Source organism: Cupressus sempervirens, chromosome 3 (assembly GCF_028749045.1).
Source record: "Cupressus sempervirens isolate cs-2001-9-10 chromosome 3, ASM2874904v1, whole genome shotgun sequence".
Taxonomy (NCBI): Eukaryota; Viridiplantae; Streptophyta; class Pinopsida; order Cupressales; family Cupressaceae; genus Cupressus; species Cupressus sempervirens.
In genome coordinates, this window is record NC_143120.1 from 565,544,266 (window position 1) to 565,688,444 (window position 144,179).

At 33.7% G+C, this 144,179-nt stretch overlaps 1 pseudogene; it reads left to right on the forward strand.

Moving 5' to 3' along the window:
- The first annotated feature begins 11,582 nt into the window (after positions 1-11,582).
- On the forward strand, positions 11,583-103,013 carry LOC149567680 (pyruvate kinase isozyme G, chloroplastic-like; annotated as a pseudogene).
- The last annotated feature ends 41,166 nt before the right edge of the window (positions 103,014-144,179 follow it).

Below are 144,179 nucleotides of genomic sequence, written 5' to 3' on the forward strand. Positions count from 1 at the left end.
CACACCCTTACAAGTGTGTAGGTACACTTTTCGCCTCTTGAACAACCTTTTGTGCATAGTGGTGCACATGCCTAGTGTACATGGAACCTGGGAGGGAACCAAGTTAATTTATCCTCTCCAAAAGGATGGAGGTGCACATGTGTGCACCTTCAATGTGCCTCAAGTGTTTGTGCATTGTTTTTATGTTTTGATTATGTTAAGGGAAGGTGCACACTTGCACATCCTATGAAGTTGCACATGTGCACACCTTCCTTAGGACTTAGGCTTAGGTTCTTTTGTTTTTAGGTTTTGGTTTAAGTAGAGGTGCATACGTGCACACCTCATGGATGTGTGTATGTGTATCCCTTTCTTATTATTGGAGACCTTATTTGCTAATGTGTGCAGGATGTAGAGAGAAGTGGGGAGTGCACTTGAAAAGGGTGCAAACATGCGCTATTCAAGAAAAGGAAAAGGAAAAGGAAAAGTGAAGAGAACTAGGGGTTCTAAGGTCTTATATAGACCTTGAACCCAATGTGTATCTGTACGTAAGGTGCACACATGCACATCTCCATAAGGGATACAATGCACACATGTGTATTGTACGCACATGTGCAAGTGCGCTAGTGTGCACTTAAGCACATGTAAGTCCAAAAAACTCAATTTTCTTCTCCTATCTTTATTCTTTTGACATTTAGTCAAGTACTAGGGCTTGACCTATACTCTTGGGGGAGTCCAAAAGCAACCTAGACTTTGGACTAGGAGCTTGGTAGGGAAAATACATTACTAAGGGATCCCAATTTCTAGGAAAAATAGGGTGTGCATTGTGAGACCACAACAAGTACCTTGTTTGGTCTGAACTTTGTTCATTGCATATGCTTCTGTATTAATTGCTTCTCTCCAAAATGTTTTTGAGACATTATTCTCAAGCATCATAGCTCTTGTTGCCTTTGTTATTGATCTATTTCTCCTTTCTACTATACCATTCTAATTAGGTGTTTTAGGGGATGAAAGATACTTTTAATTCCATTTACTTCAATTTTTTTTAAAAACTCATTTGAAGTAAACTCTCAACCTTTATCAAATCTTAAACAATTAATCTTTAATCTAAATATAGTTTCATTTTTGTTCTTAAATACTTTAAACTTCTCAAATGCTTCATAATTCTCTCTAAGAAATGCTACCCACATCATACTTGTAAAATCATAAACAAGAATCATTAAGTACCTTTCACCATAGAATCCTCCTATCTTTGTAGGACCACTTAAATTTGTGTGTACTATTTCCAATTTCATTGATGCAGTAAACTTCTTGCTTGGAAAAGGTTAATCTTTTGCTTTGCCATAACACATTCCTTGCATACCATGTTAGTAGGCTTCACTATATCAAGAAAATTTCTAACAAAAAGTGTAGTGCTTAATTTTACAATGTTATCAAAATCTATATGAAAAAACCTCTTGTGTTGTAACCAACTATTATCAATTTTAGCAACCAAGCATGTAATCTTTGTAGGGTTCAACTATAAACATTACCTCTTGATCTTGTACTTGTACCAATCATCTTACCATCTTTATCCTTGATAATACATTCCCTTTCTATGAACTACAACTAATATCCCTTGTCAACCAACTATCTAGTATTTAGAAGATTATGTTTTAGACCATCAACAAAATAAACATCATCAGTGTTAGTTTTACCATCAATAGTAATATATCATATTCCCTTTGTATGACAAGATGCATTATTTCAAACTCTGATAATTCCTCCATCACAACTGTTGAACTCAATAAATTTATTCATATCACCAGTCATATAATGTGAACAACCACTGCCTATGATCCAATCATATTTCTTCTTCTCAACTTGAGACACTAATTTATTTTCTTCTCTACATTCTTCTTTTTTAGGAATTTCTTCTTTAAGTGCAACAAATCCTAGTTCATCACTTTCACTCAAGAATCTTTCCACACTAGCTTCTAGATCTTCATCATTTGCATAAAGGAATTCTCTAGGCCTCCTAGAATTGAAATTCCTTTTATACTTCTTTATTCTCTTAGGATATTTAGAAGAAAAATGACCATATTCATTACAAGTCAAACATTTAAATATTTTCTTGCCTTCAAGTTCTCTTTTCACAAGTAGGGCAATTCCTTCTTCAATCTTTTTGTCTTCTTCAATTCTTCCTTTATTTCTTCCTCCACTAGTTCTTGCACTCCTTGTTAATGTAGGATGTACACATGATGTCGTAAATATTGTCTCAATCTAGTAAAATCTCTACTCTATCTCAAACTTATCACTATTGCTTCCAATCTTCTAAGAAGAGTTTCTCTTGTGAACTTCTCTATGCAAGGTATAACTTGTTCAATTATCTGTGCTATCCACTTATAAGTAGGTGTCAAGGTTTTCAATATTTTTCATACAATTTCATCTTCATCCTTCTTCCCATTACAAGCCTTAACTCCTACAACAATTTCTAACATTCTACCAAAATAATTTCTTACAAATTAATCTTCCATCATTTTAGCTTCTTGAAACAAACATATCCAATTATGTAATCTGACCTTCTTAGCATGTTTATCACCTTCATAAGTAAAGTATAAAGCTATTCAAATTTCATGTGATAATCTTAAAGATTTTACCTGACTGTATTCATTTTTAAGAATAACTATCAAAAGTGCTTCTCAAGCAAGTATATTACACATGAATAGTTCTTTCTATCTTTTAGTATAGTCTTCAAGATTTTCTTCTTCAATGAATTCTTTTTTACTTTTAGTAATAGACCAATATCCTAGACCCATGCATAGAAAATGTGTCTTTATCTTCTCTTTCCAGTTGTCATAATTGGTTCCATCAAACTTTTGACTATCCTTTTTGAAATGACTCGCCATAGATCTCCTTAAGCTATTAAGATTTTCCTTTAGGGACCTCATCCTCTAATACCAATTGTTAGAAAGTGAAGTCCACCAAGGTAATTGAGGGGGGGGGGTGAATCAGTTATCCAATCAAAATAACTTTTATTAACCTTATTCAATCTAAAACATGCAATCAACAAGTGCAATAACCACAAGAAGATAACCATACACAATAACACCACATTTGTTAACTAGGGAAAACCTTGATTAGAGGGAAAATCTTGGTGGGGATGGTACCCAAAAAATGATGCACTAATATATAAGTTCCTTTCAAAAGGATGGATTCTATTAGGAGTCGATGAAATACATTCATTATATACTAGTCCATGTTAGGAGACTTTGAATCCATGTGAGAAGATTCAAATGCTGCTAGGAGTTGTGCCAACCTTGTTAGGAGTTGTGGAAGGTAGAAGGACCCACTATCCAAATAGCTTCAAGTGCAAGACCACCGAACTCACTATCCAACTGGTCTCTATATTATTCCTTTCAAAACAATACCAAAAGATCAACTATCCACTAACACTCTATGCCAAATACAACACTTCACTCTTTCACTATGCCTCTACTGCACCAATCCCTTAGATCACTTACTTGCATGTAATTCACACTTACAATTAATTCACTTCCTTTCTTCATTCACACTTAACATCATAAGGAAAATAACTCTCCTTAATACTGAGTCCTCAAATTAATTAATTGAGTTAGTCTTGAGGCTTTCTCAATTTACTATTATAATAAGACCTCATTAAGATAAAATAATACACGCTACATTACATCTTTTCACAATCACATAATACTCTCATCTTATATTCTTAAAAAATCTTCACACATGCAACCTCAGACTTTGTGCTCTCAACCATGTCATCAACATGATGTCTTCTACTTTTGCCTAACTGCACTTAACTATATTCTATCCTTGTTAGGGGATATAATTGAATTAACGAAAACCACTTCTTATGAACTTTGTCTATATATTTTCTTTTGTAAATCTCAAATAACTATCACTAGTCTTTGACTTTTTCTTGTGATCTTAATCATGGGATCATGACACTCTATAGAACATATCCTTAATTGAGCTTGACCTCATCTTCAATCCTTTAAGTTCTCGATCTCAATCTTTGTCTGTTTCTCTGTTGTACTTCATAGAATAACCAATATGTTGACATATATAACAAATACTTCCATGAATGAAACATATGATCATACTAACAATTTCTAAAATTCTCCAATAATGCTAGGATACTCCCCCATAGGAATATCAATAGAATTCATGGTCATAGATGCCTATTTCTACAATTCTCAAAATCCACATACATGAGAGTAGGTTTCTATGAAGGTGAGACATATACATCCCATAATATCCTAAAAATAGAATCATTTTTATGGATATTACACGATAGCTAATGACCATTCAGGAATATCAATCAACTCAACACAAATATGGGGTTGGCATATCTTCATCAAATCCACTTCAGATTGTTCACTGTAGAAAAGGAAAGTGAATGGAGACAAAACTTTGAGAGATCACACTTAAGAAGTTAAAATACAAGACACAATTTGACTATCGATTGATGGATAATAAGATAAAGAGAAGTTTTACATACATTCATCCCCTTGCAGAAATCCAAATTGACTTGCCTATTGAGGATGATATAAGATTGTGGGATGCCACCAATTGTGGATTGTGCCATCTAGATGCAATGTTGTAAATGTAAGCATCTATCTCTATTATAGGTTGAAGAGTTAAGAAGGGATCAACCTTAGTAATATATGCTCTAATTGTGACCTTCTCACTAACATCAAACATATGAATTGTGAGCTTTCTAGAGGAATGTTTAAGATTATCAATCAAGTTCCTTAGTCTTCTTTCCTACTTAGGAAAACTATGCTCTCTCATGTGGGTCATGAACCTACCAAATGAAATATTATCTTTGACTCTTTGTGGTAATACACCTCACTCATCATGCATGGTCTAATCATCATCAACAAAATCTCCACCTTCTTCCTCTATACTCATTATCTCAAATTCATTCATCAGAATTGTGGTACATGTAGGCCTATCATAGGCTATTGCAAGAACTCCTCTCAACTTGTGGGTCCCAATTGTAGTACCACACTCTCCTCTATCACAAATTTTCCATCTACACAATGACATCTTCTATATGACTATGGTAAGTTATTACAAAACAATGGTCACCCGTTGCTGCCCTGATACAAGGCCCTTAAATATTTTTTTGGCTTCCCTATACTTATTATTTTTTGCATTGATGGGTGGACTACCACCTTCCTATCACCGATTATGTCCAATTTGTGTTCCTTGGAACTATTCAACTTGCATTCTCTTCTATAATGTCCCCATTTTTGCTAGCATGAGAGTTTGAGGGATTAGCCTATTATTGTGTTCCTCATAAACTAATTATTATGGATAGAGGGTCTTTTGATGCAAAGGTTCAATTAAGAGAGGGTCTTTTCTTCTTCACAACTTAGTATTTTCCAGTTTGGTTTTAGTTTGACTCAAATTGTTCTTTATTTGGGCTTGGTTTCATGCACACACTATTTATGGTAAGCTTGGTGATGGTTAGGAGGGACCTTTCTATTTTAGGAAAGTGCATTTGGTCACATGGGGAAATAATAGGTATGACTCCTATTTCAGACGACATATTTAAAGGATAAGTATTTTGGGAGTTATTATTATTTTAGTGGCCAAATCATTATTAAACCATTAAATGACTTAGAATAAAGTTATAATTGAACTTTATAGTTTCACTTAAGTTAAGGGTTGAGTCATTATTGGAAGGGGCCATTTATTTAACTAATTCATGAAGGCCTATGCCAAGGAATTAATTAAATTTGGGGTAAAGGATTATTATTTTATATTATTACAAATTCAAATATGCAACCAAAAGAAAAGTTTGCATCAAAATTGTATGGAAGAAGCTATTGGTCGTTGGTGTGTTGAAGAATATTTTGTCTTTAATTGATATAAGAAGAAGCCTCTAGCCTTTGTTTTATTCATCTCTTATCATTTTCATTTCTAGGATTTTTGTGTCTCTTGAGGGTTTCAATGTTGGATATTGGAGAGGACTGATTCCTCCATTCTAGTTGGCACTTTGAGCTATTGAAATACACAATGAATTGTGTTCAAATTCTAATATTGAGTAGTCACCAAATTGATGTTGTTGTATATCAAATTGGAATTCAATTGATCTAAAATTCACATCCAAGCGAGAGAGTTTCATACATATGAGATTTACTGCTGACATTGGAGTGGGTTTGAAGATATTTTTCTAAACTACTGGGTGTGTCTATACTATTGAATTGTAGTCATTATTACTTTTGTTGAAGGGTAGATTTGAGTGTTGTAATATTGGATAACATTTAAATTTACTACTAGTGCAATTTGTTTGAAGGTAAGATGTGGAGTCTCTCAATAGCTTCACTACTAGATTAGCTATGTTTCATATCAAACTTGTCATTTGCTAAGTTGGCGTGAGAATTTATTTGATTCTTTTTCTATATATATCAGACACCTAAGACACATTCAGGTTCTTTAAATCCATTACTTGTCTTTAAGTCTTTTAATTTTAATAATTGCCTTCATTATAATTGCAATTATAATTCTATAATGACAACCATTTAAAGTTTTACTCCATATGTATAAGCATTACTACTTTTCTAAAAACAAAATTAAAACATAGCATATTTCTATAGTATAATTCTTGAGTGAGCCAAAAGGGCTCTTATAGTTGTATTAGAGCTTACATGATAAGTCTTTGACAAAATGTCAAACAACTAGAATTGAAGTTAGAACTAGTTGCATTTTTGGTATAGTGGTATCAGAGATTGCATGATAAGTGTTTGACAAAATGTCAAACCACTAGAAATGAAGTTAGAACCAGTTGGGTTCTTTAAATCTTATCCTATGTGAATAATATTGGTTAGGATCAAAACATCTATGGCTTCATAAAAACCTTAATCATATAGGATGACAAAAGAAGACTTTGATACTAATGTAATGAGCCCTACTAGCCTAATCTCTAACCACTCTAACAATTGACCAATTTTTGAAGTTTTTACATTGTTTTTAGTATTTTTTTTGTGTCTTGAAGTATTATGCTTATTAGAGTTTTTGAAAATATTTGGCAATGCATAAAAATGAAATCCAAATGCTACCAATTTGCAATAGGGATTACTTACTCCATTTATAGATAATAATAGGCATACAAATCTATTTATTGATATTATAGATTGATATTATAGATATACTTGTGCAATAATAAAAGGAATTTGGAAACTAAATATAGCCTATAGGGGTTTCTCTATTCAAAATCACTTTGAAATGATAATAATTATATTAATCTTAGATTAGTTTTGACAGGGAAGTGATAGAATACTTAGTCATTATCTATAAGTATTTTAGTGCAAGCCGAGTGATCAGAGTGAGCCAAGCAATTAGTATGAGCTGAGTGATTAGAGCATGCCAAGGATATAGTATGTGCTGACTCACTCATGAGCCGAGTAGTCTATACATGCCGAGTGATTCAAGAGAGGAGTAAACAATGTATGCTGAGCCATTCAGAAGCTAAGTTACAACATTGAGAATGTAGTGATGGCCTAGCATCAGAGCCTTTAGATGTCGAGTGAATAGTTTTGGACATAGTTGTTTGTAATGGCACAAAATTCTATGTATATAATTTTTGGGCTGACATAACGATAATTTTATGATTCTAGAAGATAAGTATGGAGGTATATTATGAATCCCTATGTAGTACATGCAACCAATCAAATTAAGGGATGCTTTAAGTGGAAATATAGATCAACCTTAGCCATTGATTCTTACCTAACCCTAGTCCATGTATGTTTATTTAACAAGGAAAACCCTAAGGAGTTTGAATGCGCAGAAGAAGACGAATGTTGAGTGCAAAGAGAGCATTCATGGTGGTTATGAAGGTTGTAACAATGATTTGAATTGCATAATCAGTTAGAGAGAACAAAGGAAAGTAGAGAGAGGATAGAGGAGACATATCTAATCAAAGGGATCAAGGATTCATCAGAAAAGAGAAGATTTGACATCTAGCAATAGAGTGCTAACCAAAGGATCATGGTGCTAAATAATTTTAATAGGTGATACAAAGAAAATCTCCTAATAGAGTAGTCTTAACAAACTTGTGTAAATCTCTTAACCGAATGCTTGCTTTATTGTAAGTTTAAGTCCTTTAACAAGGCACATTTTTAGCAGGGTGTTGAAATCATTTAACATGGTGAGATCTAACATTCTTTGTAAGGCTTTAATAGGGAAAACCACTCACATGTAGGGCTTAGAATGGTAAAAGGGTGCCTCAAAAATGAAACTAGACCCTTTTCTAGTGTTGCATTCTTTCTGTGTTGGTTGCCTTTCATAAACTTTGTAATTATTACTACTGAAAACTAATTCAAACTTCTCTATTAATTACACAGATGAAGCATAAATATGGCTTCTCAATGGAGGTATCTTGGTATGCAAAATTCAATGGATCTTTAGCCATTTCAAATTGTTGAAATATTGAAGAATCATCACCCTCCAATGCAAATGAATTGCAAGAACACTTTTATCATAACATAATGATATCAATTTCTTCAAGACACATTATATTACCTTTGTTCACTTGGCTTAATTTTGACTTTTTTCTTCCTCATAATTTTTTTTTCTTTTTAACATATGACAATTACCTTGGTTTATATCATTAAATGCTTGCCTTTTTTAACCAAGTCATTAAATACCATCGCCTACATAACATGGCCCCATTCACTTTATTATTTTATAATTGGCCTTATAATAAATTAATCAACATCACTTTATTAATAATCTAATAGCATGAGCTTATACCATTGAAATTTTAATGACTGAGACCACTAGAGACCAAGGGTCAAGAACAATAACTATGCATATATGACTTCTTATAAGTACCCTTTAGTAGATATCGACTATAAGGTAGACACTCAAATTTATCTTGGTTTTCTAAAGTTAGATACATACGAGAATAGGTCAATATGTTATAAATAACTCCAAACCTTGGAGTTATCCCTCCATAAAGACTAGTGGTTGCAAGATATTGATGAAGTTCTCCTTAAAGGCCTTCTCTCTAAAAATGATGCATATACACATGTTTCCCATAATCAAAGTTTCACCAGAATTTCCCTTGCATTAATAGATCCTAACAATAGAAAGAAAAATAGTTGATAATTTTGTAATTTGTAATATAGCACTTCCCTTTCTAAAAAAACATTGAGATTTCTCCTAATGTCCAACCATTATTATTCAAAAACCAACTTGAACATAACAAGGTCTCTTTCATAAACCTAGGGGTTTATTTAACCTAAACTCACTTTATTTCACCCAAACTATATACTTATTGATTGAATAAGACACTAGGCCATAATGGAATGAATTTATATTGTTATAATGATAATTACCACATCCAAAAATTGTATTTGAAGGTAAGGCCTTGTTGGTTTTATTAATGCTCATTGTAATAATCCTTCAATAACTCTTCAACACTACCTAAAAATACCCACATTTTTAAAACTATTCTTGTTATAAAGCATTCATTCATTTTTATAGTTTTGTATCTAGATCCATCCTTACAAAAAAGGTATCAAACCATAAAGGTTAGGCTTCCATTTATCATACACAATGGATATCCATCCTTCAAAAATGATGGGTAGAAAAACACTTTGGTCGATCCATCACCCTAAGCTCCTAGACACTATACCCATAATAAGAGTGCACTAAGATTGTCCTCTATTGGATTATGTATATAGATGGGTCAAATCTTGCCTCAAAATTCACCTTGAAGACCCAAGGAGTCAAGAAAATCTACTTGAGATTCTTTCCAAATATACAAAAAATATGTTTTAACTTTATATTAGAGATATTTATTCTCATTCCCTTAACACAATATTTATCTTAGATTTTTTAAATTTATTTTTAACACAACACATCACCTTCCCTAGAACCCATACTAAATGGCCTAGGGACAACCTTATCCCTAGAGTACCTATATATATTGCTTCCAGAGGGGATCAAAGCCTATGTAGTTTTATTTTCTAACTAGTTTTGGTATGAATAAAAGTCAACTGCATTCATACCAAGAGACCATGTTAGTTATAGTCAATAAGCGATGTAGTTTATGCAAAACATGAACTTACTACAAAGAGGACAGGGAAGGAGAGAGGTATGAGGGTGAATAAGTAGTATAAAACTTAAACATTTATGCAATTGAATCAATCACTTTTATCTTCATATAAATGACCAAATGAAGATAGAACATAAGCACTACAAAAAAGGAGATAAAAAACGCAATAATATGATGTGGAAACCAAATGAGGAAGAAAACCATAGCGAGAATCACTATTAGAACCTACTGTCCTAATTTAGACTCACAAATCAGAATCCTATTACAATATTTAAGGCCTCCAACTCTAAGCAATCTCCAAACTCCCTCAACTCCTTTTCTCAACAATCTAAGCCCTAACTTAGACTACACAAAGAATCATCTCAATGATTTGTTTTAAGGTTTAGAAATGAACATATGTGAAAACACGAGTTACAAATAATTACAACTTTGTGATTTCTTTTTATCAAAGTGAATAACTTTGTGATTTCTTTTTATCAAAGTGAGTAAATGTGACTGATATGACATGATAATTATGATTGTTTCACTGCAAATTAAGTGACATCAGTGCTAACAATAACTGAACATGATAAGAGCATATTTGCAAGATCATCCCAATCTAAAATGTGAATACAATTCTTCTACTATCTGCATATGACCAGAACAATTATATATGCAAGTGTGTCTTTAAAGTTTCTCTTCTCAATAAGTTTTGAAATACACTTGTCCAGGACATAGAGAGCTAACAACCACTTTCTTAAACTAAAATTAAAATTTGAATATCAAATTAGAACACTGTAATTGGCGATAGGCTTTCACTTGGGTAAAAGGTCATTGGCAATTCCTCACGCAGCCGCTTCAGAGGGCTGCCGAAATTTCCTCAGCTCCACCATCGACAAGGACATGCCATGCTCCTGGTTTGCGACTGATTCAGCAACCCACGCATTGCATAATCTGCTTCGCACCCAGGGGAAGGCCACGACTCTCCGCAATTCATGTGTTGCCAATCTGCATTAACTTAGAAACTATAACCATTCCCCTAAGGACGTTTTCACCCGTTCATATTTGTGTTTTCACAGCCCTCAGCATAGCATCTCAACATGAGCTCGGCGGGATTTGTTTCTGAGAGCAACAAAGACATGTGTTGGCACTGCTTCGTCCAGAGATTGGAGCACTGGGAGAAATTAGAGATCCTGGTTCCCCTTCAACACTCATATCCTTCCTTCACTGATGAAATCTCCAATGACGATCTTCACCCTTATTTTCAGACGGATTGTGCACAGTATGCAAAAAATGTTCGGTTAGTTATAGGGGAGGAGATCCTTAGGCCGCTCCTGCATAGCCTCATATACCCCTATCAACTAGTTGTCTCCATAGGCCATGGATTTACTGCAATCAGACCAGGAAGTGTTGATTCTCATCACATGTTATAGAGCTCCGTTTACGTTCCACCAACGCTGCTTTGTTCGTATCTCAGGTTTGGTAAGTCGCTTTTGGCAGGTCGCGTGAATGACATGTATAACAAGTACAACTACAAAAAATGCTGTTCAAAATTGCAAATTTAAAAAAAGATTATAATCTCAGATTCCCAGTCTCCAAAATCTTGGAAAAAACAACAAGAGCAAAGAGTATAACAGCTACGATAAATTCGGTAAGGAACAGTTCCATATCTAAATATAGTTAAAAATGAGGCAGCTACACTCTTAGAAATTTTGTAACCATTTCTCTGTAATGTTAGGCCAACTTATTTGCAGATTCACTATTTTCAAATCAGCAGTGACCATTTGAATTTCTATTTGCAGGTGAAGAGAATTTGGACATTGACTCTTGTGGTTACTAAGCATATACGGTATATCAAATCAATAAAATTCAACATATATAATTTTGGTACTATTGTTGCCTATGATAAGTTCAATTCTTGAAATAAATTTGGGACATAGACATGTCAGTTACTTCTCATTGTTATTGTCTAATTGGAAACAAAAAAGATTTGGTCTAGATGTCCAAACCAAAGCTGCAATCATTGTTTCAAAGAAATGGGTTACGAAACATGCTCTTTGAAGACCGTCAAACCCTGCCCCAATTAAAAATAATGCAGTGAAATATTGTAGTTGAACTTATTTTATTAAAATCCTTGTATGAGCTAGCTAAGATCTCATTTCTTTTATATGCTTTACTGGTTATAGTATTACTAGGAAAGTTTGAAATATATTGTAGTACAAAAGCAATGTATATTGAAAAAATAAGTGTGGAGTTTTTCTACAGTGGTTTCATTTGCATCTGTATTTTGCTTCTTCTTTGCAGAGAGAAACTCCGATGTTTTTTTCATAGATTATTCAAGGCACAAAAAAGGTAGATACTTTCTTTTATTTAATTTTTGTTCATAATTATTTTAAGGTAGATACTTTCTTTTATTTAATTTTTGTTCATAATTATTTTAATGCTTCTAAGAGTTAATGATAAAGAGCAATGGTCCAATATTGGTCTAAGAAATTTTGAAATTCTCTACTTTAAACATATGTGCAAGACAAAAATAGTGATAAAATTGCAAATCATTTAGAACTTGTTTGTTACAATATATGCTATTGAGAAACATTCTCCTAAAGCAGTCTGTTACAATGGTGGTAATATTGTAACGATTTGGAAAACCATTTGAGATTTAGACCATTTAAATTTCATATTGATTACATTTCAAGATTCCCATATCTGAAAACCTCTCACAACCTCACACAGTTTCGAAAAGCTTCCTACCATTAAAGTGAGAGAGTGTGAGGCCAAGGATGATAAATTAATATCAATAAAATTTCATTCTAATAGACACCACTTTTTTCACGAAAGTCTAATATTTGTTTCATATAAATTAATATCAATAAAATTTCACAAATAGTTAGCATTTTAAAATTAGTGGGGCTCTAAGAATTGGGTAACTTTTTTCCTCTTTATCTCTTTTCTAAGAGCTAGGTAACTTTTCTCTCTTTTCGTCTTTTTTAAGTGATAGGATTGGATAACCTTTCTCTCTCTTTCTCTCTTTTTCAAGTGATGCTATTGCTATTTCTATAGAATGTAGGAAAGGGGCCCAGTTTGGGCATTTCTATTCCTCTTTGTTTGTAAAGGGAAATGGGGAAATGGATACAACTATAGAATAAGCTATAATGAACAATACTATTTGTTCATATATGAGTTTATTTAAAGTATTTGACATATTCTCATAACTATCGACTATACACTTGTACCTGTACTTGATACAAGCACTAGTATTACCTTTGCTACTCAGAGAAAACAAATTTTCATTCACCACAAATGATTCTCAATTTCAAAGTATCTTCATCTAGTATGCATTGCAACTTTTCAAGAAAGAACTCATACACATTTTCTTATATAGATCTCGAGCTAGAAACATGTTGGAGTTGGTTCCAACCAACTATCTACAGTTAGTTTCCCTCAGTACTTAGTTTTTCAATTATCATTTTCTATTACAAAGTCTTATTAACAATTTGTTGATGGTTTGTACAGATGGACAAACTAAAATTGGTTTGTGTAGTGACCCTATCTAATAGGCCACTAAACAAACCCTAAATGTAATACACTGCTAAAATATATTGCTGAAATAAGAAATAATAGTGCCAATGTATTCATTCAATGAAAACCAAATATTTTCACAAATGATATGGCAATTTTCAGCACCGAAACATTATGACATGGCACATTACAGACAAACCCTAACTGGCTATATACAATTGAGAACTTGTTACAACTACAAATTGAAATGAAGAACCTGGATTGATCAGATACTAGAGATTGACCGCTGAAGATGATATGGTGAAAGTGCAACTCCACTTGAAACTCCAAACCAGAAATTAAGCACAAGTGAAAGGACTGAAATATCCTTCCCACAGCTGCAATAATTTAGGTGATCTTTCACACCCTCAAAATTGCATACCAATTGAGAGTTTTCGTTCTCAATGGCCAATTGTGACTACTTGCAGAAACCTTAGGCTCCACAATGCACATTAGCAAAAATCAATAATAAATCTCGATGATAGGCAATGAGCCCTCAATGCCTATTTATTCTTTTTTTCTCGATATGTCGGCCTCCTTTTTAATTTTTTTTCTGCTTCTTCCGAAAACCTCTAGAAGATTGTTTTATTTAATGACTTAATAAAATATATCACTTTATTAAGTTAATTAAATATAAAATTACCTTGTAAATATATAACTCCTCCAAAAATGGAACATTATAGTTTGTCAGTTATGAAACTCAACAACCATATCTACTGACAACAGTTCACATGAATTTTTAATGGAGACACTCTTATTATGCCATCATTAATCCTCTAAATACAAAATATGAGGAATTCAAACTATGCGATTTTGTTATCTCTGATGTATTATGTTACATGTCATCAATTCTATGAAAAACAACAAAATATATGATAAATAGTTACCAAATCATGAAGAGTTTAATTATATTTGAAAGGATTCCATGCTATGCCATCGGTAAAACTATTATCATGTCTTAGACAATCAAATAACATTTCAAAGTTTTATTATCATGTCTTAAACAATCAAATAACATTTCAAAACTTATAGATGTCCGTGATATAAGAATTAATGATTCTTAGACATGTTTTAATATTCTAGAATTCATTAATGCCCATTATTGACTGGGAATGATTATGGCCCGTGTGTAAGATGTTAAACTTCCAATAATGTGCATCACCCTTCTCCATCATTCTAAACACTGGGTTGCATATGTTTGAACTTCTCGTTAGTTACCACCGTATTTGGATATGACATGATAACACTCTTTCAATGTTTGATATGGCTCATGATAATTGCTAGGAAGATTGAAGTCACATTAGTATGCCATACATATCTAAGAAAACAAATGAATCTAGAAAAAAAGAGAGTTGTGGTACAACTTGAGTTTCTACCTTTGTGATAAAAGGAGAGGTTTTGCTCAATGTTAAATATTTGACAATTACACATGTTAATATAGACAAAATTGGGAGCAATTGGAATGTTATGTTAGAAATGTTTCATTGAATCATAGTATGTAGTATTATGTTTCATTGAATCATTATTTGTTATGTGAAATAGTCCACATGACAATTTTGTGCCTTCACACAAGTATAAATTCATGTATATTACAAAGCGTTGAACATCAACAAAATAGGAAATATAAAAAATATAACATAAGTGTTCTAGAAAACAAAGAAATGACGATTGAATATGTGGAGCTAGAAATAAGTGAGATCAAGCTATGGCTCAAGGAAGGGGATAAAAACACGAAGTTCTTCCATACTTCTACAAAACAAAGACAAGCATCAAACACCATCTCTATTCAAGATGCAAAATCAGGTAATTTAATTTCAGATCTTTTTGGCATCTAGTACGAGGGTGTAAGATTATTCAAACAGTTTCTTGATTCCCCTCTATTGCCAACCCCAAACCAAGCACAAATTAATGAATATCTAGATAATATGCCTACATTGATATCTGATCATGACAAATTTTCACGCAAGGCCCCTTTTAGTATGGTTGAGATAAAACATGTGGTCTTTTCTCTTTCACCTGATGAGGCCCCAGTGCCTAACAAATTTCCAACCCTCTTCTACCAAAAATATTGGGATGTTATTGCAAAGGATTTACTGTCAGCAGTGGAATATTCTAAAAAATGAAAAGATATGTTGAGAAATTTCAACACCACAAATATTGCTCACATACCTAAAATCAAGAACCCTAGAACTTTTGTAGATGTTTGCCCAATCTTATAGTGTAATACAATCTACAAAATATTGATGAAGGCTATATACATGAGATTGCATCAATTAGTTTACAGCATTATATCTTTGAAGCAAGGTGGTTTTGTACTAGGAAGAGAAACAATGGAAGGTGCATTGGTAGCACATGAGGTATTACACTCTACAAATAGTAGAAAATTACCACATTTTGTCATAAAAATTAATATAATGAAGGAATATGAAAAAGTGAATTGGGACTTTTTGTTTAAAGTTCTAGAAAAAATTGGCTTCTCAAAAAATTGATGAAAATGGGTTAGGGCTTGCATATTTGGTGCTTGATTTTCAATCATCATAAATAGAACTTCAACAAGCTTTTCCTCCTCATCATAGGGGGTTAGGTAGGGGACCCATTGTCTCCAATTCTATTTATTATCATGGATGAGGATCTTAATGGCATTATAATGAAATAACATGAGTATGGATTGTGGAGGGGGGCCCAAATTGTTGGCACGAGTATTTTGGTTACACACTCTTTATTTTCTAGTGACACATTATTTTTTGGTAAGGCATCCCTCCTAGAAGAAAGGAAAATTAAGAGGAAATTGGAATTATACACTTCGGATTTTGGACATGAGCAGGTAAATGTTCAAAAATCTAAACTTTAATTGTTGAATGTAAATGATGCCCTTGCTACTTCAATTGTTAACATCTTGGGCATTCCATTTTTTGTTGGGGCGAATAAGTCAATTTATTTGTCTGCTATCATTGAAAGAATTAAGAATAGAGTTTCGGCTTGGAAAGATAGGTGGTTGTTCTTATCTAGAAAGATATGGTCAATTTGATCAGTCTTAGCCACAATCCCTAATTATTATCTAGTTATTCTAAAAGCTCCTATAATAGTGATTGATCAAATTGAAAAACTAATCAGAGATTTTTTTATAAAAAGGTAATCTCTTGGAGGACAAAGAGATACATCTTAAAGGCTTTAGGTTGGGGGGGGGGGGGGAGGAGGGGTGGACCTTCATGATTTGAGTAAAAGGAATAAGGCATTTGGTGGAAAACTAGTTTGGCAATTATATTTAAAACACAACATCAAGTTTAAATCATGCATCAATAGTACTTAGACAATGGGGACCCTGCACATGTTTTCACAACGGATTTAAGGTACTATCTTGGAATGGAAAACCTCCTCTAGCACAAATGCCTTCATTTTAGGATATGAATATTGTCGTGATAGCATTGGGGTGGGGGGGGGGGGAGGGGGCATAAATTGATCCATTATGTTAGTATTATTGGATTATTGGTATTTACTCAAGAAAAGTCATTTGGAAGGATCCTTCATACCTACCTCTAGATGAGTGCCAAAGGGTTCATTTGAAGTAGCTTCTTGCTGATTGTGAATTTTTCTTCTTAAAGAAGAAGGATGTCCTTAGATTGTCTCCAAAAAAGAATGACTAGAATAGTATCAAGGAAGGCTATGCAACTATGCAACATATTGAGAATATGAGGCCCACATCTAGAGCTTTCACCATGTGTTGGAACAATGTAGTGCTACCCAAAGAAGGGTGTTTTTCTTGGTTAGCACTAAGGAAGCATATTATTACAAGTGATAAATTAACCATGCTCCAAATAACACAAACTTTCAATTATGTTCTTTGTAGTGAAGAAATTGAATCAGTTGGTCACCTCTTGTTGAATTCCTCATTTGCCATGCAATGTTGGCATTTTGTTCTTTCAAAACTAAGCTACTGTATGTCACTACCTAATACCTTATGGGCTCTACATCAATCATGGCCAGTTTTGTTTTTTGATTCTTTGTATCATAGTATTTAGAAACATGCTCCTGCAACTCTTGCATGGGCATTATGGTGGGAGCAAAATTGATGCATATTCAAACATGAATATTCTTCTTTGAGCCAAGTTCAAGGATGACTTGAGGTAAATATTATGGAGATGGTGAATGCAACCTTGTTTAAGAAAATATGCAATCATTTTTTTCTCCTTGGGATGGAAAAATGTTGAAAACATGGAAAGGGTTAGATATCCCAATGAATACAATTCCTAATCCTAATGGTCATTGGTTGGTAGATAGAGCAACTATAAAATGAAGTCCTCTTGAACATGGCTTTTGTAAAGTTAACTTTAATGGTTCTTTGTGTGGTAACCTAGGTCCATCTAGAATTGGGGTTTACATAAGGGATCATGATGGGATCATAATTTTGCTGAGGTGCAAGCGTTGGTAGAAGGAATGACTTTGGAAAAACAAGGTGGTTTCACAAAAGTGCACATTGAGGGTGATTCTCTAACTATTGTTAATGCTTGCATCACCAAAAAATTACTAAATTGGAGGATTTCATACATAATGGATTGTATTTGGAAACTTATTGGCTCCTTTAGTGAATGTAGAATATCTCATGTCTACCGAATGTACACTCAAAATGTGTCACACTCTAATTCTATCCAAGTGATTCCATGAGATCAGAATGCTTGGATGTCAGCTTAGAGTTCCCTATCCACAGAGTACAAGAAAGTATGTTTCAAGTATATGAGGGCTCTCAGATGAGCCTTAGAGATAGTTTTGTTGCTAGTAAACCATGCAACAGGAGGTTTCATTGAGACAAGATGCAAGAATGCAAGTGTCCACAAAGGGATTCCTCAATTATGCAATACAAGTATGAATCTACAGTAGAATGAAGTGAACAAATGCAACTAGATTTAGTAAATGAAAGTATTACAAACTAGCCTAGTTATGCTATGTGAGCTAGATTATAGTAAAAGAAAATTAAGCCATTATGAAATATGATTCTAAGCTAAAATGATATGGATGCTAGAAAGTATACAAGAAGTAGAAATTATCCACAAAAGCTCTCAAGAATTTGAATGGTAAACCTATAGCATAACAATACTCAAGAGTGTGGATCCTTTGAGAAGGGAAAAAACCTTTCTTTTAAAGATGTACGAATGGTGGAGATCAAGATCAAATGATGAATGATCAAGGGTGGAGTTTGAAAATGGAATTGATCAATGTGCACACACAAGTCAACGAATAAACAAAGAGTTGACTTTGCATGTGAGACAAAAAGAGTCTTTTCCTTTAATTTGCAAAATAGAAATAAGACTTTATGTGTGCATATTGAGTGGGTTAGAAGAATGGGGTCTTTTATTTAATTAAAAGGGGACATGTTCTTTTAATGAAATAATGAACTTACGATAGTATAGTCAAACTATAGGATATAATCAAATTAATTAATTTTTAGCAATTTGGCCTAGGTAAATGATTAATTAATTTAGCCAAATGATGAGAAGGGGGCTAATAGTCTAGAAAGCCATTTTTAGGTGATTACATTTCCGCTCTTTGACTAATGTGTGATCGATCTAGGAACACATTATGTCAAAGAAAGTAGAAGCCAAATAGGCAACAATAGATAGAGATATCTGATTTTGAAGAATGAAATGTAGAAAGAGATGGCAAATCCTAAATGTACAACCTAATAGTGGTAGTACTAAACACTAGGAAAGAGATGATGTCATAACTCAAGAAGAATGCTAACACCAAGCAAAGTAGATAGATTGAGAGCAAATGACAAGATCGAACATATGCTCTTGAGAAATAGATAACTATAGCAAGTGATGATAGAGTATTTTTGCCCCCTTGGGATCAAAATCAAAATGAGGTAAAGGGGATGTAGAAACAAGCTATATATGAGTAAATCAAGATACATCAATGTCCAAGGTGACAAATAAATGATTAGAAACAAAGAGTCACAATGAGGAAATGATAGAATGCCCCAGTTTGACCAAAGTTGACCACAATGGGTAAAGTATGAAAATTAGGTCAAATCAAGTTAGAAAGATAATGTAGACATGAAAATGTGAATTGGAGTAGATATTAAGTCTAGAAACAATGAAGACATGAAGAAATGAAGATGCCCCAGCAAAGATTCGAAGATTAGACCTCAAGAGGTTAGCTAACTGCATAGAAGAAGGTAGAATTTTGAAATACAACTTTGACTATCAAGATGAACTAGGATTTTAATTTCAATCCTGAAAATGATCTAGGACATCGAAATTAGCTAGGGGTGTAGTTTTTGTAGAATTCTAAGGAGTTTGAAAAATGAGCCAAAATGAGGTCTAAAGGCTATATAAGGGAGTCCAAGTGTCATTTTCAATTCATTTGTCTTTTGTGATTTTGAGAGCTTTTGAGTGGTCTAGAGACACAAAAATGGCTTTAGTGAACATTCTAATCTATAATCACCATTTTGAGCACAACTAGTTGCACAACTGGCTACTTGGCTACAAGGCATCGATAAGTCATCAATATTTTGATGCTGTTTGGTGCATTTTTTGCCCTTTTTTTTGTACATTTTAGGGGTTTAAACATGGAATATCATGTGATATTTCAAAATTATTGCATGAGTACATTGATAAATATCACATGATGTTTTTGCATAAGAAATTGTATTGCACACTTTGCAAAACTATGTCATATTGGCCATACCCAAATCTCACACGAGCTGGTACAAAATATCACTAGAGAAAAAAATATCACCTGAGTATAATAAAAAACATTGCATGATACTTTATCAACAAAAAGTATCACCTATATATAGCAAGAAGTATCACACAACCTATTTGTTGAGTATTTTGAGCTATATTTGGTATGTTTGATCATTTTTTAAACATTGCTAATGTTTTCTTGACCTTGTTTGACAGATTATGTTTTCAACACTTCACATTAGGGCTCCAAAAGTGGCAGAATTGTATGTTTTAGATCATCTTACTAATGATGAGAGAGCCACCATATCGAGTATAGGGTTGAAGTGGGTTACAAGGATACCCCACATATGGGCGAATCATGGGTTGTTGACTGTGCTAGCTAAGTGATGGCATAGCAAGCACAACACCTTTCACCTACCTATTGGAGAGGTGATAATCACATTGGAGGATGTATATCGCATCCTTCGAGTACCATGTTACAGTGATCCAGTGAGTTCTATGTTTGATTTCTCTTTTGTGTTCTCAGTTCCTAATATCTATGCGAGGCATACTAATGTGAGGTTTTGTTATATTTCATAGTTTTATTATGATCAGACCCTAACAGAGGGGCAAGTAGTTGTGTAGGACATGTTCTATGATGTCACCATTTTAGACTTCCATTTGAGTTGGTAGTGGCTTATAGATGAGTATGGTGATGAGTACCCACTGTAGTGTCTACTATGTTTGTTGGTTGCTCAAGCTCTAGTTATCGATAGGAGCTAGAAGGGCTTCCTGCTGGGATGGGGCAGGTTGGTAGAAGATTTGATTGGGTAGCTGTGGAGGATGGTATGGGGACCAATGATCCTCACAGATATGTATCATGAGTTGCACAAGGTTGTATCTCATGATGAGCATTCTTGGGCATGCCGAGTAGTGTTGGCTCAGATATGGACATGGGAGCACATTGTCCTCATTTGAATGTAGGTCTAGTCATGAGAGCACAACCAACCCTTTATCTTTAGATATACAAGGTTCATACCATAGAGCCATAGTGGATATGTCACTTATCATTGATAGGTTTTGGATGAGATTACCTCTTTTATGTGGTGGCCATACTGATAGTGCCACAGATGGTCTGACTCTTGTGAGTTAGAGTACATGCATTATAGTTGACCACTGGTTAGGAGGCATTTAGACATAGTTGAGTAATTTGTGATCACCTAAGTGTGGTGATAGTTTGTGGAGTGGTAGGTGGTCTTAGTAGCGACTACTACTTATGCATGGTACCATGGGGAGGAGGTAGATAGATGGCTACCTATGCTAGATTATCAAACAACCCTTCAAGAGATAATAACCTTGGTGCGTGAGTCTTGGGATTATAGGTCAAAGGTAGCAGATGCAAGTGCAAATCCAACATATACACACACACACACACACACACACACACACACACACACGAGATGTAGAGGCATCCATTCCAAAAGTTTTCCCAAACAGATGCCCCACTTACAGCACCAGGAAAGGGGGAGATGGAGGAGATGGTGGCAAAGGCAGAGGCAAAGGTAGATGGATGGAGGTCGGGAGTAATTTTTGAGTTGGGAGGAGGCAGTCATGGGCCCAAGCCATGAGGGAGGAGGAGGAGCATCCAATGAGATGCATGAGAGATGAGTGAATGGAGGTACAAGTGGAGCAACCAGCTAGAGGAGATGATGAATGAGATGCTAGGTTACGGGCTATTGTGGCAGAGTTACAATTAGCTTGAGTGACTATCATTATGTGAGACCGATAGTTGGTGGATGCGCGGGCAGAGGCATATAGGTGAGAGTGAGCTCTAAGAGATGATTTAGTAGAGGCTTGACAAGAGGTAGAGTGATAGAAAGCTAGTGCAACCTACTATCATATGTATACATTGCTATAGTTCCTATAGATTAACAAATACCTATGTACTCAGAGAGGGATGGTAGATTGGATCAGCCACCATTGAGTGCACCAGTGGCTCCTCCCCCGACACAATTGACTCATGAGGGGGGAAGTTAGTCTTAGGTCTAGGCTGATCTATCATGCTAGTTTTTGCTTGTACCCCATGTATTTTAAGACAGATATCTAGATTTTGAATCTCACATTGGATATGCATTATGACATATTTTGATATATATGAGATACTAGATTTGATCAATAGTCTTCTGCACTTGTCTCATTTTGATGGATGTTTCAGCATTTTATGTTTACATGTGATGTTTTAGTTTCTTGCTCATGTATGTGATGTTTTATACTTATGTTGATATGCTTATGGATCTCTCTCATGCATGATGTTTAGCTCTCATGTGTATGATATAGACTTATATTTTGAAAAATGTAACACTTGGATAGATTACATGTGATTTTTAGATTAACCCCTTGTGATGATAGGATAGTAAAGAGACAAAGCAAACGATCAAGAAGATGAAAAGAAATGATCAAAAAGAAAGAAAAGAAGGTATGAAAGTAGTTAGTCGACAATGTCTAAAAGAGATGAAGAAAGAGCTCTCCCCATATGTAGGAATGGGGTAAGCTAGAAAATGAACCTATAATGCAAACTAATATGAAAAGTGGTTTACCAGCAAGGAACACATAAAATTTAGACTCTATTTTCATCAATGAGCATTTATTGGGGACATCATTGGATCATACAACCATCACTAGTATAACTATGAGGATATGAATATGATCGATATTAGATAGGAATGTGGAAATCCAATCTAAGCATCAAAGACATGTAAGTCAAGATGGCTATGCTATTAGATTCCCTAAGTTTAATATAGCAAGATAACACTTGTATCAAGGCATAAGTGCTAGGATAACCCCCACATGTGGTGTTGCAAAAATAGTCAAGGATGATATGTTGTAAGTCAAAGTGTCAAGTAGGACAAGCATGAATTCTCTAAACACATTGGACTAACAAACTATACCCACAAGCAGAAAGCAAGTAAACATGCCCCATGCCCCTAGTCTTCTAGTTCATGACATCCTAGAAAGACTATTAGGGAGAGAACACATAGGAAAGAAATCATCATAGAGAACACACAAAGAAGATAAAGTTCATCATAGCTAATTCATTTTAATGTTTAAGTGTGTGTGTGTGTGTGTGTGTGTGTGTGTGTAAGTTACTTAGCCATTTCTTCAAGACTTGATTTTGATAGGGAGAAATATTATGACATCCGTGACTGTAGGTAAACTATCTAAAAAGTGTTGAGAAACACTTGATGTCAAGAGGGGTAGTGTTGGGAAATATTTTTTTGTGAGTTGCCAAAGAAACCCTAATGCACAAGGAGACCTCAATAGGCTAAGCAATTGTTCCCTTGAGACAAGGATAAGGAACAATTTCAAGCTAGGAAATGTGTTGTAGAGTGAATGATTGAGACTGATAGACATAGGTGCAAGGGTCTCAAGTAGCACCTGTTTTCAGGTTTTCACAACTTGGGAAACTTTTTTAGGGATTTTTTTTTTTTTGTATTTTTTGATTTTTTTTTTGATGCATCAAAGCGCCTATTGCTAGGTTTTCACTAAGATGATCATTTTTCAAGACATTTTCTAATTTTTAGGATTTTTTTAGGATTAATAGATATGTACAAATAGTTGAGCTATGAGCTTTAAGCATAAAACTTCTTTAGATGTAAGAAATTGATAGGCTCCACTAGTTTTTCCCCTTCCAAAGTAGAAAGTTGATAAGCACCAGAGCCAAATGCTATTGCGATAATGTAAGGGCCCAACTAGTTAGGTTCAAACCTCCCTTTCTATTCTCTGTTCTGTTGATTTTTAGGGTTTTCTCTAAGCACAAGCTCACCCATTTGGAACTCATGGGGATGAACTTTCTTGTTGTAGGTAGTAAACATGCACTTCTTATAAGCCCTCATATGATCAAAAGTATCCTTGCGACATTAATCAAGAGTTTCTAGTTCCTGTACTCACATAGCCCTATGGTCTTCATCAATTATTAACTCATACAAGGAGACTCACAATGAGGGGATCTTTACTTCTAAGGTGAGGACAACCTCAGAGCCATAGACTAAAGAAAAAGGGGTGGCCCCTGTAGGAGTATGTACGGTAGTTCTATAGGCCCATAGTGCTAGATTAATCTATAAATGCCAATCCTTCCCTAATTTGTGAGCTATTCTATGCAAGAGTTTTAGCAATGTTTTATTAGAGACCTTAGCTTGGCCATTCCCTTTAGGGTAGTAGATTGATGACCAATGTTGTTTGATAAATTTCTTGCACAACTTTTTGAGGTCCTTGTTCTTTAATTGTCCTCCATTATCAGTAATAATAGAGTAAGCAATGCTATAGTGACAAATGATGTAGTTGAGTATAAACAGGGTAACATGCTTTCTTGTAGCAGTAGATAGTGGCACAACCTCAACCCATTTGGTGAAATATTCAATTGTTTTGATAATTGACTTGTGCCACTAGATGATCTTGGATGAAATTTTCCTACCAAGTCAAAAGCCCATTGCTAAAATGGCCAGTATGTCATAAAGGGTATAAGCTCACATCCATGAGAATGAATCAAGTTTCCATGAAGTTGACATTTCTTACAAGACTTAGCATAATGAACGATGTTATCTTGCATGGTTGGCTAGTAATAACACACTCTACATAATTTATGAGAAAGTGAAAGGCCATTGGAATGTACCCCACAAATGTCATCATGGACTTCAACTTGTGCCTTTTTGGATTCTTCTAGCTCAAAACACCTAAGCAATGTTCCATCTAGAATCTTCCTATACAAGTCACCGGAGACCAAAATGTAATGTGAAGCATTTTGAAGGAGTTGACATTTTTGGTTGCATGTGAGGGTTTTAGGAATAACCTAATCACATAGGTAGGAGAAGATGGGAGCATAGCAGGATAATTCATGACCCACAGTGCATATCACATAGTTATTAGAGGAATCATAGGTAGGATGATGTAGTTCTTCCACTAGGAACTCAAATTGTGACTCATGTTCTTGCAACTAGAGGATAGATGCTAGAGTAGCCATAGCATCAACAACCTTGTTTTCTGCTCTAAAAATTTTCTAGAATGTCACAAATGTGAAATAGTTCCACAAAGCATCAATCAACTTCTTGTAAGGTAACAACTTGTTATCTTTAGTTTGATATTCATTGTTCACTTGATTTATGACAAGTTGGGAATCTCCATAGATGCGCAATTCAGTGATTCTTTATTAAAGAGCCATTTTAATCCCATTTGTTAAGGCCTCATATTCCAAAATATTGTTAGTGCAAGGGAATAAGAGTTTGTAGGATTTTGGGATTGTGTAACTATGAGGTGAAATAAATAGGATGCCTGCCCCAACCCCATTCTATGTATGAGAACCGTCAAAGAACATTTTCCAAGCTCTCTTAGTGATGTACATAATTGAGGCATACAAAAACTCAATCTACATAGGCATTATATCTTCTAGTGGAAAATCAACCAATTATTCAGCTATGGTCTATCACTTGATAGCTTTATACTCAACATATTGAATGTTAAATTCTGAAAGAATCATCATCCATTTAGCCAGGCGATCGGTAAGTGCATCTTTACTTAACAAGTATTTTAAGGGATCAAGTTTAGCAATAAGGTGAACTGTATGTGCCAACATATAATGACTGAGTTTTTGAGAAGAAAATACCACTACAAGACAAGCTTTCTCAATGTTGTTGTAGTTGATCTCATAGGCCACCAAAATGTGACTAATGTAGTATATAGCATGTTCTTTTCCAATCTCATCACTTTGTCCCAATAATGCTCCTAGAGAGGAATTTGTAGCTAAGCATACAAAATCAAAGGTTTTCCTAGTACGGTCACATCAATATTGGAGGTTTAGCCAAGTACCCTTTGATTTGTTCTAGACTTTGTTGGCAATATTTGTTCTAGATATAGGTAGAACCTTTATGCAAATTCCTGTTAAAAGATTGAGCTTATCAACTAATTGAGAAATGGATCTTCTAATGGATTGTAGACATTCTTGCAAACTTCTAAGTTGGCTGATACTTCTTAGAGGAGGCATTTCCATGATTGCTTGTACTTTTCTAGGATCAAACTCAATACCTTTTTTTGATATGATGTAGCCTAGCAGTTTTCCAAATGTGACACTAAAGGCACACTTTTTTGGATTTAGTCTAAGTTGAAATTGTTCCATATGATCCATTATCAAACTAAGGTCATGAAGATGTGTGTCTCATTTTTTAGATTTTTCTAGTGTGTCATCAACATAATGATGCAGGAGCATCTTGCATGGGAAAATTATTGGGAAAAAAAAAAAAATTGAAAAAAAAAAAAATTTGTGGAGGAGAGAGAAAGTGACGAAAATTAGAGGAGAAATAATAAAAAAATAAAAAAAAAGAGAAAAAGGAGAAAAGAAAGGAAAAAAGGAATTTCTATTTTCGAGGTGTATAGGTGGCATAATAGAAAAAAATAAAAAATAAATGGTTGTCATTCCATTTATCGAGGTGTGTGGGTAGAATTCTAGAAAGTTATGAATATTGTAGAAAGTTGTGGATATTGTAGAAGGTTATGGAAGTTGTAGAAGGTTGTGGAGGAATTCTAGAAGGTTGTGGATAAGTCATGCATGGGGTGGTAAGTGCCTATTTAAGCCAGGCATATGAGCATTTCTAAATCAAGCTCGAGGAGTAGAAGCTCAAGGAGAAGCTTGAGGAGTAGAAGCTCAAGGAGAAAGTTGAGTAGTGGAAGCTTGAGAAGGAAAAGCTCAAGAAGGTGAAATTTGGAAAGCTTGGAAGTCTTCAAGGTGTGAAAGAGAAGGAGGAAGTGAAGAGTGCATTTTCTTGAGTTTGTGGACAGAGTGCCGAATGTGAGGCAGTTTACAGCAGGATTGTGGTGGACTTGTGAGTGTGTAGACAGAGCATCGAATGTGAGGCAGTTTACGCTTGGATCTTGGATTAGGTTTGTGAGAAGAGCTAGTGACTGCGGTTTAGAAACAAGGAGGTTGCTTGGTGGCTTGTGAGCACAAGTTGAGATCTTGGAGGTTTCTACCAGAGTGTGGATTTGGACTAGCTTAGGCTTGGATTGGATCTTGAGAGATCTTGGAGACATGTTATTGTAATTGCTATTGGATTTTCAAGTATAATAAAATTGTCTTCATATTGTTGCATTCTTGGTTGTGAGTTGGTAGGGTGGTGTGGCCCTTTGTCAGTGGTATCAGAGCATACCTTCGTTAGTGGTATCAGAGTCCATCTACATTACATAATCTTCCATATTTTTATGCATCATATCATGGAAGATGGCAGTCATTACACATTGATAAGTAACACCAATATTATTGAGCCCAAAGGAGAAAATTTAATTTGGTTATACTCGACAAAACCATCCATTAAGGAGTACATTTCATAACCCACTGTCATATCCACTATTATGTCTATGTTGGGTAGTGGAAAGTCATCCCTAGGGCATGCCTTGTTTAAATCACTTAAATCAATATAGACTCAAATGGATTTGTCATGTTTGGACACATGTATAATATTGGAAATCCATTCTGCATAATCAATAGCTCTGATGATGTTTTTACTTATGAGTTTTTCCAACTTTACTTTGACCAAGAGGGCTACATGTGGATGCATATTTCTCAGTTTTTGCTTAATAGGTTTTACACAAGGAGAGATAGATAAATGATGCATAATTAGATCTATGTCAAGTCCTAGCATATTTGAGTAAGTCCATGCAAAATTGGTCTTCTTTTCTTGAAAGAACTTGGGAAAACTATCCTTTTCTTTAGTTGACAATGACTGAGCAACGTGGATAATTTTAGAAGATTCTACAATGCCGAAGTTGATAGGCTGTGTAGGTTCAATGAGAACTAAAGATTTTTCTTGAAAATAGTTTGGCAGACTACTAAGTACCTCATCCATAGGTGCCTCAAGAAGGTTTTAACCATTGGATACATCTTTATTTTTACCTTTTTAAGGTTTAGATATAGCCACAAAGTGGTTTTTTCCATCTAATTGCTTGTTCTTTCTTTTAATTTTATGATAGAGGATCTTGATATCCACTTTCATCATGTTAACCATAGGTTCACTGGTGGAAGAAATTATGGATTCAATGGAATTAAGGTAGCAAGTGATCTCATAGTCATTCTGAAAAGATGGTATTTCAAGTCTTTAATGTTGAATTGGCCAATCTATGAGATCTAGGTGAATCAAGGAGAGGGATGTGGAATCTTCCAAGTTATTGATATAGAAAGAGTCATTTCCAATGACATGAGAAGTCAAGCGTATAGAGAAAGTTGCAAAGGAATCCAAATTAGGAATAGACTTAGAGGGACCAATTTGGTCCACTAAATTTTTTTACAAACCAAACTCATCTAACCCTACACTAGACTCTTCAACTACATTGGGTTGGGTTGCATAGGTGTGAATGAAATCCACCCCAAATTTACAAGATGTGTTTAATAAACTTTCTAATTCATACCCATGAGAATCTGTACTCTGATTCCTAGCAATTAAGTAAGCAATATTTTGTCTAATCCATCCTCTTTCTAAGTCTTCATGGTCAGATTCATCTTGTTCATGTTATCTAGAAGTAGAAGCTTCAACATCATTGTATGTAGTTAGTGTTTCTTCTCTCCAAAGGAGAGAAATGAGAGGCATGAAATCCTCATCTTGTAAAGTGGCAGCAACAAAGGGAGTATCATCATCCTTTGATTCACTAGACATGGGAGCTCTTTTGTCAAATGTTGGTATTTCATCTTCTAGCCCAAAACCTAGGCCAATAGTATCTCAAGTGTTACGACCCTTAGTATGATATAAGGGTTTGACTAGAGCTTTTTTGTTACTAGTTAAGGACCCATGGTCTTGATAGCCCATGTTTGCAAGAAGTTTATATCCTTTTTCATAGAATTTAGGAGAGATGGGAGTAGTGATCATGACTTCCTCCTCATCTTCCTCTTCCCTATATATCCAATATTTGATTGCTTGTTCTACTTTTTCTACTTCTAGGGGAATTGAGGATTGAACAAAGGTGGAAAAGATGGTCATTGTAGAAGTTGGAGGCTTCATTTTGGCAGAAGGTTTCCCATAATATCAAGGGGAAATAGGTAAAGCAACAATAGAGTCTAGAGTGTATTCACCCATACCTAGGCTCATCATTTTTAGTTTATGTTCACACTTTGTAAAGGATGGTGTCAACTCACAAGAAGAGCAGTTATGTGGAATCAATGTTTCTATAGTAGATAATGTGTTTATAGACATTGAGTTATCTTTGGGGACAACTATCTTAGTACCATTAAAAGGGAACTTGATACATTGATGATATGTGGAAGGCATTACTTGTATATCATGAATCCATGGTCATCCCAACAAAAAATTGTATGTGAGTGGTATGTCTAGGATTTGGAAAATGACATCTTTTTCAACTGGACCAACTCATATTGGAAGCACAATGAGATCTTTAGAAGGTCTTTCAACCTCATTATAGGCTTTGATAGTGATCTTGCATCGAGTCAATGGAAAATTCATCAAACATGCCTAATTGTTGGATCAAATTGAACAAGATGATGTTCAACCCACTATCATTGTCTATTAGGACTTAGCGAACATGAATACAAAAGATTTGGACTTCAAAATGAAGTGCGAGATTATGGGGATGATTGAGAGCTCTGTCATCTTCTTTAGAAAAGGTGAGATAGTGAGGTAAAGAAATATGGTTCACCCTAGCTTGGAATCACTTTGCATCAATATCTTTGGGATGTTGGTAAATTGCAAGGATTTTTCAAGGATGTCCTTGTGCAAAGGGGATAATTCTAACAACTCAAAGATGAATATTTGAGTTGGGGTACATTGTAGCTAGCTGACAATGTCATAATTGGAGACTGCTGAGGTAGTCACTTGTTTGAAAGATGGAGCGTTCTTAGGATTGTTAGCAAATTTTAGAACAAATTTATATTATCCCCTTGTGATAGTGTTAAGCAGCTCACTCTGGGAGGAGGAATATTCTGCCACTCAAAGGACTACCTTAGGTTGGTTATTCCTATATTGTTGAGGAACATTTCTTATTTTGAGGACAACCATTGTTCTTTCATCCTCAACATCATAGTTGGGTTGATTATTAGAATTATAACTCATTGCACAATGATACTCAATAGGTTCAATCATGTTTATAACATAGTCAGTGTTAGCATAGGCATAGTTGATCTTAGAATCATTATTTTCCTTAGGAGCCTTGGAAGATTCACCTTTCTCATATTCAAGCAAGGGTTGTTTGAAAGCTTTATGATCAGAGTTTTTAACAAGGCCATCTATGACAACTTTACCAGCATCTATAAGATCTTGAATGGCATCTTTGAGTTTAAAACAATGATCAGTAACATGCCCTTTTCTTCTATGATAGTTGTAGAAATGATCTTCTTTCCACCAATCAGGTCTGATGGGTGGGAGTTGTTAAAGTATGACCAGTTTGTTTGCAATTAAGGTCTTTAAGACCATGTCATAAAGTTCAACAATTGGTGTGTAAGCACATCTTTTCTTAGTAAACTTGTTGTTGTTGTCAAATGTTTTTGGTTTCAAACCCTCTTGTTGTTTTGTTGTGTAAATAGCATTGGAGAGGTTGAACATAGACTCCTTGGTCTTAGGAGCATCCACTACTCCATCATTGACAACATGTGTTTTTGTTCCAATTTTTTTTTTTGTCCTTGCCATTTCTATTGCCATTTTTATCTTTGTTCACAACAATGTCATCCCTCTTGATAGAAACATCCTCAATAAGATATGCACTCTCAACCATTGTGTTGAAGGATGTGAAAAAATATTTCTATAAGTCAAAGTAAAGTTTTGGTACAATTGTATTGACAAAGATTGTCATTTTTTCAGCCTTAGGAACTTGCCAAGGGTACCTAGAAGATAGGGATCTCCATCTCTAAAAGTATGTTGCAAAAAGTTCTTCGTATTTTTGTTTGATGTTACACAAGTCCAATAGAGTTATAGGATGTTGAATGTTATAAGAGTATTGTTGGATAAAACATTGTGCAAGTTCATTGAATGTTTTGAGAGGGGGATTTAATTTTGTGAACCACTCCATAGCTTTCCCTCTTAGATTCCTAGGAAACAATCACATAAGATAGGTTTCTTCATGCATGAAATCCATGTTAATAGCATAAAAATGCCTCACATGATCGTGAGGGTCACCATTTCCATCTTATTCATCATACTTAGGAACCTATATATCCTTAGGAAATGGAAGCATGTATAAACTCCTATCAAATGGGAGAGCACATATTGATTCAACAAATGAAGTTTTAGGTGGCTCTTTGGAGGTTTTAATTGTGCAAGTTGTTTCCTTAATTCCTGCATTTCTTCTCTGAATATTTTAGCCTCGGTGGGTTCTCACTTTTTGATTATTCGTTGCACATCAAAATCTCGAGGGAGTTTTGACCCATTTTCTGTCATGTATTGGAAGTATAGGTACCAATTTTTCTCCACAACTTTGAGCATCAATTTTTGAGTGACATCATCTTGTTGAAATCTTACACTAGTGATCTCATCATCACTTTTCATCACTTTCGTGATGTGATTGCAATTGTCTAGGTGGTGATGGGTATGCTCCCACATTGACTCTAGGGGTCCTTGGAGGTGTGTTGTTGCCATCATTTCTACCAAGGGGAATGTGATTAAATAGATTATGATAATAGCCTCTTCTATTTTCCTCATTATGTGTATGAGTCTCAAGCTCAACTTGTTGATAAGTTCTTTCTCTAGTGTGCATGGCTTCTATAAGTCTTTCTAAATGAGGTAAAAATGGATCTCTTAATAATATGTAAGAAATTCACCACTATTCATATATTTTGTTTTGATCTAGAGTTGATATATAATAAGTAATGGAAATGCTTGAAAGTAGACAAGACAAGGTAAATACCTATTTTCTATTGTATTTGCTCAGTTTTTGAAAAATATGCAACCCATTCCACACTGGAAATGTTGAGATGGAGAAAAATCAGAAATGTTTTATCAATATGAGAGTAGGTTAACCTTAACCTAGTTGGTGGGGCACAATCTTACCTTGGGGCACAATTGTGCCCCAAGAAGTTGACCTTGACCTGTATTACTTTGATGAAATTTCTGTTCACGGATCTCGGAAGTTTGTTGAAAAGGGTATCCAAATTTGTACTTCAATCTTTAAAAAAAAACATGCATATATTTGAAAAGGGGGTTTTATGATGGCTATATAGGGTTTTGTCTTAGTCAAACCCCCATTTTGGTGATTCCCACCTCCACGAATAGCTGGATATAATAGAATGTGTGTGTATTGAATGTGTAATGCCAAGATCTAATCTACTAGGTATGAGAAAGTAATGCATAGAATTGAATAAGATAAGAAATCATACCAATTCCCCAAGGCTAAAGTACTCCTAGCGAACTCATAATCTATAATTGCTACCCCATAATTGTATCTTTGAATGCTTGAATATCAATAATGGTGGATCAAGGAAGATTTGATCTCTCTTGCTCCAAATAGATTTTCACAATGGTATAAAAATGCTTGATATCCACAATAGCTTGTTCTTCTATATCATTCTATCTTTCATCTTCATAGCATCATGTCTTGATTCTAGTTGTCCTTCTAGTTATCATGTTCATGTTCTAGTTTTAGAAAGATGCAAATGAGAGTGTTTATATAGAGGCTTCAAGGTGAGGCTCCTAGAGTAATTTGAGGACCCATAATTCAAATTTCACCTTGAATTATGGTCGAATCACAATAACCAACTAAAGAGTGAAAAAAATTAAATGAATCTCAAATTAAACCCTTTCGACATTTGAATATGAAAGCCAGACATTAATTTTGGGACCCTCCAGGACCAAAATCTGAAAAGGGGGAATCAAATCCCAAAGAGGGTCAAGGTTGACCTTGACCTTGACCTAGGTCATGGATGAACTTGACCCCACCCTAGGTCAAGGTTGACCTAGTCAACCTTTCCCTAAGTCAAGGTTGACTTAGGAGTCAAAATCTAACCAGAGCAAAAAGTAGAAAGTCCCGAGGATACCCAAAAACCTAGAAATGATGTCAGAATAAGAAGATTAAATGCCAAGAATAGACACAAAATCCTATAAAAATTATGATGAAGGCTAGGAGGACCTACTCCTAAATCCTAACCATAAAATAAAGCCATAGAAGAGGGACCAGTTTGAAACCACAGCTTTCATTATATGAAAGAAAGGGGCCTTGGGGAGTGGGACAGAATCTTCAGGGGTGTCCTTCCCACCTACCTTCATTCATAGGGGAAAGTAGTGCGGGAGCATATCTGGTGGTCCACCCGCAGCTGGAGCCTATCGATTTATATAGGGATCGTACGGATGCTTTTCAACCCTGGCGAATAGTAGGGCCCCATTGATAGATAGGCTCCTTGCCCCGAAATTAAGGAGAATCTTTGAGATCATAACCCTAATTTCATCTTAAACAAAGGAATCAAATGAAAAATGCATCTTAAATGCAAATATATCATGATAAATGTACTAAAAGATTGTGCTAAACCTACCAAGATGGAAGTTATTCCATTTTAAGATGATATATTTAGCCCCCACTTTAGCTCAAATATGACACTACGTGAATATGAAAGCTAAAGCAAGAAAACATCATAGTAAATAAAAAGGATATAGCCAAGTCCTTGATGTAGAGATCCTACAAAAAATTGTTAGAACCTACAATGCATGAGGTTAACAAAAATACATAAACCACCTAAAGCTTACTAAATGAAAATTGAGAAGTGCATAAAGCCCCTTATTCCCCTTGTTTCGGCTTTCTATTTCTGAAGGGTGAAACAAGGTGATAAGAATAAGTCTAGACACTGAATATGTAGTTTGTTGAAAAGATCTTCTTTAAACCAATTAGAAGAATTTAGAATCTTCCTAAATTGATTCAAAGATTTAGGTATCTGAATCACATGTCTAATGCCATTGACGACACCAAAAATGGAGTTACCAAGCTCAAGTTATGATAAAAAGAGTAAATGTCTATCTAAATGCATGAGATAAGAGGAATATGAGTTTACCATGAGTAAACCCTAATCAAACCCTAATTTTACCTATAAATAATGAAAAGGAAGTCATACTTACTCATTCTTATCTTCTGTAGATTTAAAAAGAGAAAGTAAGATATTCAGGAGAGAAAAACTTCGAGCGACACCCATGGAGCTGTTGAGATAGTGCCTAGCTACCAGCCAACCACTTCCTGAGGTGAGTTTGCTATTGTTTTGATTCTATACTTTCCAAATATGTGATTTCTATAGGCAAGGTCAACCTTGACCTAGAAATGTCATCATGTACTATTATATTTCCACTCATTCTAGGATGAGGTCATCCTTGACCCAATAAGGTCGACCCTAACTCAGAAAGGTTGACCTTGACCTAGTAAGGTTGACCTTGACCCAAGAAGGTCAACCTTGAACTAGTCAAGTCTAGTTTACAAATTTGATAATATAGAAGACTGATATGTTGTTTATATGTTCTTATAGGACATGATTAATCTTTGAGAGCATCCCTTTGGAGATTTTCTTATTACCATTAGAGAGATTATTCGAGATGGACATGGAGGATATACAACTACTAAGAGATGTAGGGCTATACTAGGTAGTAGTCCTACCATAGATCAGACTACATTGAGCCATGTTATCAACTCTTATAGAGAGGTGGAATGAGGATACATACTCCTTTCATCTTCCCTTAGTAGAGATCACAATTAAATTAGAGGATCTCTAGAGGATCCTAAGACTTTGAGTTTGAGGTGAGACCATAAGACCTAGAGCTTAGTGAGTTTGTGAGGATATCCTTGCAGACAAGGAGTATCTATTGGGATATGTTCCAAAGATGTGAACCTAATCAGATCATGTCCTTTTATCATCTATACTATTAGACCCTACCCCTCTAGTACAAAGAGTGGTGCTTGGTATAGTATCCTTGGTTGTGTTGCCCAACTTGAAGGGTACTATATTTTTGACACCACTTACCCATGTTGTATAAAGGATGGAGAGTGAGAGGACTGTATTTTAAGGGGTCACAACATGCTAGCTCAATTATACCATGAGCTATGTCAACTGGTTAGATATCAGAGAGAAAGTTTGTTAATATGCACTCTCCTATAGATTTGGTCATTTGAGCACTTTACATGTACACATCCACAAGGTATCCTATTGATGGTAGATGAAAGCACAATGAGAGTCTTTGCATATCCACTAAAGAGTTCTTGGTAGTTTGGAGATATCTTGTTTTGGAGAGTATCTCTAGACCACATTCTGAGTGTGGATGTGATATGCAGACCTTAGTGCTACATGATAGAGTGGCCTGATACCCAATTCTAGATGAAATACTCATAGTGGTAAAAGCTTCTAGAGATTCATCTAAATCACATAGTGGTGCCATACTACTATGATTGGGTGATGAGATAGTTTGAGCTAGTACAAGGAGCCCCTAGAGTAGTACCTCACTATCTACATTTGACAAGGTATTATCAAAGACCCGATGCCATATGGTGACCATCGATAGAAGATATAGAGGATAGTAAGGCCAATGATATAGAGGATATAGAGGTATCATTTTATGTGACCTACTCAGACATGAGTTGAGACTAAATTAGGTATTGGAGTCTGCAGGGGCCTCGTCCCATCTTCCTCGAGGATTATCCCATAGGTGATCTAGGTGCTTTAGAGAGGACACACTAGGATGATGGCACAATAGAGGAGGATGAGGATATTAGAGATGAGGAGGAGCACATCTCTAAGGGGGATCCCATGGAGGAAGAGAGAGAGGAGGACAAAGCAGAGGAGATGCCCCCAGCTAGTGATATTGGTGCAGATGTACACATTTATCACATATCACCACTAAGACCACGATGACCCCCACACACCCACATAGAGAAACCACCAAAAAGGCCTAGACACAATGAGCATAAAGAGAGTAGTCACTTAATGCCCCCACCATGTAGACCTTTCAGTGACATCGAGGAGGGAGAACTAGGCATGAAATAATAGATTGTGATTAAATATACAATTTGATTTGAAAAAGTATGAAATTGATAAACATAATTTTTATTCTATAGCTAGTGTAGCAGAGTGGAGGAGTTTTGTGTCTGAGATTTTGAAGGATACATGCATATCCTACTGACTACTAGTGAGTGTGTGAGAATCCTCTCTTGGCTATAGAGATCCTGACAAACATGCTGATATCTTTGTAGTTGTCCAATGAGAGTTAAGGATGTGTAGGGAAAGGGATGAGAAACTAATAAATGAGCTAAAGATTTCCCAAGAGTGCTCACATAGCATGAGCATATCTAGGAGCCATACACAAACACACAGATCTATCACTTCCTATTATAGACTAGAGAGATTTGGTAGCCACCAACCATCAAAGTGTAGTGATAGATAGGGCCATTAGCCATATATGTATCAGAACTGAAATCACTTTTTGATGAAATGAAAATCTTTCTTTATAAATTAGTTATTTGTTTGATATAAAACTCAATAGAAAGAAAGAAGATGCATAAATATATTCAATATGTAATTTTTCTAAAACTACATAACCTATAAAACAAAGTCTATAAGGAATATATAAATGCAGAAAGAAAAGAAAGAATAAAATTAAGGATAATAATGTTTAAGATGCATAATATTAATAGGTTCCTTAAAAGAAACACCATCCATATCAACAAGTTTATAAGCACTTGAACCAAAGTCTTTAATAACAACAAAAGGTCCAAACCAATTAGGGCTAAACTTTCCTTTTTCACCGAGTAAAGCATTCACATTTTGTTGGTTCTCATATAAAGCTAAATCACCAATAAAAAATGTTTGTTCAATTACCTTATGATTATATTTCTTTTGTAGAGATTTATGATAAGATTTTATATATTCTAATGCATGTATTCATTGTTCATCCAACATTTCTAACTCTTGTAAACATTGTTCTCAAAAAGTATCTTTGTCAATTATCCCATGAAATGAAACACACAAAGAAGGTATTTCTAATTCCAAAGGCATAATAACATCGGTATCATAAATGAGATTATAAGGAGAAGTACCTGTGGCACTACGAACACTTGTCCTATAAGCCCATAAAGCATATGTCAACTGAGTATGCCAATATTTCTCATGCTTGTTAACTTTTTTTCTTAGAATCTGCTTAATGATTTTCTTTGATGCTTCAACTTGAACATTAGATTGAGGATAATAAGGAGTTGAAAAATAAATGTTGAATTCGATATTTCTCTAGGAATCTCATGACTTCTTTGTTTTTAAAAGATGTACCATTATCTAAAACTATCGTTGAAGGTATACTAAATCTTCTTATGATATTATTAAGGATGAAATCATAGATAACATTTGCATTTGTTGAATGACGAGGGACAACTTCAACCCACTTCGTGAAATAATATGTAGTAGTTAGAATGTAAGTATGCCCTTGAGAAGAAGGTGGTGAGATTTTGCTAATAAGATCAAAACCCCAAATACTAAAAGGCCATGGAGAAATTTGATTATGAAGCTCATGAGTAGGAGCATGAAGCAAATTACTATGTTGTTGACATTTATTAACAAGCATAAAAGAATCTTGTTCCATCATTTTCCAATAATATCCTACTTTAAGTAATTTATTAACTAGAGATTTTCCACCAAAATGTCCTCTACAAGAACCAAAATGAGCTTCTCTCAAAGCTACTAAAATTTCAGTTCTATTCAGACATCTTAATAACAATCCTTCATAAGAGCATTTGTAAAGTGTATCTCCTAAAATGATGTAACATGCTACAAGTTTCCTAATACAATTATGCATGTTTCTTGTTGTTCATTCAGGAAAAGTACCATCTTTCAAAAAATGAAAAATGTGGGAATACAAATTAAAATAATCAGAGGTAATGTTTTTAGAAATTGTAGGGTTTTTAAGAGTTTGTATAGTAGATTTAAAGTTTTCAGCATTATTTTCAAGACATACCAAAGAAGTTACGCTTGCCATGGCATTTGCACGTCGATTATATTTTCTAGGTAAAATTTGAATTGTATAAGAAGAGAATTGTGAAAACACATCAAGAACCAAATCTCTATATTGTGTCATTTTATCATTCTTAGTTTCCTTTAATTTTTTCAATAATCAATTATGAATCTCCATATATTTGTAAATGTTTGATGTTAAGGGATGAAGCTACTTGTAAAACAACTATAAGAGCTTCATACCCCACAATGTTATTTACAAGGACAAGTTAATTTGTATGATAAAGGAATTGGCTTTTTCATAGGAGGAATTAATATAATACAAACACTAGAACCTATCATACATTTAGATCTATCTAAATACAATTCCCAAATATCATCTTGTTGAATAGCTAGAATAGTATCATCAGGAGATTCCATAGAAGTAGAACATATTTCTGAATGAGGACAAGGAGCTTCAGCTAAATAATCAATTGAAGCTTGTACCTTAATAGACTTCTGAGAAATGAAATTAAGAACAAATTCTATAAGTAACATCACCCACTTTTCTAAGTGGCTAGAGAGATTAGTTTGTGAGAAAAGATGTTTTAAAGGATCAAATTTGACAATCACATTGACTTCAACATTTATAAGATAATGCCTTAGTTTCTAACATGTATAAACTATAGCTAGACATTATCTTTCAAAATATGTGTATCTTGTTTCATGATCAAGTAAAGTCTAACTAATGTAATACACAGGTCTTTCGTTACCTTAGTCATCTATTTGAGCTAACAAGGTACTCATGGCCTTCAAAGTCACTAAAGTATACAAATGAAATGGCTTATCAAATTTAACTAGTTACAAGATAGGAGGATTTGCAAGGTACTCCTTAAATTTCTCAAAAAATTTCTTACATTCATCATTCCAAGAGAAAGTAGTACCCTTTCTAAGCAAAGAAGTAAAAGGAATTGTTCAATCAGCTAACTTAGAAACAAAACAATGAATAACTCATATATTCCCCTGTAAATTGTGTAGCTGAGAAATATTCTTAGGAGGAGGCATATTAACAATCACATCAATCTTTGTAGTATCAACTTCTATGCTTTTCTTAGAGATTATAAATCCTAATAATTTACCAGAGTCTACCTTGAAAACACACTTCTTCGGATTCAATCTCATGTTGTAACTTCTAATCCTTTCAAATATTTTTCGTAAAATAGTAACATGATCTTCTCTTTGTATAGACTTTGATAAGATATCATCCACATAATATTTAACAATATTATGGATGTAATCATGAAAAATCAAAGTCATAGCACGTTGATAAGTTGCTCCTGCATTCTTCAACCCGAAAGGCATCATGACCCAACGAAATGTTCCCCAAGGTGTTATAAATGCAGTTTTAAATTAATCTTCAGGAGGAATTAAGTTTTGATTATATCTAGAAAAACCATCCATAAAAGATAGTGAAGCATGACCCGCCATTGAATCCATAAGCATATCAATATTGGGTAACAGGAAATCATCTTTTTAGGATGCCAAATTTAAATCTCTAAAATCAATACACATCCTTATCTTATTTTCTCCTTTTGAAATAGGCATAATGTTTGACATCCAATCGGAGTAATCAATAGAATGAATAAATCCAAAATCCAATAATTTTTTAATTTCACTTTTGACTAATAAAGTAGTCTATGGATTCAACTTTTGAATTTTTTGCTTTATAGGTTTCATATTTGGTTAAAAAAAATATTATGAGTTAATAATCTTAGAATTAATACCTAGCATATCCGAATATGTCCAAGCAAAAATATCCTTAAATTCAAGTAAAAGGGAACTCAATTGATCACATTCATCTTGATTCAAACATTTGTCAATATTTAGTATCTTATTAGGATTATTCTCATCCATTTATATATCAACAATCTCAATTATTAACAAATCACTTTGTATTGGAGGATCCATTGGTAAATGAACAATATCCTAATTATCACGTTCTCCAAAATAAGCATCTATATTTAAACAAAAAAGATTCCTTCATTTGTGATGGAACTTAGGTAAATCTTCATAAACTCCTAAAAATTCCATTAAAGTTTCATACTCAGGAAAAATATCCCAAGTAGGTGCTTGTTTCATGTTAATAAGTAGTGGGTTAGCCAATTTTAAGTGACCATCGCATATATGATTAACATTAAGAGGAAAAGCCAATGGTTGTTTATACAGATTAAACCCAAACCATTTTTGGTAGGGTGCGATGTCTGCACCACTGTGGGTTTCTCTGAATAATCGAAAACGTAACTCTAAGAAGGGGCAAGTGTTTCCGCCTTAGTCAATCAGGAAGCAATCTCGAAATGCCGATTGAGGAACTTAGGGTCGAAGGACTAGGCATCCACTGTTTGCCCTTCTCTTTCTTCAATCCATACATATGATCATAAATTTCATTATCTAAAGGTAATTGTTACCTTACTCATATTTACCACATCCTTTCCCATTAAATCTTGATTTCTTAAGCAAATAATAACAAGAACCATACCAATCAACCATTTCAGATGGAGTCCAAGGAGTGACATACGTCACAATATTAGAAAAATTAGGTTTTATCATTTCAATCATTTCTTGTATTGAAAGCAACAATAAAATTACTTTTTATTTCCTCAAAAAGTGGAGAGGGAATAAAAACTTGTTTCTCAAATTCATTTTTTTTCTTCATGAATTCCAAATTAGAGACCTTATTGTCTCCAATGAAAGTAAGATTAAAATCCAATATCCCACAATCATCCTCTGACAAAGAAGAAGATGACGCTTCTGGTTGTTGAATCTTAGGTTGTTTTCTAATCTCTTTACTTGGTTGAAGAGGCTTAGAGATCTTAGAATATTCTGCATTTAGGCAAGTATTCAATGCATCATCTGCATGTAATGTATACATTATGTTGTTATAAATAAATCAAACCTTGTGATGAAGAGTAGAAGAAACTGCATGTATAGTATGTAACCAATGTCTTCCTAACAAAAGATTATAATGGAGAGGTCTATGCATAACATGAATAGGCATATTTAGGATGATTAGACCTACTTTAATAGGTAGAGTAATAATGCCTAAAGTTCTTTTCACAATATTATCAAATGCACGTATAGGAACATTATCAGGTTGAATAGTAGTAAGATTAGCCTTAATAATTTAAGCATTTCCATGCTACAAACATTAAGCTCTAATCCATTATCAATTAATTTCTTTGAATGATACTCTGATTAATAGAAACAACAACCATAAGAGCATCATATTGGTTTTGCACCTCAAGAGAAGGTAAATCATTATTAGAAAACACAATAGGAGGTACAGAAGGCATAACATGCATGCAACCCAAAATAGAATGAATGTTTTCTTGATTAGGAGGTGAAGCAGGAAGAGTAGATAAAGCTTTTTTCAATGCCTCATAATATGTTAAAGAAGTTTGAAGTAACTCCCATAAAGATATTTTAGCAAGAGTAGCACATAATTGATCAACTAAGTTATACTCTTCAAAGGTAGAAGAAAACTTAGGAGCTTGGGGAAGAATAGGTTGAGAAGGCATAAATAAACCAGAATAATAGGCTCAGGGTTATTCCATATGCAATAAGCATGTGAAATAAAATCAATATTATGAAAGAAATCAAAAGGATCTCTAGGTTTACCCTTAATTGTTAGTTGAGTACATCCTTTTATCATCATCAAAGGTGTAGGATATTATATCATCTTAGGTTTATCAATGTTACATATAGTGGAACATGAAAGTAACCATACATGCACCCTATGGTAAAGGTCAATTGGAAAGGTTGTGGAGGAGAGTGAAATAGGAATAGGATCAATGGAGATCTTATCCAGACCATTTTCGGTCTCACTTCCATGTACCTCATTAGGGAATCTATCCTTTTTTACAATAAAAACCTCACCAAAGTATTCAAAACAAGAATCATACATATTGAAATACAAAAAGCATGAAAATGTAATTTTTTTGTATTTTTAAAGAAATTTTTCATTTTTTTTTTGTATTTTTGAAACATATAAATGAAAGAAGTCTAATTAACATGCAAGATCTAACACAAGATGCAAATCTAACACTAAAAGGAAAGAGTTGTCTATCACGGGTTCACCAAAATGAATAGGGTAAAAATGTATCTCTTAACAATGCATAAGACATTCACCACTATTCATATTTTTTTTTCTTTAGAGTTGATATAGAATAAGTAATGGAAATGCTTGAAATTGGACAAGATAAGATAGATACCTCGAAGTAGCACCAATATGGAAATACCTATTTTTTGATGTTTGTGCTCAGTTTCTAGAAACTCTACAATCCGTTCTAGACTAGAAATGTTGAGATGGATAAAACACACAATTTTTTTATCAATCCAAGAGTAGGTCAACCTTGACCCAGTTGATTGGGTACAATATTACCCTGAGGCAAAATTGTACCCCAAAAAGTCAACCTTGACCTATATTGCTCTGGTGAAAATTCTATTTGCAGATCTTAGAAGTTTTCCAAAAAGGGTATCCAAATCTATACTCCATTCTTCAAAACAAAACTTGTATATATATCTGAAAAGGGGGTTTTGGGGTGGCTATATAGGGTTTTTCCTTAGTCAAACTCCCATTTTGGTGATTCCCACCTCCAAGAATAGCCAAATATGATAGAATACGTACATGTGTATTGAATGTGTAATGCCAAGATCTAATATACTAGATTGACACCCTAGCATGAATATATATGTATAAGAAAGCAATGCATAGAATTGAATAAGATAAGAAAGCATACCAAGCCCCCAAGGCTAAAGTACTCCTACCAAACTCATTATCTGTAATTGCTACCCCATCATTATATCTTTGAATGCTTGAATATCAGTAATGACAGATCAAGGAAGATTGGATCTCTCTTCCTCCAAATAGATTTTCACAATGGTATAAAAATTCCTGATATCCATAATATCTTGATCTTCTATACTCTTGCAATCTTTCATTTTCATAGCATCGTCTCTTGATTCTAGTTTTCCTTCTAGTTATCACTTTCGTACTCTAGTTGCAGAAAGGATGCAAATGAAATTCTTTATATATAGGCTTCAAGGTGAGGCTCCTAAAGTAATGTGAGGATCCATAATTCAAATTTCACCTTGAATTATGGTCCAATCACAATAACCAACTAAGGAGGGGAAAAAATTAAATGAATCTAAAAGTACGACATTGATTTTAGGACCCTCCAGGACCAAATATAAAAGGGGGAATCAAATCCTAAAGAGGGTCAAGGTCAACCTCAACCCTGACCTAGTTTAGGGATGTCCTCAACCTTGGCCTAGGTTGGGATTGACCTGGTCAACCTTTCCCTAGGTTAGGGTTGACCTTGGAGTCAAAATTCGACCAGAGCATAAAGTAAAAAGACCCGAGGATAGCCAGAAACCTAGAAATGATGTTAGAATAGGACTGAATGCCAAGAATAGGCACAAAATTTTATAATGAACATGATGAAGGATAGGAGGACTTATTCCTAAATCCTACCTAGAAAATAGAGTTGTAAAAGTGGGAAATTAAGGAGAATCTTTGAGATCCTAACCCTAATTTCACCTAAAACAAAGGAATCAAGTGTAGAATGCATCCTAAATGAAAATATATCATGATAAACATACTTAAAGAGGCTCCTAAACCTACCAAGATGGAAGTGATTCCATTTTAAGATGATACACTTTCATTTTCATGTGCTTGCTCTTCTAAGCAACGTTTGATCCCTTCAGGATGCATGTTGGTCAAAATGTTGTCTTTACCCATAGGCATGTCAAAGGGTGTACCAAATAGGTTTTCAAAGCTATATAGTAGACTATGCTAGATTTTGGCTATTTGTATTTGATTGGAGTTAAGATCTTCCACACAAGGTTTTCTGTGAGGGCATATAGGTGGAGGTTCTAATTTTGCGAAAATGAAAGAGGGACAACTATCATTACCAACTTGGAACCTAGTTGTGACCAACATGTAAGGATGTGCATTTTATTAATAGGATGAGAGAAGTTTTTAAAATTTGAAGCTCATGTAATCAAGAATAATCACTTGTCAAAGTAAAAAAGATGGCTTGTCAAGAATGTTCAAGAATTTACAACTCTAGTGACTTGAGCCAAGAGAGCAAGTGAGAAGCTTAGTAGCAAATGGATAGCATAAAATAGTAACTAGATTTTGACAAGTGATCATCAATGATGTTTTGAGACTTACATCTAATGGACTAGACTCATCTTTTTAACTTAGGACAACACTTAACATATAGATTTAAGACCAAACTCAGGAAGGAATGAAGCAACAAGAACTTAGATTAGTTAAAATGCACTACTAACTCTATTTTGAAAACAAAATAACCTAGGTGATACTTTTCCAAAATCCAAGAAATATTAAGATAGAAAATAATGTCATACAATATAGTTCATAGTAACCAGGCAACACTTTTCTCTTGGGCAACAGTTTCTCTTAAGCAAGGTGATAAAGTTCAGTATAACTAGGTGATAGACCTTAAAGTAACTAGGAAATATAATTTTGAAAAAAAAGTATCGCACAATATTTCTATAGAGATAGTGTAGTAGTTTGCTAATGAATTGTGAAAAAAGATAGTTTTGAGAAAAATATTTGCATTTTAGTTTGACAATCAAGTAGTTTTCAGATCAGATAGTTTAGGACATCAGCTTGTGTCAAAGAACAACAAGGTTTGCAAACAGTAGGGGTATTTAGCATGTCTCAAAAAATTAAAGAAGGGTCAAAACAACCTTGCCAATATGAATTTGTGATATTAGAACAACCTTCCTACTAAATTTACTAAGATGTTTGATTTGTGAGAATGTTTACACAGGTTAGCACATTCATAAACACTTGCCAAGAAATCTACTTAAAAAGTCACGGTTCATTACTCAACAACTTGGCCCATGCTAAGTGCTCCTTCACCTCACACTAAATGGTTACCCACAAAATATATTGAATTTTTCATGGAAGTTCCATAAGTACAACCAAGGGAACATAGATGGTTAGTGTAAAATCTTGTGGTGATCCAAGTTGTCCACTAGGACTGATCCTTGCACCAAGAAGTTGAGCAGAAAAAAGGGTAGTTACTAACTTAGAGTGTTTAGAAAGGCTTCCATTTGTAATATTCCTCTTGCACCCAATTCAAGGACACCCCACCTTGTGGTGGGTAATAGACCTTGTGGATACAAGAGAACCTTAAGTCTTCTTGCTTAGCATTTTCCTCATGGTCCCAATCCCACAAGTACTCATACTAAGCAAAAACAAACAATATGTCTACCAAGATTTTGTGTCCCTAATAGCCTTGATTTTATAGTGGGTTGGAATAGCCGGGTTCACTTGTCCCCACTTGGGTCATTCCTCTTGGTTTCCCAAGAGAAAACCCTCTAATAGATTCTAACTAAAAATAGATTGGATCTACTTTCAAGAGTCAAGATTTCTGATTCACTTCACAGGTAAAGAGCATACTCTCCTATCTTGATCATTTCTCCCAAATACCCCAAAAAGTTTCAATTACCCCCTTGCTTTCAAAATGCGAAGGCAAGTCAAGATTTATTATTCACCACAAGGGTGAAGAGCATACTCTCCTATCACCAAAGAAATCTAGTCACAAGTTTAATGTGCCTATGAAATGAAAACAACTAGTAGAGTGTCACACATGGAATAAAAGAAAAACAAGCAAGTTTGGTTTTTACACTTTGGGTAGCCTTGCAAACAAGTTTTTAGTAGCCTTTGTTCATTTGAAGCTTTGACATGCATTATTTTCAAGGTGATTATGCAAGCATTTCAAGGCAACAACCTACAAACACAACTGCTATTCCCACAAGTTAGTCCCAAAATAACATAAAATCTGCAATTGAACCCCTCTTAGACTATCAAAGACCATAAAATCCAATAGATAGAAAACAACCAATAAAATGATCGAATCACCCAAACAATAAGTAAATTCAAGCCAAGTGACAATTTTTGCTGGAAGACTGTCGTATGATACTTCTTAGTATACCCATGTGACAGTTTTCCTTCGTGTGATATTTCTCCCTAAGCCAAATGATAAAACTTACTATACCAAGGCAATAAAGTGCAATAAGGGAATGTAATACTTTTATTGGAAAATTATAGCCCAATGGTACAAAAATATGTTGCATGATACTAGAAAAGTATCACCCAACAATTGTGACTGTAAACAAATAAAATGCAAATTGGAAGTGGAAAATGCAAGAAACACAGTAAGATAAGAGAAAAACTAGCAAATTTTGCCCCACGGTGGGTACCAACAATGTAGACTCAAAAGGTGTCACACTCTAAACCCTTCTATCCAAGTGATTCCATGAGATCAGAATACTTGGATGTTGGTTTAAAGCTCCCTATCCACAGAGTGCAAGAAAATATGTTTCAAGTATATGAGGGCTCTTAGCTAAGCATTAGAGATACTTTTCTTGATAGTAAACCATGCAAGGAGAGGCTTCTTTGAGACAAGATGCATGAATGCAAGTGTCCACAAAGGGATTCCTCAATTATGCAATGCAAGTATGAATCCACACTAGAATGAAGTGAATAGATGTAGCTAGATTAAGAAAATGAAAGTATTACAAACCAACTTAGTTATGCTATGTGAACTAGATTATAGTAAAATAAACTTAAGCCAATTATGAAATACTATTCTAAGCATAAATTATATGGATGCTAGAAAGTAGACAAAAGTAGAAATTCTCCACAAAAGTTCTCAAGGATTCGAATGGTAAACCTGCAGCATAATAGTACTCAAGAGTGTGGATCCTTTGAGAAGGGAAGAAATCTTTCTTATAAAGATGTATAGATGGTGGAGATCAAGATCAAATGATGAATGATCAAGGGTGGAGTTTGAAAATGGAGTTGATCCATGTGCACACACAAGTCAACCAATAAACAAAGAGTTAACTTTGCATGTGAGACAAGAAGAGTCTTTTCCTTTAATTTGCAAAACATAAATAAGACCTTATGTGTGCACATTGTGTGGGTTAGAAGAATGGGGTCTTTTATTTAATTAAAAGGGAACATGTTCTTTTAATCAAATAATGAACTTAGGATAGTATAGTCAAACTATAGGTTATAATCAAATTAATTGATTTTTAGCAATTTGGCCTAGGTAAATGATTAACTAATTTAGCCAAAACACTAAGAAGGGGGCTAATAGTCTAGACGAACATTTTAGCTGATTACACCGAGAAGGTAACAAACTAGCTAATTATCTCTCTAATTTGTAGTGTGATGGTGTTAGTATTTGCTCTTTCAACCTAGCACCAAAGTTTTATTTGTATCTTGTCATTAGTGATTTGGAAAATATGGAAAAACATGGATGAATGTAAAGGTTACAGTGCTATTTTATGCAATCAAGAGATTCTATAATTTAGCTTGATCAACTACCACATGACTTTAGCTAGAAAGCTAAATGATAGCAGCTAGAAGATTTGGTGGAAGTTTTCATAGCTAAGACCTCATGGTAGTTCTGGAAATACTTGTATGGCTAATTTTACATATGGATGTGGCCTCAACTCAAATATTTTTATCACTTTGAATATAGAGTGCTTACACTCTAATATTTATTTAACTCTGTGGAAGGGACCTTGAGCTCAATTGTTTATATTGTATCTGAATGATGAAATAGTGTTTTCTTGCTAGTTCTTTCTCTATGGAGTTTTGGAACTATCTTTTATAATAATAATAATAATTTAGTGGCTTCATCCACCTTTTCAAAAAAAAACTTAAGACATTAATTAATAGAAGTTTAATGCTTCTTGTAGACATTGCATATGGCTTCTAGCCAATATTTGTACCATTCAATATCTAATTTTAATTTATTTTTTCAAGTAGATTTTAATTTCCTCATTACTGTTTTCTGTGTCAATCAATAGAAGTGTAAATAAACAATTTAAACTTTCTATGAAAGTAACTAAACAATACATATTGCCAAAGTGATTAGAACTTGGTGGCCAGGGCAAATAATTTCTTTGATTTTGACACCATTTCTTTAATCTTAATTTTTGATACAAAATTTATGCTACCCAACTTTGCTGATTTTGGGTTATCTTCAATATCCACATTCAACAATTATATAGTACAACATGTTACATAATTAAAAAAACAATGAAGTTGGGGTGAATTCACTAGGGTGATGGAAGAAGGGGTTAGTTAGCAAACCCTCCTCACTTTCTATTTCTAACTAAATAGTTAAAATTTAATAGTAGTTTTCACTTTGGTTTACATTATTTTGCAACTAATTATTCTCTCTTTGAATGAGGTGCAATATTTGGCATCAACGATACCTGAAAAAACATGTATCACTTGATTTATAAATATAAATTGTTTCCACCTTGTAGTTGGATGTATGTAATATAGTGAAACTAGAAAGATAAAGTATTCCATAGATTGTAAAAATAATTAAATTCCTTGTATATAAGAAATATATCAATACAAATAATAGTAGGTGTAGAATATAACAAATTATCTATAATGTCCAAATATAAAATCTCAGACAAGGCTTCCAATTTTGAGTTTAAATAGTAATTGGAAAGATAAAAATATACCCAAATTTAATTTATTTGAATTTCATCACAATTTTCACATCTAAATAACTTTGGCTTGAAGATTATTTTCAATGTTTGTTTAAAACTATGCATGCATGATATGGATAAGCTCAAGCATCATTTCTTTGTAATAAATAATATGACCAGGCTATTAAATAGGTGATTTATGACAATATATGAATGGACAAATGAAGCCAAACACATCTAACATTAAATTAGGTAAAAAAACTATAATGAACTTGTTTAATTATTTACAACTTTCTCTAAACAATGTCCATAAGCACATGGATATTGTGATCCCTTTAGAATTTATTGAAAATATATTTTTTCAGATTAACTTGTGCCAAAGAAGTGCATTGAATCAAAAGTTTACAAATGGTCAAGAATATGCTCAATTCTACTACTTAAGCAAAGAGCATGTTATTGGGAGATCAAATATGGGTACATAGAAAAATAAGTCAAAGAAAAGTTAAACAAACAAATAATAACTTAAGTCAATAAATTTTATTTCTAATCCAAAAATGATTTTATTCTATGAGAGCACATTTCCTTGAAAATGTTGTTTATCTTGAAAGTGTTTTGTGAAATAGTTGTCGCACATCCCTTCACACTTATAATTTTTGGAGTAACTCATGACTATTGAGGCATTGGGTTAAAAAATATTGTTCCTTCTTTATACTCCCATTTTTGGTATAGTCATAAGTAAAGTGGGTAAAATTTAGAATGTTAATCAAAATCCTTATTGCATGCATGAAAGCCAATCAACTACACATGTAGTGCAATTTGTATGATTGCAACATCTGCAACCTTTATGCACTAATCAAAAAATAGAATTGGCTATAAATATGGGATGTGTTCCATAAAGCTTTATCAAATAATTTTTTTGAGAGCTTTCTTTGAAAACCATTTTGCACACATTAAATCTCTAGTCCTTTGTAGCCTGCAACAAAAATTATAGAGGGAGTTTGTCTAATAATTGAGTGTCCATACTTTTTACATTTTATATGTCTTTGGTTACATTGGAATCTCTCGAGCTTGTTGAAGAAGTTGGTTTTGAGTGCATTTCCTATATTTTCCAAATTTTATATATGGGCATTTTTTCAAACAGATTGCATACCTTGTCCATCCTTCTACAATTTTCATACATTTCAACTAGGATAGTTGTAAATCTACATTTGGAAAAAAAGATCTACATTATGCTTCAATATATGTTCACACCTTGTTTCAAAGCCTCCCATGAGCCTTTAGTGTCAATTTATTATTATTTGAAACATAAATCTTGATATCTTTAAAGGGACAAAATTTCTAAAAGAAAATGAAGGTTATGTAAAATCCCTAGAGTTGTTTCTTTAAGAGAAAACCCAAATTATATCAGGAGGGCACTCATTTCTAAACCATTCCTTGTGACTATAACTACACCTGCCATTATTTTTGGAATACACAACAATCAAAATAATCATTGCACAACTCTATAAATTCTCCATACATGATAACCTCTTTCTTTAGAATAAGATTGAATAGATTCATCAACCATTTCTAGTTGTTTGCCCCATAGATTTCCCCCCCACATGACCGCCATATTATCTTTTATTGTACCCTCTTCCATTTTCCTTTGATATACACATTGGAATTTCATGTATAATCAATAGTTAGGATAAGATTTTGTGAAATTATATGAGTGATCTTAAATGAGAGGCACTTTTTATATTGCATGATTGGGGGTTTTTAGATTCTCTTAAGAGTAATTATTGCACCTTTCCTTGGTTTAACATGTTGAGAAATGAAGAAAAACACACTGAATGTTCATGAGACTCAAATTGTCAACCAAATGTTCAGGTTAACATGAAAAAAATAGAAGAAACACAGGTTGAATGATGTTCAAGGGATTCAAACTAGTGACCACATATTTGAGCCAACACACCAAAATATGAAAAAGCATAGGCTTATTGATGTTCATGAGAGTTGAACTAATGACCAAGTAGCTACTTCTGATTATATTGAAACTGCTATGTCAACTTATTCTAGATTAGGAGTTTCCTTTTCTCCAGTTATCTAATCTACTGGGTCTTTATCACAATACATAACTCGATAAATCTTTCTTGTCAATAATCTCTTGCCTTACTTATGAAATAATGGCAGCGCGTTACAAAATACCCTCCACATCTTCTAACTTTCTCTAGAAACTTCAACTCTTTCTCAACCTTTTCACAGATAAAATTAAAAAATATTTGTTTCTTGTAATGGTGTACTGCAAATGTATCAAGACATTTATTTTTCCAAATTTCCTTAATAGAAACTAAAATTACCCCAAGGAAATTAAAATATCCAAATTGTCAACATAAAAATGAAAAACTCAAATTGTCAACCAAATGCCCAGGTTAACATGAAAAAAATAGAAGAAACACAGGTTGAATGATGTTCAAGGGATTCAAACTGGTGACCAAATATTTGAGCCAACACACCAAAATATGAAAAAGCATAGGCTTATTGATGTTCATGAGAGTTGAACTAATGACCAAGTAGCTACTTCTGATTAGACTAAAACTACTATGTCAACTTATTCTAGATTAGGAGTTTCCTTTTCTCCAGCTATCTAATCTACTGAGTCTTTATAACAATACATAACTCGATAAATCTTTCTTGTCAATAATCTCTTGCCTTATGAAATAATGGTAGCGCATTACAAAATACCCTCCACATCTTCTAGCTTTCTCTAGAAACTTCAACTCTTTCTCAACCTTTTCATAGATAAAATTTAAAAATATTTGTTTCTTGTAATTTTGTATTGCATATGTATGAAGACACATTTATTTTTCCAAATTTCCTTAATAGAAACTAAAATTACTTTGAGGAAATTAAAATACAATTATAAAATCTTCAACATTACCAACTATAGGAAAAAATGAAAAACTTAAGTTGTCCTTTTGCACAAATTAATAGATAAGTAGGTGAACACAATTATTAGTTTCCTTTCTATGTATATAGGAAGGGACTAACAAATGCATGTTCTAGGAGATAGATGGGGAATGCATTCTTCTATATAGTATCAAATTTCAGATCACTTTTGAATTTCACTCTATGTACTCTCATATTTTTGTGCTTAAATAAACATATTAAATATATCATTTCTTCCAATTCAACATCAATGAAGCTTAACAATTTAACCCCATGTCAGTGAACTTCTTTGGCCCAAAATTTCAACTTGATTAATTTGACATCTATGCAGAATTGCCTATAGGATAATATTAAACTTTTTTTTTAACAACAAGCAACTTAATTGACCAAGCATGCTTGTGTATCTTAGAAGTGTTAATTTTAAAGAATTTCATTTGTCATGGTAGTAATTAGTCAACATCACCTAATATATGCTAATACTTAATATCATTAAGCTCTCTAAATTGGGGTAATCCCTAGACCCATACGAAAGACACGAGGGTTTCTTCATGATGATGTTCCCTACCTATCACATATTGACAAACTAGAAACTCTATAGTCTATATTCAAATGTTGCAAAGAGATCCTCCTCTCCTCTTTATGGGATCCTTGGGCACTCTCTATACCATTACTACTAATTGATTCATTCACTCTATATACCATCATATTTAATTAGGTCATTCTTTTACAAATCCTATTATATAATAAGACACTCATTGACATTTGATGTTGGTTTAATACCCAACTTTCCAATCATTAGTGATGTACTAGCTTATACACATGCACAGGTAACATATCACAAACTAAAAATATATGATTGTCCTTGGTGTTGAGCCATACAAAAATTTCTATTTGTCTTTCAAATAATCTTCACACTATTGCTCATGAGAGAAATTACAATTGATAGATAAAACCTATGGCCACTATTCAATGTATATTCTAGCCTATATGTTTAGGCTTGTAATTCAATGTGTTTGATGCTGCTACTTAAATTGGTGCTTATAGCTCTTGACTTGGGATTGTGCATGTAGAAGGGGCTACCTAGATATCTTTATACCCTACTAACTCTCCTCTCTATAGATAGGCCAAGTCCCCTAGATAATATTGTAGAGTCAAGGGCCCTTTCTAGATAATACAAAACTCGTTCACTTAACCCTTATTTATTCTTAGGCTTTAGCCTTGAAATTCAAAATTAAACTTAATAAAAATTTCCCGATTACTCATGACAAGTCGGATCTTAATTATACCATTTTGTAGTTTTGCAAGACTCTCATCTCATTAAACTTAAGAATTTGCAAAATAAAAATGAAAATATAAAGGCATCACCATCTTGTAGAGCACACCTCTTATTAAAATAAAGGATCTAAGAAACAATGAGGGGAATATATATCATCATTTCATAAAGTCATTGAAATAATGTTGTTTGCAATTTATTAGTGATAAAAGTAATTCATATCACTATTTCACAAGATATTGAATACAATTACAACAAAGGAAATGCCAAAAAGTGATAGAAACTATGAAGGACCCCACTTTCCATAAGAAGGTCCTCATGTAGACTTGTATTTTTATTGTGTCATTTTTGGTGGGCCAGAGTTTGAAAATGGAAGTGGTAAAAGTCTTTTTCCATATTGCAAGAATGATATAATATATTAAAGCATGAATTGTGAAATGGTAATGGTCTCTCCATTTTCCAAGATTCATATCCTAATAAATACACGGTCTTGTGAATTTGTGACTAGAGCATGTGAATAGATCTAAAGTGGGTCACACACAATTATCCATCTTGAGGAGCACTAAATATAATAGGAATGAAATAGGTAAGGACTAAAAATAAAGGCTAAAAGTCACAAATGAAGGTGTATGTCGTACTATTTGAGATGATAAAGTTCCCTAAATATAGAGAATGCTCTATAAAACTCTTATCCAGTGCACCTAGAAAGAAAGATAAGAGTACAAAACATGAAGTATCTAAAACAAACAATGAAGAGGGAGGACTTATACTACAGGTATATTTGGGTATGACATTAACCAAGAACCCATCCCAAATTGATCATTCTATATGACATTATTATTAAACAAAGACTGGTAAGGAATTACATGATAGGTTCTAGGACAACTATAAATATAATACTTTTTGAGGTCATGAAGGAAATAGGGTTGCAAGTTGACACTTTTAGATAAGTGAGGGGGGGTGGGCTTGAATAATTTATTTCCAATTATCCTACAAGCCTTTAAGACTTTTAGTACCAATTCAAACCTCATAAACTTTCATATCAATAACTTGGTAACCACATTCAACTTCTCAAATCAAACTTATATCAATTATACTTCAAACTATTATCTCACTATTCTTACATGTACCAAGTATTAGAGTAATACCTTAGCTTATATTGAGTTGCATCATTAAACAGATAACTTGAAAATAAAATTCGCAACACATATGCATTCACACATTTGACACATACATATTTAACATGGTGTAATGAACCAAGCTTCTCTATTGCTTCCTTCTTTTTGTTATTTTTGAAATTCCTTTCTTTTGTGCAATCTCTCTAAGTTATTTTCTTACAATCAATTTTTTATGATGATCCCCTCCTCAATATTTTCCTACATTGAGAATTATATATCATACATTCTGAAAGATCACATCCTTTAGATTTCAAAAGACATATTTCTTTATATAGGATTAGTAATTAATATAAATATTATTTAATATTATTTATTTTATTAGAATGTTTTGTTTTGATAGGTAATATTTGGTTATGTATTAGTATTGATAAATAGAGTACATTATGGCAATATGGGTAAGAGCCTTACAATTTAAACTATCCTTACCATGCCCTTATAGATATCATTAGATAAGCAAAAATATAGAGTATAAAAACTATGAAAGTAAAAACCACCCACCTATACATTAAACTGATCTACCAAGATAAAAAGAGCCACCACCATCCCCATTGTCAACTACTTCTTGAACCAATTTGCCACTTCCTCACGAGTAAAAGTTGGGGTTGAGTGGTCATCCAACACCAAGAACCCCTAACTCACCCTATGACACTTTCCACTACCCTTCCCCTCATTGGTAAGCAAAGAGGCACCAACCCAAACTCCCTCTATTGTGGACAGATCCTCATGCAAGTGAAATTTCTTTGCAATCTGATGGAAAATTTGTTGTCCTAGGGCTAGCGTTCTCTTCCTTGGTATGGCCTTCATAAAGCCTTGTTCATCCTCTATCATCACCCAAATGTGCTCAGTCAGGTATTCCATGATCATTTTCCAACCCTGTTATGCATTGGGGATATGAGCGCCTTGTAGATTTGAAGAAGGCGACACCACTACTGGTTGAATAAAAGAGTCCCCTCTACCAATCAGCCTCCAAGGTTCTATACCCATCTCAATTCCAACACCCAAAACAACTCTCTCATTAATGTCATCCAATCCTAGAAGCTATTTCCTATCCACACTTGCAACCATGACCTAATGAACCTCTTCTTTCAATCCCCCCACCATAAATGCGAGTGCCACAAATAGTGATGCCACATCCAAATTTGATCTCCTCTTTTAGAATGCCTCTAGATACTTTGGCCCTAAAAATTGTTGAACATCTTTCAAAAAGCCTAGGTCATCAAAAACAAAAATATGTTTCAGGTGCCATGTGGATATCTGGCCTTCATAGGTTTGTAACTAAGAATCCAATTTGAGAGAAAAATTTGCCTCCATTTCTGACTCAAAGAAAACAAATGAAATTTCCATGCCTTTAGCTTGAATATAAATGCCTCAGAACTCTTTGGAATGAAGTACTAAACCAAGCCAAACACTCCTTTGACATGCACAAGGGATACATTGGTAACATGGAGATCTTTTCTTACCATGGAATGATTAATGTCATTGTAAGTCAAACTCATGATGGCATTCCTTTAGGACTCCAAATTGAAGTACCATGAGTGAGTTATTAAATATAATGGCCAAACAAATTTTCTCTCTTTATTTAATCACCAAGGTGATGAAAGTCCCCAAAATTTTTATATTGAGGGCCCAATATTGAATTGACACCCAAATTAGCTAACCAATTTGCCACTCTATTCACTTCTTAGAAGCAATGTGAAACCTTAAATTCATCAAAGTCTAGAAGTAGCTCCTTGATTTGCCATATACTTTGATCCAGATACCATGTCTCCATCTTTCCTCTCTTAATGCCATTTATAATGATATCCAAGTCTCCTTCCAAATGTATACATTTACATCCAATTTTTGCTCCTAATCCCAAAGCTTCCATGGCAGCAAAATATTCTGTAATGTTATTTGTACAACTGTAAATGCAAGTATGTTTCCCTTATGGTCTCTTGCCACACATCCACACCCTAATACACCTAGGTTTCCCCTTGTGACCCCCATCAATATTAATTGTTACCCATCCCTCCTCTAGAGGTATCCATAACGCTATCTCCCTTTTCAATACTAGATTATTTTATGAGAATGTTATTTAATATTATTTAATAGAGATTATATATCTCATTTAATATTTTAAATTTTAATTAATTTATAATAAATGTAATATGATTTATATTGCTATAATTTAATTTAATAATTTTTAATTTTTAATTTAATAGTAATATTACCATGATTATATTTATTAACTAACTATTTCAATAAAATATTTAAATAATGTGTGTGTATTTAAATATTATTATAGATACTAGTTAGGGCTCATGACAAGTTCACCCCTCTCAAATTTGCAATTGATGTGGTTCGTAGCTTAGATTCATTGTTTTACTTGCATATACGTTAAAATACTTGTAAAGTGTACATGTTAGTATATGATGGCCTATGAATGAAGACACAAAGTAAACACATTAATGCATAAAGACATAATTCAAACAAAAGGTAGACACACAAATGAATGAAGGCACAAAGAAAACATATAACAAACACATTGATGCATGAAGACATGACATAGACATAGAGAATACATGTTAAAAGATATTAGATACATTTTCATATTTTGAAATAGGTAAAGGTTAAAGAAACATGTTACCAATTTTGACTATAAATGTCATGCTCCTTCCTCCTATTTGGAGATCAGATTTCTTGAAAATGTGTTTTTTGGAAACTTTCTCTTAGCCAATACCACAATAGGGTTACCTAGTATATCTCCCTTAATTAAAGACTTTCTCTTGTGTTATTGACTCTATAATGGATGGTAGAATTATCGTTGGTCAAATTTGGAAACAATCTTCTTTGGGACTCCCTCAGATTTACATCCATATTGGGAATCTCTTACCCCAATGTGATCGAACTACTCCTCCCCCTATGCAAACTCCCTACCCACTAATTACATAATGGATGGTAGGATTATTGTTGGTTGAGTTTGGAAACAATCTACTTGGGAATCCCTTAGATTTATATCCATATTGGGATTCATTTTCCCCAATGTGATCGAATTACTCCTTAAAACTCCCTATCCATTATGCACTTAAAAATAATACTTTTTTCTAAATTCTTGTTTTGGGTACATGCAATCTTTTTCCCTTGTTATCCATGTTATTATGTTATGTTTTGATTAAGTAAAAAAAAAGTTTTGAAAGGACCCAAAACCTTTTAAAAAGAACCAAGCAAGTGCTATAACAACAGATAAAAAAGCCTAGGAGAAACTATGCATCAACACCAAAAAACTAAACATGCTAGAACATAAGGCCCTAAAACATGCATAAAAAAGGACAACAAAAAGATAACAGAGAGAAAACAACAAGCCAACTATACAATTTTCAATAGGTCAACTGCCTGATCAACTAAAATATTCATGTTTACAATAGAGGCCCTGAGCTTGTCAATATCTTTATCATCAATAACCTCTTTTTTCTTTGAGTTTGTCCTTATCCATTTGTTGGGACCTTGATCATCTTTTACCTCCTTTGTATCTTAATTTCTCCCCTGCTCCAACTTATCCAAAAAATTCTTGATATTCTCCGCAACAACTTTCAATATGGAGCAACTTTGATTAGCAAGTTTTTTCAAAACATTCTCTATGTCCTCAGCTATGTTCTCCAAAAAGTCCATCTTCTTCTACATGTCCTTTATCACTTGATCAATAGCTCTATTTTTAGCTTCAAGAGGTGGGACTCTCTTCATCGAATTCTTAACTTCTTCAATGTTCCTAATCACCTTCGATACCCTATCCAAATGCTGGCCTAAAGTCATCTCACCCCTATTTGTTTTGTTGAGATTCTCAAACTCCCTCCTTATATCTTGCATTTGTTCCTTAATAAAATTGGTGTCCCTTATCATCTCCCCAGGGTTGCCCACATCATCTCCCCAGGGTTGCCCACAACAACCTTCACATACCCTTGATCATCCCAAGCATTGCTCTGATTCAAATTTTCCTCATCTAGATCCACATTGTCTTTCCCTGCATCAACACCTTTAGTATTTTTATCCTCATCCTTCCCTTGATGCATAATTTTCTTACCTTTCATATCTTTCTTAATTCTATGAATCAGGGGTTCATCATCTGAAGGGATGTTCATGTTCATGTATCTTTTATTTTTCTTCATATCATTTTTACTTTTAAATCTTTTATCAATTTTACCTTATTCTTCTTCCCTTTCTCCTCTTCAGTTTCTTCATCAATCCCAGTCTTCGTCTCATAATCCTCCTCATTTATTTTCCTTCTCTTAGAAGACAAGCCCCTAGAGGTAGGATTATTTCTCTTGTTTTTTGTAGGCTCTACTTCTTCCTCCTCTATTTCCTCTTCATAGATCTAATCTGAATCACTCCCATCAGTTTCATATTCCAAATTTTTTTGCTTATACGGGGTCTACCCACTTTTTAAAATTATTACGTTATGTTTTTTTTACATTCCTTTTCATTGTCTTCTATCTTTCCCTTATGTGTTTAATTATGTAATGGATGGTAGAAATAGTGTTGCTCAAGAATAAGAAATAATTTAACCAAGGCTCCCCCATGACTCTCACCCATATTAGGACTCAATTGCCTTAGTGTGATTAGATTACACTTTCTCATATGCAAACTCCCTATCCATTGTAGATTTAAACACAAAGGAAGTATGGACAATTCCCTTGAAAAGTCAGTTACAAGTGAATAATATCCTTAACACTCTTAATGATATTACTTTATGTAATACAACTAAATACTTGTAATCTCCTTATGTATAGTTTTTAAGGATTTATAGACTATTTACTCCTAATTTCAATAGAATTAGTGTTAAAATTTTACTAAATCTTTGTGAATGCAAGATTACTTCCCTTAATGCTCTAACAAGATTAGATTGGTGATCAATTATAGATTCTCATGCTCTCCCATTTGTATAATTCTTGTGTATGATAGTAAAATGTATAATTGAAATAAAGTTCTAATCTATAAGATAGCCCTTGATATGATCTTGGATATTAAATAATTGAATATATCCTCTTATGTGTAGTCTTTTTGTATGAGTCTTGTACTATGTATGATTTAATAATTATTTCAATATCTATATGTTGATATAAGTCTATATACACATAGTAGATAAAAAACACAATATGTATTGTCATAAATTTATAATGAGTCACCAATTTGCATCAAAATACTCACTTGTATTGAGTGGGGGGAATTGATATTACTAGTTTTTGTCTAATTGTGTTTGTGATCCAATCGGGACTCATGTTAATTTGCTTCTAATTTTTGAATTTAGGATTTTGAAAATTTCAAGTAGCTTATAATTATCTCCAAGTCTTCTTCATATTGAAAACCAACAATATTTTTATTTGTTTATTTATGAATATAAAAATTCTCTAAAACATCTAATATGTATAAAAGATGATTATTTCATGTATAAAAATAAATTCTTCTTTACTTTGTATTCTAGTGATACTTCCTAATAACACACTTTCCCTCATTAATTATTAGGAATACTTTCAATTTATTCCCCAAATTTCTTAATAAAAACGTAACCCCTTTAAATTATATGGTTAGTTCTATTTTTTCTTATTAAATCTCCCAAAACTCCCATATCAGAATGGTAACGATTTCCTCTATTTTCCTTATAATTTGTTTTGATCTCACTCCTTGTTAAAACTATTAATATCTATCTCCATGTTTATTATGTGTCCCCTTATTTATTTGGGTAGAAGGAAAATTATATGGCATGTATCCCTTTGGAGGTTATTTGCTTCTTTCTTTTTCTTCTCCCTAAGGGCTCATTTGGCAAGCAGAATATAGGCAGAATTAGGTTTAATAAATTCCAAAAAAAATTAATGCTATGTTTGGGTGCATCAAATGAATATTAGGAATAGGGTTATGTATTCTATTTCCCCCCAAAAATGGGCTTATTGTATTCCACTAAAATAGGTGGAATAGGAATATATATTCCTATTCCAAACTTTACTTTTTCATATTACATATTTCCATCGGGTCCACCAAAACAATTGTAGAGTTTTTGAGCACCAGTTTGGGTTTGCAACATTCTCCATTCTTTGCACTTTTCTTCTGGAATAGGAACTGTGAGGGATATATTCTGATTGGCATGAATACATATGTTTTCTTTCATCGTTGGGCTCTCCATCTACTATTTCTAGCATGGGGAGTTCCTCGAAATGAATGTTGAAGTTGCCAAGTTCCAAACCTTGGAAACTAGTGCATACTTGTTGAATGTGAGTGGATGTGGCCACCAATGATATGCTTAGTCCTTGTCTAGCTATGCTTCTGTAGAAATGGAGGAGCTAATTCATATGACTCTGTGCCAGGAGAGGCATCACCACAACATGGATTTCTATGGAGCTTTCATCTTACTAGTATGAATACAATAGGAATAGGAAATTCTCCACACCTTGCTTCTTGAATAGGAAAAGGAAAATCTCCATATCAATAAATATAATCTTATTTTAATTCTACTTTTGCACAACCAAACAAAGATTATACATATTTGTTATCAATTTTTGGATAAACTAAACAAAGAAGTGGAATACGTATTCCAATTTTCTATTCCTAGATTAACAAACCTAGAATAAGTATTCTAATTCCTGTATTTCTATTCCACTTGCCAAATAGGCCCTAAATTCAGTTTATATAATACTATTAATAGAAAATAAAATGGCAACACTTGTCTAATTTTATTTGCTGCTCCATTCCCTTACTAACTTGTATCCTTTATTTTTCTCCCCTTAATAATTTATTTTCTTAAGAATGCATATCCTCCTTATTTAAGGGACTTCACTAATGTGTCCTCCACTTTAATCGGTCTTTCCCATTCCCATGATTAATGGGAAAATTTATGTTTATGCTTTTTTTAAATTAAAAATCCCTCTTATGCACTCATTACCTTAGACTAATTTTTTCAATCTCTCTTTTTTATGTCTCCCCCAAATTCATTCTATTTCTATTCTCCACGGTGCTTGTACTATGGTGCCTTCTCATGGGTTCATTTTAGGCTGATTCTATGAAAGACATAGGCCATAAAAATAGAACTATCTTGTCCTCATTGGATATAATTAAAAAGTTTCCATCTTAATTAAAATAAAGTATTTAATGCCTTATTAATTCAATTTGTGCCAAGCATATGATCAATGTTGGCAAAAATCAATCTTGTGTGACCATATTTTCTTACTAGTTCAATAAATAAACTTGATACTGCCTTCAATAAATTATGTACCCTGTGACTCTTTCTAACTGCAATCTGTGAATCTTCTTTCAATTTTTTTTTCTATTTATTTGACATATTTTTCTTGGATTTTGATTCTTTCTCTGATTGATGATGATATTATGTTATCCATATTTTGTGAACTGAATGATGGAACTATTCTAGATTCAAATCACCCATTTTTATTTGGTATCTAATGCTAGAAACTCAATTTTGAATTTCTTGTTCTTTTTTGTTGCTATAACTCTTTGTTTTGAATTTTTTTTCTCACCATTGTGATGCACCAAACTCCTCTGTGCTAGAATCTCTCCATGTTGTTTTCTTCCAATCAGATTTTTGTGATAACTCCCCCTCTCCTCAATGTTTTCTTACATTGAGAAATATACATCATATATTCTAAAAGGTCACATCCTTTAGATTTCAAAAGACGTATTTCTTTATATAAGATTTATATAAGATTAGTAATTAATATCAATATTATTTATTTTATGAGAATGTTATTTAATATTATTTTATTTAGCCAATAAGCTATTTATGGGAGCTTTGCTCCTATAATTAATTTTTTGATAAAAATTGTAAATATTAATTAGATTTTTGATTTTCCAATTGCTAAGTCTCTTTTGCGATTATGGGGTCTTCTATTGCGGCAAGAACATAGGAAGTAACCTAAAATGAGCCTTTTCATTGTTGACCATGCACTGATGATATTGGGTCATTAATCTTAGGCAGAATGCATGAGCTGCTTAGTGATCTGACATTGTGATTCTTTCACATTGAAAGTTGACTATGCTATATGGTGGAGGATTTGTGTTCAAAATGGTCTATAACTGCTGCAATGAATGATCTCCTAGGGTGTAAGATTGGTAGGGCAGTTGTGCTTTGGCTAGATCTTGGCAGTGTGTTCTATAGAACTTAAAGATTATTACATTGATTTCTTTCCAAACTCTAAGTCCAAGAAGATTATTTGTGAAATTTTGGGCCTCCATGAAAGTGATTTTTTATAACAAGAAAGTATGGCAAAAATATTATATAATCAAACTCCTCGAAAGTAGTGTATAGATGCCTCCACATAATACTTTAAAATTAGGCTACTAAATTTAATATCAATTCACAAATTTAAAATTTTAATTTCCATAATTGTCCTTTCATTGTCTTGAATATTTTTGGTTGCAATAAAATTCTATTAGAAAGAGTTCACGAGTATTAAATTTTAATGAAAAGATTGTAATATCTTATTTTGAGAATTATAACCAAATTATTATTTTTAGTTTCCTTCAAATTACTATTTTTCTATGTAACCAGCATTGCTCAAATTACTATTATTTCATTTTTATGAAAACTAATTTACATCTTAGAAAAAAAAACTTCCTATCGACTCACTGTTGGACCAAAAAAGCAAACGACTGCTAGTTATATAATAATATTTAATATTATTTAATAGAGATTATACATCTCATTTAATATTTATTAATTTATTATTTTATAATGAATGTAATATGATTTATGTTATATGTTGCTATAATTTAATTTAATATTTAATAGTAATATTACCATGATTATATTTATTAACTAACTATTTCAATAAGATATTTAAATAATGTGTATGTATTGACACATGGAAACCCTATAAAGGGGAAAACCACCTAAGAACTGACAACCCAGATATTTCACTCTTTTGAAGTGAGCTCTATTAGGAGCCAATATTGTTATAGGTTACATGCACATTTTTTGTATGACCTAGTTAGAGAATTTTAACCAAATATCATCTAAACCTTATAATTCCTTGACATTTCTAAAGAGTGACCTACTCGAAAGGATTTACAAACATCACTACTCAATGCTACCGTATAGGATTTCAAAGACTTGTTAGGTCCACTCAGTTAAGAGATTTTATCTGCTACAATGGTAAGAAAGTAACAATCAAGTGATCTACTAGGTTTATCACTACCTTGCTTGTTCAGATCCCTGCTTTGTCCAATTTCTTCTTCCTGATCTCTTACTAGATGATTGATACACTCATAGTATCAATTAGCTATTTTCTCTTTCTTGATCTTTAAAATGTAGCCCACTTGATTCACCTTCTATCTTCTTCACTTCACACAATCATTTAAAATAATTAGCAAACCAACAACTAAAAATAATTGCATTTATCTCCTTGAATATGTAACTTTTGCATTCCATATTCTTCAAGATTTTTCCACTTAATCATTATTTTTGATCTCAGATTCATTATATTTAGTCATTTGAAAAATAATTACACCTTCAAATTTGTGCTCATCTCCATCTTGTTAAATCTCCTTCATCAGATATTCATACCATTTTTATGGCCATTATTCTCATAACTAACTTTGACTTTGTCCTTTGATCTTCTCGAACATTCTTGATTTTCAACAAGAGTTGTCCTTAGATTAATCTTTTATTTGCTCTTCTTGTTGAGGCTTGGTGAACACTATGACTTTACTCAGGTAATACATCACTTGTCTAATACTGAAATTACTTGGTGAACACTAAACTTTAAATCTTCTTTGCTAGGTGCTCGATAAGAACTATAGTAGCTCATTTAATAGTTTATCTCTTCTTTCACCCATCAAACTATCTTGCAAATACATGATCCCCATTTCTTAATCACATCAACACATGATTGTAAAATAATCAAATCAACACATACTATCAATGTCCAACTCATTCAAGTACGCATTGAATAGCATACTCTTATCAACTCTATCATCATCATAATTTCTTCAAATCCTATTCATCAATCAAATGATTTGGTACTCTACTGAATTAGCCTAATGTCCAACCAATTAAGGATTGACATCAATGGCAACATAAAAATTGATGTGATTTCTTTATATACAATAAAAAAATTATTAATTAGGGCTAACACACACTACATATGGAAGATTATATGCCATGGATAAAAGATTAGTCTCGATAATTGGAAGATTATTAGCCTCTGTTGAGAAAGTACTTAACAAAGATACATTATTTGGAAAAGAAGCAGTACAAATCAAGATAATTAAGAAGACCCCAATAGGTTTGGTGGCTCTAGAATGAGCCTTTGATAGAAATAATAGGGTTTATTGACAAACCATGCTAGTTAAGGAGGAATAAGTGGAAGAGATCAACCTTGAAATAGAGAATACCCCTAAAAAGGTATGCATTCAAAAAAAAGCTCTCTCCCAAGATAAGGGTTTATGGAACTACTAAGAAAGTAAAGAAACATGTTTACTTGGTCATATAATGATCATAAAATGATAAAGAATTTTATTTCCAACATGAGATTCCTCTGAAGCTGATTATAATCCCTTTAGAGAAAATAAAAAACCTATAAAACTAACTTTAGTCCCCAAGATGAGTGATTAACTCATGGAGTTAAGAGATAGAGGGATAAAATAACCCATAAGATATTCTACCTGAGTTTCAAATCTAGTTCCTTTACACAATAATAATGAAAAGATAAGATTGTGTTGACTTCAAGAATTTACATATATCATATCTCAATGGAAACTATGCATTACCAAATATTGATGCATTATTGTAAAACGTTATTGGTTGAATTTCTATCCATGATAATGGATTCTCTAGTAATAACTGGGTCAAAGTAAATAAATCAGAGCAATACAATACAACCTTTACTCCACCTTGGGGATATATATGTTTATATTGGAACACCACTTGGAATAAAAAATATTGGGGCTACTTTTAAATAGGCCATCCATAGATGTAGTATTTAAAGAGTTAATATATGTAATTATGGTATTGTATCAAGATGATCTCACCACATATTCTAAAATAGTAGAATATATTTCTAAAGGATCTTGAGTATGGGATATCACTAAATCTTAAGAAATGCCACTTTGAAGTCATATAAGAAAAACTATTGGGACATAAGACAAAGTTAATAGATGTAATTATGGTATTGTATTAGGGTGATCTCACCACATATTCTAAAAGAGAAAAGGATATTTTTGAAGGCTCTTGAGTATGTGATCTCATCGAATCCTAAGAAATGCCAATTTGCAATTATAGAAGGAAGACTAATAGGACACAATATCCAAAGAAGGTGTGATAATTGACCCTAAAAGGGTAGAAACTATTACAAAATGGGAAAATGTCCTTATTTGGCATACCTCCCTTCTCACCATTGCTAAAGGGAAAACATTTAATTTATGCTAGATTTCCACTTGTATGATGGGATAATTTTCCTTCTCTTGAATCTCTTCATCATAATTTTGTAGATTTTATTTGTGAAAATTTTAGAGGTCTACCACCACTACTTTAGTGGGAATATGAGGCAATTCATACTTACGGTAAAGTAAGAGATAAAAGAAAAAATGAGAGAGATGATTGTGGTGAATTGCAAAGAGATAAGAAATAACAAAAATCTAAGGATATAGGCCCCCAAGTTAAGGGTCTTACATCCAAATCCATGAAAAATGGCATGAAAATAAAGTAGAAAGGAAGAAGGAAAAGGTAAAGGCAAAAAAGATTAAAAAAATAACAAACATGTAGTTCTTAAACAAAACTATAAATCAACTAGTAAAAGAGATCTTGGCTAGAAATGTCTCATCCTCTAATATCATGTTTGGAAAGCTATTGACAGAGGATAAATGATCACATAGAAGGAACATGAGTAATATCAATGATAATACAAACTCCATGATCTAGCCTACTAGTACTATAGAAAAAGAGAGGGAGAGAAGAAGGGGTTTGATTACCTCACCCAGTAAGATTTATCTGTCTTACTATGAACCACATAAAAGATAAAATGGAAAGGTTTAGTAGGTTTATGTGTTGATCTAGTCAATCCTACGAAGAACCTTGCACCTTTTGGTGGATTTTCATGAATGTGTATTTGTGCTCCTCATGAATGGATTAGGGTCTATTGTATCCACGAGGTTTAAATTATATACACACTTCATGAATCAATCAATCTATCACCATAGGGATTAGTTGTAGTTTTTCTCTCCATGGATGGACAAGGGTGTGTTATATCCATATATATTAGTTTGTAAACATGCATTGTAGGGATCAATAATGACCACTTATATCTATTAGGGATAGGTTGTAAAAAAAATAAAATAAAAATTCATATGTACTATACAAGGGAGGAAATATATATGTCCCCCTATATGTGTGATGTCTACATAGTAGAAATTACAAGAAATAAAATCAAGGATACCTATTTCCATTAACAAGGAGAGACCTTAAACAACAATTTATACCATAATCTTAGCTAAGCGTGTTAGCTCTTAGAGTATAAGAAAATGGATAATCATAAAAAAGGATATTTTTGTTATGAAAAGAGACTCTTGAAAGGAAAACATATTATTTAAAAGACATCTACCTTTAAGAGGAGTTCTTGAACAAGAATTACATATTCAAGAAAAAGAGGGGGAAGAGAACAATAACACACCCATATAGCCCCATGTTTCCAGGTGAAAGAGAGATTCTTGATGAATGATGACAAAATTTAAATAATATACTAAGGGAAGATGTTTATTATGAACATAGTTTTACAAATAAAGAATAGTTGATGATCAAGCATTCACACCATTTGTGTAAGAAAGAATCCTAATTAGAACAATGGTTCCTTATAGGAACAAGAATTTTGTACGATAAACAACTTCCATTGTACTAATGAAAGTAGATCCTTAGATAAAAGAGAAAAAAAATGTACATGCAATCTTCCCCCCCAAGTGTAAAGGAAATAGATATTATATAATACACCTTGAATGATAGCCACTTCACAATAGATATAAAATGCCAAGCAATATAAACTTTGAACTAGAGAGAAGCCCTAGTAGAAAATATATCACATATAAAGTAAAGCAGTCATCAAGGATGATGCTATAGATGATTATTGAATTATAAACATGCCCTTTCAAGGCATAATTTTTTTTCTAAGTAAACATATTAGTATAGTTCTTTTAACAATGTGTCTCATGTCCAAAATGAATGTACCATGAAATAATAATAAACCATAGGGAAATTAAATAAGAGAAGAAGGATGCCACATTATGCCATCAAAAGGGGCACCTTCTTTATACAAGATATGGACTCTCTCAAGGAAGGAGAGATTGTGAAAAGGGATAGTAATCTCATCAAGGAGAAAGATCTTACATATCATAAGAGAAAAGAGATGCAACATAAAGAGATAATGAAGCCTCAAAAGGGAAGAGAAAAATAGTGTAATATAGGTCTTAAGGAATAAAACTCTTATAGAAAATATGAAAATATAATGCCAATATAAGATTGGACTTTATTATATAAATATCCTTATGTTTAATAAAAAAAATGTTAAAATATTAAAAAATTATAATTCCCAAAAGATATTAGATGCTCAAAATTGTTAGAATTTTTAGAATAATTGAAGGTGGGGGGGTGAATTAGTTATCAAAGGTCCAAATGTACCAAATAAACAAACAAACACCTAAACAACTTCAGATCTTATCATTCCATAACTTAGTCTCTATAGTACACTTTTAATAACAAAAAATATTTGTCCATTGTCCTAAATATAATAGACTTGCAAAATGTAAATATTAACTAGTAAAATACCATAGATAACATCCAATTCTATCTTGGAGGAGGTGGGGAAAGCCCTTGATGTTTTTGTGATGACTGATAAGGCTATGTCCAATGTATTTCGAATGATGTATGCTAGCATTATGGTAGAGTTTGACATCACCAAGGGACTCCTAGAAATGATTTCACTGGATTCTCTTCTTGGTTCTTGGAATATTCTCCTTGCCTATGAGGGTATCCCCTTTCGCTGTAGGAAATGACACTTGATTGGTTACTTGGCTGCTAGCTACTCTTTTGATAAATCTAGACCAAAAATGTCCCCTTCTTGATGGAAGGATGTCTCAGATGACCACTACATGGTCCATAAGGTCCCTTCTATGGGGAATGGTGGCTCTCCATAAGATACTTTGGTGGTGGATTCTACTACTATCTCTGATAGACTGTCTTCTCCTAGCATCTTGATGAAGGATCCTCCTTTGGCTCCTTTTGTGGTGGCAGTTGGTCCATTTCTAGATTATGCTGCTATCTCTATTAGTTCATCCACTCCTGGCATATTAATGGTGGATCCACCTTTGGCTCTTTCTATGATGGTAGTTGGTCCATCTCTAGATTCTACTATCCCATTTTCTATGTTTCCAAGGTAGTTCCTCCTATTTTTTATTATGTTGTTGTTCTATCTTAGGCTTCTGCTGTCACTTCCTCTTCTGCGGCCTTTTCCTTGGCTTCAAAGGTTTTACTAAATGGATGTAATGGTGCTAATTTTTAGTGGCAGAAGGCTGCTAGTTTGGTGGAGGATGGATGGACCATAGTAAAAGGAAAAAAGGTCAAGCCCTCCAATCCCTCTTTTGATATGGCATTATAGTCTAAAAAGAAGGGTTCAAAAGAGAAAGTCTAATGTGGCTATCCTTTTTTGGCTCTCCCAAATTTTGGCCTATTGTTCTCTATAGTGTGCCTTGGCTCTTTTGGCCTATATTTCTTTGTAGTGTGTCTTACCATGGGGTTTTAGGAGCCTAGTCAAAAGCTATTTTTGTGGCTGTAGATTTTTGTATTATTTGTGTTGCCACCTTGGTCACCTTTTGTTTGGTGATTTGTTTCATCTTGAGTTGTTTTTTCATATAGGGTTTTAGGCACCCTTCAAAACCTATTTGGGGTTTCAAGTGCCCATTCAAAACCTATTTGTATGGTTGATGAGTACTGTGTTATCTACAATGCCACCCTAGTCACAGTGTCTTGTTGGGTGACTTGTTTCACTTTTGGACTGTAGTTTTGTTTGGTTTGGGCTTTTTTGAAAATATCTTGATTTGTAAAGGGTTTTAGACTCCCTTCAAAACTTATTTTTCTTATCAAAAACATCCACAAAAGTTTGACACTAGGATTTAACATGGAAACCCAATTTGGGAACAACTTCCAACAACATGTCACTATTTTTCACTCTTCTCAAGTGAGCTCTATTAGGAGGCAACCCTGTTAAAGATTACAAAACACACTATTAAATATGACCTTGTTAATGGATTTACATATGACTATTAGGTCAAACTTGATTAAAGGATTTCAAATACTATTTACAATGGTTAGAAAGTAACAATAGGTTTTGGTCTATTAAATATAACTCACTTTGCATGTACAAATCTTTGTTCAACTCATAAAATAATTCACTATCTAGCCTCCATTGTAATCTCAATCCCAAATCCACTTGGAAACCATTCAAGCAATCAATATTCACCTCTTCTCAAATCATTTCAGCCTTCTACTTAGATCCATTAGTTAATAACATCAATAACAACTCAAACTCTTTGGAACATCTCAAAGTTTTCCATGGTACCTCCTTAAATAGGAAATTCTAATCTTTTCCCACTTAATCATCATCATAGAAGCCCTATAGATCTATATGGCCGGTGCATAGGTAATGTTGGTGGCAAGACATGGAGTCTTTACTTTGCAAGTACACTAGAAGGATGTTGGAGACTATCTTCCCAATTTGGAGTCGCAAGGTTGGGCAGGATAGAAAGATGGGGATGTTGGATTGTTTGGAGATCTTAGGGTTTATGATTAGATCTATCATATATAATGTATCTAATCACCATTTTATTTATCCTCTTCTTTTCTAGATACTTCTATTGGAATCCATCCCTCATGTCATTTACTGAATCCTCTCCTAGTACTTAATGAGCCAACTCATTGATCCTTATCTTCAACAAACTTTCCATATTTAAGAAAACAACTTAGTCAATTGGAAGTTACAATTTATCATAAATAATTAAAATGTTGTTCCTCAACCAACACTATGTTCTAACATTCAGTCATCACTGGATTACTCAGTTGCTACTAAATTTATTTGCTCAACATATACACTGTTTCTTGGTTGTTGCTGATGCTTGGTCAACTCTAATTTTTCTCGGCATGCTCTGGCACTTGTTCAACACTAGCATCACTTGGCATGCACTTCAAAATTATTAGTCTTCTACTCTATTTTTTGGTCATACCTATGCATTTGATCTATCTTTGATCACACCTTCAAGACTTGAACATTATCATCTTCTCCTTTTGCAACATGCTTAAAACAATCAATTTATCTTGTCAAAGTCCAACTAATCAAGTGTCTATTTATAGTTTCCTTTGCATAACTAAACCTTTCATCTAGTTACTTTTGTTATGAACAACTTCAAATCTTCTTCATAAATCAAATATATATGACACTTAGACTAGATACAAAACTATATCACCAATAGGATTGACATCAATAACAACATAATAATTGTTCCAATTGTAGTTTCCAACAATCTACCTCTTTGACATTGATGGCAACACCTCTAGAATACTTCTAGTTATCATATAATCCAAAAATTGTACTATTTTTGGGAAACACCCTCAATGTATTAGATCTTTATTAATATCCTTAGTTTTATTCAGATTCTCATCTCTATAACTCTAATATGTATGAACTCCCTCTTAGGAATCTCTCCCTCTTTTGTCTTGTAACAACTTTCACTATCTCCCTCTATCATTTTGATCTCTCTGTTGGATAAACTTTATCTTTCTTTCTTACTTATGGTAACTCTATGATAATCTCTCCCTTATTGAAAATATTTCAAAAGACAAATTTAACTCATACATCTTTTCATGTAGATACCTTCATATTAATTTTGAATTCTTCATCTATCTTGTATGATTGATTGAACATTTTGTTCTTCTTCCTCACTACTACCTTATAAAAATCCTAAAGTAGAACTATTTGAATCAATTTGTAAGATAATTTGAGTAACACATTTGATCCAAAGAATTATCTTTATTTAAGTAGCTTTGTCTTGGAGAATCACTACTAATTTACCTCAAATATATTCATGCACATCTTTAGGTAAAGCTTTAGTGAATATGCCAACTATTTTCTCTTTAGTATTCACATACTCCAATTTCACTTCTTTGTCTTGAACTACCTCTCTTAAGTAATGATACTCGATAGCAATGTGATTTGTCTTTGTGTGTATTACATGATTCTTTAATATGTTAATAGCACTAGTGTTATCACAATAGATAACTACTAGATCAATAATTTCTTCCTTCATAAATTTTAACAATTACTTGATCCATATGATATTTGAACAATTTACTAAAATTTCCACATACTTAGCTTCAGTTGTTTATTGAGAAATGTGGGTTTTCTTCTTGCTTGTCCATTAAAACAGTCACTTTTTCTAGAAAGAATACACCTCCACTTGTGATCTTTCTGATACCTTCACTCCAAACCTAACATTCTTCTTGTAATACAATCCATAGTATTTTATTCCTTTTAGATATCTTAGTATCCTTTTCACTTCCATTATATGATTTTCCTTAGGATTGATAGAAATTCTTGCAATATTCCCAACTACTAGTACAATATCAGGTTTGCTATGAACAACATATTGCAATATTCCAATCATTGATCTTTATAATGTTTGGTTTACATGAGTAGAATCATCATTCTTAGATAACTTATGTCCAGTAGACATAGGTGTACTAATTGGTCTTGAATCTTCCATCCCAATTTTTTTTGTATCTCCTTGATATATTTGGATTGACTAATGAAGACACCTTACTTCATTTGATATACTTGTAAGCCAACAAAGAATTTGATCTCTCCAAACATTGAAATTTCAAATTCCTTCTTCATTTCATTAGTAAATGATTTGCATAATGCTTCCTTGCCTCCAAATATGATATCATCAAAAAAAAATTTAGATAGCAATATCTCATTTTTCTTGCCAGTATTCAATTATAGATTATTGTTATCATTTGTTCTTGCAAAACCAATCTTCACCAAATAGTTATGTATTATTTCATACCATTCTCTAGGAGCTTGTTTCAAACCATATAAATCTTTGTCCAATTTACACACCATATGTTTCTTTCTAGGATCTACAAATCCTTCAGGCTATATCCTTTGCATAATAGTCTAGCCTTATTCCTTGTGACATCACCTTTTTCATTTAGCTTGTTCTCGAATACGTACTTTGTTCCAATAACATTTTTGTCTTTAGGTTTGGGTATATTTTCTTTTCAATTTATTCAATTTATTCATTTATTTTTTTGTATCCAATCCTCATTTCCAAAGCATCTTTCATAGGTTTGGGCTCAAACTCAAAAAGTAAGCATGTATCACTTTTGAGTCTTTTTTTTTGTCATAACACCAGATTCTTTGTCTCCAATGATTTTCTTTGGTACCTGATGTCTTCTCACATATTTTTATAATACAAGATCTTTTCTTCTTTCTTCTTCAAGAGGTCCATCTTGAAAAATTATTTCAAGCTCATTATCTCTCTCTTGTTTACTTTTAGGTTAATGTTCTGCATGCTCATCATTTCCTTCTTGATGTTCATCTTCCTTTGTACATAAATTGGCATCATTTCCCTATTACTTGGCACCTACCATTTTCTACTTAACAACGGGCTATTGCAACTTGACATTCCTAGTCTACTAAGGATCTACAACTTTGTTTTCTTGTTCAAGTGGAGTGCTAGGAGCACCATCATTCACATATATGAATGAATTGTAGTCTTTAGGTTCTTTTTTGTATTTAACTTCATTCTTTTCTGTATAATCATCAACTTTCACATTTACACTTTCCACAAATTTGTTAGTGTTAGAGTTCAAACACTTATAAGTTTTTCTCTTAGTGGAATAACCTTTCTTGACTTGCACTCTATTCAGGGTATTAAAAATTGTACTTAAAGCTTCTCTCTAATATTTTTGTGACACATTTTTCTCTACCATCTATGTTCTAGCACAATCCATGATTAATCTATTTCTTCTTTTAGCTATTTCATTTTAAGGTTGATCCTAGGTGTTGACATTTGTCTTTTGATTCCTTTGTCATTATAGAATATGTTAAATTTATTGGAAATGAATTCACCACCTCTGTCAAATCTCAAGCACTTCAAATTCTTCCCTATCTGCTTTTCAACCCTAGCCAAATACTACTTAAATAACTAAAAAGCATTAGATTTTTCTTTGAGAAATATCACAGTCATCATTTTAGAGTAGCCATGGAAAAATAGAATAAAATATTTGTCTCTACTATAGCTTTAAATAGCAATAGGTTCACATAAGTTAGTATGAACCAATTCTAAAATATTATCAAATGAATATGTTTTTCTCTTGAAACTAGACTTTTTTATTTTTCCTAATTGACATTGTTTACACATAGCATTGTTAGGTTTCTTCAATTTTGGAAAACCTCTTACTCTTTTCATTTTACTAATTCTAACCAAATTATCAAAATTTACATGACCTGCTAAATGAATAGAAAGAAAATGGAAACCTCTTCTCAACCCTAATTTCCAAAAGGAATGATCCAAATTTATTAAGCACAAGAAAGTATTCAATGTAGAAATGGGTCAAGAGTTGGAAAATAGGGAGAAAGGAGGTTATATGATCTTTCTATTGTGCGGGAGTATGTGCTTAAATACTGAAATAGATAAAAGATAAATACTAACCTTGAATCTAGAAAATGCTGATTTCTAATGTTTGTACATAATTTTTGGAAAAATTGCAACCTATTCTAGACTGGAAATGTTGAGATGAAGAAAAATTAGAAACATTTTGTCTTTTTGAAGGGAGGTTGACCTTGACCTTATTGCTAGGGCATAATCTTACCCCGAGGCATAATTGTACCCCAAAAAGTCAACCTTGACCTACATTGCTCCAACAAAATTTTTGTTAGCAGATCTCACAAGTTCGACGAAAAGGGTATGCAAATATTCTCTTCAATTAGTTGTTCCCCACCTATATTTGCAAGAAAAATGATTTTTTTGTTAGATGGGGGGTTTTCCTTACTCAAACCCCTATTTGGAATTAACCTTGAAATATAATTGAAATTATAATATGCATAAACAAAGTACATGGAACTATTCACCTTGCTTATGTAGAAATCCTTGTGGAGGATTCAAATCCTTGAATCCACAAGTACAAATGCTCCAAATGTAGGTAGGATGTCTCCAATAAATATCATTAGATCTTCAACACTAATCTTGAATGTATATTTACTTAAAAGAATGGTTGGATGAATGTGGATGGAGAAATCTTCAACAAGAGCACTCCATAGAGATTAAATCCTTCAATAGCTAACAATGGATCTACTTGATGAATGGATGCTTGAATGCTTGATAGAACTTCACTTCATGTAGGTGGATGCACTTCATAAAGGGTAGCTCCTAGCTCATAGAAAAGTAGATCAATCCTACATAGATTATAGATTATCGCTCATAGAAAGTGGATATGTGTGGATGAAAAGTATATGTCAAAATGAGAGAAGAAGGCTTCCTTATATAGTGATCTAGGGCACTAACTCCTAGAGAAGGCCAACATAGGAGCATTAAATCCCATTTGACCTTAACCCCTAGGAATATACCTAGATGAAATATAATTTAAGAGTCTACCATTCCGAAACTTGAAACACTTGACCTGGAAGCAAGAAAAGAAACTTTCTAAAGCTTGAGATCTTGAAACTCCTAGAAATTGTAAACGAGACTAGTGGTTAGGGATGAGGTCAAACCTACCCTAGGTTAGGGTCAAGATCATGCTTGACCTAGGTTAGGGTCAAGATCTTCCTTGACCTAAAGGCCAAAATCCTCAAATTCATAGAGCAGTTTATTAGAAATAGGTTGGAAATAAAGAGAGAGAAGCAGAATAAAGGGAAAACAATTAGATCCATGCAAAGAACCATTCAAGGCACTTGACATGACCCCAAACCACTTACTCAAAGGGCTAAACACTCTTAAAATGAAATTGATTTCATTTTAAGATGATACATTAAGCCCCCACTTTAGCAAGAGTATGAACTCAATAAAAACTCTTGATAAAGTAGATCATAATGAAATGATAATCTTATTAAAATTAAAGAGACAAAGAGATCCTCAAGCCCCCAGAGACTCATGTCTTTGTCAACTACAAGATCACAATAAGAGAAACATCTGTAGAAAAATTGAAAGAGTGTGATTGTCTCACCCAATGAGAACTTATGTACCATTGTGAACCACACAAGGAAACTATGCAACTAGAAAGATGGAATTGAACTACTTGTTAAATGTGGCTACTCACTAGTCAACCCATCAAGGATTCAATCTAAAGAATATTATATTCTATAACAGTAAAATGAAAAGAGATCCAATTCTAAGGACACCTTTGACCTTAAGGGATCAACATTATTTGAAATTGGAGGAATCAAGAGATCCTAAAATATAAATCCATGCTTTAAGGATTAGTCACTAATCCAAAAAGTGAGAAAAGTTATTTTGACAAATTATATATATATATATATATTGTGAAAAGTATGTGTGTGCAATAAGTGAGCTGAGTGTATTCCCTCACATTAAAGTCATTACTAATAGAATAGTAGAAATGTCATTGAAAAAAACATAAACAACTCCCCTAATTACATTTCCACTATGAGATGCCACCAAATGAAGAAAACTCAAGGGAAATACTGCATAAACATACAAAAAATACAGAAGGGATCTACCTAATGTGGGGTATGTATGTATATATATATATATATATGATATTATTGCAAATGAATTGAAATCATTCCCCAAATAAAGTAGAACTACAATAAAAAAGGAGGAAAGATCATAGAAGAGATACAAAGATGAATCTTTTTGGACCGTGACCTAGAGACCAAAAAGAATTAGTGCTACCAAGTTGTGGATCCAAGAAGATTACACAAGGAAATATGAAAAAACAATAGCACAGGTAAAAAATAACATGAAACAACATATGTAATAATATAGATATATATAGAAGAATATTACAACAGGTTCGATTCTTTTATCACCTTACACCAACGAAGCAACAAAGATCATATAAAAGAATCTAACAACATTTAGCATAATACAGGAGAAATACAATACAATAGACAACCATACAATAAAGACTACCATTAAGGATTGGCCAATCAAGTGTGCCGCTTACTCTCCCCATCTCATTTTTATTATTATTTAGGGAAGGTGGGTAACTTGCAAGAGGGACTATATCTAACATAGTAGGAATGATAGCTAGTTCCAAACAAGTATCCTCTTGAGAATAACAATGTTCAATACTAGGTGTAAGTTTTAATTGTGAGAAAAGAATATTTAGGTAAATCAATATCAATGTGAATAGTTTCATATTCATCATTAACATCATCAACATCACTAAGAGTATCTTTGTCATCTAGATTAATCAAAATAGGATCTAAGATACAAATAGAATCATTAGAATCAGGTAACTTAACATCATTATTAGTAACAACTTCTTCTTACACATTATGCATAGTTGTATCCAAAGAAGATAAAGTTTTTTAAATAAAAAAACAATGAGCTTTAGCTTGAGCACAATGCTTTTTACGATGTTCACTAGCAGATTGATTACATTTTTTCTTACTTGAAATTTGTTGAGAACTAGGATGAACAAATATTGAATCCTTCACAAGTTCTAGAGGAGGATTAACAAGGTTACTAGTAGAATGACAAGCAATAGGAGGAACTTGATTAATAATTGTAGAAGCCATAGATAAAGGAGGTATAGAAGGCATAGGAAAATGACCATGGTTAAGATCCTTAGGAGGTAAGCTTAACTCAAGAATCTTCTATTGCTTATAGACTTGATATGAACAAAAAAGATGATTAGGTTGAGTAGGAAATGAATTAGGTAATGAAGGCAAAAAGAAGTCAATGGTAGTAGCATCCCTGGGCCTAGATGGATGATATAGTCTATGATTAACCATTTTTACTTCATCATCATAAAAAAACATAAGACATTTATGAATAGGTGAAGCAATGAAAAGCAAGTCATTTAACCATGGTAAACCAAGCTTAACTTGAAATTGATCCAAAGTAGGAATAATAATAAAGGTGGTGTTCACAATATTTCCACAAATTTCAAATAGTAAATCAATAGAACCAAATGATGGATAAAGAAAACCATTACAAGTTTGAATCAAGACATCTGATTTATCATAAAAATCACATTGCAAACTTTTCATAAGAAGATTTTCTTCTATAATAACATTGACTAAGGAAGTAGGACCAACAAGACAACCATGAGTAGGTATCTCAATAATCTTAACATAAATATAAAGGGGACCATCAAGAGCTTTAATAATCTTAGAATCATCAAAGGTAATAAAAAATTTCCAGGGTCATTTTTTCTTAGGTTGCTATCAAGATTTAGGTTGAGGCTTCAATTAAGGCACATGTTTCAGTTGAGGTGGAGCTAAAACTAGAGATTGAGATTTAGGTGGAGATATAGATTGAACCACATGCTCCACTTGATTAACAACATTATTAAAATCATCCATATTTAAATCATACACAATATCCATAAAAGATGGCTATGAAATAATATTAGTATCATGTGTAGGTAAAGGAATCATATAACTTTGTAAAATTTGATTAGGAGGAGAAAGAAATTTATTTCCACTAATATCAAATTATCAACAGGTAAAACATTAGAATCAATTAAGTCCAAAACCTTATGTTTCAAAGAATAACATTTCTGAGTATCATGACCATTCTAGTGATGATATTGACAAAAAAATTTGGATCAAAAGATTTAGCTGCCATTGTAGCAGGTAAAAGATGATGAATAGTAGGTGAAGTAGTCATATTAGCAATTAAAAACCTATTCATAATATAATGTAAAGATTTAGAGAGAGGAGTAAGCGTATGATTCAATAAAAAAGTAGTGGATGTAGAATTGAAATTGTAAGATGCAACAACAACTTGATCAACAATTGCATTTTCTTGTTGTTGAAATTTTGAACTTAACATCACTTTTATTAACAAGAATAGGAACCATTGGAGTGGTGTTCTCAAATTGACTCACTTTTAATTGATAATGATGAAGTTTTGTACAAAGTTTTTGAAAATAAGTAAATTCAGTAAGCAAAACCTTATCTCTAATATCCTTTTGCAAATTTGAAATAAAACATATGTTGAATATCCATATCAAGAATATGATACGAAATCTGAGCATGGAAATGCTTAAGCCTACCAATAAATTTAGTCAATTTTTCTTTAGAGTTTTTTTTACAATGCATCAAATCAGTCAAAGGCACTTGTGGGCCAATGTTGTTTTGAAATTGTTGAATAAAAGCATTAGCAACTTGAGGAAATGAAGTAATAGAATAAGGAGTCAAAGAAAAAAATCATTTAAAGGTCTTGTCATGAAAAGTTTAACATGATGAACATGGTCTCTCTTACCATTATAATCTTCAAGATGAGGCATATTGACTTGGTACGGAATGGGAGTACGAATAATATCTTGAGACAAAGGACTTCCCATGTCACAAGTAGGGATACCAAACTTGTTTTGAGTCAAGGATAAATGATGAGGGCGAAACCCAAGAAAAAATGAAACATAATGCAAAAAGGGAAATATTATTATTAGAAGTGATCTGCTATTACATTCAATACAACAAAATGAACTCCACGACATGTCCTATGGGCTTACAATGTTATCAAATTCTGGAGAAAACTCTTCTCACAATACCTTCTCCCAAACTCCATTAAAAACTGCCTTTATAATGCCATAAATGTTCTTAAGTAAACCAAATTAGGTTTAGGGTTAGGAATACATTTTAGAATATTCCATTTGGAATCCACTACCAAAATAAAATGTTCTAGAAAACATGTCAGAAGTCAGTGTAAAATTGGAAGAATCTAGAAATGGTAGTCTGACTTCTAGGAGGCATAACTTTTGATCTAGGACTTTGATTGATGAACCGTTTACATTTCTAGAAATCTCTCCAAGAACTCTATAGTCCTATGGACTAGATTTTATCATCCCCTATTTTTTAGGTCCATAAAAGGCCATTTAGTGCCTCAAATCTGACTTTGAAGTGCTCTTAGGAGGTCTCCAGGCAACTTAAAACTGTAATAAGTTTCAAACTATAAAGCCTTTTGACTTGATTCTTTTTCCTGGAGTGCTTTAAATTACAAGTATAATCAGCCCTCCAATTTACACCATCTAACTCATCATAATTATGGCTTAGTTACAAAATAACCTATTTTTTGCATTGGCATGTATCCTAAGGTGCTCAAAAACTCTAACATTGAAAACCAATAGTGGAACTATGAGAGTTGGAATCTCTATTTGACCCAAATGGCCATCCAAAAAGGAAAACACTTTATATAGAAGCTAATACTAAGCATATTTTTGGGTGATACAGGATTGCCCTTACACCATTGGATGCTCCTACATTAGACATCTAGGGTAGATTGAAAAGTGACCTTGTCACTTTATAATTGGTAGAGGAAAACCCAAATGGGAAACCTCCATTGTGGATATCCAAGTTGTGTCTTCTATTGGTTTTTCTTTCCACTTCACTAGGTATTCTTCATAATACTTGTTTTTGGTACTCTAGTCCACACAACTATCCAGAATTTCTTCAATCTCTTCCTTCATAGAAGTAGGAATTGGACATATACTCCAGCATCAACTCCTCATCTGCAAAACCATCATGATATTCTGTTAAGTTTGCAATATTGAAAATAGGAGAAATGTGAATCCCATCTAGAAACTCCACCTCATATGCATTCTTTGAATTATGTTTCTTCAAAATTTTGCAGGGGCCAAATTTCTTCATCTTCAACTTATTGTAGGTACCCACTAGAAATCGCTCCTTCCTCAAATATACCATAACCTGATCTCCAACTTGGAACTTCTTATGTCTCCTCTTTTGATTTACCCTAGCCTTATATTGTAGGTTCATCTTGGTAATATGTGCTTGCACCTCCTCATGTAGGTTCTTGACATGTTCAACAAAGTCTTCTGCCATAGCACTTGTCCTCTCTCCTTGCTCCATCTTCCTCAGCTCTAATGCACTCCTTGGGATACTCCTATACACAATTTGGAATGGTGATCTACCTGTAATCCTATTTACAAAATTATTATAAGAAAATTCTACTTGTGGTAGAATTAAATCTCATCCCTTGGATTTCTCTCCTATCAAACACCTCAACAAATTGTCTAGATGTCTATTTACTACTTTTGTTTGTCCATCAGTTTGCGGATGATGTGTAGAATTTAACTTCAATTCTATCTTCAACTTCTTCCACAAAGTCATCCAAAAATACCCCAAAAATTTAGTATCTCTATTAGAAACAATACTTTTTGGGAGACCATGTAGCCTCACCACCTCTATGAAAAATAAATCTGCAATATGCACTGCATCATGATTCTTGTGGCATGGAATGCAATGTGCCATCTTGGAGAACCTATCAACTACCATAAATACTAAGTCATTACCCCTTTGTTTCCTTGGCAATCCAAGAACAAAATCCATACTTATGTCCTCTCAAGACTTTGTTGGCATAGACAATGGCTGATAGAGTCTAGTATTGTGACTATATCCTTTGGCTATTTGTCATACTTGATAACTCTGCACAAACTTCTTCACATCTTATGACAATTAAAGCCAATAATAATGCTCTCTAATAATAGAAATGGTCTTATCTCAACCAAAGTGTCCTTCCATTCCTCCATTGTGCTTCTCTTTGATCAAGTTTTCCCTCATGGAACTTCTTGGAATACACAATTGACTTCCCTTGAAAAACATGCCATCTTGAATCATGTAATCTAGTCACCTGGTCTTGTCTATAGTAATGGGTTCTTTACAAGCCTTCCAAGCCTCTGCAAAGTTAGGATCCTCAAGGTATAGATTTTCTAGTTCAACAAACTTAGCCACTTCAACCTGCATTACTACCAGCAATAATTATCTCCTCTTAATGCATTTGCAACCCTATTAGACCTTCCACTTCTATGTTTCAATACAAATGTATAGCTTTGCATGAACTCTACCCATTTCAAATGTCTCCAGTTCAATTTACCTTGGCTATTTAGGTACTACAATGCCTGGCGATTAGTATACAAAAAAAATTCTTTTGGAAACAAATAATGCCTCCATTTCTTTAAGGCCTAAACTATTGCATATAACTCTTGATCATATATAGAATACTTCTTCTTTACATAATTCAATTTTTCACTAAAATAGACAATAGGTTTACCTTCTTGGCTCAACATAGCCCCAATAGCACTACCATTAGCATTGAAATCCACTTGGAATACTTTGTTGAAATTAGGAAGTGCCAATATAGGTTGCTTTATCACCTTCTTCTTCAACAATTCAAAACTCCTTGTAGCTCCTATAGTCCACTTGAACTCTTTTCTATCTCCCCTCGTTGTTTTAGTTAGGGGTGCACATATACTACTAAAATTCCTAATGAACTTCATGTAAAAACTATCCAGACCATGGAATGATCTCACCTCAGTGGTAGACCTTGGAGTAGGCCATTCCAAGATGACCTTCACCTTCTCCGAGTCCATTTTGAGACCCTTAGCTGATACAACAGACCCCAAATAGACTAACTCCCTTTTGACAAAGCTACACTTCTTCAAATTAATCAACAATTTCTCTTCCCTCAAACTTTCAAGGGCACTATGAAGGTGCAATAAATTTTCATCCAAAGAATTTCTAAAAATCAAAATATCATCCAGATAGACAATAACAAATTTTCCCAAAAATTTCTTTAATATCTCATTCATAAGCCACATGAAAGTGCTTGCTACATTGGTTAGCCCAAAGGACATGACTAACCACTCATATAGACTCTCCTTGGTCTTGAATGTAGTCTTCCACTCATCTCCCTCTCATATCCATATCTGGTGATAGCCACTCTTAAGATCTGTCTTTGTGAATTACTAAGCTCTACTCAAATAGTCCATAAGGTCATCTATTCTTGGCAAAGGAAACCAATACTTGATGGTTATTCTATTTATAGCTTGAGATTCTGTATACATTCTCCACTATCCATCTTTCTTTGGTTCTAGTATTGTAGGTATTACACATGGACTTAGGCTCTCTTGAATCAAACCCTTCCTCAACAACTCCTAAATTTGTTTGTTTAGCTCATCAATCTTAGTAGAAGTCATCCTATGAGCAGCCTTGTTAGGAAAACTAGCTGATGTAGGAGCATCCAGAGGTATAAGGGCAATCCTGTGTCACCCAAAAAAATATACCTAGACATAGTTTTTGTTTCATGTGTTTTCATTTCTGGATACCCATTTGGGTCAAATAAAGGTTAGAGTTTTTAAGCACCTTGGGATACATGTAAATGTTGAAACAATAGGACTATGTAGTTGAGCCATAATTATGGTGAGTTAGAAGGTGTAAATTGGAGGGATGATTAAAATTGTAATTTAGAAAATTCCAAAAAAAGAATCAGGTCAAAAGGCTGCATGGTTTGAAAGTTATCGCAATTTTTCAGTTTCTAGAGACCTCCTAAGAATGCTTCAAAGTCAAGTTCAAGGCATTAAATGACCTTATACAAGCCAAAAAATGGGGGAGGAGAAAAGCTCATCCATAAGGCTATAGAGCACTTCGAGATCTTTCTAGAAATGTAAATAGTTTGTCAATCGGAGCTACAATTCAAAAGTTATGCCTCCTGAAAGTTCGGCTATTGTTTCTAGATTCTTCTAATTTTGCACCGACTTCTAAAGTGACTTCTAGAGCCTTCCATTTTGGCAGTGGATGCCAAATAGCACTAACTAGAATGTATTCCTAATCCTTAACCCTTTGGGATCTATTTAAGAACATTTCTAGCATTGTAAAAGGCAGTTTAGAGTGGAGTTTGAGAGAAGGTACCAGGAGAAGAAATTATCTCTAGATTTATACTATTGTAAGCCCATAGGGCATGTTTTGGAGTTTTTTTACTCCGCACTAAGTGTATTGGCATATTTTCATAGTTAATAAAGTTTTCCCTTTCCTTTTTTGTCCATTCTATACTTGAGTTGTGTCTCCATCAAGTGGTATCAGAGCAGGTTTTCCTGAGTGTGTAGACAGAGTGTCGATTGTGAGGCAGTTTGCACTAGGACTGTGTGGTTGTGGGTTTGAGTTAAGAAGATGCCTCCATGAAGAGAGCATGGTTGAAGGGCTAGAGATATTAATCCTAAGGAGGTTAGGCCCCTCCAAAGGCAGGTTCAAACATTGCAGGAGGAGCTTTGTAGAGGAACAAATGTTGCCACAGGCAACAAAAGTGAGGATGACAATGAGGAAGAAGAAATTGGACCGAAAGGGGAAGTTGAAGGGAAAGTTATGAATTAGGTAGAGGAGAGGTTTTTTAGGGCCATTACTAAGTTTAGAAAAAGACCTACAATTGATGTGGGTGTATTTTTAGGAAATTTGAAATTGGATGAGTTGATCGACTAGATCAATGAACTAGAGGAGTACTTTGAGTATGAGGATATTAGGGATCCAGATAGGGTTAAGTTTCCAAAGGCCAAACTGAAAGGCCATGCCAAAACTTGGTGGCAAGAGGTTTAATTGGAAAGAAATAGAAGAGGAAAGGAGAAGATCACAAGGTGGGATCACATGGTGGACAAACTAAAGAAACAGTTCATTCCTGTTGACTATGAGCTTGATTTGTTTAAAAAGATGCATGGGTTAAAGCAAGTAGGAAAATTAGTCTAGGAATATATGGAAGAGTTTTACCAACTTCTGATTAGAGCAGGGCATGTAGAAGAAAATAAGGAGAAGGTTGCTCGTTATATCAGTGGGTTGTGACCTAGCATTCGGGAGGAATTAAGTCTAGTAAGAATGACCAATGTTGAAGAGGCCTACCAGTTTTCCCTACGAGTTGAAGAGAAGCTAAATAAAAGGTTTGATGGGAGACAAAGAGGGTGTGATCAAGGAGGAAGGGGTACTGGTAGCTCATCTGGAGGCCGAAACGAGACCCAAAAGAAAAATGAAGATGTGGGTACTAGAAGGAACCAGAGGAACAAAGGTTTCAACCGCTCCTATTATCAAGACTTTGGAGATCAGAGAGGAAGAGGTAGAGGATGTGGACAAGGTTTAGGAAGAGGAGGTTTCCATGGTACCTATTTTCATTACAATGAAGAAGGTCATCGTGCCTTTGAATGCCCTCAATGACAAGGAAGGATAGCTAGGAGAGCTGAGGGTCAAGCTAGGGTTGATCATGTGGATGAGGATGCACAATCATCACATTCAAAGGATGCAAAAAGAGGAGATACTTTAGTAAATGAAAGGGTCCTACTAAGTGGTGAGATTGAACTAGGACAAAGGAGGAGTCTATTTTGTACCAGGTTCAAGTGTGAGGATAAATGTTGTGATGTCATCATTGATGGTGGTAGCATTGACAACTTGGTGTCCGAGATGGTTTCTAAGTTGAAGCTCAAGAGGGAGAAACACCCCCAGCCCTATCAGATTGCTTGGGTGAAGGATGATCATAAGGTCTTGGTAAGTGACCAATGTTTAGTGAAGTTCAAAATTGGGAGTTACCATGATGAAGTTCTCTATGATATTATTCCAATGGATGTCTGCCATCTATTGTTGGGAATTCCATGGTAGTTTGATAGGCATGCAGTACATGATGGTCATGCAAACACATACTCTTTGACAAAGGATGGAGTTCGCCACAAACTGAAGCCCATGATAAAGGAAGGAAAAAATGTATGCAACAGTGCTAGGATCTATCTTGTTGATGGAAGAAAGTTTTTGGATGGCATGAAACATCAGCGTATGTGTTATGCTTTGATTCCTAGAAAAGATAAGGAAGGTAGTAGTGAAATACCACTCAAAGTTTTAGATTTATTAAGTGAGTTTGGAGATATCATCTCTGATAATGTTCCAGAAGGATTGCCACCAGTAAGGCAAATCAGTCATTAGATAGATTTAATTCCTAGAGCTAGTTTGCCTAACATGGCTACTCATAGGATGACTCCTACTAAAACTGAAGAGCTAAACATACAGGTTTAGGAGCTAATGAGGAAGGGTTTGATCTGAGAGAGCCTGAGTCCATGTGCAGTAACTGTAGTACTGGCACCAAGGAAGGATGGGGAGTGGAGAATGTGTACAAAATCTTGAGCTATAAATAGGATAACCATCAAGTATCAGTTTCCTTTGCCAAGAATGGATGATCTTATGGACTACTTGAGTGGAGCTCAATAATTGACAAAGATAGATCTCAAGAGTGAATATCACTAGATACAGATACGAGAAGGAGATGAGTGGAAAATTTCCTTCAAAACCAAGGAGGGTCTTTATGAGTGGCTAGTCATGCCCTTTGGATTGACAAATGCCCTAAGCACCTTCATGTGACTTATGAATGAGGTGCTTATGAAGTTCTTGGGAAAATTTTTTATTGTCTATTTGGATGATATTTTAATTTTCAGCAAGACTTTGGAAGAACATTTATTGCATATTTGTAGTGTCCTTGAAAGGTTGAGGGAAGAGAAACTGTTAATTAATTTGAAGAAGTGTAGCTTTGCTAAAAAAGAGTTATTCTACTTGGGGTTTGTTGTATCATTTGAAGGTCTCAAAATGGATCCAGAGAAGGTAAAAGCCATCTTGGAATAGCCTACTCCAAGGTCTACTACTAAGGTGAGATCATTTCATGGTCTGGTTAGTTTTTACAGGAAGTTCATTAAGAATTTTAGTGGCATATGTGCACCCCTGAATGACACAATAAGAGGGGATAGAAAAGAGTTCAAATGGACTGCGATAGCTATGAGAAGTTTTGAATTTCTAAAGAAGAAGGTGATAAAACAACCTGTGTTGGCACTTATTGATTTTAGTAAGGTGGATTGTGATGCTAATGGCAGTGCTATTGGGGTTATATTGAGCCAATAAGGTAACACTAGTACATTTGCACTTGTTTTTCTACCAAAATTTTTGACCAAAGCTATGAATTTTTATTTTTATTTGTTTTCATTCCCACGTTGGTCAAAAATTAAAAATAATTGCCCGATTTGGTCAAAATTTTGACCAACATAAGTTTTCACAAGTTGGTCAAAATTTTGACTAAATTGAAAATCACATTATGAAATTATAAAAAAAAATGACCTTATGTTTCAATTTTATTTTGAAAATTGTAGTTTTCTTGGGGCTTCATTCGCACGGGCAGTTTTGGCTTCATTCACGTAGGTAGCTTTGTTGGGGTTCTTTCATGCATTGGGGAAGCAGTTTTCCTGGGGCTTCTTTTCTATAATAATGATGCTCATCCTTTGTATTGATTCATTGTGGTTGCATATATATAATCTACCTGGATGTTAAATCCTATCAAGTTTTTATCAGGGATTGTGATATCATCGTGGAAATTTTAGAGTTCTCGATCAGTCATCATTTCTAATGAGTTTTTATGAATCTGGGCTCAGATCTGTTTCTATGCATTTTCTATAACTATTTCTGGGCTTTAATCTACAATGTGAGACACTTATTTTGTTGGTAGGTAATTTAAATAGGAAGCATTTTATACCACTAATGTTTGAGAGTTTGTTTTATAAATGATATCTAAGTTTATTATTATCAATATGCATGAAATCTTTAGGATCATACAAGATTTTCTTTCATCTAGAGTTGCATAGGTGTTGAAACTCCTTTATTATATACAGGTTGTTGCTGGAACTAACTATTTGAAAACATCATAATGTGGGTTATTTTCATATTGCAACACTATTAGCCAATCAGAAAAGATGTAGATTTGAAATCTGTTTCACTTTTTTTTTCATCCTAAATTAAAATACATTTACATTATTAATAGTCATTTTTTGCGTTTTAGGTGCAATTTATCAGATAACCCCCTTTTTGATATGTCTTTTGAGTTAGTCCTTTTCTTAAACAATAAATTAAAAGATCATTTTATTGTAGGGCCCTAAAGTCAGAAGTGGAGATCTACCACAGCCTATTATGCTCACAAAGGGCCAAGAGTTTACTTTCACAATCAAAAGAGGAGTGGACTCTGAAGATTGTGTAAGCGTGAATTATGATGATTTTGTGAATTATGTGGAGAAAGGAGACACACTACTTGTTGATGGTACATTCTCTTGTGGTGGCTTGAAAATTCATTTATTAGCTGAAAAGAATAGAGTTACTAATGTTATTTGCAACATTTTCATAGCTTTCTATTTCTTATCGTTATTTAAATTTCTCTAGGGGGGATAATGTCATTGCAAGTGAAGTCAAAAACATAAAATTCTATAATTTGTGAAGTAATCGATGGAGGAGATCTTAAATCACGATGACACTTAAATGTGCATGGAAAAAGTGCTATTCTGCCTTCCATTATAGGTTAAGACCATTTTATCAACTCTTAGGCATGCCTAGCAAATTAGATTTTTGTTGCTTATTGATATGTACATCTCAATCTACTTCTTTCTTAGGGACTTTTATTTCATTGTGATTTCCCTTTTTTGTACCTAATATTGATTGATTGAAGTTACCTAGAATATACTTGAATGATATTTTTATCAATCTTTAAATATGTGTAATATTTGTATTTTGTTGTTGCTTGTATATGTGATGAGTTGTTTTGATCAACACAACATTTGAGATAGCTTAATTTGGCATTTGATAAAATCTATTTCTTGTCTTTTTTTTGCAGATAAAGATTGGGATGATATTAAATTTGGAGTTGAGAATGGCATAGACTATTATGCTGTTTCCTTTGTTAAAGATGCTAAGGTGGTGCATGAGTTGAAAGATTACCTTAAAAGTAAACCTTTGAAGCAAAATTTTAACTTTCCAGTGTAATATAATCCTTTGCAAATAGTATTGGGCTTGATATAGCATGTTCCCTTAATTTATATTTTAAATCAAAATTTAAAAAGTGATAAAATATCAATGTATTTGTATTTGTAATTATGTGAAGGTTGTGGTGCGGATATCCATGTGACTGTGAAGATTGAAAGTGCTGATTCAATACCAAATCTTCATTCAATTCTTTTTGCATTAGATCAGGTAAGTACAGTCTCCCTAGATCAGAGGTTTTAGTTGGATAAGTTGTTACTTTATGATTGGTGATATTGCTTTGAATGGGGTTAATAAATTATGTGAAGTCATGCTTGTCAAGCATTATATAGAAAGTTAAATGCACATGCTACTTTTTTTACTATTTAGTCATGCATGTATTTGTTTGGATGTTGGTGCTTTTCCATTGTTGGTTTTTGATGGTTTTTGTATGGCTTTGATGTAAAATACAAAATATAAAAGCTTTACTTGTGAATATTTTATAATCTTCTTTAAATTGTTGGCAAGGACTATGAGCTTCAGTAAAGATGTTTTTAAACCAATTTTTTTGATTGTCTATCATTCAGTGAAGTTAACTAGAATGAGACCATCATTTAGCTGCATGACTAATTCCTAGCTATTGAGTTTTCAGATTGTAGTTTCCTCATAGAGCTCAGGATGGTTCTATCAAGAAATGAGAGAGAAAAACTTAAACATGGACACTAATATCTAAATTGACACTTTGAAAGGAGGGATAGATATATTATTTATGCTATAATTTTCACATGAAATCAATTAATGTGATTTTTTTCCTATGTGAGTAAAATCTGTGAGGCCATATAGCCTTTGGAGATTTTTCTAAATGTGACATAAGTTGGTTAAAATGACATAACTCTCAACTGTGAAAATCTTGACATCTTCTTCATTCTGAGACTGTTTTATTTTGATGGGCATTTTTATGTCATCACAACTTCTCATAATTGATTGTACTAGGTACATTCCCATGCGAGACTTGTTGGTATCTTATGCTTAGGAAATTTTAGTGTATGTATTTAAACATGGCATTCTCTTTAGATTCTACTGTTGTAATTCATAAATTTGACATTAGTTCAATCTCATAAATTATGCCTTTGTTATCTTTGTCCTCTCCATCTTTTAGCTTCACAACAAAGGGCTTAGAAGTTGTGAACTATCAAGAAACATTTTTTTGTAAGAGGAAATGCACTTTTCCAATTCCTAACAGAGATGTTGTAGCGTGCAAGGGTTATGGGTATTTTTGTGCAGCTGTCATACCATGCATGGGAAAAGATCTTCTATTTGCCATAATTTTTGTTAGTGCTACCTTGAGAAGAATTTAGGGTTAGCTTTAGGTTCATTTTAGCTCTGATTCCATCTTGTCACCTTTTTTTTGGGTATGAGATGCCAAATTTTGAATACATAAGATACAAGCTAGGTTTTAAAAGCTAAGAAACATTGTCTTACAAGTTAGATTTCAACAACTAAGAAACAATGATCTTATTGTTAGTCCCTACCGCCCATAGGCGGGGACTAATGTTTTCATTGCACTTTTCAATTATTAGTTGCCTCAGGACTAGAGCGAATATTGAAAAAATCCCACTAAAATCCTCATCCTCCGTGCATTAACATTTACCATTATTTTCCAGTTTGATTTTCCCTCTGTTTCTATTGGTTCTAGATGACTTCCTCGGTAGTCTTTTAATTTTTCTTTCTATAAAATCCACTAAAATGAAAACCCACCTTCTACCTATCATATGCATAGCATACAAGACATCCCTTGTGCATGTTTTGCTGCAATTACTTCTCTGACCTGGGTCCCTTCATTGCCGTGGCCTATGCTCATTTTCTCAAAATGGGCATCATTGATTTGGGCTTACAGCTGCACACCCTTTACTTCTTGCATTTAATGGTATGAGATTTGTTTTTTATTTTCTTTTTTCTAGATCATAACTGCCAAAGCCTAGCGTAGTTCTTGCAATTCTCATATGTGGTTAGTTTTCTATTTTCATTTGTTGGTCTACAGTCTCACATGATTTACAGTAGACATTTTCATATTTTTCCTAGTTTTTAGGAGCTCACATAGGGTTCATTCTCTAAAATATTTTTTGACACCATCAATTTATGTGGTCTTCTTCTCTTACTTTGTATGTTAGGGCTCAATTTCTTTCTATCTATTTCTTATGTTTCATCATCTAATCATGTCTATGTTTTGTTTAGACCGTAGCCTCTAAATCAATGCATCCATTATTACAGTAGCCATGGCCGATATCATGAAACATATGGCCTTCATGTAGAGCCTTCACTCATAGCATAATACATCTTATACTCAACACCTTCTTTCCCTTTCATCTCAAGGAAAAAGATTTCATTGATGGGGTTAAAATAGGGCAAAAATAGAGAATGTCTCTAAAAGCTCATTGCGAAGTTCTCTAATCTTGTCTGAACACCATTGTTCTCATATTATGACTCCATGTTCTTAATTGAATGCTAAATCAAGCAAGGCCAAACAAAACCCATCATACTTGAGACCTAAGATGGGGCATCCCATCCTTCCCATCCTTCATTGAAGCAAGTACAAAGGACACTAAATCTTGGAAATTTTTTTTTTGTAGGTTTGGGCAAAATAAATGCGAGTAAAAAATGGCTCACAAAAATGTTCAGAATGATCATGAGGTGTCACAAGAACTGTTGCACAGGAGAATAGATGCATAGCTAACCAAAAATGACTTTTTCTTCCTTCACAAAACCCTCTTCATGAAAAGCAGTGATTTGTAGGGAAAAAAGGGCTGAAAAACCCTCGATACTACTTTTCAAAACCTTTCAAAATTGTAGAGGCTTCACAACTGTTTTTTCAAAAAATGAATTTTTTTTTTTAAAAAAAAAAAAATTGCTCAAATTTTAGTAAAAAGATGCATCATTTTAATATACACTTGTGGTTATCCTTGGTTCTCAAAGTTATCCTTGGTCTACATGAGAACCTAGATTGAAGATTTGATCATATGTATAGACCGTAATCAATAGATAAATTTCAAACTTGCCTTTGTTCCTTTACGTGTCTGTTTTCTTGTGAGTGTTTATGCCCATGTACAATGTTATTTTCTTCATCCTCTTCATCCTTTTCAAAACATGATATGGTCAATTTCCCAAATCAAGCTTACTTTAATGATTCACCATCTGTTAGGTTCCCATTACATTTCTAATTTCAATCAAATTTTTTAAATTTCTAGTAGTAGAACTAAATATTGGTGAACTTTTATTGCTATGTAGATTATATCTACCATTTGTGGAGGCATTACAGTTCTCTCCTTTCATGCAATGGGCTATATGTGGCAAATTTTGAATTGTTTCCTCATAGCTTCATACTCGGTAAGTTTTGTCACTGATCTATATAGTTGGCCCAATTTGAAATCATACATTCTATTAATGTCATTTGTACCTTTATGGAAAGACAACATTCTATACATGTTTAAAAACATGCAATTCATCCCCAGGCTATGATATACTTCCTAGACAATAGTACATTTATTTATTCAATAACAATCCCTGCTAATATTTTTGAAGTCTACACATTTAATAAGAAAAAACACAAATTGAATTTGGCAAACTAGTTCTGGAGAGATCACACCCTGAGCCACCACAAATAATCTAATTTATAACTCTCTTTACTTTTCTTATGATTCTATGAAGTCTTATCAAATATTAAATGTACAAGGACTCTCATGTAGGCGCAAGAAACATAGCTACTAAAGTTGATAATTTGTACTAAGACATGTACTAAAAATATCAAAGTTGCATATCAATGTTGGAACCCCCATCAAGTGGTGGAGAAGGTAGACCATTCTCATAATCTTTGATATCTTTTGGACAAATAGAGTCAGGAGATGCACCTGGAAAGAGAAAATAACAAAAAAAAATGCACAATGCAGCTGTAGTCAGAGAATCAACAGTCTTCATCCATATATAGCTCAAATAAAAGGTGTTCTTCGCAACACTCTCTATTCTCTTTGGCCATCCACAAGGATCCCCCTGTACACTGTTTGGCCATCGGCAAGGATTCCCCTATAGACTGTTCCAAATTGGCCTTGAGTCTTACTTTCCTGTTATGCACTTTTCTAGTATTATTTTGATGCTCATACAATCACTCTTATCAGAGGCATAGCTAATGCCTCTATCCACTTTTAATTTTTATACATAGTAAAACTGTTTCCACTAAATTATTTTGTTTTAATTGGGTACTGTCCCTGCATGATTTAGAGTCAACAGGTGTTGTTTTTTAATAGAGCCACTTGGTTGTATGTTCTGTCTGATGCCTTTCCCTATTCACTATTTTTCTCAACTTCTTTTCTTTAGTAACTTCATGCATTTTTGTTTCCCCATTTATCACTTGTGGACGTCTCAAAAATTCTTTTCTTTATCCTATGCATTGTTTTTTTTTTCCACCAATTTTTAGTTTCATGTTATATATAAATCTGACCATGAAAGCCACTAGCTTGATATGGAAATTTGCTGTTCAAACATATTAGTGTAAAATTTGAACTTCAAATAAGTTTTTGATCATTAGATATTTCATTATTTTGTATCCAGTGTTCCTTAGTATGTGCGTTTGTTGATATTAAGGCACCAAAAGTAGTGCATTGGATGAGAAATGACAACAACCATTTTAGCAGTAGCAACAACAAGGTTCATCAATTATTATATCACCAACATACGTAGATCAGCAAAGAATAGATTACAAAAGAATGTTTTTACTTGTCCACATTATTACCTTTACATGAATCTGTACATGATATTAACCAAAATAAAGAATTTAGGTTTCCACTGCCACATCAATTCACACAAAATATTCAAATAGCAATCCAAAAGCCATCTAAGGTATGAAATATGTGGCAATGTTCCCCCACTAATAAGGAAGAGAGAAAATTATAGGTGAAGGTGCTCCTTTATTATTAACCCATCTCAAATAGGCCCATATTCACAATACACAGTAGGCTCTGACCACCTCCACAATTGGAGCCCTGCAAATTGGTAAATTTGTTCCAATAGATACAAATTATGAGTATGTAAAATGTAAACACATTATGGAAGATTTTCATACCCTTGGATAAATACTAGAAGGATAAAACATCTAGGTGCTTCCATTTTGTTTGATTACTTCTTTGAAATTTAGTTATTGTGTTGATGGTTGGCTCGCATTCTTTTTAATCACGATAGCCTTATTTTCTTGATACTTTTTCTATATATTTTTTTATCTAATAAAACTCACTAAGGATCTTACATGTTTTTGTTTTCTGTGGACTATTCGTACTCCCAACATTTCTTCAACCTTTCCATCTACAACATTTTAGGTAAGTCATCCATTACCATAGCCTTGCAATTTTTTGAAAAGGACATTTCTATACGTGCTTTGTACATGCATGGTATTCATAGTTAAGTTCATTTTTAAATACAATAGACAACATAAGTATTACAACATCTTTTGTAATTGCAAATGCTTTCTCTGCAATAGCCTTCTATTTGCTTAAATTTGATATTTCTAAGACCTCCTTAGCCTTAACAGACAATATGTCATCAAAGAGATCACACAAAACAAAATAGAACCTGCAAACTCTTATCATAGTAGAGTAATATAAGTCATCTAAATCAGCTTCCCAACCAGATATACTATCAATTGATCAAGCTCTAGAAAACCACCATTGCTTCCGCATTCATTCATTCATCTAGATTGTTGGTGACTATTTGTTTGACACAATACATGTCTTGCTTCATGGGCAATACACAGTAGACGAGCTTCGCAATGGACTTGTAAGCTATTTCTTGAAATCCCTACACAATGGTTGTGCTATTGCTCTATGATGCTTACAACATGAACTACACCCATCAATACTATATGACTTGCACGACATACATGATCCAACTACCTACTTACGTAGGATGCAAATTTCAGCAACAAGAACAAATCTAGCTGGTGAAACAAGACTTTGGGGTGACACATTTTGCATTCATTGGCTAGGACGATGGTTGAAATTTGCTATATGCCTCTAGTCATTAATGCATAGGAAACCATATCTACATTTCAATACAGATGCACCTCATCTGCTACTATCGATACTTTTCCATGACACTAATCTAACAATAGAGCATTATGAGCCTATTTTTTCAAGGAAAAGTATACATAATGCCCAACAAAACCCCTGACTAGACATCCCCATTATACATTGCACTATAGAGAGCACTTGGAACATTATCAGTCAAGCTTTTACCAACATTAACCTCTCTTGGCTTAGCACATTCAGTGCTCCATGTGGCGAGAGCATGTTTGCTACTATAGCCTTCCTAGTTGACAATCAGTTTGATGCAATGGCTTTAAGATTATTCACAATGCAGTCATTGGCTAATGCTATAAAAATTTAGGATACCATTGCCACATCATGCCTTAGATCATTGAAACACCCTCATATAATGAATGGTCCTCTTGAACAAATACAATTACTAATATCTAAGATTGGGATTCCATATTCTGCAAGTGGCCTTGAAGGATCTTAATGTTGTTTACTATGGTTATCCCACATATTCTAGCTAACCATATATGTATGGTTAGCATCTCAACAACCACAACCTCATATATATTGCAATTGCCAAGAGCCAAAGAGATATATTAACTTAGTTTGTTTCCCCAATAATTCAGGCCATTTTCATTACGAGCCATTAAGTGAGGCAGTTACCAATGCTTCTACATCACAAGGTACTTACAACAATTTTGTATCAAGCATGCCCAAAGTAAAAATTCCAAAAGTGTGTTAAATAGAGTCTACTACTCGTCATTCATTATGTTTGTTAAAAACAACAATTCGTAACAAGGACACAAACAAAATGCAACTAGCACAAGACAAACCTATTGCACCCAACAAATTTGGAAATAAAAAACACTCCCCTATACAAGGGAAAAGAAAAACTACCTTTCGTAGGCCAAGGTGGGTTCACTACCTTGCTAAAGGTACACATGCAAGTACTACAAACAACGTAGTTGACAAATCTATTAGGCTATACATATGTAGCCTTCATGATGTACCCACGCAATCATGCACTCTTGTGAAATGCTATGCTTCCACAAGGACCTATACAAGGTTGACAATGCATTAGTACATGAATTGTGATTCATATCTATTTCAACTAACATGAAATCAATTTCATTAGGCCAAGCTATTTGCAAATGATGTATAGATTCTATGACCCTTGGTAAAGTCCCTATCTTTGCATCGCCATACAACATGCAACATAATACACGAATTGATTTCGTTCATGGCTTGACCACATTAGAGGAATGACTAGTCTCACTTCGAATTGCTTTTGCACAAATTCAACAACTAGGATACAAAAGGGCACAATATGGATTAAATGGTACAATCATCAATGTGCCAGTGGATTTTGATAAAGTCCAAAAAGCATTGCCTAGACAAATGGACGAATCTAGAACCATAGCAATCTAGCTAAAGTGCAAATTAGAATATGAAAGTGCTTATGCACAAGGCAATGCTCACCCTGCATGTGTTATACATGCCTTGGCAAAGCTATCAAAAAAATCACTTTAGTTTATTTATGACAAGCATTTACACACTGCTTGCATGTGAATGGTTATAGCCACCTTCATTTTTAGCCACACTCATTCAAGTTATGCATGTATTAATTTTTTTATGGTATTTTTATGTTGTTTAGGATTCTAATAGTTGTCTCTTCCTTCCTCTTCTTTAGGCTTATGGTAGCTCAAGGGGATCTTGGAGCAGAGCTTCCTATCAAGGAAGTTCCTTTACTCTAGGTAATTTTATAGAGTTTTTTATCATTAGTTAAAATGTTACACATATCAATGAAATTCATTTCTTGAATTCTGTGTTTGCAACCATTCTTATGAAGGAAGAAGAATATATTATATAATATATAAATTCTTTTGGTTCTTTAGATCCTTGTGGTTTGATTCATGATGTGGAGGTTAGCTAAAGAGTTATCTGAAGCTCTAATAAACAATAATTTGGTCCAAATTAGCAAATGTCTTTCTTTGTAATTTCTCAATATACAAAATGATAAAGATATTTTTTAATTTCTCAGGATACTAGTAGGGAAAAAGTGAGCAACATAATGGCAACTCAAAAATGTGGAAAAATCCCTCCTCTCCATGCCCACTCCCCATCTTCTATCATAAGAGAAATAACTGATTTTTTAAACTTTTAAAGCCATCCTAATCGCATAGAGGTTGAACAAATGAAAGTAAACAAAAACTGCACACTGTGAGTTTTGAAATATTAATTTTTTCTTGTTAAGTTTGAGATCACTGATTATGGATAGTTGTAACATAAATCTCTTTAACACTGTTACGGAATAACTCTGCCAGAATGATAATGGACAAACATGTTGGAAAGTATGATAATTCACCCAACACCAACTCGAGTAGAGGTTTTAGACATTGCTATTGCTCTACAAGAAGGTGCAGATGCTACATGCTCTCAGGAGAAACAACACATGGAAAGTATGTATTTCTTTTGACAAAATTGAAGTTTTGGATTTCTTTTTTTGGAAGGTACAGTTCAAGAAGATTTTGAATGAGTTTCATTTCTCCATGCTACTTCTATCAAGTTGTGAATGTCATGCACACTATTGCATTACACACTGAAGCGACTACATTGAAAGAAGCACCTCCTACTAACCTTGGTCATGCTTTCAAGGTTGGAAAAAGACATTTATAATTGACATTATTTTCTTAAAAATGTGTATAGCCTCTGAATGAGAAACTCAATCTTTTATTTGAGAGTGAAATGATGCTCACCTACTTAAGGAATTTCAATATTCCAGAGACATATGAGTGAGATGTTTTCTTTCCATGCAACGATGATGTTGAACACTCTTGGAACCTCAATCATGGTGTTTACTAGGACTGGGTTTATGGCTACTTTACTTAACCATTATCGGCCTTCTGGCACAATATTTGCCTTTACAAATCAGTATGCATCTTGGCCATTATCTTGCACTATAGTTTTATGCTAATCATCTTGTAATCAAGTTATTTTTCCAAATTCTTTGCATGCAAAGCTTAATTTTTATATTTTTTAAATCTGTCTTGCTCTCTTTAATCTATGCAATTTCTTGATTTGCAAGTTAGGCACTGCTTTGACTAAATTTGTTGATCATATTGTTCTATGGGTATAGAGAAAGGGTAAAATAGAGGCTTGCTCTATACTGGGGTATAAAACCAATATACATGCCATTTTCTAATGATGTCGAAGAGACCTTTTCCAAGGCTTTGTCAATATTGCAGGTAAATAAGATTTTAGTAGAGTGCTTGTTTTTATAGTGTTGTCTTGTGGTAATTGTGATTTGATTAGAATGACTCTGCATAATTTATCAGATGAAAATTAGTATAACTGGAATGTTAAGGTATAAAGATCATTTGTTTTATTTTAATTTATTATAGATTACAATCGTGGATGAGGCAAAGTAGTTTTACTCTCTTTTTGGCTTGGGAGCCAACATAGCTCTAATTTTCTCAGGGCAAACTGTGAAGTACTTTTTGAATCTTCAAAAGAACTTGGGACCTATTGTGGATGGTTGGGTAGTCTCCTTGAAGGGAATGATGAGTATTGTGGTGGTTCTGGGGCTCGCCATTTGCAAAATTTACTAGAGGGTAAATAAATATGTAGTGGATGATCCTACACTTCCCATGGTAGAAGCTTATAAAAAGAAGGTATGCTTCAATTGAAATTAAGCATCCAATGAGTTTTTAGGGTTGACACTAATGTTTTGTGTATTCTCTAATCACTTGCCATGCCTAATGACTAAAGTGGTACCAAAAAGTAAAACACAAAAAAACATTTTCAACTTTACAAAATTCTCTTTTAGCAAAGATGATGCATCTCAATAAGATTCCTGACCATCATTAGAGAGAAGACCACTACAACTTCCTTGTTACAGCCCAGACAAGAAAATAATCATCTTTATATTTACCTAAGACAAGACTGATTTACTCTCTAGAGAAGACATAATAGTTCACAGAAGACACTAGTAATTAATACATTTATTTTGTAGAATTTCTATTCCTCTTTTCGAGGAGCTAGAGAAAGTTGATATCACATTTATTTTGGTGACATTGAGTTGAACTATGACATTTTGGAACTAAATTGTTTTTCTAACTGGATTATCTTGCAGTTCAACAACATTTTGAATATGATTTTCTCATCACCAACAACAATTCCTAGATTTGTAGCAATAGTACTAGATAACACTTTGCATGTACATGAGAGTTCAACAAGGAAACATGGAAACCATTGACAAAAACCATTAAAAATGTAATTTGAGCTGTCCAAGAATAGAGGAACACTTGCAAAACTAGAAACCATAGAGACCCTAAAAACTGGTCAACACTAGTAGAACATCATGGTGTAAAAATAGGGTCCTTCTCTCTTATTTAATCACAATGTGGTCTCTCTAGAAGGTCATGTTAAGAGAAATGATTGCACAAAACATGGTGTATATATAGACATGAATCTTCTAGGTCTGTTTCTTATAATTTTCAAGTTGATTTTTCTTATAAGCAGAGCAACATGTTGGGTAGTTTTTTTTTACAAGTTGAAAGGGCGAACACAAAGTAGGGGTCAGAATTTTGGAACCATGGTTCGATGGATTGCCCACAATTGCTCCAAAATCATGATCCATTGCCAATCATGGTAAAACTAAAATATGTATGTCATAGTACATTTTGAGTCTGAGTTAGTATTGCTTTTGGAGCTTCTACATGATTGATGCTATTAACATCAACTCCCTAATTAACATATGTAGTTACTGACAGATGGGAAATCCCTCTGTTGAAGTACTTGAAGAGCAATGAGATTCTACCCAAGTAGCCAAGGGAAAAGCAATGGAGGCAATGCCAAATGGTATGAACTCTTTGCTAATAGAATCTGTAGAGTGGCTGTCATATATTATTTCTAGAAGGGTATCACATAGATTTCCTTTTGCATTTGTTCTAATCTCAAAGTTTCTTAGGTGATTTGGAAGAGGCTATAAACCATCTTACAAATCATTGGTGATTGTGTCAGTTCTTATAGGATCATTGATTGCCAAGGAGGTCTCCCCAACACAAAATCCTCAACTAGCTTTGCACTTGGCCCTAACTACAACATTCTTTGCTGGGATTTTTCAAGCAAGCATGGGCATTTTTAGGTTGATGATTTACATGTCTAATAATGCAATAATGTCACTATGCAAGCCTTTCAATGTCTGTCCTTCATAGGATTCTTCTTTTATAGAGAAGATACATGTGACTGTACATAATTGAGTGGGAGGCTTGCACTAAAAACTCGTGTAATTCAATGGTTTTAACAAGTCCCATATTTATATTTTTAGTTATGTAATTCTACTTATTTGGGATGGCATGAGAAAGTCATACGGATTTATGTAACTATTTAAAGTTCATGGACAACACTAGAATCTTTTTAAGTGGAGCCAAATAGCTGGTTTTGGTCACTAATAGTATGTGTCACATCATTTATGATTCTACTATACGTTGGGATTCATTATACACTTTCTATCACATGCAACTATCATGGGTTTCATGGCTGGAGCAACCACTATTGTTTCTCTCCAACAACTAAAAGGCATTCTTGGTCTTCAACACTTTACTATAGAGATAGACATAGTGTCTTCCATGAGATCAGTATGGGGACAAACTCACAAGGTATGTTTATATGCAATGAATCAGCAACCTCGTGATTTGAATACGTTTGGAGTAAAGAATTCGTCCTTGAATAAAGTATATTGCCAACTTGTTGTTATTGTCTTCTTGTAATTGTATCGATGTGCAGTGGAGGTGGGAGACCATAGTGCTTGGAATATGCTTTCTCTCTTTTCTACTCATCACTCGTCAATTTGTCAATATTATAACATAACTTTGTGATTCTCTTTCATTTTTCTATCCATATATTACCTAGCCTTCATAATGACCAAAAGAAACAACATGGAATGACTAATGTCTGATATGGTTTTGATCTATTTTTTCATTCTTGTGGGTTGATCTGACGGAATAAGAAAAATCCTAAGCTCTTTTGGATATCAGTAGCTGCTCCTCTGACATCTATAATTCTTAGTAGCATGTTGGTGTTTGCTACACATGCTAATAAACACGGGGTTGAGATTGTATGAATTTCTATCACCAACTATTCTATACTATCTTGTATTTGTTTCTGCACAATGTGTTCAATTCACTCACGTCTAAGTATGGTAGAATGAATCACTTATCAAATCACTTATTATTATGATCTATACATGTTCAATATTACTACCCAAAAGATACTAGTTATTTAGTGAGTTTGAAACATGATGGGTATGGAACAATTTGTTTGATATTATGTCTAATTACTTTTCTAAACATGATTTTTTGGTCCTAAAATGCATGTTTCTTTTGCTAATGTTTTTGTGGTTGGCTTGAAATAGGTTGGTCACTTAAAAAGTGGTTTGAACCCATTGACTGCTGAATTCTTTGTTTTCGAGGCCAAATATTTAAAGACCCTTGTGAAGGTAGGACTAATAATTGGCATCATTACACTCACTGTAAGAGCTAATCCCTTGAATTATGTTCATTGGCTAGTAATTTATTATCTCTAGTTGATTTAAATGAGTCCCATGCAAGAAGGAATAACAGTTGGTAGAACATTTGCACTGTTCAAGAACTACAATATTGATGGCAATAAAGAGATGATTTCCATTGGTATGATGAACATTGTAGGTTCATGCACATCTTGCTACATCACAACTGGTAATTACTACAATGCATTTAATCTATTGAGTTACAAAACATTATATGACTACTTTGAGTCTTTATTGCATTCAAACCATGAAATTTAGTACTGGTCCTAAGTTTTCATAGCAATCAAACCATGGATTTTATATTGATTCTAAGACTTTATATTATTCAAACCATGGATTCTAATGTTAATTCTAGGTTTTTATGGCATTCAAAACATGAACTGTAGAAGAATTTATATGGTCTGAAGGGATTCTACCCCACACTTCTTGTCACCACCCTTTGTTCTTGGACTCTTGGGATATTATTATTGGGTAAAGCTTAAATGGTCTTGAATTTGTTTGTTTGCTTTTGCTATTTGGGGTTCTGAGTTTCTAAAATATCTTAGCAATAAAAAAGAATGTGGTGACCAACTCTCTAGTAGCTCCTCTTAATTGGGTACTTCACGTGGGTTGCTAGACCGCAAGGTGCTTCCTTTATTCAGCAAGTGGCAAGTGCTTAACCTTGAGAACCTTGTGGTCTTATTGTTCTTATCTTCATGCTTCTCAATCTCGTGATCAAGCACCAAAATCTTTGATGTAGGTATCCTTCATTATACAAGATACTATTTGATTGTTTCATTGGTGCATAATTTTCCAGGTACAAGGTTTGTTTCGTGGTGGGCTAACTACATTTTTTAGGGATTCTATTGGAAAAACAATTTTCTTCAGTACTTATGAATTGAATTATTATCATATTATTTCACTTATTAGTATGCATGATAAGGTGAATCCCCAAATGAATTCCCAGTCTTCTCAATTTGTCAACTATTTTTCTAAAGTTTTTATAGAAGCAGGAGTTGGAGTTGTCTCTGGTGGGCTTGCAGGAATTGAGGTATGTAACCTTAATGTTGGAATTTCAATTTAAGTATTTAAACTCAATTTTCGTAGATCAAATGTGTGCAACAAAACTTGTAATTTGCTTTGTAGTTTTGGATAGCTATTTTTCCTCTCGATGTTGCAAAAACTCATATTCAAACAGCTCCAAATATTAATGCCAGTAGAAATCCTATACACACAATGAGGATGGTAGGACATAAAATTTCATTTTTACATGGACTCTACTCTAGAAAAAATGTTTTAAAATTAATTTTTAATAAAGATTTTGACTAGGCTTTTACAAAGCTATTGGATTCTTATGACAACAATTAGGATTGATGGTTGGATTATTGAATTGGGTTAATTCATTTATTTGCATGTTTACTTGTGTTCTAGATAAAAAAATTATCATTCATGATACTAACACCAATTGTTTGCATGCTTATTTTATAGTGGGTATATAGAATGTTCTAATTAAAAGATTAAAATTTAAATATTCAAATACCACGGGACTTAGCTTCTGTCTTTTTGTTTAGGATCTATTCTACTAAGTAGTCTTAGATAACCAATAGATGAATTTAAAATAAATAAGTGCTCATATTAAGGAACATGAAACCATTTCCCAATTCTATGTTTGGCAAATTTATAGAGAACTTGGTTTTAGAGGATTATATGCTAGCTTGGGGCCTACATTGGTGAGAGCTTTCCCTACTAATGCTACAACTATTGTCACTTGGAAACTTACAACAAATTTACTAGGGGTGAAATGGTAGTAAGAGCATTACCTTCAGAGATGAATGGGTTTATGCTTGTGTGAATTTGTAAAAAGTGGTCTTTTCTTTTTTTAGTAGATTGTCCTTTATCTGTAAGAAAATGATATACCTGGATAAGTAGGCATATTGACGTACCTAGGAACTAGCATTATGTCATGGGACTCAGCCAACAATATATTTATACCAAGTATAGTGCACTATAATGGTATTGTTCATACAATGTTGATATTTACTCAAGAGGACTATTTTTATTTAGTTTTATTTGCCAAGTTTCCTTTTCAATTTGATTTTGTGCTGGTGACACTTCAGACTCAAATGCCTACAAATGCTTCATGCAGTGTCTAGTCTCAAGCCCTAATCACTAGGCAAGCTCCTAGCTCTTATTACAGTTTTCTTACTGCAATGTCACATCTAGTTTGCATGTGATTCTAATGACCTAAAGGATCATTAACCACAAACAACAGTAGTCTCCTCTACCCAAGATAATAAAACTTTGTTTGGATTTAAACAAGAAAATCATTTTAGCATTATTATTGAGGATTTGTGTTTTCTCAGAAACTTCTTATCTAAGAAACCCTTCCTGAAGGTTATGAGCTTGTCTATTTATTCTTTACGTCAAAGGTTCAATGTGAGCATGTTGCTAAGAGCCTGCCCAAGGCTACAAATGCAAAGTGAACTGGTTTTTGATTGCCTCTTTTATTAGAGTAGATTTACCTATGGGGTGTAGAGCACATGGAGAGCTTGCCTGCTTATTTAGAGTTTTGTTTCTCATACTTTTCTTGAAATATTATATCAAAGAAAATACAAAGAGCTCGCACAAGTTTGTATGATTCTCTTTCTAATTTTGGCAAATAGAAAACTATTATGGCTTGAGACTATGTTCAACATAATTTACAACCTCAACAAGAGTTGGAATCCTAGTTTTATATATATGTGACATTGGTTGCAGTAACAAGAATGTCACTACATCATCTGGATATATTCAACAAATCAATATGCATATCTTGCAATATTGGCTTGCCATTAGATGACATTTCATGGAGGCAATCAATAAAATAGTTCAAACGCCTTACCTATGATTCCACATTTTGCATGCATGTCTACCAGGGTAGTTGCAACTTAAACAAATATATTCTCTCAATATATCTATTTTGTGCATACCCAAAAACCATGGCTTTTGATGACCACATTACGTTTAGGCATCCTATCAAACAGTTCACGCGACTTATCTATGCTTCCATTTTGCAAGCATGTCTCCCAAGGCAAATGCTACTACTTCATCTACACCGTCTAACAAAATCCTTTATGCTTTGATGAATGCCTATAGCTTATCCCAAAGCTCTCATTCAACAATTATGAGATGATCAATCAAGAGGAAATAATTGAGAGCTTAGAGTGACACAATTTTTAGATGATCATATGAAATGAAATGGGCGTGCAAGTAGAAAGAAACTAGAAAGACATTATGTATAGTTGAAGACATGAAATGGATTGTTTTGGAGCATTCAACACAGACACTCAGCATTCAGTACATATCATCATTTGAGATCAAATAAGTGTGTGGGATTATACGCATAGTGAATTATAAAGGAGGGAATTGAACCCTCCCTAAGGCTCACACTTGTTGAGGTCCACTTTAGCAAGGGCCCTTCTTGTGAAATTGTTATCTAGAACCTTTCTAATGAGATAATGTGTTATGAGCTCTTCATTAGTGGGATAGAACATGAATTCAAGAGGCAGTTATGCATCACCCATATCATGACTGTAACTAAAGTTAAGAGCCTCTAATATTGAATTCTCTTCCCTATTACCCATATTCATTTCCTTTGCTATGGGAAATAGGGAAGAGAATTAAATAATAAAGGCTCTTAACTTTAGTTATAGTCATGATATGAGTGATGCACAACTGCCTCTTGGATTCATGTTCCATCCCACTAATGAAGAGCTCATAACACATTATCTCATTAGAAAGGTTTTCAACAACAATTTCACAAGAAGGGCCATTGTTGAAGTGGACCTCAACAAGTGTAGGCCTAAAAAAAAATTTGATCAAGCATTGGTCAAAATTTTGACCAATGCTTGGCAATTTTCTACCAAGTATTGGTCAAAATTTTGATCAATGCTTGGCTATTTTTGACCAGTCATTGGTCAAAATTTTGACCAATGCTTGGAAATTTTCTACCAAGCATTTGTCAAAATTTTGACCAATGCTTGGCTATTTTTGACCAATGCTTGGCAGTTTTCAACCAAGCATTGGTCAAAATTTTGACCAATGCTTGGTAGAACTTGTGCCAACATGTTTCAAAGGTTTCGACCAATGTATTGGTCAAAATTTTGACCAACAAGTAGGTTGGTCAAAAATTTGGCCAAAAAATTATTGACCAATGGGTTGGTCAAACTTGGTCAAGATTTGATAAAAAATTGGGTCAAAATTTTGACCAATAATGGTCGAAAAATGACCTCAAATGTGCTAGTGTAAGCCTATTGCATATTTTAGTGAAAAATTAAATGATGCAAAGAAGAAGTATTATGTTTATGATCAAGAAATATATGCAATAGTCCATGCCTTAAAGAAATGGAGGCATTATTTATTGCCAAAGGAATTTGTTTTATATATTGATCACCAAGCATTATAGTACCTAAATAGTCAAGGTAAATTGAACTAGAGGCATATGAAGTGGGTAGAGTTCTTGCAGAGCTATACATTTTTGTTGAAGCATAGAAGTGGAAAGTCTAATAGGGTTTCAGATGCATTGAGTAGGAGGCAGTTGTTTCTTATAGTAATGCAGGTTGAAGTAGTTGGGTTTGATGAACTCAAGAATTTGTACCCTGAGGATCCTAATTTCTCTGAAGTGTAGAAAGCTTGTAAAGAACTTGTTGTTGTAGATAGAACCAAGTGGTTAGACTATTTGATTCAAGATGGTATGTTGTTCAAGGGCAGTCAATTGTGCATTCCAAGGAGTTCCATGAGGGAAAATCTGATTAAGGAGAAACACAGTGGAGGGATGGCAGGGCATTTTGGTCAAGATAAGACCATTTCCATTCTTAGAGAACATTATTTTAGGCCTCAAATTTCATAGGATGTAAAGAAGTTTGTACAGAGTCAGGTTTGTCAAGCGGCCAAGGGATTTAGTCACAATACTGGAATATATCAGCCATTGCCTTTTCTATCAAAGCCATGGGAGGACATAAGTATAGATTTTGTTCTTGGATTGCCGAGGACACAAAGGGGTAATGACTTAGTATTTGTGGTGGTTGATAGGTTATCCAAAATGGCACATTTCATTCCATGCCACAAAACTCATGATGTCATCCATATTGCAAACTTGTTTTTCAGAGAGGTGGTGAGATAACATGGTCTCTCAAGGAGTATAGTTTCTAATAGAGGTACTAAATTTGTGGGGTATTTTTGGAGAACATTGTGGAAGACGTTGAGAATGAACTTGAAATTCAGTTCCACACATCACCTACAGACTGACAGCCAAATAGAAGTGGTAAATAGAAGTCTGGGCAATTTGCTGAGATGTTTACTTGGGGATAAGCCCAAGGGATGGGATTTGATTCTACCACAAGTAGAATTTGCTTACAATAACTCTATAAATAGGAGTATTGGTAGATCACCATTCCAAATTGTATATGGAAGTAGCCCAAGGACTACACCAAAATTGAGGAAGATAGAGCAAGGGGAGAGGACAAGTGTAAAGCAGAAGAATTTGTTGAACATATCAAGCACCTACACGAGGAGGTCTAGGAACACATTATCAAGATAAATCAATAGTATAAAGCTAGGGCTGATCAAAGGAGAAGACATAAGGAGTTCCAAGTAGGGGATCTAGTCATGGTACACTTAAGAAAGGAAAGATTTCTAGTAGGTACTTACAACAAGCTGAAGATGAAGAAATTTGGCCTATGCAAAATTTTGAAGAAACATGACTTAGGAAATGCATATGAGGTGGAGTTGCCAGATGGAATTCACATTTCTCCTATCTTCAACATTGCAGACTTAACAGAGTATCATGATGATGGTGTAGATGAGGGGTTGATGCTAGAAGCATGTCCAATTCCTACTTCTAAGAAGGAGGAGATAGAAGAGATTCTGGATAGTCATGTGGGCAGGAGTACCAGAAATAGGAAGTATTAAGAGTACCTGGTTAAGTGGAAAGGATGGTCGATAGAGGACTCAACTTGGATATCAGTAGCTGAGGTTTCCCATTAGGGATTTCCTCTACCATCCATAAAGTGACAGGGTCACTTTTCAATCTAACTTGGGTGTCTAATGTAGGAGCATCCAGAGCTATAAGGGAAATCCTGTGTCACCCAAAAAAAATACCTAGACATAGTTTTTATTTCATGTGTTTTCATTTCTAGATACCAATTTGAGTCAAATAAAGGTTCCAACTCTCATAGTTCCACTATCAATGTTTTGGGTTAGAGTTTTTAAGAACCTTGGGATACATGTAAATACCAAAAACATAGGACTATGTAATTGAGCTATAATTATGGTGAGTTAGAAGATGTAAATTGGAGGGATGATTAAAATTGTAATTTAGAACATTCCAAAAAAAGAATTAGGTCAAAAGGTTGCATGGTTTGAAAGTTATTGCATTTTTTTGATTTTTGGAGACCTCCTAAGAATGCTTCAATGTCAGGTTCAAGACATTAAATGACCTCATACAAGCCTAAAAAATAGGGGATGACCAAAGCTCCTCCATAGGGCTATAGAGCACTCCAAGAGCTTTCCAAAAATGTAAACAATTTGTCAATCGGAGCTGCAATTCAAAAGTTATGCCTCCCGGAAGTTTGGCTACCATTTCTGGATTCTTCTAATTTTGCACTGACTTCTAAAGTGACTTTTGGAGCCTTCCATTTTGGTGGTGGATGACAACTAGCACTTTCTAGAATGTATTCCTAATCCTTAACCCTTTGGGGTCTATTTAAGAACATTTCTGGCATTGTAAAAGGCAGTTCAGAGTGGAGTTTGAGAGAAGGTACTGGGAGAAGAAATTATCTCTAGATTTATACTATTGTAAGCCCATAGGGCATGTTTTGGAGTTTTTTTACTCTGCACTAAGTGTATTGACATATTTTCATAGTTAATAACGTTTTCCCTTTCGTATTGTATCCATTCTATACTTGAGTTGTGTCTCTATCACTAGCTCTAGGGACTAAATCTATTTGATGAATAATTTGCCTTATTGGCAGTAACCCTTCTGAAACATTATCAGAGATGACATCTCCATACTCACTTAATAGACTTGAAACTTCAAGTGGAATTTTACTGCTATCTTCCTTATCTTTTCTAGGAATTAAAGCATAACACATATGTTGATGTTTCATGCCATCCAAAAAATTTCTTCCATCAACAAGACATATCCTAGCACTACTGCATAACTTTTCACCTTCCTTTATCAAGGGCTTCAATTTGTGGTGAAATCCATCTTGTGTTAGAGAGTATGTATTTGCAAGACTATTATGTATATCATTCCTATCAAACTTCCACAACCTTCCAAACAATAAATGGCAAACATCCATCAGAATGATGTCATAGAGAACCTTGTCTTGGTACTCCCAATCTTGAACTTTACCAAACATTGCTTACTAACCAGGACCTTATGATCATCCAGCACCCAAGTAATCTAATAAGGTTGGGGGTGTTTCTCCCTCTTAAGCTTTAGCTTTGAGATCATCTTCTCGGACACCAAGTTGTTAGTGCTTCCACCATCAACAATCGCATCACAACATTTACCCTTGCACTTGCACCTAGTATGAAACAAACTCCTCCTTGTCTAGCTTTAGTCTCACTGCTTAGTAAGACCCTTTCATTTACTAGAACCTCTCCTCTTTTTGCATCCTTTGAATAGGATGACTGTGCATCATCATCCACATGAGCAACCCTTGCTCGACCATCAACTCTCTTATCTATCCTTCCTTGGCATCGAGGGCATTCATAGGAATGATGACCTTCTTCATTACAATGAAAATAAGTACCATAGAAGCCTCCTCTTCCTAAACCTTGTCCATGTCCTCTACCTCTTCCTCTCTAACCTCCAAAGCTTTTATCATGAGAGTGGTTGAAACCATTGTTCCTTTATTTTTATCTAGTATCCACAACTTCATTTTTTTTTCTAGTTCTCATTTCAGTCTCGAAATGACCTGCCACTGTTGCTTCCTCCTTGACTGCTCCCTCTTTGCCTTCCATCAAACTTTTTGTTTAACTTCTCCTCAACTCATATGAAAAACTAGTATGCCTCTTCAATGCTAGTTATTCTAACTAGACTTAACTCCTCCTGAATGCTAGGTCTCAACCCACTAAGGTAGCAAGCAACCTTCTCCTTGTTTTCTTTTGCATGTCATGCCCTAATAAGGACTTGATAAAATTCCTCTCTATATTCTTGGACAAATTTTCTTGTTTGCTTTAACCCTTGCATCTTCTTGAAAAAATCAAGCTTGTAATCAATAGGAATGAACTACTTTAGTTTGTCCACCATGCGATCCCATCTTGTGATTGTCTCCTTTCCCCTTCTATTTCTTTCCAATTAAATATTTTTTTTGCCTTCACAAACTTAACCCTATCAGGGTCCTTGATATCCTCATACTCAAAATATTTCTCTAGCTCATTGATCCAGTTGATCAACTCATCCATGTTTAGATTTCCTGAAAAACATGTTGAAATCAATTTTAGGTCTTTTTCCAAGCTTGGAAATGGCCCTAAAAAGCCTCTCCTCTCCTGGTTTAGGACTTCTCTATTTCCTTCCCCTTCCTTCCCAATATTTCCTTCTTCATTTTCTTCCTCACTTTCATCACCTACGACAACATTCATCCTTCTATGGATCTCCTCATGTAATGCTTGGACTTGTCTTTGGAGGGCTCTAACCTCAAAAGTAACAACTTTGGCCCTTCCACCATGCTCCCTTCATGGAGGCATCTTCTTGTATCAAAACCCACAACCACATAGTCTTGGTGCAAAATGCCTCAAAGTTGGAGCTCTATCTACACACTTAGGAAGACCCACTCTAATACCACTTGATGAGGGAAAAACCCAAGACAAAATGAAACACAATAGGAAAAGGGAAATATTATTATCAAAAGTGATTTTATATTACATTTAGTACAACAAAATAGACTCCATGACATGCCCAATGGGCTTACAATGTTATCAGGTTCTAGAGAAAACCTTTTCCATAGTACCTTCTCCCAAGCTCCACCAAAAACTGCCTTTACAATGCCAAAAGTCCTTAAGTAAACCAAATTAGGTTTAGGGTTAGGAATAATTTTAGAATATGCCATTTGGTATCCACCACCAAAACAAAAGGTTCTAGAAAACATGTTAGGAGTTAGTGTACAATTAGAAGAATCCAGAAATGGTAGTCCAACTTCCGAGAGGCATAACTTTTGATCTGGGACTTTGATTAATGAACCGTTCACATTTTTAGAAAGATCTCCAAACACTCTATAGCCCTATGGAGTAGCTTTACTCATACCCAATTTTTCCAGCCTGTATGAGGCTGTTTAGTGCCTTAAATCTGACTTTAAAGTGCTCTTAGGAAGTCTTTAGGCAACTTAAACTACAATAACTTTCAAACCATAAAGCCTTTTGACCTGATTCTTTTTTTGGAGTGCTTTAAATTACAACTATAATCATCCCTCCAATTCAAACCCTATAACTCATCATAATTATGGCTTAATTACAAAATAACCTATTTTTTACAATGGCACGTATCCCAAGTTGCTCAAAAAATCTAACCTAGAAAACCAATAGTGGAAGTATGAGAGTTGGAATATTTGTTTGACCCAAATGGGTATCCAGAAATGAAAACACTTTAAACAAAAACTAACAATAACCATATTTTTGGGCAATATAGGATTTCCCTTACACTACTAGACGCTCCTGCATCAATAAAAGTTATTGTTGTTAAGATGACATAGTTTGAGCCAAACTGATAATTATAGAATCATGAGAGGAAATAGGGGAACTAGAAACATTAGAAACACTAGGTAAAGTTTATGAAGCTACATGAATAGAAGACAAAACTGGAGGACCACAAGGAAATAAAGTTGTCATAGGAGTAGAATAAGTAAAATGAACATTATGATAAGAAGGTTGTGAAGTAGGAACAAGAGGAACACTCATAGGACTAGAGGGAACTATCATAGTCACCAAAGAAGGAGTATAGGTAGGAACACTAGGGAAAGGAACATAAGAAGGTTCAACACTAGTGACAGGAGGAAGAAACCCTAAATTGTGAGCTTCTTGAGCTAAAGATTTAACATTCGAATGTACAAGGTGAGTAATACCACACAAGAGATTAACGACTTGGTCACTATCACAAAGAACTTTCTTAAGAGCCTCTATAACTTGAATAGAATTTTGAATATGGTTTTCTTGAAGAAGCAAATTAACCATTTTATCAAGTTCATTTCAAAGTTTTTGGACTTGTTTAGAAGGAAATCTTAAAGCATTATCCTCATCATGAGATGAGTAAGAAGTGTTTTGCTCCATAAGAGGATTAGAATTAAAAAGAATCAAAGTTTCATCTGGAATCCAAAGGAAAGGAGAAGAAGAATCAGGCTCAAAGGTACCCATAAGTCTACAACTACATCTAACCCTAAGATGAAAAGTAGGGCTAGAAGTAATAAAGCTCATAAACCAATACTAGGTAAATAAATGAAACTATAAAACAATAATACTTTGTATTTTGAAAGAAATTTACAATATTATTGTATTTTTGAATTTAAAATGCAAGAGCATAAACTAAATATAATCTTAATGCAAGAAAATACCTAATAAAATGAAATGAAATATAACACCACAAAACACAATAGGGCATCTAATTCCACATAGGATAAGGAAATCTAATGCAAGATTTAAATCTAACACCAAAAAGAAAGAGTTATCTATTGTGAATTCACCAAAATGAATAGGAAGGTGAACACACAATAGGGCATCTAATTCCACAAAAGAGAGGGGGGTAAGTTTTTCAAGTTCACCAAAATGAATAGAAAGAAAATGGAAACCTCTTCTCAACCATAATTTCCAAAATAAATGATCCAAATTGATTAAGCACAAGAAAGTGTTCAATGCATAAATGGATCAAGTGATGGAAAATAGGGAGAAATGAGGTTATATGATCTTTCTATTGTGGGGTAGTATGTGCTTAAATCATGAAATAGATAAAAGAAAAGTCCTAACCTTGTATCTGGAAATGCTGATTTCTGATATCTGCATGTAATTTTTGAAAAATTTGCAACTTGTTTCAGATTGGAAATATCAAGATGGAGAAAACCAAAAAATATTTGGTCTTTTTGAAGGGAGGTCAACCTTGAACCTATTGGTAGGGCACAATCTTACCCTAGGGTGCAATTGTACCCCAAAATGTTGACCTTAACTTGCACTGCTCTAACAAAATTTCTATTCATGGATCTTGCAAGTTTGATGAAAAGGGTATCCAAATCTGCTCTTCAATTTATTGTTCTACACCTTTTCTGTTGGATGGGGGTTTTCCTCAGTCAAACCTCAATTTGGAATCAACCTTGAAATATAATTGAAATTATAATATGCATCAAAAAGAAAATGGAACTATTCACCTTGCTTATGTGGAAATCCTTGTGGAGGATTTGAATCCTTGAATCCACAAGTATGGATGCTCCAAATGTATGTAGGATGTCTCAAATCAATTTCATTAGATCTTCAACACCAATTTTGAATGTATCTTTACATAGAAGAAGGCTTGGATGAATGTGGATGGAGAAATCTTCAACAAGAGGGTTCCATAGAGATTCAATCCTTCAATAGCTAATAATGGATCTCCTGAATGCTTGATAGAACTTTACTTCATGTAAGTGGATGCACTTCATAAAGGGTAGCTCCTAGATCATAGAAAAGTAGATCGATCATGCATAGATTGTAGATTATCACTCATAGAGAGTGGATATGCATGGATGAAAAGTAGATGTCAAAATGAGGGAAGAAGGCTTCCTTATATAGTGATCTAGTGCACTAACTCCTAGAGAAGGTTGACTTAGCAACATTAAATACCATTTAACCTTAACCCCTAGGAACAGACCTAGATTAAATGTAATTTAAGAGCCTACCATTCTGAAACCCAAAAGAACCAACCTAGAAGTGGGAAAAGAAACTTTTTGAATCCCGAGATCTCGAAACTCCCAAAAATTAAAAATGGGACCTAGGATCAGGGATGAGGTTAACCCTGCCATAGGTTAGAGTCAAGGTTGTCCTTGACCTAGATTAGGATCAAGGTTGATCTTGACCTAGAAGGTCATCCTTGACCCAGAGGCCAGAGTCCTCAATTTTATAGAGCAGTTTATTAGAAATAGGCTAGAAATAAAGAAAGAAAGGTAGAATAGAGGGAAAATAGATAGATCCATGCAAAGACCCATTCAAGGCACTTGAGATGACCCTAGACCACTTACTCGAAGGGCTAAACACTCTTAAAATAGAAGTTCTTCCATTTTAAGATGATACAACTAGACTTTGCTATTTTTCCCAGTTGACATTGTTTACACCTAAATTGTTAGGTTTCTTCAGTTTTGGAAAACCTCTTACTCTTTTCATTTTACTAATTCTAACCAAATAGATGTGAAAAATCATAACCAAATTTAACATAGCTATCCTTGTGTAGTCCAATGTTCTCAAATTTACATCTATCACCAGTCATATGATTTGAATAACCATTTTCAATTATCTCTCTATCAATTTTATTCACATAAGAGATTAAAGCAGTTTTCTCATCTTCATCAAAATCTTCTTTCATAACAACATAGACTACTTCTTCCTCATTACTTTTAGATTCAAGATCAATTTCTTCTTCAACAATATAACAAGATTTTGTTCTTCTTGTTGTCTCATTCATCTCTTCTTCCTCTGTACTTATTTTCCTTTCTCTCATCCTTGTCTTCTCTACCAGGACATCTAGTAGCAACATGACCAACCTTGTTATATGAAAAATAGATTATTGGAAGTTTAGCTTTGTATTAGCCTTTTCCTCTTCCAAGTCTTGTAGCCATCAATGCCTCAAGTTCATCAAGTTCATCATCAGAAGTATCACTGTCACTTTTCACATGTTTTCCTTTTGCTTTCTTGCTAAGAACCAATTGTGATTTAAAAGAAGATTCAATAGTAGCAGCAGTGTAATTACCAAATTTAGAAATCTCAAAATAAATAAGCCTAAGAATTACACCTTTTAGAGTTAGGTCATTACCTGGTGCACATCTCAATTCTTGTATTGTAGACACCCGAATAGCATAAATTGGAAGCAAGGTTCTCAATAATTTGCTTATTACTGTTTCATCTTCAATCTTTCCATTGTCACCTTGAATAGTATTAACAAACTCTTTGATTCTTGCACAATACTATAATATATTCTCACCTTCTATCATTCTCATTTCATCAAAATTGCCTCTCAAACTTTCTTATTTGTCTCTCAAGACATTATCATCTACTCCATATATGGTCTTTAGTTTATCCCACATTTCCTTTGCAATTTTACACTCTTTTATGTCATCAAACTCAACATAGATTAGGGCTAGAGCAATCTCCAACACTGCTTGATTGTTCTCTTTCTTTTCTTTTAGTTGTTGTGTAGTTAGAGGAACTATTGTAATATTCACATATGCATTGTCAAAAAACTCCAATGCAACATCACCAATACTAGCTATATGTAGCCTCATCAATATTTTCCATGTAGGAAAATTCTCTTTGTTCAACTTTGGTACCTCCTTTTTGTACATCATGATCTTTAGCTTTGAGTACCTTCAAAATTCTCTCTACAAGCACCAAGCTTTGATACCAATTGTTAGAATATTTAGAATAATTCAAGGTGGAGGTGGGGGGGGTGTGGATCAATTATCCAAGGTCTATATGTACCAATGAAATAAAAAAACACTTAAACAACTTTAGATATTATCATTCCATAGCTCAATCTTTATAGTCAACTTTTAGTAACAACAATTGGATGTGTACTGTCCTAAATATAATAGACTTGAAAAATGTAAATATTAATTAGTAAATTACCACAGATAACATCCACATAAGTTTTACACTAGGATTTAATGTGGAAACCCAATTTGGGAAGAACCACCAGCAACATGTCACTAATTTTTGCTCTTCTGAAGTGAGCTCTGTTAGGAGCCAACCCTATTAAAGGTTACAAAATAAACTGTAAAATTAACCTTGCTAAAGGATTTACATATGATTTTTAGGTTAAACTTGATTAAAGGATTTCAAATACTATTTATAGTGGTTATAAAATAACAAAAAGTTTTGATCTATTAAGTACAAGTCACTTTGCATGTACAAATCTTTGTTTAGCTCATTAAGTAATTCACTATCTCACCTGCATTGTCATCTCAATCTCAGACTCACTTGGAAACTATTAAATCAATCACTCTTCACCTCTTGAATTGAGATCCATACTTGGTAACGTTATTACTGTTGATGCTTTGGTTGATAGGTTAATTGCATTTGAGATTAATAATTTTGACAATTGTTTATTAAATATTGAAACCACATTCAAGTCATTGCTAACCATTGGAAGTCTCAAATCATCTCAACCTTTTGCTTAGATGTGCCAATTATTAACATGAACAACTACTCCAAATTTTGAATTCTCTTGAACATCTCAAAAGTTTTCCCTTGTACATCCTTAAATAGGTGATTCTGATATATTTCCACTTAACAATCACCATAGATCTTAGAGTTTATGATTAGATCCATCATAAATAATGTATCTTATCTCAATTTTGTTTATCCTCTTCTTTTGTAGAAACTTCTCTTGGAATTCATCCCTTAAGGAGTTTACCTAATCCTCTCCTAATATTTAATGATCCAACTTAGTCGATTGGAGGTTACAATTTCTCATAAATAGTTAAAATATTGTTCCTTGGCCAACATTGTATTTTGAAACTCGGTCACCACTGGGTTACTCGGTCACTACTTAATTTTTTTCTCAACACATACACTATCACTCAGTCGATACTAGTGCTTGGTCAACACTAATTTTACTCGACATGTTCTGGCACTTAGTCAACACTAACATCACTCAACATATGCTTCAAATTTATTAATCTTCTTCTCTATTTCTTGGTCAAGCCTATGCATTTGATGTATCTTTGATCAAACCTTCAAGACTTGAACATTACTGTCTTTGCCTTTTGCAACATGATTTAAACAATCAATTTATCTTATCAAAGTCCAAATAATCAAGTGTCCATTTATAGTTTCCTCTTCATAACTCAATCTTTCCTCTAGATAATTTTGTTATGAACAACTTCATATCCTCTTTTGGGACTCAAAATTGAAACCCTAATTTTGAGTACCATTCTAAAAGATTGAACCCTATGAGTGCATTTAATGCATGTGTTCTCGACTATCATTTTGAGGCCTAAGAGGTGTTTAATGTTTCTAACACCTTCCATTTAGCTTGTTGATGCATCTTGTATTGATAAATTTCCTTTTTGAGTGATTCCATGAAGTCTCATTTTGAGCAATGTTCAAATCTACATTTTTTTCTTAAGTGTCAAACAATGACAAGAGGCCTAGTTTGCAACTGAATATCTGGCACCTAGAAGTATTTCATGACTCACCACTTTGGGAGTATTTAGTAAACCTATCAAAGAACCTATATTTCAGATTTCAAGTCATTTTGACATGTTTTGATTAGGTTTTGAATCCCTAAAATTGGTTGTTTACTATTGTCATGCTAATGTAAATTGTTCAGGATTTTGGAAGGCCCTGTTTGACCAGTTATAACTTTGACCCAATTGATCAAAATGAGAAAATTATTTTTGCATTGCATTCTAAAGGTTAGAAACTTGTTATGTTTTATATTTGAGATAATGAAAAATCCATTTGACTTTTTTTTTAATGCAATTCTAAATGTCATTTCTAAAGTTTATTGGTATCATAAAGTGCAAATTGATTGGTACCCCTGTTTGAGATTTCACAACTTTGAATCCATGATAGGTGAGATCAAATGGATTGTACCACTATATTATACTCTAAAAATTCTTTAAGTATACCACTTTTCAAGTCTTGATGAATCTATCTGCACACTTTTCCAGGTCCATTCCACTTGTAAAAATTGCTTTTTTTGTCATTGTTCCCAATTTTGCAAATCCGAGCACCCCACTTTGACTGCTCCCAAATAAGCCCTATTATTTTTCATGAGCCGTAATCTCAGATTTATACTCTCCTCATGAAAATGAACCAATCCCCTAGTTTTCATGCCCCCAAGTATTAGTTTGACCTATTTTCAAAGCCAAAATCAAATGTGATTTATGGTTTTCTGACATGTTTGCTTGCAAGCAATTCTGAGAAGGCAAATTTGACGATCAATATCTTTTGACCCAAAAGTCTTCATGAGATGAAATCTGATATGGTACAAGAATGTGGAATAAAGAATCATCATGTTAGCTTTCAGAGTCTAGTTATCCGTTTAAGCTAGTTTTTAAGGCTAGTCAAAGGACCCCTTGGCATGAAATTGACAAGTTGTAGAAAGAATTGAAGTGAGTTGTAAAAATTAAATTAGTAATGAAAATTGTTTTCTGTCAGTGTGAAATGATTTGTTGAGAAATATGAAGGGTCAGTTGTTTCAGTTCAAATTTTTTTAGTTGGACCCACCTTGGGGCCCGACTAATTCCATCAGGCAGACAAGGTTTGGAAGGTGGAAATGAAAGATGAGATTAAATGGGAAAATTAGTATGATATCTATTAAGGAATAAAAAGAAGATAAAAATTATGTGAGGTAGGAATCAATAGTAGCACTGAAGGAAATAATATGGTTGCTAAATTAACAAGGTTGAAGGGTATAATTAACATGAAGTCTTGTGCAACTATGGACTTTTAAGGGTGGCAAGACTAGACAATCCACATAGGAGAGCATACACTAATCTCTTTTAATAACGTAAGGGTTTCCAAAGATAACAAGGAGGGAGTCTTGCTAGATCATTGGAAGAAGATGTAGTGCTAGATAGTCTTGGTTTTTTATGCCACTCCTAGTTATCTTTTCAATACAAATTTGAAGTCAATCATAGTGGGTGGAAGAAGCATTTCTCCTTTATCTTTATGGAGATCTAAATAATGATATTGCTGATAGAATTGAGAGACATCCTAAATGGGCCAGTCAGCAACTCGAGTGAAACAATGACAATAGATTTTATAAAGGATTGCAGATTGGAGAACCAAATACCCTTTTTTCCCTTAGCTTCACATGAGGTTACCATTGATTTGTGCTCCCTTCATACCTTTCTTATATTAGGCATATTGGTGAGAGGAAGCATTCCTGATTCTGTTGCCAACATTTCTTCTTTATATGCCTTGGATCTCTAGAATCCCTAATGATGATGCAATCATCCAACAAAGTAGCAAAGAAACCCATTGAGAATGGAGGTGGAGGTTGGAAATAGTGGCACTCCTTTCTTTTGTGTTATTCAAATTATTAGGGGCATTTTGAAATTGCAAATGAATTAAGGAAGAGACACCATGTGGGAAATCTCATATTGCTAAGGTAAAACCATAGATGTTGAAACTGTTCCCCATTGTAGTCATTGTCGGCTTATAGGATGGAATTGAAGCAAATCGGTTTGGATGAAGGTTTATGCATTTTTCATGTCTAATGCCCTCCATTTTATGCACATTTAACTTCCTTCCATGATCGACTTTGTATGAAGACTGGCGCCTTTGATTAATTTACAAAGTTCACATACAAAGTATTCAACATAAGTGACTGCAATGGGAGAGAAGCATGAGAAAGAATGTTTTCATTTCAATTGCAATGATGACAATGTCTTTTTACCTTATGCTAGTGATTAGTCAAGCTAGAGTTGTCTTAATTTGGAGTAGTAGACTCATATCCCATAAGGATTTTTTTTTCCATGATAAAGCAGGTGGTTTTATTTTATTTGGAGGGTTTCAGTCCCACATCAATTACGTAGTTGGTCTTTCTATTATTTTTAAGCAAAGGGGCATGATAAGTAAATGTCTTAAGTGTTAGAGTTTAAAGACAAAGGGAGTTGCTCAAGTGTGGAGCCTAGTTTGATTCAACCATGGAATAAATTTTGAATAATATGCATGATGATGTAGAGATGATGTGGCATACACATGGATCTATGCAATGAAGCAGAAGAAAACACATGTCAGCCAGCTAGGTGAATCACAAGGTGACACCTGGTGCAATTTTTGAGCAAGTAGTGATGTGGTAGTTTGAGAGTAGAGACACATGATCAGGACATATGGTGTCTAACTGACAAAATAAAGATGCATGAATGTTGAGGAAAGAAAAAATGCGATAGTGTGACATGTGGTGCTGGGTGATGACATGTTGCCAAATGGGTTAGTGCACTAGATCATGCCATGTGGAAGATTTGACAATTGTCACATTCTCACAAAATGGAGTTGCTCAGTGGTTAAGAAATGTGAGAATGCGATGACCAATGAAATATGACATGTGGCAGATTGTCAAAACCTAATGAGTAGTCTAGTTGACCAATTAGAAAGTGCCCTGTGGCGATGATGTGGCAAGGCACCCAAAAAATGATGACATGGTAGTGATTGTACACAGAGGTCCAATTAGAGGATGCCATGTGGTGCTTGGGTGGTAGTGATAGTGTAGAATCTAACCAATAGTGAGGCAACATGTGTCAGGGCTGGTCAAACATGTTTGACTTGGATGAAATTCTAGAGGGAAAAATTTTAGTTCAAAAATTAATATTTTTTATTCCTTCATTGGTTTGAACATGCATGATTTTAAGTTAGAAAGGGTTATATTCTAAATTTTAAACTTTAGAAAAGATTGAATTTTTAAAAAAGAATTACAGACCTATACGCCAGTCTGGGAGCTTGATTTTCAAATTGAGATTCTGGGCATTCCTAGTAAGCAAATATATGACTACAACATTGGAACCAAGAGAGAATAAACTTTCTATATTTGAGGTTTATTTTTGTATAGGAAGTAGTTTATTCGATTTATTTAGGTTTTTGTCTTAAGTACTCATTCTTCAACCTCATCCAGTTAAGGTAGTTCAGATCTAATTTTTTGGCAAAATGGTGAACTAGGTGAATGCCAAAGGTAGTAAGGATGTAGTTAGGGACAAATTTTCTCACCTCCAAATCATTTTAATGAATAATTTATCAAAATTTTAGATGCCTATCTGACATTTTATCAGAACAAGGGATTTTCATCAATTAGAGGAGATATTTTGAGTTTGTTGAGATATACTGATGAGATTCCTTTCTGATTTTAGTTGTAGAGAGAAGAGAGATGTTTTGAAACAATAGAGAATGAAGAATCAAGTGGAAAGATGTCATTTCTAGATGAGATTTGGCTTCTTCTTCCTTTCCCATATCCTTCTCTTGCTCTCTCATTGTAAGGGTTCTAGTTTCTTGGATGTTTTTCACTGCTATGATACCATGAGGATGGTTCTAGTTAGGTTGAAATTTTTTCCATGAATGTCATACCATTTTCTTCATCTTTCTCTCTTGTATAAACAATAGTAATGAAGCTAATATATATAGTTCGAATTGATTCAATATTTTTATGGGTCATTTACATGCATCTTGAATGTATAGTTTCAAAGATATGAATACAATGAGCAACAAACTTCTTAGTTTCATTCTGACTCTCATCTCCTATCTATGTTATTTGCAATATTTTATGGTGTAGGGAAAAAGAACTTAAACCCTTTTACATCCCCTTAAGGTTGTATGTCTTGTATGTTTAGCCATTGGAACAAAGAGCCAAGTAAATGCTTGATATATTTGACAAGGTTGTTGGTTAGTTTAGAAGGATATTTCATGAGAATGAGGTCATTATGAATATCAATGTTTGATTCACAAAGTGGTAGGATAGATATGATATCTTGATGTATGAAATATGTCACTGGTATCATAGATGTATGTGTGTGATTAATGAAACCACCCAATAGATTAGGTACTGATCAGCTATAGGATCAACATGTTTCTTACTGTTGCATATTTGGGATCTGCTAAAATCAAAATTATAATCATCCATTTCCCTTTCTATTTTAGAGCTGAAAGGATTTCCTCACTCAGCTTGTGGATTTCATAGGTTTTGCAATTTTCTAGTACACATATTTTTCATTGTATGAGTATAGGAGAAATAAGGGTTTTATCTACTTTGTTTAGATTAAAGTGTATGCTCTTGAACAATTAGTACCATATAAATGTATCTGAGATCAACCTACCTAGGTTTTGTGAAGCCTGAAGTAGAAGGGTCTAGCCTTATAGTTGGCCAAGTGTGTGAAAGAGTATGTTGTAGTTGGGAAGTAGCTTCCCCTAGATTTATTTTGTTCTCATCAAGATAATTTGAAGAGTAACATTTTAAAACAATAACATCCTATTCATCAATAAAATAGATATGACACTTAGATCAGATAGAAAACTATCTCACCAATAGGTTTAACATCAATGATAAAATAATAATTGTTCGAATTATAGTTTCCAACAAAAATAAGAGAAAGAATAAAGGAATGACATATTAAGCTCCAGAAATGGTTTCTCATGTATGAAAAAATGCAATTTCTAGGAAACATGCAAAGCAGGGGAGAAAAATAGATCCCTAAAAAAATGGATGGAAAAAGATGGAAATATAATATAAAAAGTCATCACAATCACAAAGTGTGTTATTATGAAAGGGACATGGAAATTTGTTGACAATGTGTTTTATGTAAGGTTTAAATATAATTTTAGGTTCATGCATAAGATGTATATATACTTGCTTGGCTAAATATTCACGAGAATCATGAGAAAATATGGGAAGGGTTGGTAAAATAAGATAAAAATGAGACTTTTCATATGATATGGAATGCAACATAGTCAACCCTTATGATTTTGTTAAGGGGGATTAATGGGAAGTTTAATGACCCATTCATTAATACCAAGCCCTAAACCTTTGTAGTCTTGTTGAATAGTGATACCATTGCTAGAAGTCTTATTGGGAAACAAGATACTAGGTGGGAGGGTGAATCAGGATCTTTAAAAAATTTAGTTCCTCAAATAATATAATATATTAATTGCATTTACTCCTAATCCATCTCATATATTAGATCTCATACCATATAATCATAAACTATAATGTTGTATTGAAATCTATCTAAGAATAACATCCATGAAAGTATAAACACATAACACATAGATTTTGATAACCTAGAAACCCTCCAAGGTGAAGGTAAAACTGTGATGGGGATAAGACCCACAAATTTTTACTACTACAAATTTTTTTTTTACTTGTTAGGACTACAATTTGATCACTTCTGGTGATCTACCCTATGAGGGGTTTGCTTGGTTAAAAACAATATAGACAGTTAGGTCTACCTTAACTAAAGGATTTAAACTTACAATAAAGTAAGTACTTTATTAGGAGATTTGAACAAGCTCTATTAAACCCGCTCTGTTAAGAGATTTTCTTTGACACACTTGTTAGAATGTCTCAATACATGGTCCTTTGATTTTCTCTCAAAAATATGTTTATGGATCTTCTCTCTTCAATATCTAAATTTAATCTCCTTATCTGATTTTCTCTATTCCATCCTTCACTGCTAGGTTTCTCTATTTGATCTTTTTACCAAACTTAGCCTTCCTTTCTCTTTCCTTAGCTTGTTCACTCCTTCATGCTCTTCTTCACATTTATTACTCTCCCATAATGATTTACTATTAGAACTCTTCTTAAATAGAAAACCATAGAAAGTTTTAGATCATAATCAATGATCCATAATTCATCCTTTTGCCATTTAACCCTTTTGATTTTTTGATTGGTTAATCTACCTTTCTTGGGATTAATGCCTTGACAAAATGCATAATTTTCTCCTTGACTTTCTCTACAATCCTTAAATGTCATATAAAAGTTGAAAAAAAATGTTTACATAAGTGTTTGTGCCATTACTAACACATGCCAAAACTAGTTTACTCAACAATTCAATGTTTTGACACTCGATCATAACTAACATTTATGTTGTCTCTTGACTTCTATAAGCTCGACATATACTAACTCACTCAGCATAAGTTAGCTTTACATCAATTGGTCTCCATTTTTTTACTCGACATGTATAGTATCTTGGTTTCTATTGGGGTTCTTAGCAACCTTTGAATTGCTCAACATGTAATGAAATATAATAAAGTCCATGTAGATCAACCTTCTCTAAATTGCTTGGTCATTGTGATGATCAACCAATATTGCCTAGAAAATGACTAAGTGTTGGACACTAATAGAAAATAAGGATTAGAGATCAACAATCTCCCCCTTTGACATTAGTGGTAAAAAAACTTTGTCATGACTTAGCACTCTGTTCAAAATTATACAATATAAAAAATAGATATAAAAAATAGCACTTCCCCTAAGACTATAATTTGGTCTCCAAAGACAACATATATACATGTCTGCGAACTTTGATACTAACTCATCTAATAACTCTACTATGAATTTGATATGTTAACTTCACCTATGCATAAATGATTTTTGTCATGATATGTCTTGTCATGATAACCATTTGCCCTTGTTTTTGTCACTCTATGGCTTGGGGATTGCTAGGGTTAGTTGGTATTTTTCCAAAAAATGTTTTTTGATTATCCAAAATTACCTCTAGTCCTTGATTCCATCTTGATCTCCTTGATTCCATGACTTGAATTTGAATTTCTAGCTGAGCAGATAGATCAATTAGACTCTCTACGATTGAGAGATGTGGATCTCTTTGTATTAGATTTTGAGTCATAGTTAGTTCCCTTTGAATTATTTCTAAATAAGGTAGTAGCATGAATTGAATATAAATCAATTTATTCTTGATGCTAATGTCTCTAGCCATCAACTCGGCTAATCTTCTTGATCAAATATCAATTTATCATATGAATGTGAACTTGAACTTGCATTTTTGCCAAACAAATTAGTACAAGCCTTTATATCTACCTATATTTGATCAATGTGTTGATTCTCCAATGTGATGAAATCAACATCATAAATTTTCATATATAAAGAATGAATAACTACCAAAATTCCTTCTAAACTCATTACTAGGTTAGAAAGCTCAACTTGCCTAATTGTAAGTTCAGTTGAGACTTTCTCCAAAATTTTATGCCCAAAACTCTTCTCAAACAACCTCAAAAATTTAGTACTAGTCTCTATATCCTTTATATGTACCTTATCATATATACACTAGCATTGGAAGGATTAAATGCGAAACAAGATATTGAGAGGGGGAGGGGGGTTGGTGAATCAAGATCTTAAAATTTTACTTATGAAACCAAATTATTGAATTCACATCTAATTCATCTAATATCTTAGATCTAACATTAAAATTGTAATGTTGAATAGTAAATGAATACACCACATCCATGAAATATTAAACACATAACGCAAATGATTTGGTAACCTAAAAACACTTCAATGCAAAGGTAAAACTAGGGTGTGGATGAAACCCACAAATCTTCACTATTACAACAATAAAATTAACTTGTTAGGGTTATAATATTTGATCATAATATATGATCTACCCTATGAGGGGTTTTCCCTATTTAAATCTTTAAGACAATTAATTCCTACACTATTAAAACATTTTACACTTACAATTAAGGACTCTATAAGGAGATTTACATAGACTTGTTAGGATCACTCAGTTAAGAGATTTTACCTGATTCAATCTTGCTAAGAACTGATTTAGTACCTGACCCTTAGTTTTCTCTACAAGATAGTTTTAGATCTCCTTTGTACAATGACTTGATTTGGTATCTCAATCTAATATCTCCTTTTAGTCCTTTATTGCTTGGATTTTTCTTGTTTGATTTGATTCCAGACTTAGCCTTTCTTTCTTTGTTCTATTCTTGATCACTTCTTCACTTATACATTCACACTTTCACTCATCCATGCATACCATCTCTACCTATTCACATCGTTATCCTCTCATCACACACTCTAATTTTAGGATTAGAATCCTCCTTAAATATATGTTCTATGAAAGTTCTAGATATCAACCAATAGTTTACAATTCATCTTCTTTTGTTGTTTCTTTTTGATTGGTTGATTTGCATTCCTTGGGATCATTACCTTCTATAATGATGCATAATATCCATCTTAACTATCTCCATAAATATTAAATATCATGTGGAAGTCAACCAAAATTATTTACATCATTGTTTGTGCAATTACAAACTCATATAACAAAACTAAACTACTCAACATATGAATGTGCTAACACTCGGTCATTACTAGCATTCATATTGGAACTCATCTTCTATATATATGTGCTTCTCTATTTTCTCAAAAAAAAATTATTTTCAATTTACTCAACTTTCCATTATAATAGCTTGACTTACATATGCACTCAGTCTCAACTAGGGTGCTCGACAATCATTGCCTTGTTTGATATATAATGCAAAACAAACAAGCCTTTATATTTGTCTAACCTTCCCTAGATGACTCAGTTACAGTGATGATCATTCATCCTTTCCTAGTAAGTGACTAAGAGTTTGGACACTAATAACAAACATGAGCTTAGAGATCAACAATATCCCTATTTGACATTAGTCATAAAAACACTTTGTTCTGAATAATTATTTCATTAAAAAATACTCCCCCTAAGACTTTGATACGAATCTATGAAAATTTTTGATGATGTGACATTTGATGACTTCATCTTTGTTCTATTTATTGATTCCTTTCCCCTTGATTGCTTCTCTGCTACTTATCTTATTTCCCCATAATATTTCCCTCTTGTTTTTATCATTGATGGCTTGGGGCTGCTAGAGTGAGCATGCACTTATCAAAAAAGTGTTATGGCTTGCCAAAATATTTGCAAAGCCTTTATTCAAATGATCCTTTATTTTCTCCAAAACTTGAAAATGAATTTCTAGCTCGCCAACTAGAGCAGTTAGACCTTCAATATGTGAAAAATGTGTCTCTTTCTTCAAAATAGTCTATGTTATAGATACTTCTCTCTGAATTATTTCCAAATGTGGTAACAACTAGAATTGAATTAATATCAACATATTTCTTGTTTCACCATCTCTAGCCATGAGCTTAGCTAACCTTTGCCGACCAATTGTCAACTTATTATATGATAGTGATATTGAACTTGCATTCCCACCCAATGAAATAGCACTTCCCTCATATCAACATGTAATAAATCAATGAAACATTAATTTTCTAGTATAAAAACCTCAACATCACACAACTTCATGTACAATGAATGAATAGTCTTCAAAATTTGTTCTAATTGTGTGACTAATTTGGAAATCTCTGCTTGTCTATTCACAATTTCATGAGAGACTTTTGCCAAAACTTTATGCTCAAACATCCTCTTAGACCACTACATCAATTTATCATTGGCCTCTATATCATCTGCTTGAACTTTATCAACTATGTACACTATTTGATCCAAAATTGGATGCTGACCATCTAAGTGATTTATGTCAAATGCATCCAAAAAAATATCCTTAACAATTTGTAATACTTGTTTCTTTTTATGCTCTCTCATGAGCTATTCTTTTTTTTCTTTCCAAATCAACAAGGTTTTTAACTCTTGTATTTTCTTTAGTGTCAAGTTTTTCAAATCATACATGGGTAACACAATTACCTCATCTAGACTGACTAAATCATCTCCCAATTCCTTTTATTGAGTCAAAAACTGAGATCCAAGGGTTGTATCACTAGGTAGTGATATTTGTAGTTATTTCCCCTTATCAATTGATCTCAATACCTATTGTTACCTCCTTTAAATAGGTGTCACCTACTTTAGGTTTTCTTTCCAATGATTCTACAGGCTTTACACTTAGCAGTTGTACAAGAGCTAGTGAAGCTTCTTGTCCTGTTGGTGTTTTCTCTTCTATTTCCAACTCAATATCCTTGACCTTATTTATCTTCACCTCTTCTTGAAGAATAGGCATACAAGTTAATTGTTAAAACACAATAATACATTCTTAATCTTTGGATAATATACAACTTGTAACAAAACTATATTTGTACAGGGTAGAGTTGTGTCTTCCATTAGACTTTGTATGTCCTCCTCAGTTAGTATATTTAGATTTTGTGGAGGTGTGCTAGGCACATCTTTGATGGTATCAACCTCCTATTGTTCACACCATTTCACTAGTTGATTGATATCTTCAATTATTTTATAAACCTCTTCCTTATATGCATCTTCATATTCAATTGCATCTCCTCCTTAACTATTCTTTATTGTTAGAGTAAGCATTCTAGATACTTCTTTCCATACTCGAATGCTATCCTGCTCAACTTCATGAGCTTTATTCTTCAAAATTTTGTATGTCCTATCTCTTAGCATAAATTTCTTCATAGAATCTTTAAGGGCTATAGACATATGTTTCTTGTGTAAATATAGCATAGCGTTTTGCAACATAGTTTCCCTTATTTTCATTTCTATGGATAGTTCCCACTTCCATTTAGTATCTAGTTATTTGTACAAGCTTGTTGGGAATCCATCTCCTAGTTCCAAGGGTGTACATCTAAATTGAATAATCATATCAATCATATCTTCTTTGAGCTTAACTTGACCACCATTATTTAAAAAATCATAAGTAATATCTTTGAATCCTACAAAATTTCTTACTTCTCTAATCCTTTCACATACCTAATATATAGTCATTGGAGGTAGTCTTTCCAAAATTTTCAATTTGTTAGGTTCATCAAACTCAATCTCTTTATCATCTTTATCTTCTTGTGCTATGATCAATTTCCTCCTCAACCTCTCTTGTGTGTTCATCTTTGGTGAGCTGGCCGATCTCTTCTTTGATGGACTTCCTTTTGTTCTCATATCTAGGGGATTAGATGTCTTTGATCTTGTTATGATCTTCACTTTTGGCTTTTGAGGTGTGAGAAGCTTCTACACATCTTTTCTAGGATCAAATTTTACCTTAGGATCAACAATTATTACTTTCCTTATTTTGTTTCCTTAGGCATGCTAGATTTTGTAGTTAGTTCTGCAATTATTGTCCCATATGTGCCAAGTTGCTTGGAATTTGCATCAACATTTTCAATCAAAAATGCATTTACTATTGCTACAACCTCATCAACATTAAGTTCATAAGGCATAAGCCTTAACCATGAAATCCTTGATATTACTACTTAAGCATAAACAAAATCTATGCCTACCACAAAACATATCTCATCATAATATTTATCAATGATTGATTTAGGAATTCTCATTTTGTTTCTCTTTTTTATTTTGAATTCTTCAAAATAGTTATCCATTATAGCCTTAAAATTTTCTCCCAACCTATTGATTAAATCATTTATCTACCCCATATCATGTCAACTTCTATCCCATCCTACTATTCTAACCGTTAGGAATGATTTTTGTTCATAGAAAAATATACATACTAACAAAGATTCAAACTTATATGATGTATTCTTTTCTTTCCTTATTGCTTCTAGGTTCTCTGTCACCTGTTGCATTTGTAGCTCGGCAAGGTCATAAGCATTATCATTCTTGAAAATATTGTATCCCAAGTCTATTGCAATGCAAGGCACATTTTTTAGTATGATAAATTCATAAAACTTGTGTGCTATCATACGAACTGCAAATTCAATCATAGGATCTTCAATCCCATCAATTAACATCCCTCTACCATTCCACTTCTCCTTGGTCAATTTGTTAATTTCACTCCTTACTTGGCTCCTTATACTCTTTGGTCAATCCAAGGTAGGATAACTAGTTAATCAATGTATTATGGCCTTGTTGATTTGATTGGTCCTCCCTTTGGCCATATCTTCATATCATGGATGCAACTCAACATAAATTTTATCCATTCAACCTTGAAAACCTTTGGGAACCCTAGGGTATGGGTAAGCCTTTTCTCAGTAATGATTTTTTTTTCATCTTTCAAGACTCCATAGTTTCATAGATTCTCATAAGCTACCCTTATTTCAAAATATCCAATCTCTCTAACTTTGCATAAATAATAGGATCGTGCATCTTAAATAGTTAAAAATTTGGTGGAATTTGGTCTGCCTCATAATAAGTTTGTGATAATTCCCAAGGCCTTACTTAGGAATAGTTTATTTGATCTAAGGATTAATTATCCCACCATGAGGTGCATTAAATTGTTTAACCTAGGGATATATACTTGAAATGGTTAGTATAGTATGTGCACTAGGTTCCTTGAAGAGTCATTATGCTTATGTTGTAGTAAAGTAAAATGCATAGAAAGAACCTACACTAGTGCTATAGGAAAGTAACACACTTAACTCCTTATTGAAATTAATACTAGAAATAAAACTTTATGCTAACCTATATTTCAACCCAAACCATCCACTATAACCACTCTTGTAGATGTTGCATGAACATTCACAAAGTACTATGCTATAGGAAGAAACGTATAACTTCTATTTGAAATACTAGAAATGCTGGAAGTAAATCTACACTACTCTAATCTAATCCACCTCTCAAGTGGGCCCCCTTGATTGGCTTCTGCTAATCTACTAACATAGAATGTAAACCAAGAATTGTTTCAATATATTTTAAAAAATCCTTATATAAGAACAATACATAAAATTGTAGATAACTCGTTACAAGAGACAACAACATTTTTAAATAAACATTTTCCAACCTCCTAAAACTATCAATCCAATCCCTATAAATAGAGGATTGACACTTATTCTAAAATAGGAAAGAAAAAAAAACTGAGTGAAAATCTGCCAGAGGAGAAGAGGGAAATATAATAGCTTGAGGTATACGCAATAAAGTTTGGGTGACCAATTTGATACAATAGTAAATGTAGAGGGAATATAACAACACTTCATCTTTGCATTCATGGAATAATAGCTCCTCCTTTGTAGTAGCCATGTCTTCTAGTGCCATAATGATTCATCTGCCATAGCTAGGCCTTAACGCTTCTTCTTGAATGCTATCAACCACTTTCTAGCTTCTTCCTTTCCTAGAAAGTTAGTTATGATGAATAAATATTTGTGAAAATAAGCATAGTCAAATTAAATCTAAATATTAGAGCATACATTTTGATAGTTAAATGAAATATTGCATTATATGTATAATATTGACAAAATATGACATAACTATCTACCCATGTTTTAATAGTTCTATCTAGACTTTATCATAAGTTCAACTAATTATAAGTTCAAAAATGTCATAAAAATATTGAAAATAGAGTATTAAAATTAACATAAAATAGAGGCAATAATTGACTCATCATTTTCCCCCTAGTAATTTTAATGCTTGTCCTCAAGCATTGCATCTTCTGGCCATTGATCCAACCTTAGTTCTCCCTCGCCTGTTATTATTGAAAATGTAATAGAATCCTCTTGTTCTTTCTCAGACTTCCCTCCTATAATCCTCTTGCAACCTATTAAGTTGTTCAGAGTTGATGTCATACATGGGCCAAAGGAGCATGGGCGGCTACATCATTAATGGACACCAAAGTTCTGGTCTAATTTACCTTCCCAAGTGCATGTATTATGGTGTTCGGTGAAGGGATACCTCTAGGTTGATAGGATTGTGTGGTATTGACCTTTTGACTCCCTCGAGTAGTCTACTTCATCTACTTTTGACATCAACCATGGATCTTTGAAAGAAAAAGTAAGGCATAATGTCATACTCTGCATACATGTTTATTCTGGCCTCAAAGATTTGTTTTCGTATTTCCTTATGAACATCTCCATAAGTGAGCTTGAACCAATCCCTAAGGATTTCTTGTAGCTTATTTCTTTCTACTCTTAATGGCAGGGGTTCTTTTCTCTCCTATTCTTTGTAATTATTCAGTTATCTATCATATTTAGCCTCATTGTGCATCCAAGAAATTAGTACCCAAAGGTTTATATCCCCTATATAAAGTAGAGGGTTCCATTGAGTTTATGTAGGGATAATGAAATTATGCACATACAATTCACAAAGTAAATTTTGCTTCCATAATGGAAGGGTTTGTTACAAACCATAGAATTCATGAGCTAACTTGAATTCTATATCTATATCTTTGAGGGTCATCATCAACCAGAATAAGAGGAATTATTCTTTTAAACAAATAGCATAGATCCTAGTTGGTGGCCTACAGGTAATTACTTGGTTAGCTAGTTTAAGGGCATGATCCATATTTTTCTTCTGTCTCACCAATTGCTCTTTTAATTCTACAATATCTTCACTTTGGTCTATTATTTACTTCATTTTCTTTTTCTCTTCTTCCCATAAGGTTGTCAACACATGTTTATTATATAACTAAAAAATAAGCATTTGTAAGCTAATCGGGCCACTTTCCTCATCCTATTTATTTTTCTTCCTCTATTCCCCCCATGACCATTCCAAGAAGCTTGTGAACCATGTTTTCTTATAAGAAACTAGGGCAGTGTCTGAACAAGCTAGCTCGTACATTATTGGATCTTCTTTCACTTCACAATTTGGGGTATCTTGTTGGTTTTCTTGGGAATCATTTTGGCATTCATTCATCTTAGTTTTAAATTTCTCATCAAGATTTTGAGGAATGTTTGGAATGTTAGGTTGATTGGAGGAATCATCTGGGATAACTTGTACTGGAGATTCTTCATCAGATTGTTTAGGTAAAGTGGACTGGGTTTCTGAGGGAACTTTAGGAAATTTTTCTTTCATTCTAGGGATTCTTCGCAAAGGGGTTTCTTCAACCATCACAATCTTTTTCTTGCTAACCCTCTTTGGTGTCTTTGCTACAGGAGTAGCTACTATAGAAACATACTTTATTTTCTTTTGTTTTGAGACTATAGGGCTTCATTTTTCTACTGCCAGAACCAAAGTTTCTTCTTGTACTTTTTGTTTTCTCTTTTCTTAGGAAGAATTAGGTACATTTCTCATTTGAGTAGGTAAAGGCACATTTTCTTGTACATTTTTGGTTTTTTCACCTTGGGTGCCTTGCTCAATAGCTGTGTTAGTGGAGGCTGCATTTCTCTTTCACCATTGTACCATGAGTTAGCCATACATATTATCAAGTATTTTACCTGTAAAGGAAGATTTTCTAATTTGTACACACATCATTTTAAGTTACTCAGTTATGTAAGGCATAATTTTCTAGTAAATATCCCTAATTTCTTGTTCAATATGTTATGCATCAATGTTGAGGAAACCAAAAAAGGAAAGGATAATTCTATTACTCACCATGCCTTAATTAAATTTATCATAGAAAGATCTCTTAGGGATGTCTCTCCTATTTCATGGGCAAAATTTATCTAGCATAAAACCCTTCAGCCTCATATTTCCCCTAATGTGCATCCTAGCCAAAAATGTACAAGAAAATGTACCCTATTGAGCTTTCACCATCGTACCATGAGTTAGCCATACATATTATCAGGTATTTTACCTATAAAGGAAGACTTTCTAATTTTTACACACATCATTTTAAGTTACTCAGTTATGTAAGGCATAATTTTCTAGTAAATATCCCTAATTTCTTGTTCAATATGTTATGCATCAATGTTGAGGAAACCAAAAAAGGAAAGGATAATTCTATTACTCACCGTGCCTTAATTAAATTTATCATAGAAAGATCTCTTAGGGATGTCTCTCCTATTTCATGGGAAAAAATTATCTAGCATAAAACCCTTCAGCCTCATATTGCCCCTAATGTGCATCCTAGCCAAAAATGTACAAGAAAATGTACCCTATTGAGCCTTGCTCAATAGCTGTGTTAGTGGAGGCTCAATAGGGTACATTTTCTTGTACATTTTTGGCTAGGATGCACATTAGGGGTAATATGACGCTGAAGGGTTTTATGCTAGATAAATTTTGCCCATGAAATAGGAGAGACATCCCTAAGAGATCTTTCTATGATAAATTTAATTAAGGCATGGTGAGTAATAGAATTATCCTTTCCTTTTTTGGTTTCCTCAACATTGATGCATAACATATTGAACAAGAAATTAGGGATATTTACTAGAAAATTATGCCTTACATAACTGAGTAACTTAAAATGATGTGTGTACAAATTAGAAAATCTTCCTTTACAGGTAAAATACCTGATAATATGTATGGCTAACTCATGGTACGATGGTGAAAGAGACATTATTTTTCACCCCTACTTAGTAATATCCAATGGAGAGTTACCTGGTGGGAAAATTGGGCCCTAGCTGATTTGGCATCGTGCACATCAGGGTTGTGCTCCCTTCTTGCTGGTAGCCTGGTTACTTCTGCTATTCATTTCTCTATGGTAACAACTATCAATCCCCACATTGTTGCTTCACATTCCTCAAATGTTTTTTTTAATTCAATACCTACTTTTTCATCAAACTCCATTAATTTCATGAAATATCCTAGCTAGCCACATGCATTGAATATTCTTACTGCTTCTACATCATAAAGTAAAACACTATGTTCTATTGGTTCACATCACTGCAACTGACCTCCCATTTGTGCTTACTAATCTCAACCTTTTCTTTGTTTGCAATGATTACCCTCTTCCCTTATATGAATTTTAGACTTCTTCTTTATAAAATCACATACCCTTTTCACATTCTTATCTATGAATTTCCATCATGAACAATAATAATATGGTTTTAACAAAATAAATCATAGGTATGCAAGAATCACTTCAAAATTTAATTTAGGTCACATCTTAGTCTGACAATGAGGGATTATTCGGGAATAAAGGTATGACACTTGATACTTGTGTACTATGGCAACTGGTTTTTAATCAAATAAAGAGAGATTATAGATTTGAGGATCTTTAATGAATAAATAAAAAATTTCATTGGGAATTAGTAACCTTCCCTGCCACCTACAAAACATGGACAAGTATCCTCACTTGTCATACTTGGCATGAGATACAGAATTGGCATAATGCCACAATGATATACTTAATGTAGTAGTTGATATATCCAAAGAAATATATGTGCTAAAAATGAATAAAATTTGAAAATCTTATACCTGTCAGTTTTATCATTGCACGTTCCAGATAAAGGTGGTGAGAGTAGAAAAAATGACAATGATAGCATACATTAGTGAACTTGCCATATTATTGAAAGCATAGAAAAGTGATGACATGGAAGGTAGGTGGGTGGTAGAGAAAGAAATGAGATGAGTTGAAAAAGAATAATTTAGAAAGTGAATGGAGAATTGAACTTTATGTAAACATAAAGTTTTTATTATGGGCATGCTCAAAGAAATTCTTATTGAAGAGCTACAAGAAGTTTTACCTATTGTTTGTTTGAAACTGGCTATTGAAATTGTTGTAGGAATTCTTCTTTTGTTTGGGGCTAGTGATACAACTTTAGCCAATGTCCATTGACTAATAACTGGAAGTGCACTAGATCAATTATGGTTAACTAGACTACTCCATTTGTAAACACATGGCTTATTTCATAGGGACCCAACCATCATGTCTATTGTTTTCCTGATATTTTTTTAAATTTGGAATCATAAAGTAATGACCAATCTCTAATTTGAAATTTCTTACTCTTAATGTGGGGGTCATGCTATTGATACCTTTGCTTTTTTATGATTTATGTGTGTTCGAGGGTAGACTTGCACATTTCATCCAAAGAATTAAGATGTAGTAAGCGCTCTCTCTATGCTATAGGAAGATCAATGTTCAACTCCAATGTTGTTCTTAAAGTTTTGTGTTCAAATTCAATGGGTAGCATTGGTGGTTTTCCATACAATAGTTCAAATGGTGTGAACCCCATGGTGGTCTTCCATGTTGTTCAATATGCCCAGATAACTTTTGGTAGTTTACTGCTCCAATCTCTGTGGTGCAAATGAATTGTCTTTGTTAAGGTGGCTTCTATCTCCCAATTTGTAAATTTTTCTTGTCCATTAGTTTGAGGATGATAGGGGCTTGAATTCTGATGTCTAATATTATATTCCTTCATGAGTTCTATGATCAGATTGGAAGCGAATTGAGCACCCTAGTTAGTAACAAGTTCTCTAGGTATGTTATATTGAGTAAAGATTTTTTTTCATATAATATGGTTGCGGGCATGCTTCATGGCTTTGACTTCAACCCATTTTGTTAAGTAGTCAGTGCATATGAGGATGTAGGATTTCCCATTGGATCAAGGATCTATTGGACCAATGAAGTCCATGCCCCATTTGTCAAATGGTGTTAGCACCATTTGTGGATTGAGATGCATTTCATCTATTCTTGTTGGTTGGCCCATCCTCTGACATTTATCACACTTTCATGTATAACTGGCTAAAATTTTATGAAGTGTAGCCCAATAGTAACTAGTTGTTAAAATCTTCAATGTTGTTATTTTTGCTGCAAAGTGCCCCCCACATGGTTCATTATGATGTGCATGTAGAATGTCATATGTCTCATCTTCTTGTACACATCTCTTCATAACTCGATCAGGTCTAGTGTAAAATAGTGTGTTATTAATCCAAGAGAAATGGAAACTTTTCTCTACAAGTAGCCTTTTATCCTTGCAAGAGAAATGTGTCAGCATTTTATTAGCTACAATGTAATTAGCTATGTCTACATACCATGGGGTTTTAACAAAAATATGAAATAAATGCTCATCTAGAAATGTATCATCTATCAAAGTAGTATCTTCTTCATCATGGTGGATTCTAGATAGATAATCAACTACCACATTTGCTTTCTTAGGTTTGTCAATGATTGTGATATCAAATTCCTGCAAAAGAAGTAGGCATCTTGTAAAGCTGCCTATGATGGTAGGCTTGTTCATGAGATACTTAGTTACTACATGGTTAGTATGAACAAATATGGATAACTAGTTACATAATGATAGAATTTGTTCTGAGCATAAACTACTGCTAATAGTTCTTTTTCAATCACTGTATAGTTTAACTCTAGTCCATGAAGGCTCTTACTAATATAGTAGATTGCATATTCAAGGTGTTGAGGTTTTTGTCCTAGGACTACACCTATGACATAATTAGAAGTATCTATATGTATTTGAAAAGGAAAATTCTAATCAGGACCCCTAAGTATTGGTGTCATTGTCAACAGTAACTTGAGTTGCCAAAAGGAGTCATCACATTCCTTTGTCTAGGAAAATTCAGCCTCTTTGGTAAGTAAAGTATATAGAGGACTAGCTATCTAACTAATTTTTTTGGTAAACATCCTATAATAGCTAGCTTTTCCTAGGAAAGATCTAATTTCTTTTTTCTTTGTGGGAATAGGGAGTGTGAGAATTACCTGTATTTTTGCAAGGTCTTCCTAGATTCTAGCTTCAGAGACAAAATGTCCCAAGACCATGCCTTTATGCATCATCAAAAAACATTTCTCACTATTGAGAGATAGGTTGTTTTCTTCACATTAGATTAGTACTTTCTCCAAGTTCTTCAGGGCTTCCTCAAATGTGACACCAAATGTAGTGAAGTCATCCATGTATATCTCTATGTAATCATGTGATATGTTAGCAAAGATGCTAATTAGAACTCTCTAAAAAGTAGCAGGTACATTGCATAAGCCAAATGATAATATAGAATAGGCATAGGCTCTCTAAGGACATGTAAATATGGTCTTCTCTTGATCTTCTAGAGAAATACTTATCTGATTGTAACCACAATATCCATCTAGAAATGAGAAGTATTTCTTTCCAACCAAAGTATCCAAAACTTGATCAATAGGGGGCAAAGGAAAGTGATCCTTCTTTGTGGCATTATTTAACTCTCTATAATCTACACATATCCACCACTTACCTCCTTTCTTAGGTAAAATAACTAATGGCGATACCAATTTGCTATCAGAGATTGGATACAAGAATCCAACATCCAACAACTTCTGCAACTCAGTCTTAACTATTTCATGCAATGCTAGATTTATTCTCCTCTGAGACTGACAGAGTGAAAGGCTTCCATAATTAATGTAGATCCTATGGATGCATAGTTTAGGGCTCAATCCCACCATATCCTTATAATCCCAAGAAAAGTCTTTTCATGCTGATTGAGGAGCTTGGTTAATAATCCAAATTGTGATAGGGAAAACTTGTTGTTTACATGGAGATTATGACTAGGAGAAAGTTCCATAGTAGTTTTCACTTCTACAATTGACACTTTTGGTACTAGATTTGTAGCTACTTCACTTAGGAGTAATTGATCAATTATCTTAGTGATTTTTGGGTAGACACAATCTTCATAGGTACATAGCTTTAAGACATAACTCTTAGCAATATCTTTGGCTGCTATACACTCATTGGTAAGAATGCTCTGTATTACATCATCTTCTTCCTACACTTTTAGAAAAGAAAGCCTATGCAACATCATGAGCCAGGCTACATAATTCAACTCTTCCTCTTCATCCTCTAAATCTGGCCAAATAGGTTCTCCCAAGTCTAGTTGGGGTTGGGCAAGTGGACATAGCGCTAGTTTCCTTATGGTTTGACCATTTGAAATTGTCATACTACCTGATCTACAACTATTTAGCATTAATGGTGGCTAACTAGGGTCTCCCTAATATAACGGGATAGCCAAAAAGTTTTACTTTAGGTGATAGGATAAGAAAATCATCAGGGTATTCCCATGAATCTAAAGTCACTATCACATCTTCTATGAGACTATTTGGAGTAATAGTTGAACTATCAGCAAGTTGTAACACTATGGGAGTTGTCCTTAAGCCTTCCATGTGTAACCTATGTAGTGCATCATTACTCATCACATTTTTTGCTGCTCCCAAATCAACTAAAGCATTTTTCATAGCCTATCCATTTATGATAAGATTAACTATTGGACTACTAGGATATGAATATTTTGGTATCACCACCTTCCCTAACCTCATATTTATTATTGGTAGACAACATCCTTCTTCTTCCACTCTAGCTTCTTAAGAGACACTTCCTTAGTCACCTTTCCATAAAGAGTGACATCCTTGATAGCTTGGAACAAAGGAATTTGGATGTCCATATTTTTTAGCTACTCAACAATATCAAATGTCTCTTCCTCTTAGGATATAGATATCTCTTTATTTAGCCTATGTGGAAAGGGAGGATTCACTGAGATGTGGTAAGTAGTCTTACTGGGTACATCAGTTGGTAGGTTGGTTTTTGGCAATGTAACTTCTAAAAGTAGTGTTGCAGGAGTGTCTATAACTTTCATGATAATAGGGTATTTTGGTGTAGGGAAAGTTGTACTAGATCTCAAATGGATATCAGATATCTCTAGTGAATAAGTAGGGCACTACTAAGTATTAGTAGTGTACATTTGTTAGTATTGTTGCTTGTTGTTTGGATTTGGCTAAGATTAAGTAGGAAATTGGGTTGGCTTAGGATTAGCATTATTTGTTGGAGGAAGTGGTATTATTATAGGTTGTTACACTAGAGGCAGTAGTTGTGGGTTACCAAGATTTTGGTTAGGCTACTATGGAGGCCCCCTCCATTGGTTATTTTGCTACCAATTTCCTTGCAGTGATTGCCATTGATTATGTTGATTTTGCCACCATTATTTTGTTGATTAGGCCACTAGTTGTTTATTTGGTTTTTCTAGGTAAGTTGGGAGTACTGAGAAGGATTATAATAACTTTGGTTGTGCCATTGATTATTGTAAGGACTTGAAAATTGTAGAGGATCTTGAGGCATACCTATTGTTGAAGCCCATGGTCGATGTTGAGCAACAAAGAACACTTGATCATTGTTTCCATCTATCTTCATGTACTCAGTTGGCAAATGTTGATTCTGTAGGTTGGCTACTAGCTTACATGTACAATCTTTCTTTTGTTTGCGGTAGTGAGGACAATACTCTACCAATCATGATTCAGTCTCTGCATGCTTCTTCTTTGATATCATGGTGTCAAGATGTGTAGTGACATCATTTATGATGTCCTGCTTAAAATCTGAGAGTAAATCAGATATCTCGAGCTTTGAAATACCCTGACTAGTCCCTTTAGTGGTTGTGGACCAGTACCCTCTGTCTTTCTTCATAGTTGACCTTGAGTAGTTAGGACATATTTTATTTAGGTCATCCCACAAAAATTGGTATATATCATCACCAGCCATCAAGTCTAATTCTTCCAAACAATTATTGTTTACCACTCTCAAGAAGACTAGTTTTTATGAATCCTCTGCCAATACATATTGGGGGTTCTTTTGCATTGTGTACAAAAAATGTGAAACATAGTCTTCCAATGTTTCATCCTCCTTTTGTGATATTCTAAAAATTTCATCTCTCCTTGGATCACTCCCCTTGTAGTAATCTTTGTATTTCTCCAGAAACAAAGTTTGCATCTCATCCTAGGTACCTACTGCATTGGCTCCTAAGCCTATGAACCATCACAGAGCTAATTCTTTTAGTGTTGCTAGAAACAACTTGAGCTTGTGGGCATCGATGTTATAGTCAAAGCTACAATAGAGTATGTTGAACTCAAACAAGAAATTATAAGGATCCTCAGGTAAAAGACCATAAAACTTTGGAAGAGCAATTGCAGGTATATTTTTGAGATTAGCATTGTTTATGAGGCTCGGGAGAGGAAATGGAATAGGATGTGTCATTACTAGAGGTATTTGATTATGGGTTGCTACTAAAAAGGAGCATTGGCTATGAAATTGTTAAAAATAGGTGGATTTGAACTAGAACTATCAAGAAACTTGGCTAAGATTCTAGCAAAAGGCTAAATACTACTTATATCCAAAGATTCTACTCTAGAGAAAGATGTTGTAGGAAAATCATGGCAAGCATCCTCAAAACAACTCAACTTCTTCAATTTTGTTCTTCAAATTAACAGACTCTCATGGAAGAAATCTTCCATATTCATCTTGTTGTCTTCCTCTTCAAATCAAGAAATTGAATTCTTCACACTTATGAAGCAATTTTTAGGACTGCAGGTCTCTAAAAAATTGGCTATATAAAAAAAACTATGACTAAAAAAGATGTTCCTAGCTTGACACCATCCACAACAATGGTGCCAAAAATGGTCTGCCTCACAATAGGTGTATGATAATCATGTACATGGCCTTACTTAGGAATATTTTATTCAATCTACGGATTACTTCTTCCACCATGAGGTGCATTTAATTTGTCAACTTAGGGATGCATACTTGAAATGGTCGACACAATATGTGAACTAGGTTCCTTGAAGAGTCATTATGCTTATGCTACAGAAATGTAACACACTTAAATCCTTACAGAAATGAATGGTAAAAATACAACTCTATGCTAACTTATATTTCAACCTAAACCATCCACTATAATTGCTCTTGTTATTGGAACATTCACAAAGTACTATGCTCTAGGAAGAAACTTATAACTTCTATCTAAAATATTGGAAATGATGGAAGTAAATCTACACGACTCTAATCTAATCTACCTCCCAAGTGGGCCCCCTTGGTTGGCTTCTACTAATCTACTAACACATAATGTAAACCAATAATTACTTCATTATATTTCAAAAACTCCTTACATAAGAACAATACATAAAATTGCAGATAACTCGTTACAAGAGACAACAACATTTTTCCATAAAATTTTTCCAACCTCTTAAAACTATCGATCCAATAGGGCTATAAATAAAGGATCAAAACTTATTCTAAAATAAGAAAGAAAACAAACTAACTAAAAATTTTCCTAAGGAGAAGAGGGAAATATAACAGCTTGTGGTATAAGCAATAAAGTTTGGGCAACCAATTCAACACAATAGTAAACACAAAGGGAATATAGCAATACTTCATCTTTGCATTCTTGGAATAATAATTCCTCCTTTTTAGTAGCCATATCTTCTATTGACATGATGATTCCTCTACCATAGTTGGGCCTTGACGCTCCTTCTTGAATGTTGTAAACCACTCTCCAACTTTTTCCCTTCCTAGCAAGTTAGTTACGATGCAGAAATATTTGTGCAAATAAGCATAGTCAAATTAAATCCAAATATTAGAGCACACATTCTAATGGTTATATGAAATATTGCATTATATGTATAATATTGACAAAATATGACATAACTATCTACCCATGGTTTAATAGTTCTATCTGGACTTTATCATAAGTTCAACTAATTATAAGTTCACAAATGTCCTTGCAGTGTTAAAAATAGAATATTGAAATCAACATAAAATAGAGGCAATAATTGGCCTCATCAGAATTGATGAAAGGGCACCAATATCATCTTCAGTCTTCTCAATAATTACACTATTTCTAAAATCTAGTGGAGGACACTAGTCGTTCCTCACAATTTGAGCATTTCTATCCTTAAACATTTTGCTTGATGATGCCATTTGATCTAGGGTTGTAAAAAATATTTCTTCTAAGATATATTCAAAAACAATTTACTCAACACCAAAAGCAACACTTACTAATGTTATCAATTTTTCTAATACTCCATTATGATTTGTTTGCTTCATCATTGGGATAGCCTTAATTTCCTTTAAGTCACTTGTGAGCTCTAAAATTGTGTGGTGGATAGAAATGTATGCTCAAATTTGATATATACCTCTAATTTTTCATTCTAGGTCTAAAATAAATGTCTTCATACTTGGTAGGTTTATGATAGATAGCTTGCTTGACCAAGTTTACCTCACTTGACCAATACTAATTCATTCAGTCAATACATCAACTCTCTTAATCACTCAGTCTATACTACAAAGATTGGTCAATATAGATTGTACCACTGATGCTCAATACTCTATGTAGTACATGATTCTTTTCCACTTTCCTTTTTATGGATATATTCTTAATGCATCTTTACTCATGCAAATATGAACTTTTAGCACATCTATGTTAGGAATATATGTTAAAATATATTATTGAATATATAGTTCCTACATACCTTCTTTATTTAGTTAGATGTGGTGTGATCACCTGATCCATTAGATTGGGTAATCTCAACTTTTCTTTCTCCACTACTTCTATCTTTCACTATCTCTATCCATGTTTTCTTTCCCTCAAATTGTTTCATTTCCATTCTTTGGTGCTGGTGCTCTAGTCTGTAGTTTCTACTGGTATGTCCAATTTTGAGACAACTGAAACTTACTAGATTTCTCCATTCAACCACTTCTTATAATTTCCTTTGAAATGTTTCTTAATGCAATTCTTTGGAATGTGTCCATAATCTCCACAATAGTGACAATTATACCATTTATTGTAATCCCAATTATAAGAATTGTCTTTTCTTGGCACATGTTCTTGTTTCTTTGGTGTTGAGTTGAATTTTGTCTTGAAAGTACACTCATGAGATCTTTGTACATATTTTTGATGGTTATAGTAGTATCCTTTAAATTTAGTGAATGAATCACTTTTCTTTGATCTACATTCATGTCCTTGATGTCCTACCTTCTACATAAATAAATAGATATATTCTACTCAAGAAGAAAATAGAAAGGACATGGAGATCACTAGAGGGAGGGGGAGTGAATCAAGATCTTAAACTTTAACTTACAAAACTAAACTAGTGAACTCACACCTAATTCATCTCATATCTTAGATCTAATATTAAAACTATAATGTTGAATAGTAAATGAATACATCACATCCATAAAAGATTCAACACATAACACAAATGATTTGGTAACACATAAACACTTCAATGTGAAGGTAAAACTAGGGTGGGGTGTTTATATAATGGAACAATCATTATTTTATCAATGGTGTCAAACCTACTACCTACTAGTGAGACAATTTCTTTTTGGTCTAAAATCTATCATTTAGTTGATTGATGAAGAGGATTTGAAAATAGGAGATAACAATAGCACCTAGAGAAAGGTTGATTTATTTGGTATGTAAAAGAAACACTAAGATTAAGTAAGAAATTGATACTATAGTGTATTTTTTATCTACTTAAAGTTTGAAATGAAAGATTACTCAAGTTAATACTAGAAGAAGATCAAGTAAGAAAAGTGTCTACCAGGCTTTGTCAAGAAGTAAGTGCAAGCCAAGCAAAAAATAGTAGAAGCTGAGTGAAAACAAGAGGTGTCAAGAAAAGATGAAAAGAACTACAAGCCAAGTGATTTCTAGTATATGATGAGTAAAGTTTTGTTGGTGTCGAGCATTAGTACAATTTAGTATTTTTTGAGTGAACTAGTGTTGGCCAAGTGATAGAATAGTATACATGTTGAGTGACAAAAAAACATTGTTAAATCAAAGATTTGATGAATCTAAGATGACTATTTTATTTTCTTGAATTATGTGAAGCATGTGGAAGATGACTAAGATGAGTTGGTGGCATAGAATTCAAGGTAAACCATTTTGAGACAAATTCAAGAAAGTTTGTAGAATAATTTTCTAGAGGAACCAAATAGGAAAGTGTGTAGATTCATTGTATCCTACGTAATCCTACCTAACCCTAAAATGGATGATTGTGGTTAAGAGGAAAAAGATTTGAATTCTCTATTTATAGAGATAACTAGTTAGAGGCAATGTTTTTCATGTACAAGAACCTAAGAAAAACAAGAAGTCTAAGGTATTGCTTCATTCAGTGGCTGAACAAAGGTGACTATAGTTGGCATACAAAGAAAGAAGGCTTAAGAGTATGAATGCTTGAAAGATGAACAAGCTATCAGAGTTGAAGAGTAAGAATGCCAAGAAGAATGGAGAACTAAAATAAAGATCTATAATCTGCAAGTGAGTTGTAATTTTTTATCAGATCAAGCCTTACAATTACTTTCTAATAATTATATTAGTCTAGGGTAAATCCTTTGGATTAAGGTTGACCTAACAATCATTTGTAAACCCTTTAACCGAGTGACATTACAATGGAATGGTCTAAAGTCCTCTAACAAGGCTCACTTCTGACAAGGTAATTGAAATCCTTTAACCAAGTCACATTTAACAGTGTGTATTGTAACCTTTAATAGGGTTGGCCTTTCACAGGGCATCACTTTAGAAGAATGAGAATTGGTAGCATGTTACTAGTGGTTTTTCCCAAATTGTGTTTCCATGTAAAATCCTTGTGCCTAATTGTGTAAATGTGCTTATATTGTTTCATGTTTACATTTCTACAAAGTTGTTTTGACCTAGGATAGTAACCTACAAAGTTGAAGTATTGTATGATCTAATGGATGCATGTATATTTAAGTTTTATGGATATGGGTCTACTAAGCATTGAAAAGTTATATTTGTACATCTAGACCTTGGATAATTGATTCACCCCACCTCTTAGTTATTCTATAGAATTCCAACAATTGGTATCAAAGCCATAGTTCTTAAGAGAACCAGTTTGAAAAAACTAAAAGCAAAAGATCAGAGATGTCTAAAAAAGAGGTACCCAATCTTAACAAGGAAAACTTTCCTGCATGAAAAAGGCTGATAAAGCTACACCTAGGAGGTCTTGGAGACCATGCACAATCTATCATCACCATTGAGCATGTTGATCCTATTTGAGCCCCAATTGTTGATCATATGAAAAATAAGAAAGAACACAATCAATAAATGTTGGAGATTGGCTCTTCCCTAAGTTACTCTGAATTTGATGACATCAAGGATTGTGATAGTGCAAAGAAGATGTGGGATGCTCGTCACACCATTTATGGAGTAGATCTAAAATTCTAAGAGGTAATTTCAATGACATGAGAATGCAAGAAGGTGAGAACATTATTCAATATTGCTCTAGAATAAAAGATGTTGTTAATGCTAGTAGAGGAGATAATGGTATCATTGATGATGATACTTGTAGATGCTCAAAAATGGTTCTCATCTACGGTTTCATCACTTCTTCATACTAATTTGTCCCATTTTCTCATTCTACTAACTTCGATCTTTTGGCCAAATTGATCATACTTTATCATTTGTATCCTCTTTCACATCAATTTCATGTCATTTTGAAATCATATCAAATCAACTCAAAACCATTTCATATCAACTCAAAATCACCCCAAATCAACTCAAAATCACTTGAAATTAGTCCTAATCAACTCGAAAAATATCAAACATCTCAAATCAACATCATTTATCCAACTCCTATGTATTGTTATGGCTTTCAGTACCTTTGAAACCTATCAACCTATCAAT